The sequence below is a fragment of the Dermacentor albipictus genome, chromosome 2 (assembly GCF_038994185.2).
Source record: "Dermacentor albipictus isolate Rhodes 1998 colony chromosome 2, USDA_Dalb.pri_finalv2, whole genome shotgun sequence".
In the NCBI taxonomy this organism is placed as follows: Eukaryota; Metazoa; Arthropoda; class Arachnida; order Ixodida; family Ixodidae; genus Dermacentor; species Dermacentor albipictus.
In genome coordinates, this window is record NC_091822.1 from 31,583,720 (window position 1) to 31,727,898 (window position 144,179).

The following is a 144,179-nucleotide window of genomic DNA, read 5'->3' on the forward strand; positions in this document are numbered from 1 at the left end:
CGTGAAATGGAGCGCGCAGTGCTTGCACTGCGCGATGACTTTTGCGGGGCTAATTTCTGCTCCCGGGTTCTTGACTGGCGTCCGGTGGTTGGCTGGGTGCGTGCTGGCGGGCGTGCGTACCGGTACTTACATTGAATATTCCCAGTATGATGCTCGTCCCCACAGACAATGCACTTGGGTGTACAGGTTGGGGGTTCCGTTGGCATGTGCTTGTCACCGCAATTGTGGCAACATCTGCTAGTTGGGGCGGGACAGGCATCCTGGTGGTGTCCGATACGCCGGAAGTTGTAGCAAGCCTCCATTTTTGGACGATGAGGAAAACAAGTGTGAATACCCGCCCAAAAGCGGACAGCTTTTGGTAGGGGGCCGGTGGTGAAAGTGATAATAATGGATCGCTTTTTCCCGAAGGGCCGAGCGTCAGTAATGGTAGTTGAGGATTGAAGGGAACAAGTCCTTTCAGGATTTCGCCGTGCGACTTACCACTGTAGGCCATGTGAATGACGCCCCTCACGGCATCATCGGGTAGAGCGAGGTATGCGGTGACATCAGTTGCGCTCGTGCCGATGCGGTTTGACGTTATTTGGGCATAAGCCCGAGTTCGAGCCTCCTCTGGAGTGCTGATCGTCAAGGTATTGTTTGTTGGATGCAGCCACACCTGGTCCTGAGCGAGCGCTTCCTGCAGGTGGATTTTCGTCGCATCACGGATTGCTGCGAAGAGCGTTCGGGGGGTCTCCTTGGTTACGTCCAAACCGCCGCGTGGTCGGAATACGATCTTGAAGTCTCCCCGCGGGAGTTGCGGGAGAGGCGCGTGTCGCGTACGGAGCGGGCGCTGCGCAGCTGGCGGCGCCGCAGCTTGGGATATCTCGGCGTTTGAACGGCCGTCGCCGCTCTTGGGTTCCGTTTGGGGAGAGTGAGTGGCAATCGCCGGGCGGTACTGTTTGCGGAGACGCAGGACAGTCTCCCATTCCCCGTTTAGGGCTTCGGCGGGGTCGATGTCAGTGCCGTTTACTTGGTATTCCATGGCTGGGTGGGCTGTGGGGGCCACGGACGCTAGGCCTAATACAGGCGTAGCCTCGGCGTGCACCAGGGAGGCGGAGAAAAGGCCGAAAAATCTGACCCGGGCGGGATAGTGACACCCAGGTGGGCTCAAAATGGGCGGCTCACCTTCCCGGATACGATGCTGGCGATGTTGAGAGCCTCAAGTCGAAATGACCGGTCGCTGTGGACTTCGAAGGAGGAGCCCATACACAGCGCGTCCGCTCGCAGCGATACCGAAACCACCCTCTCGCAGTGCACAGACGCGCCATTTGGTGGCGATCGCTGTGTCTGAAGGGGCAAGGTTCTGACTGTTGTTGTATAAGTCGCGGGTCGCTTTCTTCGTCGTGACGATAGATTGGAGTTTTTGCAAGCACTGCTCCAGGAGGGCATATGTAACCGGCAAACGGAGGCCTCAAGAGAAACACCTGAGGTTATAATAAAATAATAAAGCAGGCGGCGCAGGATCTCCAGGGCATCCAAGGGGTGGCAGGGGGATCCAAGCCGGAAGCAGGGCGGCCCGTGGGTCGCGGCCGCGGAGGCCGAAGCGTGCCAGCGAGTGTTTGCTGAAAAAATTGGCTGTCAAGGACAGCCGATCTTGGGCACCTTTGGCTCGCGCAGGCCTCGGCGAGCCCGCGGACCAGTCCGGCCGGTTGCTAGCTTTGGTGTCCTGGAGGCGCCGCCAATAGGGAGCCTACATGACGCGCCTCCTCCCAGCCGGGCCAAATGTAGGCTCCCTAGCCGCCAATAATGCGAAATAATGACACGTTGTTACAATTAGTAAAAAACACGACTGAATAAATATAGTTACGTCCAGCCGCCAACTTGGGACGCTAAGTTCAGCACTACCGCGCCCCGCAATTTCTTCAACACCAGGCAGAACTTTGCGTCTGAAGATATGTTGGGAGAGGCGCTGCGATCGCCGAGGAGTGTAGACGTGCTCGCGTCGGCTCCGTGTTCTTGAAATGATTTTGCAGCATTTTCTCGCGAATTGTGGCCTAATTTTTACACCAGTCGATCCGTGAAGATACCAGGACTCCGTAGACGCCTCATTGTCAGGTGGGACACTCCATTTCCCTGTGCTACAGACATTTCCCTGTGCTGCGAACATTTTTGTGAATCGCCCACACCACCGCCGCCGCGCGTGCAAGGCAGGAGCGCCGGATGCGTGGCGCGCACTCGAGCGAGCTCGGTATCACCGATCAAGTTTCTCGGCCCCAGCAACGAGCATGGATCTCGAAGTGGCCGCCGAGTTGGTCTGGTGAACAACTCGCCTTCGCCAACCGGTGAAGTCGAGGGACGACTCTTCACCCGAAACTGACTCCACCCAAACCTCAAGCACTCGTTCTCGCTCCATTGCAAGACCAGGCCACCAGTCAAAGCACAAGTTCTCAAGGCTGGCTCATCGCCAAAATTGGTAGCCCTACCGTGACTACAGCCGCGCACTCCAAGCCGCACAGCTCAGCCCAGCAGATATTCGATCAACAAGACACCGTGTGCCCCAACACCCAACAAAACATTGCCGTTGTCAGTGCGCCAAGTCTGCAGAACGCCGACTGGTATATCTGCATAAAATCCATTCAAGTCAATGGGGTCACGCACGATGTTAACGCATATGAGACGGCCGCCGAGGACATGACGAAGGGAGTGGTCCGCGGAATCCCCCTCTCCGATACCCCACAGCAAATCAACGCCAATATCGTCAATACTCGCAACCCCTCGCACTAGCCGCAACACGCATTGGAACGACTACCACCGTTGTTATCGCCTTCAGTGGCCCCGACGTGCCATATCTGATCCGTTACGGAGCCACCTTAATCCCATGCTCATTATTCCGCAAGCAAGTTGAAATTTGCTACCAATGCGGCCGCCTCGGACACTGCATGGATGTCTGCCCTTTTCCCAATGACAAGATCTGCCGAGGTTGCGGAGTCCGCAGCCCACCTCCCTATCACACGTGTAACCCGAAATGCTCATTGTGCGGCGGCCCTTATCTTACGGCGGACAAATCGTATACGGCTCGCTACAAGACACCGTAAAGCGCATCAGGGAACGCCAAGCTGCAATGCAAACCGCCCATCAAGAAAGCGACTTCCCGACTTTGAACTCCAAGCCCCGCTCCAGATCCCGGTCTCCATCACACTCGAGGCAACATTGTTCCCGGACCCCTTCACGTTCGAGACAGCGCCGTTCCCGATGCAGATCTACCTCTACCACACCCGCCAAGTATATCCTACTAACAAGGTGAGCTTCGCAGAAGCCCTTACGGGCGCCTCGCGAGAGGGTCGCAACACACATTCTCCACAGGCCACGAACACCAATGATAACGCAGAAATAGCTCACCTCAAAAAAGAAAATGCCATTATGTGCGACCTAATTCACAAGCCCTCACAAGAGGTTAGCGATCTTAAACAATCCTGGACACCCGCTCCTACAACGTGCACCCGCCGAAGCGTCCCACTCCTCTAGCCACGACGCTCCACTGACACCAGCCCCCAAAAAGCGGGCCCTCCAAGAGGAAGCCGTGGGCCAAGTGTGCTCAGAGGTTAAGGACATGCTAGCCTCGCTTCGAAGCACGATGAACACACTCCAGAACGCAGTCGAATCCATGCAACACGCCGTTCTCGCCCTGGCACAACGCGTCACAAACATTGAAACCCACCTACAAACTTTCCCCATGTCCGCTCCTCCTGACCACGAAAACCCGGCACTGTCCATGATGGCATCCCCCAATCCCCATCATGGCCCACACTAACAGCGATACACTTATCTGGCAGCGGAACTGCCGAGGCTATCTCCGCAAACAGCCAATCATCCGTCAACACCTTCGTACCCTCACCCGGTAACCGGACGTCATCATGATTCAGGAAATGCATATAGATTCGGTCACCCTCCCAGGTTACCAACCTTTCATCCAGTCACATGCTTCTCGCCGCCTCTGCACTTTCGTCCGCAAGAGACTCACCGCCATCGAATACAATCTCCACGACCGAAACGTCGAACACCTTCTCGTTGAACTTATAACCACCAGGAAACATAAGGAAAGTATTTTTCTCCTTAACGTGTACAGCCATCCATCTGCCAAAGTTCGAAGCCATTTTCTCACCCTCTTCAAGAAGGCCCTTAACGTAGCTGGCACCAACCCCCTCGTTATCGGTGGAGACTTCAATTTCCCCCACACGGTATGGGGATATGGCTACTCGACGACGGCGGCTCAAAACCTCTGGAAAGACTCCCAAGACTTCGGACTCACTTTCATCACAGACCCCACGTTCCCCACACGCCTCGGTAGCTCCATTTCCCGCGACAGGACCTTCGACGTCACACTTACCAAGAACGTCACCAACGCCCAATGGAGCAACATACAACATGATCTCGGTAGTGATCATTCCATAATTGCCATACTTATCCCTCGGATAGCTGCAGTTACCGCCAAACCCAGTGAATTCATTTGGGTTGACTGGGGTGCATTTCGCAAGCATCGATCCGCTGACCAGCACGCTGAACGCATAGCGGACATTGATGCATGGACCCGAAATCTCCACTCCGATACCAAGGCAGCCACGCACACCGTTACCACCGATGCCCCCGTCGAGCGCATGGACAGTAGACTGGCCCATCTCCTCGCGGCTAAAACATCCATCTTGTCCCGCTGGAAAGGGCAACGTCTCAACAGGCGGCTCCACGCTAAAATAGTCCTCCTCAACAAGGAAATCGAAGCCCATTGCCTCACTATGAGCCGTCAGCAATGGACTGAACTGTGCAATACTGATGACGGACAGATCCACTGTCCCTCTTTTTGGGAGCTTCTCAAACACCTCCTCGATAGTCAAGCCACCCGCTCTTCCCAACAAGATCGCCTCACTAAACTTCTCTATACAGAATCGAAGAAACAGGGCCGCGCCCAAGTATAAGACACCTCACTAACAAGTATCTCCCAGTGGGCCCAGTGCAATGTCATGGCTCCCACACCGGAGCCCCCAACCCCCTACAGGACGAAGACTTTAGTGTCGCTCAGATCCAAGCCACCCTGCATAAATTAAACAGCCGCTATGCCCCTGGCCCCGATGGGGTCACTAAGAAAGCTTGGATGATGCCTCCATCACCCACCTCACAGATTATGTCAATGACTGCTGGCGTAATGGCACCATTCCGCTGGCCTGGAAAACAGCAAAGGTCATCCGTATTCCGAAACCTGGCATACCTTCTAGCCTCGATCATCTTGGCCCCATCTCACTAACCTCATATGTGGGAAATGTTATGGCGCATGCCTTCCTCACGCGAATTAACACCCGTCTGGAAGACACTGCAGCGTATCCTCACTCGGTCATTGGCTTCCAGACCCACCTGTCGACCCAAGACGTCATGCTACAACCTAAACACCATATGCTAGAAGGTAGAACACATACTACTAAAGCTATACTCGGCCTCGACCTCGAAAAACCTTTGACAGCATAAGCCATTCCACAATTCTTGACCGCATCTCACGCCTTACTATCGGTGCGCGCGCTTATAATTACGTCGGAGGCTTTCTCTCTAATCGCACGGCCTTCCTTTCGGTGGGGGATCTCTGCTCCGACGCCCAGACTCTGGGCAGCGCGGGAACCCCCCAGGGTTCCGTTTTATCCCCAATGATTTTTAATCTCGTCATGATCGATCTTGCCAAGGAGTGCAGCAAGTGGACGGTGTCACCCACACCATATACGCTGCCGATATAACCATCTGGGCCCACCAAGGCAGTGACGGCCAAACAGAAACGGCACTACAATCCGCAATTGAAAATGTCGAGACCTATCTCCAAGGCACGGGGCTTCGCTGCTCCCCTGCGAAGTCCGAACTCCTTCTCTACAGGCCTACTCTCCGTGGCCGCCGTCCGAAATACTTCACCGCTAAACGCCATTACGAAGACATTGCGCTTCATCTCACAGATGGCAGCCCCATACCCATCGTCACTAATATATGTGTGCTCGGCTTGCTCATAGAGGTGAAAGGATCGAATGGCATGGCCCTCGCTAAAATCAAGATGAATACAGCCAACACCATGATACTTTTGAAGCGGGTCTCCAACCGCCATGGGGGTATGAAAGAGGAGAATCTCCTCCGATTAATCCAGTCATTCGTAATTTGCCACATCACCTACGTTGCTGCGTATCTAAACTGGTACAAGGCTAAACAAACCAAGCTCAACATCCTCCTACGCGGTGTCTATAAACAAGCCCTCAGCCTCCCCGGTCGCACCAGCACTGACCTCCTCCTTCAACTAGGCGTCCATAACACACTGAACGAGCTCATCGAGGCCCAACGTCGCTCTCAGCTGGAGAGACTCACTCTCACAGCGACGGGCCGTCATATCCTCACCTCGCTCGGTATCACCTACCACCATCAACACGGCCGTAAACGCCAGATCCCCCCTCCACCATACGAGCTTGGATTCACACCGACCCTATCCCCAGAAACATGCGCCCCGAATACAACCGCGCATGCCGCACAGCACGTGCCACGACTCTCACCAAATCCCTTACTCGCCTCGACGGTGCGAGTTTCGTCGACGCCACCGAATATGCCCACGGTACCCGCTTTGCAGTCGTCACCACGCGTGAAGGCTCTCTCCACCATGCTATCAGCCTAGGCTCGGAACCGGACGCCCTATGGGTAGACGCAGCCGGCAAGGGTGTTGAAGCTGTCGCTGTCGTGGTGGATCACACCCTCTCTCTCATTGGAACGCACTCACTCCCCCCCAGACATCTCTCCCGAAGCTGCAGAGGAAGCCGCCATTGCCCTAGCTATCATCAACACAGAAGCACGGTATGTTTCATCAGACTCCAAAACTGCAATCCTAAATTTCACACGAGGCCGAGTCCACGTCCCTGCTTTTTGCATACTGGACTCGCCCGTTGCACCCCCGCCCCGTCATGTGGAGCTGATTTGGGTGCCCGCGCACTGCGGGAATCCTGGAAACGAGGCCGCCAACCTCTTCGCCCGAGGTTCTTTAAACCGGGCTCTGGCGGCCTCCAGTCCGGGATTAACGAAGGAGGGCGCGCACACTTTCAGCGAGCTGACGAATGCCTCTAAGGCGGCGCGTCAGCTGTACCCCGCACCGCGCAAATCTCTTAGCAATCGACAAGCAACCATCTGGCGCCGATTACAAACGCACACTCTCCCATCTCCTCTGACTCTTTCTCACTATCACCCACTTTTCCTTACATCAGCCTGCAGTGGCGTAGCCAGAAATTTTGTTCGGGGGGGGGGGGGCGGGGGGGGCTACGCCACTAGCCCAACATATATATATATATATATATATATATATATATATATATATATATATATATATATATATATATATATATATATATATATATAGCTGCACGTTTTTCCCTGCAATCACTTCAGCAAATTTGAGGAGGTTTGTGGCATTTAAAAGAAAAAGTTTAATTCTAGTGACTACTGGCTTCGAATTTTTCATTTAGGAGGTCAATTATTTATTAAAAATTGGCAAAAATTGAACATTTTCGGCAAACGAAACTATCAAGTTTAAAACTCCGTGACTCAACAATGAAAAATGATATCACAATTCTGTGAATTGCATCTAATAGTACATCTACAGCGGACAAAATAAATATGTTACACATGAATCGCAAAAAAATTTAGTATTGTGGAAATACGGCTTTTGCAGAACCCTTGTACACAACGTAACCAATTAACGTAAGATACAAATTGACACAGCAAACTTGTCCGCTTTGACTGTTATAATAAATGCCGTTTACAGAACCACAATATCTGTTCTTTTTTTTTTTAATGCGAGGATAAATGCCTCAGGGCATACAAGGGTATGGGATGGGGGTGAACAAGGATGATTAAATGAATGAAAATAGATTTGCTGACCTAATGAAGTCCAAGAGGGATCGATAATGCGGTCCCTGCGTCCAAGCAGTGTAATGGCTCAGATTATGCGGCGAGAGTCCCGCTGCTGCGAGGTGCCGGAGCCTCGTCGGTTTCAGAGCAGGGCAAACCCACAGCAGGTGGTGGATGTCGGCTTCAACGTTTGCCGTCTTGCAGAGTGGGCACTCAGGACGAGGATATAGCTGGCGAAAGTGCGGCCACTTCCTAGTCACGGCAGGAGTGAGGGCAACCCCGACCCGGATCCTCCGAAGCGCAACCTCCTCTGCACGGGTAAGACCGCGGGGAAGGTTTACCGCACACGGAGGTATGAGAGCACGTGTGCGGCGCCGGAGGTGCTCCTTTCTTGTTAAAAGGACGGTGGCATCATCTAGGTGAAAGAGTTGAGGCGGTGACGATGGAGAGGTCGTTAGACGGGTCGCAGAATCCGCACGGCTTTGGAAGCTTAGAAGGTCGCGTGGGATCCACTCGACAGATATTGACTGCGGGATGCGTGCTGCCAGAAGATGGATCTGTTGGCATATGTCAGGGCTGCGACTGACGCGTCGCAGAAGCCGCGTCGCCTGGAGAGCATCAGTGCGGATGACGATGCGGGCCGTGGGGACCAAGGGAAAGGCGGCCACAGAGCACAACGCTTCTCGGACAGCAAGGAGCTCAGCACAAAAGGAGGAAGGAGGTTCTTGGACTTGAAACCGGGTCGTCTTATTAAGGGCAGGTGCGCATGGGCAATAAATTGCAGTGGTTGTTTCACAGCCCTTAATGCTTGCATCAACGTAGAGGACGATGGAGCCAAGCGGCAGGTGGGCATCTTGATCTACAATTCGGTCACGAAGCGATGCCGCCGCGTGAGTTGATGTCGGGCGATGTATATCAGTTGGCTTGTTGTCACTCAGCTGTACAAAACTCCAGGGAGGAAGAACTGGCGATGGTGGTGGTAGAAGCGAGTTCGAGAAAGCGTAAGCCCTGAGAGCACTCGTTGCGTGTGAAAGGCTGGCCTTAAGCCTGCGAGCATCACGCCGCTGCTGCACCAGCTCATCTAGTGTGTTGAGCTGCGCATTTTCTTGGAGAGCCACGATCGGGGTGATTCGGGGAAGGCAAGTGATGACCCTCATTGCCTCGCGATTAACAGCCTCAAGGCGATCCCATTGTGCCCTCGTCAAATGCTGGAATTGGGCTTGATAAATAAGGCGTGGTTGCACTACCGCCTTTACCAATTGTCGCGCAACATATGAGCTGGCGCCTCCCATTTTAGGAGCAATGCGCCTAATCAGACCCAACGTTTGAATTGCCTGCTTTTTAGCGCTGGAGAGCCAAGCAGTTCCGGTTCCCGACTCGTGTACCGTCAGACCCAGAATTTTTATAGTTGAACATTGTTGAAGAGGGGTTCCGGATAGATGAAGACGAATGGGTGTTGCAGAGAGTTTACGCCGGCCCCAGCGATTGGCGACTGACATGTAAGCAGATTTGCTGACGGAAAGCCTAAGGCCGACCGAAGAAGCGTAAGTCGCCGTGATATCTAAAGCTGATTGAAGGGCAGCGGCTTGAGTCAGCAGGTCGTGATGAGTGCTCCATACCGTGATGTCATCAGCGTACAACAAGAACTTTATGTCGGGTACATCGTGTAAGCGCCATGCAAGCGGGATGAAAGCAATATTGAATAATGTGGGTGATAATACAGATCCCTGGGGTACGCCACGAAGAGGGACAAATGAGCCGACGGCGTCACCACTGAGGCGAATTGCAAAATGTCGGTCTTCAAGGAAAGATTTGACAAAATTCCGTACTCTGGGGGGAAAATGCAGCATGTCAATTGAAGCCAAGATGGCAGCATGACTGATGTTATCATACGCCTTTTCGACGTCCATAGCGAGGACAGTACGGACACTGTGGCTACGAGTTGACGATAAAACCGAGGATGCCAAGACAGCCAGCCCATCTTCAGTACCTATGGATGGACGGAAGCCAATTTGAGCAGGGTGGTAGAAACCGTGGTGCTCTAGCCACCACGACATTCGTGTGGCAAGCATTTTCTCAGCAAGCTTGCACAACGTTGACGTTAGGGAAATGGGTCGGAAGTTGCCAAGGTCAGTCGGCGGCTTGCTTGGTTTCGGAATCGGGATCACAATAGCTGACTTCCAGCCTGGAGGGACAACGCCATCTAGCCATACCTTGTTAATGGTGTCGAGGAGTTGAGGCAGCACAGCGGAGCTCAGGTTCTTGTAGGCCTCATAAGTAATAGAGTCTGGACCTGGTGCTGTCTTGCGACTGGTACCATCGATCGCTGCAAGCAACTCAGGCATGGTGAAAGAGCTTGCAATCCCCTCGGAGTCTGCCGTAGATGGTAACCTGTCGATATGTGTCGGAAGGCCTGCCAAGGAAGCACCATTGGCTGTTTGAGGCAACACGTCGTACTGCGGGAAGAACCTCCGGGCTGCTTCTCTGGCGAAATCATCCGGCGACAAGCCAGCAGCGAAGCAGGCTGTGGCTGCCGCGTCTGGACGGCTACCACCGTGTTCCATGGCGCGGAAGGTTCGCCAGAGAGAAGCATTCGATGTCTTGGATGAAAACCGCTCACACCACGTATGCCAGTGCCTCCGCGAGAGGTCGCGTTCATATCTGCGGGCTTTAGCAGTAAGGAAATTCAGTCTTGTACGTGCTTGTGCAGAAGTGGGGTCTCGGGATGCTGCCAGCTCAGCTTGTCTGCGAGCAGCCCACAAGTTGAGCAGGCCGATATCCGGTGCCGGTCGATTGACGTCTACCCAGCTGATGGTTGTGGCTTCATTGAGCGCGCTTTGTATGCGGTCAACAAGTAGTGATGACGAGTCCACAGAGGTGTCTTGGAGAACGGCGCGAAATTTGTCCCAATTGACCACAGAACACTTGCGGCGCAATCGGCGGGCCTGCGACGGATGAAGGCCGATGATGATAGGGTGGTGGTCACTACCCCAGCAGTCGGGCTCCAGGTGCCAAGTAGGAGTGCCGGGACCCGACCAACACGTAAGATTCGGTGCGTATGTTGTACGTCTACCTTGAGGCACAGCCCGCGTTGCTGAATCCGGATGGTTCAGTAGTACAAACAACGCATCCGCGAAGGCGTCCCGCACACGCCTACCTCGAGGGCTAGAAGTAGGGTATCCCCAATCTGGGTGAGGGGCGTTAAAATCACCACCAACTAAAATAGGACACGCTGGGTATTGGCGACGGACATTCACTAACCAGCCCAGATTAATTCTTGAAGCAGAGCCACCGGCTGGTCTTATGTAGTATGACACTACCACAACAGTTGTCTTGGGTAACTTCACAGCTACTGCCACTACCTCCTGATATGAGTTACACCAGTTTTCAAGAGAAAGGCAGACCTGAGGATAGCGCGTATCAACATACACTGCCGCCTTTCCTGGAGGGGCAGCTGTGTGCACGCGACGGTCACTCATCGAAGGAGACACGTATCCACTGAAGCCCGGAATGGCAGGCAAGGCGTTGGTCTCCTGTAGTAACAGGGCCCACACCTGCAGCTTGTTCATACGTAGACGGGATTTAAGCTCCCCCACTTTCGTGGAGAGCCCTCTACAGTTCCACTGAAGCACGCCACAAACACCTGTGCCCGCCATTTTGATTACGAGTCCAGGCGTTGCAAAATCACAGATGTCAGGTTGGATAACTGGCTGACCATGAACCGCAAAAGGGATGTTGTAGAGTTATCCGGCAGCGGAGCTGGAGATCTGGTAGACTCTGCGACCGATACAGCAGGGCGTGACAGAGACGATGATGCAGCGGAATCGATACTTGTATTGGTGTGAGAATCCACTGAACGTCGTATTAGTTTGTAAACGCCGTGCTTCTATTTTTTCAAACTTTCGAATTTTCCAAAATATTTTAAACAAAATGCAGGCCCTAAATCGAAGTTCTGTTTCCAACAGACACTAGGATTTAACTTTCTCTCTCAAATGCAACCGATTTCAATAAAAGCGATTAGCAGGATTATCTCAGAAAAGCGCTTCTGCGTTTTACAAGTATTTGAATAGGCCGCGTCGGATTGGGCCTGAGCTAAAGCTTCCTCTTAAACAATTTATCGAGGGATCAAATACATGAATAATAACTGCATTGTCATTGCCAAAGATGCTGCAAACGAATTCTTGAAAGCTACGCTCTGTAAATACAAGTAAAATATGTATTTTTTTCATAAAATATTATACTCGTATGTGCCAAAAATTGTGCCCAACATAACTGGCGTCAATGCTTCCATGTTTTTTGTCTATTTATTAAGTAAAGAAAATATAACACGAACTTTAGAACTATATCAGTTCGAAACCAGGAAAGCAGTGCATGGCGCTGATATGAAAAATTAAAAGGCAATGAACTGAACAAGTTGAGGACAAATATCTTAATGAAACTTTGTCATTCAAGAACCGTGCTTACATTCTTGTATATATGCAATGGCCAGTGAAAAATCTCAATGACGCTGTCGTTTGTTCCATTGTATTACGCAGGAGTAGCTGTCCCTTGTCGTGTATCGTGAGTAATTGCACCGAAGTTATAGTCGCGACAGAGAGCACGTATAAAAAGCAGGAGTTCTGCAAGATATATGAGGGCAAGTCAAATGAATGAGCCAACAACGGGGTACTTTATTTAAAAGTAGTCTTCATGAGAATTTAGACATTTGTCCTATTGACTAACGAGTTGCGTGATTCCCGTCTTATAAAACTCCTTGGGTTGCTGCTTCAAAAAGTCTGTATCTGGTTCCCTTGAGCTGTTTTTTCGGTTGCCCCAAAATGTAGAAGTCGCAAGGCGACAGGTCTGAGCTGTATGGCGGATGTTGCAGCGTTTCCCACTTGAACTTTGCCAGTTTTGTATTAACCACATAAGCGACGTGGGGACAGGTATTGTCGTGGAGCAAGATGACCCCATTCGTCAATTTTCCACGTTGTTCGTTCTTGATTGCGACACGCTGCCGTTCTGGCGTTTCACAATATCGGAAACAATTGATAGCCTCTCAAGATTTAGCAAATTCTATCAGTAATGGACCCTGTCGATCGAAAAAAAAAGTCAACAACACCTTTCCAGCGGAAATGATGGCCTTTACGTTCTTTGGGCGTGGTAAATTCGAATGTTTCCGCTGTAAGCTTTGCCGTCGTGTTTCAGGCTCGTAGTACTGGCACCAAGGTTCGTCCCCGATCACAGTTGCAAACAAGAAGTCGCCATAATCATTGTGATACCCGATCAGATGAGTCAAGGCAGCGCGAAACTTCATCTTCTCGCGATGGATAAAAATCTTGGGGATCCATTGCGCACCAAAGAGCCGATAGCCGAGAAGCTCATGAATTATGGCGTGAACCGAACCGTGACTGATGTTCAGACGGTCTGCCAGTTCATCGATGCTTATCCTCCGTTCTTGTTTCAGCAGCTCATGAACCTTTGAAATTGTGTGGGGGGTGATTGCACGATGGGTTTGGCCCGGTCTTGGAATGTCTTTGCAACGTCATTTGAACCGTTTGCTCCAACGATTCACAGTGGTCAATGAAATGCAATGTTCAACGTGCACGGCAGTCATATGGTGATTAATTTCTGTTTTGGAAACACCTTCAGCTGTCAAAAACTTCGCGACACCGAGTTGTTCAACTTTTGAAGTGTCCATTATGTGACGCAACCATATTCAACCCAGTGTATGAGAGCATTAAAGAACATTTATCTTCACACCTGCGTGTCACTTTTGTAAATGAGACATGCCGTTCTCCTACGCGCATGCCTCGCAGATAATGAACCGAACCATTATTGCGCGGTTAGGGTAGGCTCACTTTCATTTGACTCGCCCTCGTACATTAGAAATGCAAAGATACAATGGGATATGCAAATGCGAAAATACTGCTTGATAAAGGACAAAAAAGTGTCACTGGAAACAAAGTTCACTGCATGTATACACAAAACCTCGCAACAAGATATTTAAGTATACGTATCAGTCTCCAATGAATCTATGTATGGAACTGTATAAGTTAACTGTATATAATGCGCCTAATAACTGTATAACTGTAATAACTGTATAATGCGTACATAATACTGTAATAAAGAAGTAACTGTATATAATGCGTCAAACAAGGCAAATAAACATGTTGCACAATCATAGATTCACAGAATCCTAGATTCCGCCCCCATTCCATCCACTCCCCCCGATGTATTGCGCGCGACGGAAGGCGGCGCGCTTGCTACCCGCTTTTCTCCTTTGCGCACACAAGACTGAGCCACCATCGTCGGCTCACCCATTCCACCTCCCCTCCTACGCTTTCACTCGCACATACAGCATGCAGCGCGTGGTCACAATGTTATCACCCTTGGATTTTATACGAAACATGAGGGCGATGGCAGGAATGCGCCTGGAGTGTCCATATAATTGCTTTCGCAATAATATAATAAACGTATCCGGCAACTGAAGCGTCCCGTCGCCCATTACTTTCCGCAAAAGAAGTATCAAAATCAAACTTTCACCATGCGACAATTCGCTGCGCCACAACAATGTATTTTTTTTCTGTGAGGCGGAGGCACCGAAAGGAAAAAGAAACGCATAGGAAAGTATCTTGGCCAGAATCTAATGCCTACTTCGGGCACCTAATGGGGCTACGGAAGGAATACCGAAGAAAACATGAGACGCTTGGTCCACTGAGAACCATACGCATACTGCTCAGTATCCTACAGCGGCGAAAGAAGACTTTCCGGAAAGGTTCCGCTCAAGGAATGCGGTGCAATCCTTCGAGTCCCCACAGTGACGGCGGTGAGCGACCATTGTTTTTTTTTCTCGTCTGCTAGTCAGAAAACGTCCAAAACTCTGTCCGGTGAAAATCCACTCGGCCAGAGCAAACCGAACGCGCACCAAAGTGTACCACACGGTGGTCGGGGCCATACGAGAAAAACGTATGCGCTCTGGTTGGCTCTGGCAGCCCGCGGTTAGGGTAGGGAGAACAAAAAAAAATCGAAGAGGCTCAATGTGTCCTCGCGAATAAAAGTCAAAGTAGAAAAAATAAATAAGAACGTATTTACTTTGGCTGGCTTGAGTGTCTTGACAAGGATGTTCTGGCGTAGGTTAAAAAAATGTTTATATTTTTTTTATGTGACATGACGGCACGAATGAACCACCCCAACGCTTCGTCTCATTGGACCTCGCTGCCTGTTTGTCAACTCGTCTGCTAGTGTGTTGATTTGGCTTGTCTCGTTGTATGTTACGATGTAAGACTTTAGAAAAGTCAATAGACATTTGGCGTCAAATGTTTATAACAACATTAAACCCACAAAGTTCCGGAATTGAAAATCTAAAGCACAACTTTGGAAATGTCAATGCACCTTTCACATCAAGAGCTTATGAGATTTATACCCATAAAGTTTCGCAATTGATATCCATGCGCTCCACAGTTTCCGTGGCCTCAGTGAGATGCCGCGGCGAGCCCGCTCACCATCAAAGCGCCCTCGAAACTTTGTGCTCGGATGGGACTGCTTGGCGTTATGTGACTTCCGGTGTATGGGCGTTGCCACGAAATCCAGCCCGAGTTTGCAATCTTCGCGGTTAAATGTCTTTTCGAGCGTCAAAAAGACATTCTAGACAAAATCCAGAGTGATTTCCGGCGCCGGAGGTCACTTTGGTCGGCGGTGCATGGACAGCACGAAAAAATTTCGGGGGGGGGGGGGGCTGAAGCCCTATAAGCACCCCCCCCCCTGGCTACGCCCCTGTCAGCCTGTGATCTCTGTCCCGAACCTCGCGCTTCTGCTTTCCACTTCCTTTCTCATTGCCCGGCAGATCCTCCCCCGCGGGGTCTCGAGCACCTGAAGACCTGGGAGGACTGGGAGACCCTGCTGCGCTCTGGAGACCCGGTCGTGCAGACCATGGCTACTGATCGGGCTGCCAGCGTTATGGAGCGAAGCAACATAAACGCTTGAGTGCAGTGGGGTCGTGCGGGAGCCCGGGAGCCTGAGTACCCCAAACTACTCAGTCTTACAATAAAGTTTTTATGATGATGATGATGTGCACTGCCTCACCGCGCAGGCACCCAGCGGCAGGGCGAAACAAACTCGACCGCACTCCGCAATGCCGGCATGTCTAGGGGACAAGCACATACAACACGTGCTAAGAAACCTCCTGCGTAGTGCCTAAGCAGTCATATATTCGAGGAGCAAAAGCCCCCAAATTTTCTCTCTCGCGCCCGCTCTTATTCACGCCTGCGCGCAAACGACTGGCGATACCTCAAATGAACGTGTCGTCATAGAATAAAGAACAACTTTGTGTCATCTCTAACGCTGACGTTAAAATACCGAGCCCCGTCACTGTATGGATGGATGGATGGATGATTGAGGCTAATGCATTTGAATCGGGCGGCGGCGGCGCGCCACCTAGCCTCGAATGGTACTATATGCATACATACCTATGTATTTACTCCTTTACTTTTGCGTTGATATTATCCACCAATCAGATAGCCTCCGTTTAATTATTTCTACCTGTTCAAAGTCTATTTTACTTTCACTGTCTTTAAAACCCAAAGCTTTGAATAGTTCCCCGTTACATTCAACTACAGGGTGAAGTTGTTTACGAGCATCAGGTATTCAGCCATTTCCTCCTCCTCTCCACACGCCCCGCACAACAAATCTGTCTCCTGGTATCTGGCTCGGTACGTTTTAATCCGCAGTACACCTGCCCTGGCTTCAAACAACAATGAGCTTCCCTTAGAGTTATCGTAAATATTTTCTTTGGCTATTTCTTGTTTAAACGTCCTGCATGTCTCTAATGCCGATTTGGTTGGCATCTCTGTTTTCCACATACCCCTCTCTGTCTCCTTAACCTTTTTTCTTGGCGGATGATTCCTTACCTGTCCACCCACTGTTGCCCAAGTACCGTATTTTCGCGATTCTAAGCACCCCCCGATTCTAAGCACCCCCCCTCTATTCTCGCGAAAAAGTTAGGAAAAAAGTTTGCATGTGAATCTAAGCACCCCCCCTATTTGTTCGGAAGAGCGCGTAGCCAAGGCCGCCAAACGCGCTTGCTCACTCTGGAACCATTGCTCGGCGGACCTGCAAGCACGCGGTTGATGCTTCTGTTGGACGCGTTTCGCGGACATCAATAGCGACGTGGTTGTGATTCCGGTTGCCATGACGCCAGTGCTGCAACCCCTCGACGTTTCAAGCCCTTCAAAGCCAATCTCCGACAGGAGTACGAAGAGTGGGTGCGAAACCCTGACCCGAAGACGCCGACGGGAAATCTGCAGAAAGCGTCCCCATCAACCACCGCATAGTGGATTTCGGACGCGTGGAAGAGGGTCCAAGTGGACGTTGTGGTCAAATCATTTAAGGAGTGCTCGATCGCAAACAACTTCGACGGAACGGAAGACGACCTGCTGTGGGATACCGAGAGCACCGGTTCAAGAGGTGCGACGAACTCGAGCGGCAGTGATAGTGACTGAGCATCCTACACAAGCGGTGGGTTCACTGTCTGCACCGATCTTTATTTTGAATGTTTGCAAAATAAAATGTTAGTTCTCGCACCCATCTCGTCGTGATGTCACAGAGAAAAGAGGGAGGGGGGGGGATTATTCTAGATTTTTCGAATCTAAGCACCCCCCTCACTTTGGGCATCGCGATCGTGAAAAAAAGGGGGTGCTTAGAATCGAGTAAATACGGTATTTGCTTGTCAATTTTCTAGTTCGCTTCCTCCACCTTGTGTCAACATTCCTCGTGTATAAGTAACTGAAAACCTTCCTATAGCCCACCGCATTTCCCCCATTTTTCTCAGTCGCTCCTCAAATGCTACCTTGCTACTAGCCTCTCTGCCCTCGAAAGAAGACCATCCCAGATCCCCCTGCACCTCGAGATTTGGTGTTTTGCCATGTGCTCCCAGAGCGAGTCTACCCACACCACGTTGCCTAGTTTCCACCTGTTGCCGGGTCTCTGCTCTCATACATAGAACTACATTAGCAAAAGTCAGGCCTGGAACCATTACCCCCTTCCATATCCCTCGTACTACCTCGTACCTATTGTAGTTCCACAGTGCCCTACTCTTCATAATCGCTGCATTTCTGTTACCTTTAGTCGTTAGATATTTTTCGTACTCTGTCAGATAATGTCATTATTTGTCCACACCCCAAGGTACTTGTATTTATTGACTATCTCCAGCGTGGCCTCCTGTATCTTATGCTCGCCGCAAATGTTATAATTAAAAATCATGACTGCTGATTTTTCTTTGCTATATATATATATATATATATATATATATATATATAAACTTCAAGGCTAATATGTCTCCTTCTGTACCACATATGTCCATCAATCCCTGCGGATCTTCTGCATTGTCAGCCATTAATAAAATATCATCCGCGTACATCAGTCCTGGTAATGACTGTTCAATCAGTTTTTCTTGTTTGAAAAATGATAGGTTGAAGCCGAGTCCGCTTTGCTGTATTTTGGCCTCTAAACCTTGTAGGTACAGCATAAACATCAGAGGTGACACTGGGCACCGCTGCCTAAGCTCCCACCGAATCATTAGAGGCTCCGAAACCTGTTTTCCCCGTTGTATAATCACCCGGTTACACTTATAGATATCTTTTAAGAAATTTGTTACTCCATCTTGCACTCCTAAACTTTCCAGAATGCCCCACAAGCCCTCTTGAAGTACACTGTCATAGGCTCCCTTGATATCCAAGAAAGCCAGCCATAGGGGGTCTGTGTTCCTTTTCAGCTATTTCAATGCACTGTGTTAGTGACAACAGACTGTCTTCTAGCCTCCTATGCTTCCGGAACCCATATTGCAGCTCTCCAAGTACCCCCTCGTTCTCTACCGATGCCTGCAGTCTGTCCTTTATAATTTAGTCGCCCTGTAAACCACTGACGTCACTGTTGTTGTGACGCGAAGCGCCAACTGATAAGACAAGACGATGCATTGACGGGGAACCACGGGACTCCCTTTATTCTGATGGCAATCGCTTATATACACTTGATATAATTGACAGCGCCCCCTATACACAACACATTCCCCCTCATTAACAAAAAAAAGAAAGGAAATAAAATCAATCCACTTTCGCGCACTCATTTCACATCACATGAAAAGAACGACGTTCTTACTGTCAGGTAAGCTCGTAGTCTTGATATCGTGCTGGCACTCTTCTTGTTCGTTCCGGCCTGGTGCGAGATGGTGCTGTGGTTGTGGCCAATTGCGATCGAGAATTGTCTTGCTGATCGGGAACCTCTAGGATAGACTCCGTTACTGTGGGCTGTGCACCGTCAGAATGGCTGGCGCTTCCCTGGGTGTCTTCTGATGGCACCATTTCAGATTGATTCTCGACGGCGGTAGGGGTATTTTGCTCCGCCATCTTCCCTATGTGAAGATCCAGGTCGCAGGAAAACCCCGAGGCCGCACTGCGTTGCGCTGTAACCGCGTCAGCTAGTGCCTGTCCTGTCCCAACTTTACCAATTACTGTTAGTTTTGATGCGTTCCATTTCGTACCGTTTGCCAGCAAAAACGAATTCGTGCCCACTCGTCTCTTCACCTGGATCGGCAAAGAAAACCTGTGTTTCGTCTTTGGTCCGCCTTGCTTTATTTTTACGAAATCTCCTGGCTCAATGGTAGACGCTCTGGCACCTCGTTTTTCATCGGTGTACTTTTTTGTTCGTTGTTGCTGCTCCTTAACGCGCTGTTTCAACTTTTCCATGGCGGCACGCGGCTCCTCGAAAAATTCCCTTTCTGGGAGGCCAACAACATCCAATCTTGTTCTGGGTCTTCTTCCATGCAGTAGGTAAGCCGGTGACGCTCCTGTAGTTGCATGTGGGGTGGCCCTGTAAACACCCAGGTAGTCCCAGATTGCCTCCTTCAGTGGTCTTCGTTCCAATGCCGCAACCTGAATATATTCCTTGAGAACGCGGTTGAACCTCTCAATCTGACCATTGCATTGCGGGTAATACAATGTTGCAACACAATGCTGGATTCCCCGATCTCGTAAAAACTGCTCAAAACATGTCGACATAAACTGACGCCCATTGTCAGTCACAATGGTTTTCGGGTACCCTTCTCTCGCAATAAGTTCCAAAAGCACTTTCACTACTGCCTGTGCAGTGATTGTGGACACAAATGCCACCTCGGGCCACTTGCTGTGGTAATCAACAATAGTGATTGCAAACCTGCACTCCGGAGGGGCTCGCTCCATCGGCCCAACGATGTCGATTCCCAGCTTTTCCCACGGCTTCTCGGGCCACTTTACTGGCTCCAATGGGGCCATTACAGTTTTTGCCGATTTATCTGATGCTTTGCAGATAGCACAATTGCTAACCAGCGATTCCACATCCCTGTCCATTCCGGGCCACCAGTACTGTTCCCTTAACCGTTGTTTGGTCCTTACAATGCCTGGATGTGATTCATGTGCCATCATGACCAGCCTGGAAGTGAGTGTCGATGGGGGAACGACCCGTTCCGCGCGAAACAGTAGCCCGTCTATCACCGACAGCTCTTCTTTTATACGAAAAAAGGACCTTAAATTTCCAGCTAAACAGCCCTTTTCCGGCCATCTGGACGTAACATGCTGCGCCACCTCATTTAATAATGAATCATCAGCTGTTTCTGCTTGCAACTCACTCTTAGTGATCATGCTGGAAACCACAGCAACTACTTCCTCCACCGGTTCGTCCTCTGCAGAGGTCAAAGGTAACCTAGAAAGTGCATCCGCAACGACATTGGTGTTCCCCTTTGTGTACTGCACAGTGAAGTTGTATCTCAAAAGTCTAGCACACCAGCGTTCAATACGCAGTGGGCGTCTTCCAACCCCATTTGTGGACAGCAGTGTCACCAAAGCCTGATGATCAGTTCGCAAGACAAACCTGCGGCCCCACAGATAAACGTGCCAATGTTCGCAAGCCCATAAACATGCCAGCGCCTCTCGTTCCCCGGTAGGGTACTTGCGTTCTGTAGGAGTTAGTGTCCTCGAAGCGAATGCCACTGTACGTACTTCTCCGTCGACTACCTGCTGGAGCACAGCTCCCAGTCCATATGCCGAGGCGTCAGTGGTCACTTGTACAGGCAAAGACTCATTGAACATAGCCACCACCCCGCATGATGACAGCATCTCCTTGATCCTGCAAAAGCTCTCCTCGGTGCTCTGATCCCACACGAACTTCTGTCCTTTACGAAGAAGTCGTCGCAGCGGCTCCACCACCTCTGCATAATTGGGAAGAAAATGTGAGTAATAGCCTACGAGCCCAAGGAAAGACCGCAGCGAGACTACATCGGCAGGCGTTTGTGCTTTAATCACAGCATCCACCTTTGACTTGAGTGGGGCAAGACCACTTGCACTCACACGATGACCCAAAAAGGAGAGTTCCTTGACAGCGAACAAGCATTTCTGGTTTAGCTGCAGCCCCGCCTCAGCGATCCGATGCAATACCTCGCGAAGGTTACGGTTGTGCTCGTTCTTAGTCTTTCCAAAGACTATGATGTCGTCGATATAAAACAACACGCCCTTGCAGCCTTTCAAGATTTCTTGCATCATTCGCTGAAACGCGGCTGGTGCCGATGCGAGGCCAAAACACACTCTGCGGAACCTAAATAAGCCTTCGTGCGTAATAAACGTCGTTAATTCGCGACTATCTTCGGCTAATTCCACTTGATGGTAGGCTGCAGTAAGATCCAGTTTCGAGAACCATGCTGCTCCGCTCAGCGCATGCAACAGTTCCTCAGTGTGCGGCAAAGGGAATCCATCAATGACTACTGCTTTGTTCGGCTCGCGTAAATCGACGCATAGACGAATAGTTCCATCCTTCTTCTGCACAACCACTATAGGAGACACCCATTCCGCAGCACTGACCTTTTCTATAATGCCTGCATCCAATAATCTTGCCAGTTCAGCCGCTACCTTCTCTCGCAGCGTCAGGGGCAAACGTCGAACCTTCGCTGCTACTGGTTTTACATCTGTATGCCGCTTCACAGAATGTACGAAGTTTTTCGCTAATCCCAACTTATCAGCGAAAAGAAAGGAAAACTCACATAATTCAGGAGGAAGCGACTTGGGGCTGACCGTGATTTGCAAACACTCCAGTGTAGAACCGATGATGTGCAATTGTAGCTGGTGGACCCCATCCAGTCCTAGTAATGCCATGCCTTGGGGAACAACGTAAAATCGAAGGCAAGCCGAGTTGTTCCCGCGTACAACTCTGGCTGTGAACCATCCCAAGACCGGAATTTTCTTCTGTGAAAAATCCCGCAGCGTCGCTGAAGCCGCAGTCAAAGGAAAGCTGTTGGCGAACTTGGCTCGATAAACGTGGTCTGGCAAAATAGACACCGACGACCCAGTATCTACCAGCAACTGAAGTGGCTCGTTCTCAATAACGACATCAACGACCAAAGTCCTTCGTTCCCCTTGTCTGACCGCCAGTACAGTGAGCACGTCCTCCTCGCTAGCGCCGTCGTTTCGGACCGTCCGCACGTCCCGCTCTGCCGACCTGCCACAGACCGCTCGAAAATGTCCCATTCTGTGGCACTGGGAACAACGTTTCCCCCGTGCTTTGCATTCCTGTGAATTAGCTAGGTGCCTTGTAGAGCCGCACCGGTAACACTTGCGCACCGGCGTCATTGCCGCGTCGCTGTCTGGACTTTTGCCTTGAGATACATGCTGCACAATGTCCGTTTGTGACGACCCTTGGTCATAGATCGCAGCCCCCTCCGCTGCCTGCTCGTACGTCTGTAGCATTTCCACTGCCTCTGCGAGCGTAAGTTGTGACCCCTTCACGAGCAATTTCTGTCGCAACTCAGTGCTCCGTACTCCGTCAACAACCCTGTCTCGCAGAGCCGCTTCCAAGAATTGCCCGAAGTCGCACGTCTTTGCTAACTGTCGGAGAGCACTGACGTACTCTCGTATCGGCTCGTTCGGCAGTTGCCGACGTAACGTGAATCGACGTCGCTCGACCAGTACGTTGACGGTGCTTGAGAACTGCCGCTCCAATAGGCTCAACGCCTCCGTGTAACTATCCCCTTCACTTGCCTCCGTCCTGTCTTTTCCTGCTGGTTTGCTTGTCTCCGGCCCGGCTTTTGTCGTGTCTGGCGTTCGTGCCGGCTCTGGGCCCAATGTGCGAAAAACACGGCGTCCCTCGACCCCAAGACATTGCAGCAGAATGGCCTTTTTCCGTAGTGGCGGTTGCGCGTCCATCCCCGTCGCTTCAAGAAAATTTGTGAAATCCTCGCGCCACTGCTCCCATGGAATCGTCGCATCCCCAGGAGTCTCCAGGAAAGGCGGTAATGGCGGTAGTCCGTACGCTGCCATTTCGTAGGTGACGCCCCTTGGAACAGCACGGAGCCAGGTAAGGGAAAACAGTTCGTCGCTAGCTCGCTAGCTTCGCCGACTGCGCCAGATTGTTGTGACGCGAAGCGCCAACTGATAAGACAAGACGATGCATTGACGGGGAACCACGGGACTCCCTTTATTCTGATGGCAATCGCTTATATACACTTGATATAATTGACAGCGCCCCCTATACACAACAACTGTTATAGGCCGGTAGTTATTTATGTCTGCTTTGTCCCCCTTTCCCTTAACCCTTTCGCTGTCGGACCTTTCTGACCGTGACGCACCCCCAGTGTCGGCTTGGTTTCAGGGAACGTGCATAACAGGGAATGAACATAGCAATTTATTTTTGATTATGATTGGTATACAAATAACATAGTCAATGTAACATACACATTTCAGTGTTCTGCAGCTGTTGTTAGTAAACATCATCATCATCATCAGCCTGACTATAAAATCCCTTCAACATCCGAATCTGACGATGCGGAACCCTCTTCCTCGCATGCGACTCTGTCCGAGTCCGAATCCGAGCTCGGCTCGTATTCTGATTCGGAATTGAGCCACCGCTCCAATGAGCAGACGAAGGTCCCGCGCGCTGAGCCATCCGAAAGTAACCGCGCGCAGGGGGGATGCGCTTTCAGTCGCCCGCACAACGGAGATAAATGGGACGTTGCGTGATCAAGATGACAGAGAGAGATGGAAAAAGGCTAAACAAAGTTCGAAGGGCTTTACGTTTACAGCTGCAAGTCGAAAGCGAGGGTGCGGCGAGAGAGCGAAAGCAGCAACGAATCGCTCTTTTCGGAGAGGCAACGGCACGTGCGCCTGAACTTGACGCGCCGTAGCAGGCACACCAACAGAAGAAAAATAAAAACCTTCAAACCAGCGGAAATGGCAGAGCAACCCTTGAACCCATAACCACAAGCGCGCGACGCATGATACAGCGAACACGGAGCCACCGCGCCACTCAGCAAAGAGAAAGGGGGGAGCGGCCATCGCGCCGTACTCTTCAATACATGGAGTAACAAAGGTCGGGGCGAATATACGAACTTGTAGAAAGAGTCAACACATTGCGTGGCCAATCCAGGAGCGCCAGCTTTGCGCTCTGGCGCGAAATTTTGAACGCACGGTAGAGAACGTACCGGTACGTCAGTGACAGTTTTGGGGGGGAAGCGCGATGACGTACCGGTACGTCCGTGACAGCGAAAGGGTTAAATATCATTCTCATCCTACTTAGCCTCCATTCGTCAGGTACTTTACCATCCATTAGCATTTTGCTCACCACCTTCCTTAATGCTTTCTTAGATTTCGGGCCCACTTTCTTAACATAATTGGAATACCATCGTGGCCTGCCGATGTGCTACTTGGTACCCTCTTCTCGGCCCTTTCCCACTCTCTTTGTCCAAGTGAAAGCAGTGGGTTGACCGGGCTATCCCTCTCCGACATACTGCATGTACCATTTCTCTGTTCTGTAAATTTTTCCGTCATCATGGTTCCTATATGCTCTATTGCCTCCTCTCCGTCTAACCGAGTTCCTTGAGCTGTTACTATATGCCTCTGCTCTAGGCTTGTCAAGGAGTTCAGATGTTGCCAGAATTTTCTAGCTGCCTGCTTATCCTTTTTATTGCTTATTTCTGACAGCCACTGGGACACTTTTGTCTTGATTTTCTCGTTGATCAAATAGGATATGCTTCCCTTCTGCATTTTATGTAGTTTACCCATATCCTCTCTACTTCTGCTTCAGGCTATGGCTTCAGGCTCTCCCTTACTTTTGGAATACCTGTGTTCCCTGGAGGCTTCCTGACGTTTCTTTGTGGCCTTCTTAACTTCTTCATCCCACCAGCTCTTGAGTTTTCGTATACCTTGCCTCGTTTTCCTGACTCGCACCTTACCTAGCTCACGCTCAAATAGTCTCATTAACTTTGGGTAAGTCCAATCAGTTTCAGTACCCTCTACTATTTCCTCTTCAATTTCTTTGGCCGCTATTTCCACTTGGTCTTCTGAGTAAAAAATCACATCTGGCATTTCCTCATGCGTCGTTCGTGCTTTAGTTTCCCTTCGTAGTTCAACCTTCTTGGCGCTGCCTAGCGCCGCCCAAGCCGCTCGTCGCACTTTGTCGGTGGAGTATTGCTGGCCGTCTTTATCCAAGTCTGTTTGGGCGTCTGGCAACAGCTTCTTTGTTTTGTTTATTTTTCTAAGCACACCGCCGTAAAATGTGTGCCTGCCGCCGGCTGTGCGCGGAATGAGTTTCGCCCTGTGTAGCTAACGCGCGATGAATGACAGTAAACTAGTCTAATTGTCAATACTCCCAGGACACACATACGTAGGAAAAGATGGCGATGTTGAAACGCTCGCACAACACCTGCCTCGTCAAAGGTAAGCGGCTTGCTTGGGTCCGACAGAGGCTGTAATAGCCGTATGCGCGCGTCCAACCGTGTCGAAAAAAAAATAATAATAATAACGTTTCAGTATGATGTGGGTTCGTCTACAGCCGCTAAGCTTCCCTCGTAATTATAGAGAGTCAGCGATTGGTCTCTTCGAGAGTCGCACTCGTTGGCGTTTCCGTTAAGGTGCCCAGAAACTTTTCGAATATCAGCAGGGGCCTAATGAAGAGATCGGTCGCATAGTGCGATGTCAGTGGTCGTCCTTGAATTTATTCAGGGCGACGATCGGATGACGAGGTTGCTCCATATTCGCGCGTCTGAACAAACTTTCCGGATGTTTCTGTTATGGGATAGTGTTCCTACGCTGTGCGTCGTTTGATAATGCGGTGCACACGAGAGCACTAAGTTTTCTGATTGGCATCAAAGCCTGATATGGGGCTTGTTTATAAGAACAATGATTTCGTATTCATGCGCAGTGAAGTATTTAAGTGCTTCGGCTGTCGCGAACAACGAGTGATTAAAATGGAGATGTTCAACTGGGTGCTGTAGCTACAATTCGCCGATCGGCTTGTTTCTTCTAACAAACCGAAAGCGCTTCGTACGTACCAAGAGAAAACAGCTGCCGGGACGCGGGAACTTGTTCCAGGAACTGCTTGAGTGGAGTCGTATAAGTGTTTGCTTAAGAGTGACTTGCTTTGCCGTTGTTTGCACGCTGTACCAATTCTAGCTACCTTAGTTGTAGTGGCTGACGAGGAAGACTGCCTTCGGAGGAGAAACCTGTGCCTCAGGCTTGAAATTTAAGCACTTTTCGAAGCGAACCTTTCTGTGACATCTTTTCTGCTGTAAACATGAAGTGAAATACAATGGTGCCTCGATTCACGTACTTATTTCCGTGGCCCACGTCGCGAACCAAATTTGATGTGAACCGAAGGAGAGTTTCCCTTAGGAAACAACTTATAGATATAGTTAATCATTTCAGACTCTGATGATGTCGACATAACTTATTTAAACACATTAATAGTCGATACACAAACATGTTTGCTGTTCATTACTGTACAGTGCAGTATAGTAAAGTGATCGTGTGAATAGAGGGAACACTTCTGGTTAGAGGGACAGGCATGGGAGCAGCAGGCGGTTATTTGTTGAGGGAGGGTCACTTTCAATAAGAACATCGTGTGGATATCTTTCACGAGTTTTCGTCTCTCTTCTTTGTCTCTAAGCGACAGGCACGGTTCTGGCAAAGTCTGGCAATGCCGCTTGTTTTATTTTTTTGCACATTGCGCAACCTAACCGCCCAGTTATGAGTGACCACATTGTTGTTCATCAGGTTAAACACTAGGTTCGTTTCAGGTGTGTTCAGTGGCGTAGTCGGGAGGACACACTGAACACATGCCCCCATCCCAAAAAGAAACTAGCTTAGTGTGCAGCCTGCCCAGGCTTTTCCCCACCTAAAAAGAATTCTTGCTATACCACTGATTATATTTCAGCAGTGCTTCTCAATGAAGTCCTGGTATTAATTCGATTTGTCAAGAGTAAATTATAAAGCACTGCTGTTAGCCTCCCTGTCATGCTTTTCCTCGCTATAAAGTTCCTCTGCAAAAGCCCTCTGTTGCTCACAGTGAAGCTCAGCAAGTTCTTCTATTGTCAGCTTCTCTTTTGTGGTCTTTCACAAGTTCCTCCGTGCCTCCATGATCGATGTCCAGATCCATGATACTGCATACCACTTCTGCATGTTTCCAAAGTATCAGTAGGATACTCCTACCTATGTACACAATCACCTCAACCTCAATCTCTTCACATGATCCCCTCACCACCTCTGCACTACATCCTTCGATATTACATTCAGTGACACATTCTGGTTGCAGGCGTTCTTTCAAGCTTTGCAGTACTATTGAAAGAACATTTCATTGCATGGATAACTTGCACTTTAAGCTTAGAAATCAATTCAGACGTAATATTATTATAAGTAGATTTGTTTTATTTAACAATAAACAAGAGATCATGCCAACATCGCACAAGCTATCTCCATGAACCCGGTACGAGGTTTGTGAACTGAGATGGAGTTTGTGGATCGAGGTAAAATTTTGCTAATGCTGCTGTTTGTGAACTGAATTCTCCATGAACAGAAGCGTTCATAAACCGTGCTATCACTGTATGGTCAGTAGATCCCACAGATTTGACCGTTGAGTTTCTCTCTCGTGCAAGCATGTGGACTGTATATTTTTGTAGAAAAAGAAAGAATGACAGCACAACATAAAAAAGCCCTCAGCGTGGTATAATGTAGCTTCTAAATGTTTGAAAAGTAATATCCACCAAGAACATGTTAGTATTTGGCTTCACTTGGTACCTATGATTATGCCTGACTGTCACTTCGACCGAAGAATCTCAGATGAACATTGCAATGGCAATATTTAAGAGGGTACATTAGCACAATTGGACATGCCCTTATATATCTGTACGTAGATGGATCACACGGTTCTCTTCTCCCTTCAGGGAAGTTGCCACTGTTGTAACAGTATGAGAATGACGAGTCAAGACTTCGGCTGGGACACATTAGACAATCTTCGGTGAAAGATTGTGTAAAGGCTAGCGGGGTATTATACCTGCCATGGCAGCGTAGTGGCTATGGCATTGCGCTGCCAAGCCCAAGGGCGCAGGATCAAATCACAGTCGCTGCAACCACATTTCGGTGGGGGTGCAGTGCAAGAATACCCGTGTTCTGTGCATTGGGTGCACGTTAAAGAACCCCAGGTGGTCAAAACGAATTCCGAGTGCACCGCTACGATGTGCCTAATAGTCATATCATGGTATTGGCATGTAAAACCCCAGAATTTAATTTCTCAGTTGGGTTGTTGCAATGAAAGGCAAACAAGACACAGACCATCCATATTTCAGTTGCTTGGAACTTTCGTTATGTTTTTACCTGTCATGGACCTTTTGTCTAATATATTTGGCTTTTTCAATATAAATAAGATAGTCACTATTTTGCACATCGATCTGGGCATGTGATCATATTTCACAGCTCTGTTGTCTCATTAAAATGATACAATGAAGCTTTCCTTCCAAGACAATCTTCATAGTGCAGCATTAACTTGTTATGGACAGTATTGGAGTAATGCAGTCGTTGGTGGGACAATTTTAACTTTTTTTCTACTGATTATGACTGCAATCGTCATCGCAATTCGTATCACTGCAGCCAGTGATGGGTGTAGCCTTCAGGAGGGAGCAATCCTCCCATTGTGCACTCTTGAAGAGCACATCCATCACCTTGCTTCTGGTCACTGTTTTCAATTCTACATGACACCATGTATCAGATTTAATTGGGGAGCCTATGGGCGAGTTCTTTTTTTTTCAAAAAAGTTTGGCCGCTGTTCCCCACCAAATGCAGTGGGCTGTCAGTTTGTGTCCCAGGCTGTCCGGAAGTCGTGGTGCATTCCTGCCTGTTTTTGTTGCGCACTGACATGTGCAGATGTTGGCATCGGATTAATCAAATTTCTGTGAGTTAGTTTTGTTGCAACAAATGTGGGTAGCCTGCATGCGCCTTCGGTATATATGCTGCCTTATATACTGTTTAACTGCACACATCAAATTTATTCCTTTTGTACTGTAAAATAGGGAGCAGTGGGGCTGTGGCTAGGAGAGAGACAACGACGACGAGAAAAAACAACCTTGTTTCGGTGCTCGGTCGGCTAAACTACCTCTCGCTGCTCCAACGTTCTAGTCGGGAACGCTTGCTGCTCAAAGTGCTTCGCGACATTTGGTGGAAGGTGCTGGACTTATTGCAAACCTGGAACTCCGAAGCCGGATGATCCCTGTCACATCTCCCATGCCTGAGGAGACTAGTCCTACCACGCCACGCCAACGGGATCCTCCCATATTCAATGGCACTGACGATCATGATGTAGAGGACTGGCTGTCCTCATACGACCGAGTGAGTGCCCACAACAAATGTTCTGAAGCCGACAAGCTTGGCTACGTCCCATTCTACCTTTCCGGGGTCGCCCATCTCTGGTTCTGCAACCATGAGGCTGACTTTTCCACCTGGTCAGCATTCCGAACGGCACTTCAAGACGTATTCGGTCGCCCTGCTGTGCGCAAACTTTGGGCTGAACAACAGCTTCGCTGTCGTGCCCAACAAAAGGGCGAAACTTTTACGAGCTACATTGAAGATGTAGTTGACATCTGCCGGCGTATAGACCCAGATATGACCAAAGATGACAAGGTCAAGAACATCTTGAAAGGCATAGAAGACGACGCCTTCCAAATGCTCTTGGCAAGGAATCCTCAGCCGGTCAACGACATCATAACGCTTTGCCAGAGCTCTGAGGAGCTGCGCAAACAGCGGCTTTCTACGCGCCGAGCTCTCGCTCCGGACGTCGCACTTTCAGCTCTGAGTGATGGTGTCATTTCTATTCCTTGCAGTTCCGAAATTTTCGAAAGAATCAAGCAATTTGTACGAGAAGTGGCGCGCCAACTCTCTCTTCTGCCAGTCCCTCCAGCCTCAGAGCCGCACTTGTCTCCAGATCTCCGTCACCTGATACAAGAACAAGTCGCTAACGCAGTACCACTTGCTCATCAACCGCCTCCTATGCCGGTGCCACTTACGTACGCTGCCGTTGTCGCTAATCCAAGGCCTCCTTCTGCAGGTAATCGATCCCAACTAACCAGCGCCTTTCCCTCACCTCCGCAAGCAGCTGCAACATATTCTCCTGCCCCCCCCCCCCAGCAGCTACTGGCCGCCACAGCAGCCCGTGCGCCCACCTCGTCAATATTTCCACCAGTCTACACCCGCTGTTCTCAATCCATGGCGCACCCATGACAATCGGCCTATCTGTTATTCGTGTGGCCTACCTGGGCATGTAGCACGGCTTTGCCGCCGGCGTGCATGGTATCCTTTGGATTCTCCGAGGGCACAAAGTAACGGTTTCGACTCTCCGTCCCGTTCTGCTACTGCCGCTCAGCCCTTCAAAGCCTCGTCTCCTCTTTCCCGACCCTTCAATACCCGTCGGTCTCCGTCTCCATGTCGGCGTTCTCTGTCGCCGCTTCTCCGTCGTACAACCAAAACATAGTCATATGTTGGGTGCCTGGCCATAGGGGTATAAAAGGTAATGTAGCTGCTGACGAAAGTGCAACGTCAGTCGTCTTTAATGAAACGGATGTGAATAAACCCATAGCAGCTACAGAACTTAAGCCATTCTTATGCCACAAACTGAGGAAGCACTGGCAGGACCAATGGGATAATGCAGTAGAGAATAAGCTACACCTTATCAAGCCGAAATTAGGGAACTGGATATCTGAAAGAACAGCAAGACATAAGGAAGTGCTTCTTTGTAGGTTAAGAATAGGACATACTTACGCCACTCACTCCTACCTTTTGACGGGAAGCGAACCTCCGACATGTACCAAATGTGGCAAGAGGCTTACAGTTATCCATGTTCTTATACAATGCACAGAAATAGAGGCAGAAAGAAAAAAGCACTTTCCCTCTGCTTATCTCCAACAGACACCGTTACACCCAGCATTCTTTCTCAGCAATGAACCCCTTTTTACTTTTCAATCAGTATTAAACTTTCTAACTGAAACGGACGCCTTACAAGTGATTTGGCCAGGCCACTTGTAGCACGGCCTCCACCTGGAGATAGTAGCTGCAACGAAACCATTACTTAGAGCACGTGTCTCCCAGCCCTTGCTTTCAAGGCCTTGCTGAGGCAATAGTGCTACAGATTCTACATATTTTACTGATCATCCCTATCTCGTGGAACATCTATTGCCATCGGAGAAACGATCAATCACTGTCATTTTTAATATGTAGATATTATTTTACGCACTTTAGAGCGAATAAATTTTAGGTGTTTTTACATCTTCATTGCACCACATGCATGTTTTGCACATTTTAGTGAATATTTTAGGCCACTATACAGCCGTGTTTTATTACTCCTCGCAATTAATACTCACATATCATTGAGAAGCACTGATCATCAGCTTGGCGCTCTTTGGCCATATATGGCCCTTGCGCCAATAAACTCTTCTAATCAATCAATCAACCGGTTGACGCTCTGGCCCTTCAAGTTTCTCCTCCCACGCCGCCGTGTGACCCAACATTTTACCAGAGTATTGATCCCAACCTCACTCCAGTGCAGCACGCCCAGATCGTCCATCTTCTAGACCGCTTTCGCGTGTCATTCGACCTACAACAGTCTCGCTTAGGCGGTACTTCCACTGTTGTCCATCACATCGACACCGGCAACCATGCGCCTTTACGCCACAGGCCGTATCGTGTATCCGCCACGGAGCGTAGCGTGATCGCTGAGCAAGTTGCAGACATGCTCCAACGCGGTGTCATACAACCTTCACACAGTCCCTGGGCGTCTCTTGTAGTGCTGGTAAAAAAGAAAGATGGCACAATTCGCTTTTGCGTGGACTACCGGCGACTTAATAAGATCACACGCAAGGACGTTTATCCGCTACCCCGTATTGACGACGCACTAGGCTGCCTCCAAGGCGCTGAATTCTACTCATCCTTAGACTTACGATCCGGGTACTGGCAAGTGCCAGTGGCTGAGTCAGACCGTCCGAAAACGGCCTTCATCACACCTGACGGTTTATTTGAATTCACCGTGATGCCATTTGGCCTGTGTAATGCGCTTGCCACATTTGAAAGAATGATGGACAACATCTTGCACGGCCTCAAATGGCAGATATGCCTGTGTTATCTGGACGACATCGTTATCTTTTCACCAGACTTTCCTTCCCACTTACTTCGACTTGAACGCGTCCTACAGTGCATCGCCGATGCTGGCCTCCAGCTTGACTTGAAGAAGTGTCACTTCGCTGCCCGGCAGCTGGTCATCCTCGGCCATGTCGTGTCGAAAGAAGGTGTACTTCCTGATCCGGCAAAACTACAAGCTCTTGCCTAGTTTCCCCGACCAACGACTTTGGAAGAACTGCGCAGCTTCATTGGATTAGCGTCATACTTTCGCCATTTCATCCGCAATTTTGCCACTATAATAGCACCTTTAACGCAGCTTCTTCATGGTGGCCACAACCTTTCAACCTGGTTACCGGATTGCGATGCCGCCTTCACAAAGCTGCGTCATCTCTTGACGTCACCACCAATCCTGCGCCATTTCGACCCCAGTGCTCCAACTGAAATACACACGGATGCCAGTGGCGTTGGCCTTGGGGCCGTTCTCGCTCAGAGAAAGGCTGGCTTCGATGAGTACGTCGTTGCCTTCGCCAGTCGTGCACTCACTAAACCTGAATCTAACTATTCTGTCACAGAAAAGGAATGCCTGGCTATAATTTGGGCCATAGCCAAATTCCGTCCGTATCTTTATGGCCGCCCGTTTGACGTCATAACTGATCACCATTCGCTGTGCTGGCTGTCATCCTTAAAAGAACCGTCCGGTCGTCTTGCTCGATGGGCCCTTCGACTGCAGGAGTATGACATTCGCGTACTGTATCGTTCTGGCCGAAAACATTCGGATGCGGATGCCTTGTCTCGTTCGCCACTAACAGACGAGGCTAGCTTCCCGAACGCCTCATTGTCCGAGTCTTCCCTTGCTGCCACGGACATTCTTCTGGAGCAGAAGAAAGACCCATGGATTGTGTCCATGCTGCGTTTTTTGTCCAGCCCATCGACACCCATTAACAATCGCGCATTACGTCGCCAAGCACATCAGTTCTCCATTCGCGACGGGCTCCTGTACCTTCGCAACTACCTCCAGGACGGCCGCAAATGGTTGCTTGTGATCCAGCGACACCTGCATTCGGATATTTGCGCAGCGTTCCACGACGATCCCCAGTGCGCGCATGCAGGGGTACTGAAGACATACGCACGTCTACGCCTTCGTTACTACTGGCGGGGGATGTTTCGATTCATCCATCATTATGTCCGCTCCTGTTTGGTTTGCCAACGCCGTAAAGATCCCCCTCGTCGTTCAACCGCCCCATTGCAGCCTTTGCCTTGCCCAGCACGTGCTTTTAATCGAGTAGGCATCGACATTTATGGACCTCTGCCAACCACATCAGATGGCAATCGCTGGGTAATCATGGCCATCGACCATCTTACGCGCTATGCGGAAACTTCCCCTTTGTCCAGCGCTTCTGCACGTGACGTAGCCTGGTTTCTCCTGCGCCACATCATCCTTCGCCATGGAGCTCCCAGGGAATTACTCAGTGACAGAGGCCGCGTCTTCCTCTCCGACGTCATTGAGGCTCTCCTCAAAGAATGCCGCATCATTCATCGCACCACTACTGCGTATCATCCGCAGACTAATGGCATGACCGAGCGCTTTAATCGTACTCTTGGTGACATGCTGGCCATGTACGTTGCATCCGAACAAACCAAATGGGACCATGTTCTACCTTTTCTGACTTACGCTTACAACACCGCCACGCAGACTACCACGGGATTTTCGCCCTTCTTTCTCCTGTACGGACGCAAACCTTTTTCCACAATGGATACTATCCTTCCGTACCGCCCTGACTCCACGGAAACAACTACCCTATCCGAAGCTGCTGCACACGCAGAAGAGTGTCGCAAGCTTTCCCGTATATTTACATCAGAAGACCAGCAACGTCAGAAGCACCATCGAGAAAGTCCCAATGCTCCTGTATCCTATGCTCCTGGCTCGCTAGTGTGGCTTTGGGTTTCAGCCTCTACCACTGGACTGTCACCGAAACTCGCGTCGAAGTACCAAGGCCGATACCGCGTGATCAAACAAATGTCTCCAGTCAACTCTATTGTGGAACCCCTCGAGCTACCTTTGGATCATCGCCGTCGTGGACGCAAAATTGTGCATGCCCAGCGTCTCAAGCCCTACTATGATCCGCCTGTGCTGTCTTACCCGTAGGTCACCGGGACGGCTTCCTTTTCCGTGGGGGAGATAACTGTACTGTAAAATAGGGAGCAGTGGGGCTGTGGCTAGGAGGGAGACAACGACGACGAGAAATAACAACCTTGTTTCGGTGCTCGGTCGGCTAAACTACCTCTCGCTGCTATGTATGTATGTATGTATGTGCAACATATGCATGTTGCACAAAACACTGAAAGCGACAAATTCTGAAGCATGGTGGCTCCATAATTAGACAAGGTAAATGTGTCGTATATAGAGCTCACATAGGCTATAGTATTTCTTTTGTGGCTGAGGCCAAGGTCTATTGAAGAAATGGGACTAGTACTTGAGCATTACCACTCATCGTTGGGAACTTAGCCTGTCAGTATTGTCTCTCACAATTTTGTAACTCGCATCACTAAATTTAGTGGAAAGCTTCTTCCACAATTTAACTTATGGTGGCAGATACCCATACAAAGGCTCGTTGCCACCTAACACAACACTCACATGAAGGCTACATAAAATTCCTTAAAGCTGCTGTATATGCTCACAGAGTAATTATAATGTTAGTGGCTTTGTCTGTAGTTCTTATTAATTCTATGGGCCGCTTGGGATCTTAAATTGAAAAATATGGCTGCCTGTCACTTGCTACATTTCTGACAAGATTCTGGGAAATTTGGGAAACATTTTTTCATGCGCTGCGATACAGAAAAGGTTAAGAATAATGTTTAGGACAGTGAAGCAAGAAATGAATTTCTCATAGAGGTAATGATTTCAGGGAAGGATCCACAGCAGTGTTTTGTTTCCAGAGTGAGATTATGCTTCACAATAATGTTTGAATTTCTGCTCTATTGCCACAATTGTAATTTAATAATGACAAAGAAAAAGGATATCTGTGAGGCAGGCATTAACCCTCTATGAAATAGTGTTGCCGACAGTTAACAAAACAATTCTTTTTTTTTTTGCTGAGTTACGGTTTTGAGCGTAGAGTTCCTTGCTAAATCTCTTTGGCCAACACTGAATGGGTAGGCCGTGAGCTTGTTTTGTTGGATTAAAGCAGGAAAAGAGGACGAGGAAGATGAAGTTTGGTACACGGCTCGCTTTCTCTTTAAGGCACCGTCAGAGAACAAAGACCAGTGATGTGAAATCCCTGGCTGCAATGGTGTAACACAGTTAATGTAGAGGAAATGCAGTGGTACACCTTTGTGTTGCATTCACTGTGGACTGTCTGTACAAGTTCCACAGGGAAACTTTCCCTCGGTGTTCTGCCTGGTGTTGCCCACAGGCAGACAGCCTATTGCTGAAAACGTTTCTGCAAAATATTTTCATATTTGTTGAATATTCTTATTCTTGGTGTATTGTGCACATTCTAATGAAAAATAAAAATTTTCTTCAGATATTTTTGTCTTGTGCTTAACGTTTTTTTATATTTTACTGTTGAGGGCACAATTGCAAAACGAAGTTTGTAGAGAGCAGCCGAGAAAAAAAGATTTAAATTATCTTATGGTGCGACCACGCAGCATAACATTGGAGCAGCCATTGCATTGGTAGAACATGTACACTTGTAATGTAGCACCCTATTCTCGGCTGCAAGATGTTTATTCATGGCATCATTAGTGTCCAAACTTTCACTTGAAATTGCACTGTTTGTTTTGTTTTGTGGAAGCACTTGCAGTGATATTATCGTCTATCACCAGAGTATACCTCAGTGATCATTGATGAATAAACAAGAAAAAGCTAAGAGGTAGTGTCAAATGAACATTTCAAAGTATAATCATTAAATAAGTGTAAAGAAATGCTCATGGGAACTGTGGCCTCACCACATGATAGGCAAGTGATAATTTCTAGCCGCCGAGCTAGCCCAGAGAACATAGGGGAAGACAGCGGGTGGTTAAGGCCAGTTGTGAGAAGGGAGTCGCTAAGAACTACCTTGAACAAAACAGTGCCTTGGAAGGTCCGGCAACCACGGGGGGCCTGCTCCCCTAAAATCAATGCGGAAGTAGGAGGGGCACCACCAAAGGGGGCTCGGCAAGTCTGTCTGCCTGACATGGAACTCCTTTCTAATCTGTTTCCTTCATACAGGTTTGTGATGCTTTCACAGCAAGCAGAGGAGTGCTGTTTGAAAATAGCCTGCACCACATGACCATGTTATCAGGGGCATGTCTGCTTGAACTTGTTCCTCTTTTGCATTGTCACCAGAAGAACAATGTACTTTGCAGGTCTCTTCGCTTCCTTGGCGGTGACGTGCCTTGTTGGCCTCTACTATGGCTACCGGCTCATGGTTTCCAATGAGGCCAAGTTCTCGTTTGGCCGGTCTGCGGGTGGTAATGAGATTTGCCTTATTTTGGCATGCTCTTTCAGGAACAGGCACTGGAAATTTGCTGCCGTAGCCTGCAGTGTTGCATTTCATGCCTCGAGACGTTATGGCACATTTGACTGTTCATTTTATAGTGCTGTAAGAGCACTCTGATGGTCGTGCAAAATGAAAATGAAGCTGTGTTACAAAAATCAAGAGCCTTTTGTAGCATTATTTCTGCTTTGTTAACACTATATGAGTGTGCTTATTGTCACGCTGGAGGTTAGTTACTTCGTTAACCCTTCGAGGGTTGATTTTTTTCACCATATGCAACCGCCCAGGGTCAATTTTTTATATTGCAGATTCCAATTCTCCTGAGGGACTTATTTCGAAAAAAATTTACCAGAATTTTTCTAGGGTGACCGTAAAGTGAGAAAAAAAATATTTTCACTTGGTATATATGTACTCTTCATTCATCGATAACAACAATAAAAAATGAAATAAACTTATATTAATTAAAAATTTGATGCATTGTTATACACATAGTTCAGTGCTTTGAAAATATGCAAACGAGAATATTTTGCACAACTGAAATGTTCCTGCTTTTACACTAATATGTACATTCATAGCGTAATAGAACAGCGTAGGTGTGCACATTCAAGAAAACTGTGTAGTTGTGTGCCCGTCAAAAAAGCAAAACGTGTGACAAACTTCCGCTAATCTTCAGCTTATCGCCAACCAGAGGAAATTAGTTTTCGCGAGTATCCAAAGAAAAAAAAAAGCAACGGAAACGCATGCATGGTGGCATCCTTCCTATGCGCAGCCCTGTGAGCTCTAAACGAGCAAGAGACAGGCAGTCGCCGTTTGAGCGATTAGTAACGAGATAGCCATCAGTTTTACAAGCGCAAATAGCCGAAACCATGTGCAGAACAAAACCCAAGCCGCCGCCCATCCGCGCGCCAATGCGCGAGCGGTAGCATATAGACGCGTGGGAGCAAACTAGCTAAAAAAAATAGCCATGCAATGAAAACTGAGGGAGGGAGGCACACGAAAAAAATTCCCTGTATTCCTACATAGTGGCAACACATGACAGAAAAGAGAAGTTCGGAAATTGGTGCGCTTTTTTAACGTACAGACGGCGCCGTAAATATACGGCATCGACCATTTTTGGACTTGTTCATGGCGCCGTATATTTACGTCATTGTTAGAGGGTTAAACTACCTTTGAAGCTTCGTGTGAGCGCTCTGAAATGAACAGCCCAATTTGCCATTACAAATAAATGCCCACTGTGGCAGCCCAGTAGTTGCTGAACTTGAGGTTGGGGGTTCAAATCTCTGCTGCCATAGTTGCATTTCAATGTGAGGGTGGAATATAAAACACTCGCAATGCCTGGGATGTGAGAACCCTTTCATAATACCTTTGTTGCCTTGGGATGTTAAACCTAATCAATCAGTTAGTCATCCTTGCAACGTCCTTTGTGTGACATCTGATAGTGCTAGCACGTTTAGTTTCTTTGGAAGTGGTATGACATTAATGAAATTGAAGCCATTAAAAGGAATGATGAATCACTTATCTGTATCTGCTATGATAATAATTTTCTCCTTGTTCATCTCTGCCTTTTCTTAACTTAAGCTTTAAATTCTTGGGCTTTATATGCAGAAAGCACGATGTGATTATGAGGCTTTCTTGCTTAAGCTTAAAGGGACACTAAAGCAAAACACTAATCCAATTTGGGCTGATAAAGCATTGTTTCATAAGCCTGCTGTCGTTAATTTCAATATAATAGGTGGATTACCAGAAGAGAAAATGAAAGTCAATGTTTCACTTTTTGAATTTTGCGCCGAAACAGCAACCCCAGTACACGAGTGTGATGTCAGGGATTTCAAAGTATATTTTTCATATTTGGGCTGCACTAGCTCAGTAAAGGTTCCTGAAACTTGCCATGCTCAGTCATTGACTCTTTTAGAACACGATGTAGTCTGTCGCAAACGAATTAACTGGGCCATAGCAGATGCTGTCAAAATCCATGGCATGACGGTTTGCTGGTGTGGGAACTTGAAGGCGATTGCGCCACCCATCTTTCATCTTTGTGCTTTTCTCTGGCTTACCAGGTGTATTCTCATGGTAGGGGTGGTGTTTTTTTTGTGTGTGTGTGTGGAAGGGTAATCTACTAATACAGAAGAAATCATTTTTCCACTCTTTAGTGTCCCTTTAAGCTTAAACTTAAGTTTTATTGTGGTCGCAGGAAGTCATAAGGTTTTACTGCAGTAGCGGATAAAAGCTTGAAAGTGCAACTGATGAGCCTGCACACCCCGTAAGTAAGCAGGGTTAGTGGACAAGTGTGGCTGCATGTAACAGCATTTGCACTTGGGCTTGCTAAAGACAGAAGCCTCAAGAGGACATTCGGTACTACAGTGCAAGACCACTAATGGGCGTTGCTTCATTGTGATGCCTGCTAACACAATGCACAGTGTATGCAATAGCCTTTGGCACATGAATATTTGTGCCAAGCATGACATATGCTGGTGCTTTTTTCAGCTCACATAGTATTTGTGTCATCATTCACACTGTCAGGCTGAGCAGATGTCACTTGTGGCGCAGTACCAAGGCAGTAATTCTAAAAGCACCAGTCCACTGATGCCAAGTGGGTTGGCACATGCTGCACCTGATTGGTCAGTTCAAAAGTGCATGCACCAGGCTGCACCTGAACTTTTGTCTGATGGTTGCCATGAACCACACATGGATTTACCAGATCACAAATACGCGACACCGACTAACACCATTTGTAGCTTATCAGGACGAAAATTTGGCTTCTTAGTGGCATATGATTTGTCTTTAACTTGAGCACTGCATGGGAGACAAGGGAGTGCAGACGACATGCCGCTGCGCTGGCAACTAAAATTTATTTGAAAGTTAACCTTCATAGATAGACCTCACCACAAGCACTCATGTGGCAGAGGAGGTTCTAGTTGCCATGTGCAAATTACACAGTGGAACAGAAATTGATAGGAACAACATCAGGAGACGGAATGAAGATCGTTCTGATGAGAGGGCAAACAGGTGCAGCTGAATTGCTAGTGAAGATTAAAGAGACAGTGAAAAGAAATGTTAGATTGGGCTGTATCAAGGAAGTATGATTTAGCAATAGCGAGTACAGCCACTCCTAATTGTGAGAGATGACTTGTTACGCCAGAAAAGATTTACAAACAAAAGACAGATAACAATGTCACCTTGAAGTTCTTGCCCCAGCACACCATGACGTTTTGACAGTGCCTATTCATGTCTTGTTAGTTCTTAACCACTATAGAATGGGCTACACTCTTTCTAAATAATCTGTACACACACCTCAGCAAGATTAGAGAATGTTTCCTCCATCAATAAGGCCTTACTGCAGAAAATAATTCAAAATTTGTGATGCCACACCGATGTACCGACCTGACACAGATGTTTTAGTGGGAAATTCAAACAAAGATATTTGGTCTTTGTATTCTTCTCAGGTAATCAACCCTCTTTGACCAAATGAATGGAACTTGGATTTTAAAAGAATGTTTGGCCAGTGTAAACTGTTCTGGTGTTGCTCTATAGTGTCCCTTTAATGGGTAGACATGGAGCTTGGCAGGTCATGTAATGCATGGAGCTGATAGCTGGTGGTATATTAGGTTAACAGAATGGGTGCCGAGGGAAAGAAAGTCTACACGAGGACGATAGAGGTATAGTTTATGGCACAAGATTGCAAAGTATGCAGGCTTAGGAGTGTGAAAATGTGAGACAGTGGTGACTGGAGATTGCTGGTGTAGGCCCTTGCACTGCATTAAACAAAAGCAGTACCGACACATAGTTTTCAGATTGCTTATGCTTCTCATGTGCAAAAGGATCATGCAAGCACGAGGGTTGGGAAACATTTAAAAGATATTTTTACTTGATATGTATTGAAGTTGTCTTAGCGGTCTCGGTTGTCATTGACAATATTGTGATGTTACGACACAAAGTAAAATTTGCTGACATCGTGTAGCAATAAGGCTAGATATGATGGTATTGCTTGTTAAAGAAAACTACCGCAGAAGTAATCTTCAATGATTATCTAAGTCAGTGCGAAGCATTTCTCTTCTGAAAGTGGCATAAAGCCTAAACTAATTCGCTTCCTCCTGGGAAAACACTCGCTCGAGGACCGCCACATGTGCCATGAAATTTTTCTTCGGCAGAGTGCTTTTGAAAATATGTATCTGCACTCTGCAATTGCCGGTCCTCTAATCGGTGCCACTTAGTCTCGGCGAACTTCGGCTCGGCGCATCGCTGTTCTTTGGCCGCCCGTCACTTCTCTTCTTGCTCGCGCTTCCCAGCAGTACGCTGCTCCTTGACCGAGCATTGCCTCTCTGCCTGCTCGTGCTCCACAGCCGCGCATATGTCATCGTCCCATTGCTTTGCCTCCTGCCTTACAACTTGGGTACCCATCGCACACCTCAGTAGTCTCAGCAGGGAGTTTGCACTCTTACACTTCTCTTCTGCTTGATACTTTCGAGGACCCATTGTTGTATATGGAAGTAGAGGCCTATTGCCAACATGGCTCACCTAGTCCAATCGAGCCACATCTATTTGTGGTGCTTCCACCAATACCGGCTAGTACCGTCGAGTGGAGGCAGGCGGCGGCGTCAATGTAGTAGTGGTGAGCGAGCAAGTGTGTGTGTGAGCGCAGCACACATCGTCAACGAACGTTGCGACCTTGGCAGGCTTTGTGTTTCACCTTGGCTTTGACTAGGCTAAGAAATGCTTCACATTTAAAAAGTAAGCAAGTGTGCTGCCTGTGTTTTGTCAGGCTACGCTTGCCTGTGGCAGCTGCAAGTGGTAGCAGGAACAGAGCCAGCTTCTGTGCCGTAACGTCATGACACATTCGCTTTCTACTACCAAAGCCAAAACTGCTTCATAGAAACAAGTATTGCAGAAAATTATGTAGGGCACTTGGCTGTTTTTCCTAACATATAGACTAAGGCATTACAACCTTCATTTAACATGCACAAAAAAGAAAAATTTCCACAATGTCATGTCATTATGACACTACAGAGAAACACTAAATCCAGTTTAGACTAATCAAGTATTCTTTAAACACTGTGTAGTATCTATAATTTTTCAGTGAGAGGTTGATTCCTAAAAAAGAAAATGGGGGCGAAACTTCCTGTTTTTAATTTCGCACTGAAACCCAAGTGACAAGTAGGTCATCGTGATGTCACATATTTCATTTTGTTATCTTGTATATGGGCCATTGTGGTGCAGCAAAAGTCTTTAAAACTTGTGAAGTTCAGTATTTGGCTTGTTTAGTATGTGATGCAGCCCATCTTCACCGTCAAGAAATTAACTAGGCCCAGAAGGCACCGTAAACATCTGTGACGTCGTGGCAAGCTTGTGCGGGAATGTCACGTCTGTGTCGTGAGCCGTCCTTCTTTTCTGGAGTTCTAAGCAGCCTCTCATGGCAAGAATGGCTTTCGTGGTATTGGAGAAGGGTAATACACTATAATGCAGCTCATTTTGATTTGCTCTTTCGTGTCTCTTTAACCACTTACTCGAGTTCTTTTGTAGAGAAGGGCACGAAATGTGCTCGTCTTTTTTAAATTCTAATTCTCGCTCACTTAATTGGATTAAAAAAGAAAGTGATAAATGTGTGGCTTACCTTTTTTATTCGCCCAAAATATTAGTGGGACACAACCGCTCTCAGACAGGAATTGAAATTATCATAGAACGTGTTCAAGTGCAAGAACTCAAATTCACAACACAAAGTGAGTTGATGATTTCAATGTGCCAAACAACGCTAGAAAATTGCTCACAGATGAAGGCACATGGAAAACCACATTTCAGTGCAACATGTCGTTGTCCGTGTGCCTTCATCTGTGTCAGAATTTCTAGCACCGTTCCCACATTGAAGATGAACAATCAACTAGCTGATACATTTGCTTTGATGATTTGACGAGTGTGGTTTGTCTCCGGCAAGCAAATAAAAAAGAGCTGGGCGCTGCTTGAGGAAGGCTCGTGTTTGGCGATATTGGTGCAGACACCCTGGACGAGTACACTTCTGGCTCAGCTGTTGCAGGGTGAAGATAGGCTTGGGGTGGTGACATCGATTGCAGTGTTTTCTTTGACGACCAAACATTGCAATCAGGTGAACCTCTGGTCGAGTCCGACGAAGGTGGCCTGGGCGGATCCTCTGCTCCTGTGCACGTAGTGCTGGTAACATCCAATGCTGGTCTCGGAGGCGCTGTAGCAGCTATGGTGAGCACAGTGCGTCACACCCGCCGGCCAACTTCCTCGCTGCACTTCCACGTGGTGACGGACAACGCCACCCAGTTTCATCTACATGCCTGGATGCACCAGGCACAGCTCGCGCAGTTCCAGTACGAGGTGCTCACGTTCCCACAGACACCACTCATCGCTCCCGAGCTTGCCAGCATCCTGCAAGTAAGGGAGGCTTCTGGATTTTTATATTGTCATTTGTGAGAGGAGGTTGCACCGTTTCGAAGACCAAGTGCAAAGAAGTTTCATTTTTGCTAAATAGCTTATACATGGGCAGTACGCACTATTGAAGCAGCTTAGCCTAAGCTGCAAGACTTGTTTTTGTCCAGTTTCTTTTTTTGTTAACAGCTTTAAATAGCACTCTAGCAGTCAGTGCAGGCAGTGCAGAGTGATTAAAACACCCGCTGTGGCAGCCCATTGAACTGCAGAGCTCAACATTGCGCATTTGATCCCCCACTGCCATGGCAGCCGCATTTTGGTAGGGCCAAAAATGTGCAAGTGCACTTAGATTTCATCATCATCGTCATCAGCCTGGCTACTCCCACTGCAGGGCAAAGGCCTCTGCCATACTTCTCCAACTACCCCAGTCATGTGCTAATTGTGGCCATGTTGTCCCTGCAAACTTCTTAATCTCATCCGCCCACCTAACTTTCTGCCGCCCCCTGCTATCCTTCCCTTCTCTTGGAATCCAGTCCGTAACCCTTAATGACCATCGGTTATCTTCCCTCCTCATTTCATGTCCTGCCCATGCCCATTTCTTTTTCTTGATTTCAGCAAAGATGTCATTAACTCGTGTTTGTTCCCTCACCCAATCTGCTCTTTTCTTATCCCTTAACGTTACACCTATCATTCTTCTTTCCATAGCTCGTTGCGTTATCCTCAATTTAAGTAGAACCCTTCTCGTAAGCCTCCACGTTTCTGCCCCGTAGGTGAGTACTGGTAAGACACAGCTGTTATACATTTTTCTCTTGGGGAATAATAGTAACCTGCTGTTCATGCCTGCCAAATGCACCCCAGCCCATTCTTATTCTTCTGATTATTTCAGTCTCATGATCCGGATCCGCCGTCACTACCTGCCCTAAGTAGATGTATTCCCTTGCGACTTCCAGTGCCTGGCTGCCTATTGTAAATTGCTGTTCTCTTCCGAGACTGTTAAACATTACTTTAGTTTTCTGCAGATTAATTTTTAGACCCACTCTTCTGCTTTGCCTCTCCAGGTCAGTGAGCATGCATTGTAATTGGTCCCCTGAGCTGCTAAGCAAGGCAATATCATCAGCGAATCGCAAGTTACTAAGGTATTCTCCATTAACTCTTATCCCCAATTCTTCCCAATCCAGGTGTCTGAATACCTCCTGTAAACACGCTGTGAATAGCATTGCAGAGATCGTATCTCCTTGCCTAACTCCCTTCTTTTTTTGGATTTTGTTGTTTTCTTTTTGGAGGACTATGGTTGCTATGGAGCTGCTATAGATATCCTTCAATATTTTTACATACGGCTCGTCTACACCCTGATTGCGTAATGCCTGCATGAGTGCTGAGGTTTTGACTGAATCAAACAGCTTCTCCTAATCAATGAAAGCTATATATAAGGGTTGGCTTTATTCAGCACATTTCTCTATCACCTGATTAATAATGTGAATATGGTCTATTGTTGAGTAGCCTTTACGGAATCCTGCCTGGTCCTTTGGTTGACAGAAGTCTAAGGTGTTCCTGATTTTATTTGCGATTACCTTAGTAAATGCTTTGTAGGCAACGAACAATAAGCTGATCGGTCTATAATTTTTCAAGTCTCTGGCATCCCCTTTCTTATGGATTAGGATTATGTTAGCGTTCTTCCAAGATTCCAGTACGCTCAAGGTCATCAGGCATTCCGTATACAGTATGGCAGTTTTTCTAGAACAATCTGCCCACCATCCTTCAACAAATATGCTGTTACCTGATCCTCACCAGCTGCCTTCCCCCTTTGCATAGCTCCCAAGGCTTTCTTTACTTCTTCCGGCATTACTTGTGAGATGTCAAATTCTTCTAGACTATTCTGTCTTCCATTATCGTCGTGGGTGCCACTGGTACTGTATAAATCTCTATAGAACTCCTCAGCCACTTGAACTATCTTATCCATATGAGTAATGATATTGCCACCTTTGTCTCTTAGTGCATACATCTGATTCTTGCCTATTCCTAGTTTTTTCTTCACTGCTTTTAGGCTTCCTCTGTTCCTGAGAGCATGTTCAATTCTATCCATATTATACTTCCTTATGTCAGCTGTCTTACGCTTGTTGATTAACTTCGAAAGTTCTGCCAGTTCTCTTATAGCTGTAGGGTTAGAGGCTTTCACACATTGACGTTCCTAATCAGATCTTTCATCTCCTGTGATAGCTTACGGGTATCCTGTCTAACGAAGTTACCACCGACTTCTATTGTACACTCCTCAATGGTGCCCATAAAATTGTCGTTCATTGCTTCAACACTAAGGTCCTCTTTCTGAGTTAAACCCGAATGCCTGTTGGATCCGGAATTCCTCTATTTTCCCTCTTACCGCTAACCCATTGATTTGCTTCTTATGTACCAGTTTCTTTCGTTCCCTCCTCAAGTCTAGGCTAATCCGAGATCTTATCATCCTATGGTCACTGCAGCACACCTTGCCGAGCACGTCCACATCTTGTACGATGCCAGGGTTAGCGCAGAGTATGAAGTCTATTTCATTTCTAGTCTCGCTATTCGGGCTCCTTCATGTCCACTTTCGTCTATTCCGCTTGTGGAAGAAGCTATTCATTATCCGCAAATTATTCCGGTCTACAAACTCTACTAATAACTCTCCTCTGCTATTCCTATAACCTATGCTATATTCCCCCACTGACTTGTCTCCTGCCTGCTTCTTGCCTACCCTGGCATTGAAGTCGCCCATCAGTATAGTGTATCTTGTTTTGACTTTACCCGTTGTCGATTCCATGTCTTCTTAGAAGCTTTTGACTTGCTGGTCGTCATGACTGGATGTAGGGGCGTAGACCTGTATGACTTTCAATTTGTACCTCTTATTAAGTTTCACAACAAGACCTGCCACCCTCTCGTTAATGCTATAGAGTTCCTGTATGTTACTGGCTATGTCCTTATTAATCAGATATTGAACTCCTAGTTCTAGTCTCTCCGCTAAGCCCTGGTAGCACAGGACGTGCCTGCTTTTTAGCACTTTATATGCTTCATTTGTCCTCCTAACCTCACTCAGCCCTATTACATCCCATTTAATGCCCGCTAATTCCTCCAATAGCACTGCAATAGCAATAGCACTGCTAGACTCGCCTCACTAGATAACCTTCCACCATTTAATGTTGCCAGGATCACATCCCAATGGCGGCCTGTCCGGATCCAGAGATTCTTAGCACCCTCTGCTTTGTCAAAATGCTGACCGCCACAATGGTCAGTTGCTTCGCAGCTGCTGGGGACTGAGGGCTGGGGTTTGATTGGTGTAGTCATATAGCCGGTTGTGGCCATGTACTGCACCAGGGTGGCCAATCTTGCTCTGGTGAGGCAGTGCGTTACTGGTTCTGGTCACAGGGATCAGGCCGCACTCCAGGCCTGTTTATGCAATTTTGTCAACATGCAAATTTTTTTTTAATCCGGTGGGAAATTGCGCGGCACCGAGATTTGAACCACGGTCCTCTTGCAGGGGAGGCAGATGCTCTACTTCTATGTCATCGCGTATTCGCGTAATGTGCGCCTAGATTTAGGTGCAGAATAAAGAACGCCTGGTGGTCAAAATTAATCTGCGTCATATTCATGTTGTAGCATTGGCCTTTAAAAACAGAGAATGTATAACTTTTTTAACCTTGGGGTTAACTGATATGACGCAGTTACCAGCATTGCTTCCGAGATATTTATGAGGTCATGCCTAGGCATTGTGCTGGTTCTCAGTATTCAGGGTTCCGCATCATTTCCAGCGAGCAATAGTGGCATATTTTAATGCGTCAGCATTGGCACGCTCATGCAAATAGAAACCCGGCGGCGCCCGTCTGTTACCTGGGAGAGCGTGAAAAAGTGAGGATGATGATGAAAGTGCGTGTTGTCAAAAGTGGAGAGGAGGGATGAATGAGGGGGAGGGTGTGATAGACGGTGTGCAAAGGAGGGAGAGGGTGGTTAGATGTCGCACCTTAGGAACCTGTAGGAATACAGGTGGCATGCAACGTAACGCTTCGGTGTTCCTAGCTGGCAGACGACCAGGGTAGAGGAAGGAATCGCGCTGTGGTGGACTGCAGCAGACTTTGCAGGTTGCGTGTGGCATATGACAGGTTCAGAAATGCCTTGTGAAGGTGCGTATCTTTGAGCACAGCATGAAGTGGCAGGTCTAAGGCATTGTTAGGGAGCCTTGTGGTGTGCTTCAGCTGTTGGGTTACTTATGGCTGGTGAAAGGTTAATGCTAGCGCATTTCCATTGGATCTACCATTTGATCGACCAGTTGTTTGTTCTTTAAGTTTCAGTGTCAGAAATGTCTATTCTTGTGAACATTTTGTGTCACTTCAGCTCATATTTGAAGTGGAAAATTTTTCATGACACTCCTATGTGTTATCTACTACATCTGAAACTAGGCTCTTTACATGGTCCAAATTTTGTTGTGCCTTTAATTGTTATACGGTGACCTGCGAATTTTTAGGATTCTGCTCGCTTTGCACTCTGTTATCCTAAGAAGTTTGAGCTTTACTGTGCGCAGCAATCATGTCCTAGAAAATGCAGTTTCCGCATTTGCAATGTCATGCTAGGCTGTAATGCCCATTAAAATTGTTCTCATGCAGGCTGAGAGACATGGGGAAATAGTATTTGGCATAGGGACAGTCAAAAGAACTGAATATAAGTTCCAGAATCTAGAGACCAAAAATTGATAGCTTGCTCTGTCAAATTCTTTTCTTTCAGTTTTCTTTATGGTACCTAATATTTTCGTATATTATTTACATTGTAGACATTGCACTTACGCTTGACCTTTTCCATCCCCCCCTATGTAATGGCCTAATGGTCCCTTAGGTTGCTTAAATAAATAAATAAAAATGTAATTAAAACAATTCCCAAGCTATTCCGCCCTGCGAAGGTGGAAGACCAGCAAAGCTGTTTTGTGCACTACACAGAAGTGAGCCAGAATATTGAGCAAAGGTAAAAACATATTTATCAGCCTAATCTGGGGTCATTGTGGCGATATAGGTATGCACACACATTCACATATCACCTCTGTTATTAAATGTGTCTCTCATGCAAGCAAGACAATGAATGGCTCATACCCCCTTAAGCAATGGCTCATACCCCCATAAAGATAGCCTCCCCATTACGGTGGCAGAAGAGAAGTGAAATTCTACCCTGGATTGATGAGCACCAACAGAGCCAGCTGTGGAAGAATACGATAAACAGAACACGTGAGCAGTGGCAGTAGCCCTCTTGCACTGTTGGCACCGATAATTTGTTAAGTCCTTTTTGAAAAAGTTGTATGTACAAAACATTTTTTTTTCCAAAAAGATCTGTTCTTACCTTTGAGAGTGGGACCTCTTTAGGTCCCACGTGTGGCAAGGGTAGTTCAAGGGTGCTTCACAGGGGCCTGAGCTCACAGGGGTATGTGCCATTGAGCTTGGACCCTTCCTGCACTATCGCCAGGATTAGGCCCAGATGATGATTTGTTTTTGTTAACATCTAGGGCAAATTTTTTTTTCCAGATCCCAGCCATAAACAGCTTTGCTGGAATACTTTTGACTCTGTTTTCTAAATGTCTCTGTTGCAACCTGCTTTTCAGCTGCCGCACGCCAAGCTCTACCTTAGCCGGCTGCTGCCTTCACTGAGAGGTCCAGTCATAGTGCTGGATGATGATGTCATCGTGCAAGGTACAGTAGGCCCTTACCTTCTAAATTTACTACTACATTCACATTTTTACTAACATTGTTGTCTAACAGTATCTTCTATGCTGCTCTAAAGTATGGATTTTATGCAAATACCTAATGTGGCTATAGCAGGTTGTTTTCACGGTAGACTGGTTTGGGATCTTTTTAAAGGCCATAGTATGTTGTCTGCAGTAATATGCGTTTGGTACATCGAATAAGAGGAAATATCTAGAGTTGCCAGCCACTGCACGCCCACTCATGCCGCAGAAGTACACCAGAGGCAGGACGAGATCACCATGAAACTGTTGCCTCAGGATCACGTGTTCACTCTCCCAGAGTTTTGCTGAGTACTACACAAGCAACAGCAGCCCCGAATTTTCCAGTTGCATTCCTGAATCTACACGAATCGTTTGAACGCAATGTTTCCGTTCTCAAAGAATTGTCATCAAGCGGTAGAGGAAGGACAATTAATTATCCCGTGCATCCTTTGTCTCAGGGCTTGAAGGATGATGCTACAAGATGTGAGCTTAGTGTAGTGCTGTCAGCGCCCCATATGTTACTGTGGATTTACTGGGCCCTAGAAGGAAAAAGTGGAGGGAGCCTAATGGTGACATAGCCAGAAATTTTGGGAATGTGGTGTTCATAGTAACGAGATTTTACTGTACTACTGTAATTTTCATGAGATCTTGCATGACTGCACTTATCGGATATGTTGAAGTTGCATCGGACGGCATTTCAGCACTGTGCACAGATAGCGAGCTGGGCACAGCCTCAGAAATGCTGACGGCTATATACGCCGACACATCTGGTGCGGAATTGCACGAAAATATCGCAAGAATAATAGCACCTCTCAAAGTGATTGACTGACAATACCACTCCAGGTCCTAGTCAAGCACAGAAAGAACCCACGGCAACCTTCACGAAAACATGCTCTGTTGCCATATTGGGATAGTGGTGAAGCTGCTTGTGTGTATGAAGCTCCCACATTGTGGCACATTTCAAGTATCATATGACACAGCTGTGCTCCTGCTGTGATTGTGTCTTCAGTGAATCATGAGGGTAGGCTTGTGCCTACTTTCGAATATTTGATCACTTACTATGCTATCCAATACTCGCTTTGGCACTCATTTCAGTATTCGAAGCATTTGAAACGAACGGATACACATATCTTTTTTTTAGTATAAGCCTCACCCCCAATCAAAATGCCCCATAAAGAAGAGAAAAATTCATGGAAATACAGTCGCCGACCATTTATTCGGACCTCACGGGGACTGCGGAAATGTCCGAATAAACAGGTGTCCGAAAAAGCAGATTGAGAAAAAAGAAATGAAATCTTTTATTTCCACACACTTATTCGGGCTCGGCAGTAGGCTTGAAGAAATCGTGAGTGCGCTGTGGCACGCTGTTCCGTTTACACGCAATCAGGTAACCCTGAATCTCGGAGAGGGTCGTACAGTCACTATTGGCCTCGAGATCGAACAGAGTCGGCTCCTAGCGGCGAGGTGACGAAGCTCCTAAGTGTGGATGCCGGTGGCCCGTCGCCGCTGCAGCCGCAGTGCGCAGCGATCGTAGTTCGCGAAATCACGATGGATGTTGACGAGGACGGTTTGTTCGATGGTTAGTAACCTCTCAACCTGTTATTCTTTCATTTTTGTAACGGAAATTCGTAAAGTAAATCGCTGTACGTTTTTAGTGTACTGATGCGAAACACATTTGCTTAACGCGACCACACCATGTGCGCTCGTCTCCTTTCAACGTGTTGTGAGGTTAACATGCGTTCTTTTTCCGTTTTACAGCACCCTTGCCTCTAAGCACAATTCTCAACCATGTTAGGTACGGTGTCAGGTGTCTCGTCGAAGGCGACCAAGTCGTTGCGGTGGGCCACACCATTGAGTGTAGTGCCGTCGCTTCCACCTGTTGCTCTGACGGTCCTGTGCACGTTATCGCATTCGTGCTGCAGTCGTCCGCGCTTAGTAAAGACCCACACCGAGTCGACCTGAATTTGACCGACGAGACAAAAATAGCAGAATTGAACTGCACATGCCCTGCTGGGTAAAGTATTGCCTCAAGTTGTTCGGATGTAGTTGGTCGCGGCGCGTATCGCGATTTGTTTACATTACATCACACTAAGCTGACTCGCTGATTTGCGATTTGTTTACGTTATGCGATAAATTTAGAGCACTTATGTTGCTTTATCAATTTTTGTTTTTAGCCAGGCCTACGAAATCGCGAGTTAGTTTCAGAGTGTTACTACCATTGCAAAATGTTTTCGAGTCGCTTTATAACCAGTTGCAACCATTACACGAAGCTCAAATAAAGCATGCAACGTATAATATATGTTGTATCATAATCATTAGATCCCTTTAATTACTTTCGCATGCAGGCACTTGAATTTGCAGTGGTGCTTGAATGCAGTGCATCAGGCTTCAATTTTTTCCGCCCCCCTATAGAAGAGAGAAAAAATATATCAATATGAGCAGTAGCAATAAATTCGCTCGCGCATGTTCGTTCATCGCTTAATGGACCATCCGCTGTTGACTCGCGAAACTACACTGTTTAATCTGTACGAGATCACGCGTACACACTTGCCGTGTTTCGGTGCTCGTATTTACACTTCTGAACACAGAGAACAGTTCCCGTGGCTGAGGAAAGACAACAGAAAACGTGACAACTAGTCACGCTCGGTGACGGTCGTTTAAACGGACTCGCAGCTGAGCGCGAACCTTGAATTCACTGCGCAGGCGGCGCATGAAGTTTTTAAAATAAGTTGCATGCGTGGACACATGGTTAATTTACTTGCAAAAGTATATGAAAGCACAGGCAACTCATTACTGGCATCCCAGGCCACATCGACACGAACTTTCGCGGACTGCAACGATCATCACACGCACAGCAACTACACAGCAACTACGCATGCAGCAAACATTAATGCCCAGATTGCCGATTAGGATTCCCAAACGTGATATCATATTGGACTACTCGCCATCCTTTTTCGTCAGCGAACGCTTGAACGCACCATCGTCGAAGTGCTTACTGCACACCATCGCATGCTTGGAAGGCGCCTTGCCGTTCCGAAGCCTGATGAGCCATTCTCGGCGACGTGCCGCGTCAACGGGATAGTAGTGAAAGCTTATCCCTGGCTCTGTGCAATATGTGCTGCATTGCGGAACCGAACAAAATCTCACGATGGTAAATGAAGCGTTTTCTGCGGGCACGGAGCACAGAATCGCGAAATGAAAACAGTAGCTCCCTACACTTCCACACCGCACGGGCGACGCATCCACACTAACAGGGCGACGGTGCTGCCACCTATAGGTCGATCTCGTGGCCAATAGGCGACTGAAAGCACAGTCCCTGCTTGTGCACTCTCCGCATGTGACGGCAACCTAGCACATGGTGCGTCATCTTCCGACTCGGAGTCATCGTCCGGCGGTGCAGCAGAAACCTGACAAATGATCTTGCCGTCGTCGAGTTCTGCGCATGTCAGTACAGCAGTGTCAGCACCTGTGAAACTGTCAAGTGAGACGGTATCCGGAATCGCAATGCAACCACTGCGCAGGTCTCAGCAGAGCATTTTCCGCGTAAGTAGGGAGCACATCGGAAGGCGAGAAATCTTAGGCCTCCCGGCACTCGCTTGCTGGCATTCCCCAGCACAATCTGCGCGGGCACTGTCGGCACCATTAGACACTTGACGCGATGTTTCCGTACGCCGCGTTGGATCACCGAAACCTCGACACAGCACACAAAGCAAACACCACCATGCTGACACCAGTCGCACAAATGAAAAACGTGGCCTGCTCGCAGCGTCGTGTGCAGAAGAAACAAATCAGCTGCTGGATTTTCTTGACATGGCTTACTAAGCTGAAACCGGAACTGCTGTATGGCCACTTTATCGAACGGTTATGATGAGCGGGGATTTCCAGTAGCGCCACTTCGTGGGGCAGCAAGGAGGCTCCGTTCAAAACAAAAATGGCGTTCAGCAAGTTGAACTATGCGCCAGAGTCGGTGCATGATGCCCTCGATCGAGTTGGCTCAAGGAGTGTCCGAAAAATCCGACGAGGTTGCAAGGTGTCCGAACTTTTGGCAGTTGTTAGGCATTATGGTCTATGGGGAGAATGGCGGTGCCGCGAAGCTGACCGAATAATCGGGCATGTCCAAATTTTTGGAGTCCAGGAAATCGGTCGGCGACTGTAGCTGCATACAATGTCAAAAGCTATGCAACAACAGTATCCATTCGCGGATGCACAAATTATTCATGTCGTATCTTTGTGTAGCGATTCTGCTTCCCACCTCTTCTGTGATGCTGATGATGGCGGAGGATCTGCGCTGCCATGAAACCACACCTCAAGGCGAAAGAAATTGCACATAAGCCGTACCCTGATTTTACTGTTAAATGTTTAAAATTTTTGGGTTGTAGTAAAGGGCAAAAAATATGGTAGCATAGCTTATAGCCAAGAAAGGCAAAGACAAATTTGTTTGCAGTCATTTACTTATTTGCTGTGCCCGTTGGCCGCTGTGGATAGATCTGTGTTGATGCGTCACTAAACCGCAACTTTGGTGGCTAACATCCCGCTAAACAGCGCTGGTTAGGCCCAACAGCCAAGGCAAGCGTGGCGGTGTTTGCTGAAACATAGCTGAAAGTCGGCCCCTCATCGGTGATTTTACCCCATATCTTTCGTGCTGTTAAAGACGCGTCCCCATGGCTGTCAAGGTAGTGTGGGCCTGGCACTTTAGAGTTTGACCAGCATGGAAGGGCCCAGGCAGAGACATAAGATGATCCACGTAACGAGTACCCTATTTACACGATTGTAAGTCGACTTGAATGTAAGTCGACCCCCCCATATCGCGTGACACAAAAAAAAAGAGAGAGCATACCCGGGGGCGCATTCGATAATGAAAATTTATTAGTAGCTGACATGGTCACTGGACTACTCGTCTTCGCTAGTGCTACCATCGTCATCATTGCTGCGGTCCCACAGCGCGTCATGGTCCAGCGAAATTTCACATTTGGCAAACGATGGCACCAGGACATATTGTGGAACAGCAGCCCATGCCGGATGCACCCAACCACACGCAGCCGTCAGGGAGGCTCTTTTGACAGGTCCGGTTGGCGTAATTTCCCGGTCTTCTGCCGCCAGCCACTCGTACTCACGGCGGAGCAGGGCCTTAAAGTTAAGGTGAAGATCCGGGCTTGTTTTATGACCATGTCGCACTTCACTGGCAGGGACCGATCACACATTTCAGCGACGTACGCCGCAAGCTTAGCCTACAGCTCCGGAAAGTGACCAGACTTTGGCACGTGGGAAATTTATCACTTGCCCTCACAGGTGAAAATTTTGCTTCGCTGCAGTCGCCACTCTCGCACCACCCGTTCAGAAACATCGAAATTGCGACCCGCTGCGCAGTGGTTTGTTTCTTCGGCGTAAAGGATGGCAGCCCTCTTGAACGCTGCTGTGAACGACTGCCAAACGATTAGTGGGCCTGGAGCACTCATGACGACTGGGGTAGCATAGAAGTAGCACGTAGCCGGCAGTCAAGTGGAACACGTCAAACCAATGCTAATGCCTTTCAACAGAGAAAGAGAAACCTGTGAACGGTGTCTGCTCTTCCATGAACTACCGATACACCCCGCAAGCGCCGCCGTTCTGAGGGTGCCGCCGCAAATGGGAACAGCGGCGCTTTCATCAACTATCGACAACCCCCATGAGCGTTGCATGCACTGTAAAACTCTCAAAAATGTTGAAAAACCCTTCCGAAAGCGAACAAAACACACGGGATAGCGAAAAGATACGGGTAGGGCCATAGAGCAAACATAAAATTGTAACTACATTGCAGCTCCCATTGGTCTCGCTTTTTTTGGCGGGGCCATGTTTTGGTTTTGATTGTAAGTCAACCCCCCAACTTCATGCTTTCAAATTAAAAAAAAGTGGTCGACTTACAATCGTGTAAATACGGTAACAAATAACTTTTAATTGCATCGCTGTGGAGTGTTCAGTTCTACAAGCTTTCTGACAGAGTGTGACACACACTCTAGCTTGTGCTCAAGGCTGTCGAAGGCTGAAGTCCATTGGTGGGGGTGTCCTTTATCGAGTCTAGAATTCCCTCGCTCAGAAGAAGGAGGGAGAGTGAAAGCTCTCCATGCCTGCAGCCGGCACTCGGTACACGGAAGCCAGTACAACGTATTTTCCAACCACCAGGGGCCCTGCATAAGGAAAGGCACACACGCAGACCCCACCAGCGTCTTCCCTGCGGAGGAGAGGAAGGAGCGAACGCACGCGCGAAGCTTAATGGTCACGTGTGCCGTGGGGAAGGAGGCAACAGTGTGCATGCAAGGGCTAATGTCTTTTCATTGTTGCGGCCTCCTAGGCATTTTTGAATGGTTGTGGGCGGGGCGGCGTACTTGTAATATCCGGGCTTTCGCCACAATGTTGGCGGCGTGACACAAATTCGTCACCACACAAGCCGGTCGTAACAGACTGTCCCTCAGGGGAAAGGAGATCTCGGTGGACAGGGGAGTGCATCCACGGTCCAAAGGGATTGAACTGGTAGTTGTAGCCGTCCCACAGCTTGCATCCGGTAGACAGTTTTTTCCAATAGAGATTATGTTCTGTAGCGAGAACTCCGCCAAATGCATTTAGAGGTTGAGCTGCAGCCTCTGGTTCACGAAAGGCGTCCGTCGAAACCACACTGAAAACACGACTCGGCTGGCAAGCGGGAAACATATTCTGACTAAGCTTCGCCAGGCTTACTACATCCCCATTTTAATGCCATGCCAAGCTACCAAAATAATGCAGGAGCAACAACATCAAACATGAATTAGTGACGCTGCAAAGCACATTCTTAATGAATAGAGCAAAAAAAAACAAACAAAGTTGAAAACCTGAGCCAGGATGATACTCATCACATTGTACAGTAAAAGCTTGTTAATTCAGGTCTCACGGGACCGGGAAAAATGTTACGAATTATCGGAAGGTTGAATTAACGAATGAACAGGAAAAACAACATTAAAATCAAGTTGGAGAAGCATACCTTTATTTACTGAAGTACCGTATTTACATGACTGTAAGCCGACCCCTTAACCACGTGACAGGAAAAAAGAAAAGAGCATACTTGAGGGCGCATTCCATATCGAAAATTTATCAGTCACTGGCATGGTCACTGGACTACTCATCTTCACTTGTGCCATCGTCCTCACTTGTGCTGCCATCGTCATCGCTGCTATGGTCCCACAGCGCATCGTCATCCACCGAAATTCCACGTTTGGCAAACGACTACACTACGACATCTTGTGGAGCAGCAGCCCACGCCGAATGCACCCTAAGACATGCAGCCGTCAGGGAGGCTCTTTTGACAGGTCCAGTTGGCCTAAGTTCTCGGTCTTCTGCCGCCAACCACTCGTTGTACTCACGGCAGAGCAGGTCCTTAAAAGGCGAAGATCCGGGCTTGTTTCATGACCATGTCGCACTTCACTGGCAGGGACCAATCACGCATTTCAGCGACATACCCTGCAAGCTTGGCCTAGAGCTCCGTACTTCAGCCCGTGGGAAATTCTTCGCTTGGCATCACAGGCGAAAAATTTGCTTTGCTGCAGTCGCCACTCTCACACCATCCGTAAAAGATGGCAGCCCTCTTGAACGCTGCTGTGAACAAGGGTTTGAACAAGGGCCTGGAGCACTCATGACGACTTAGGAAGCATGGAAGTAGCACGTAGCCGGCAGTCGAGTTGAACACGTCAAACTAGGAGCTACAGGAAAATAGAAACACGTGAGCGGCGTCTGCTCTTCCATGAACTATTGATACTCCCTGAAAGCGCCGCCGTTTTGGGGGTGCCACCATGAACGGAACAGCGGCACTTCCATCGACTATCAACATCCGCCATGGGTGTTGTGTGCGCTGTAAAACTCTAAAAAATGTTTAAAAACCCTTCCGAAAAGCGAACAAACACGCAGGATAGCAAAAACTACGGTTAGAACCATAGAGCAAGCATAAAATTGCAACTATGTTGCAGGTCCCCTGATATCTCGTTGGGCTCGCTTTTTTGGCGGTGCCATGTTTTGGTTTTGATTGTAAGTCGAAACCCCCCACTTCAGATTTTCAAATAAAAAAAAAATAGGTCGACTTACAATCGTGTAAATACGGTATTTCGCAATATTCGTCTGCTTTTTCGCATAGATTCTGGCTGACATTACAATTTTTCTTAACTCTTCCAAGTGGCCAACAGCCTGCAAACTGCCGGAAGTGCTCAGGCAAACGTCCTCCAATATCAGAAGCGCATCCTGGACTTCTTGTGAGGTGCGATGAGGTCATGGCTGCACCTCCTCGCATGACTCTTCATCTGAATCATGGTCTTCCTGGGCGCCCGTGACATCATAAATAATTTCTTCATCGGTCAGGAGACCAGTTGTGGCGACACAATCATTAATCGCGATGTAGTCCTGAAGGGTCAAATCTGTGAGAAGAACAGCATCTTAGGTCGGACAGTCATCATCGGTGGACTCAGCTGACACCTCGTCGGCTACTGCCGCATGCTCGGGCCTCACAAAACCGCTGTGCCGAAAACAGTTGGCGATGACTTGCGGAGGTGTATTTTTCCACACGTGGGAGGTGTATTTTTCCACATGTGCATTGCACCGAGTAAGTCCACTTCATACAGCTTTCCTACTTCTGAGCATAAGATCATTCGTTGTAGCAAGTGCTTTCGGTACTTCGACTTCACGTAGTGAATGATACCCTGGTCCATCGGCTGAAGGGCACATGCAGTGTTGGGTGGCAAAAAAACTACCTTGACGCTCTTCAGTTTGACTGTGCAGTTATGTGCACTGCAGTTGTCAACAACCATAATTATCTTGCGGTCCTTGGATGTGAAATGCCAGTCTAACTGCTGCAGCCAGCCTCGAAAAATGTCCGAGGTCATCCAAGCCTTCCTGTTTGCTCTATACTCGACAGGAAGGCCTTTGATGTTTTTAAAACAACATGGCTTATGTGCCTTCCCGATGACAACAAGTGGCAAGCGCTCCGTGCCAGTCATATTGGCGGCAAGCAGCACAGTTATCCTTTGCTTACACTTCTTGCCACCTATGCACGGGTCTCCTTTGAAAGTTACCGTCTTGTCGGGCAGAGCTCTAAAAAGTAGAGCAGCTTTGTCTGCACTGAACACATCACTTGGTTCATATACGGCGATGTGCTCAAGCAGCTTCACATTTTTCCACTGGGTGGTCATGCTTTCATCAACGCTGACCTTTTTCACTGCACACACTTCTGAAGACGAGTTCATGTCTCTCCTGAAACCTCTCGAACCACCCTTCTGAAGCTCTGAACGATTCAATGTTCATCATAGCAGCATACTTCTCACCTTGTGCCATGATGAGAGGTCCGCTCAAAGGCAGATGCACATTGCGACAGTCAGTAATTCACTGGAGCAAAGCTTCTTCGAGCTGGAGATGAGCTTTGGTTCGCAACCGCTTTCTTGATGCATGAAACTTCTCGCTTTCGAAGGCTTGAAGAATCTGTTGTTCATTTTTCACATACGTTCCCAACATGCTCCGCTTCACGTTGTACTTGGTCATAACGTGCTGTCACGATTTGCCGTTCTTCAAAGCCTGCAAAATTTCCACCTTAGTCGCCAAGTTCTTGGCTTCGTACTTCTGCCGCTTTGCTGGCGTTGCCATCACTGTAGCGCACTATGGTGGTGGTATGCAAAACACAGTCACAACGAAAAAAGAAAACTCCACAAGAAGAGGTGATGCCGACTCGACAACATGAGAGAAAATGGCGTCAAAGGCACAGTGGAGCGAAGAAAAAAGACACTGACGTTGAGTGACATTGCGATCGCCTCCACTAATTGATGACAATGGCGATGCCTCTCAGGTTTTGATTTCCCTCCAGTGGTGCCAGCGCTGCTTTAGCACACTTTTGTGTAGCGGCAGCCGTCGGCATTTGTCCGAATTAAGCGGTGCGGGGCCGAATTCTGACAGATTAACAAAGGTTTGGTTCCACAGACTAACATGCACTTTGGTGGAGACCAATAGAGCCATCCGAATTATCCGAAATAACGGGTGTCAAATTAACGAGCTTTTACTGTATTCGTATTAAGCATTCTGATTTGAGCCATGGGCTCTTCCTTGAGACTCCCATTTTCTTAGTCACCCCAAAGTGTTCCTACAAGGCAAGGCTCCAGTGTAGGAGAAGGCCCTTTTGGGAGAAATTTGTTAGCATTTACCTGTCTCAATAACGGAACACGGAGCTGCACGGTCGCCTGACAATTTAGGAACAGCCTGCATGCTCTCTCTTTGTCGGTGGCACTGTGCAGCTGCTCGTAACTCCATTGTCTATTTACAACTCACATGGAGAATGGGGTGCTCCTCATCTCCATCTCCTACCTGGCATGCAACGTTGGCCCTGCCTTGCTCACGAGCGTCTCCCTGACCTGCGTACTCAATGTAATCCTGTGATTTCAGTACTGGCTCACCATCGTTTGCTCTCACTAGGGCACGAAAAGGCCGTTCAGATTTCTCTTCACGGAAAACAACATTTCCCTGTGCTATCCAGCACCTTGCAGCTTTGAATGCTAAGCATGCTTGGCGTAGGCAATTTAGCGCTGCATCGCCTAGCTCAAAGTGACGCATTCCTGCTGTACATTCGTAATACATCTTGGCTCTGGTCTCACCCTTAGACCTTGCCTCATCTGATGATTCCTGTGCGTCACGAAAACTTTCCTCTATGTGATGTGCACCCGTCACAATTGCATTGTCTTAAGCCATTGACATAGCTCTGTAGTAATGCATACTAACTTCACTGGCGCTTCCACTTCATCCGCTGACTTGTCTACACATTCACGTATGTCGCACGTCCCGACAGGTTGCTCAGAATATCGGAAACAGCTGGTCTTTCTAGCACCTGGCTGCTCGGAACACAGACTATGCAATAAACACAGCGTGCCCTGGCAATACGGCTGAGGCACGATGATCAAACTCAGTTTCCCTGACTTCCGTACACTTTTGCTGTAGTGCAGCACTTTCTTTTGAAAGCATACGTTATTCCACACTGCAACATCACATCGCGCTGAATGTTTTGCAGGCTGAATTCCTCATTTCACTCGGACATCAAGGCAGAACTACCATATTTACTCGCATAATGATCGCACTTGCGTAATGATCGCACCCCTGAATTTTGTCGTCAAAATTCTTTTTTTTTTAATTTCCCGTGTAATGATCGCACCCCGAACTTACCGCAGCGATATGTCGTGTGCCAAGTCTAGCTAATAATGATCGCGCTTACCATCTGTCATATGCTACGCGAACAACTCTTCCAAGACAAGCCAAGCGCTCTGCACGCACCAAACATTCTTAACTAGATGCCTCATTTCATTACTTTCCGCACTTCCATGACAAAAAGAGGTACAACCAAGCTTGCCTTTATTATGGGTAGGCTTTATAATGGTTGTGGTCAACAAAAACAAAAAAGGCGCCTTTCGATTCTTTTCAGCTGCACTCGTGAGCACGCAAAAAAATTGCGCGCGGCAATGATAGTAGCCACGTTTACACTGATACGTTAAAAGTGTACCCTATTCATACGCCGACGTTTGTAACACAGCTAAGATATTTGCCCACCCTTAGCGGAAACGTGCCGTGTTAGGATAGTAGTGAAGACAGATGCCGCAGTTTCCGCAGCACGCCAGCCATGCGTTTCTGTCACTGGCAGCTAAGCGCGCCCATCTGTTTCTGTCCCCTCAAAGTGGACATGGCTACGTTATTGCCGCAAACTTGCCGATATTAACGATATTATTCATCACTGATACGGAAGAAACTGTTTTGATGCACGTAATGTACTCAAGAGAAGAAAAAAATCGCGTTCGGCACGTTCGGCTTGCTCTGCCGGCCGCCATTTTTGTTTTGGTGTCCCGCACCGGCATCCCACAGCAAACGCGTGACGAAAAAAAAAATGTTTTTTTTTTTTTTTTTATGGGGGAAATTTAACCCGCATAATGATCGCACCCCTGAATTTGCGTCAATTTTTCTGACAAAAAAAGTGCGATCATTATGCAAGTAAATACCGTACTTCTCTGTAGCATCTTTAGACTCCGTGACACGGGCGCGACAACAACCGACTCTGTCGACTTGTCTACCTGTTTCGTTTTGGGCTGTAGTGTTTCCTGCAGTTGTGCTGCATAAAGGTCATGCCCATTACGCACCTTCACAACTCCAAGGCCGTGTGGCTCCATCTTGTGGTGTAAATTATCTACACCGTGCTCTATCACAAAAGTGCTACCATTCTGAATGCCGTGCCTATGACTCACGCTTGCCGCTTGAAAGCCACCATTTCCGCTAACACTGCCTTTGCAGCGTGCTCATTGAGCTCTAACAAGGCTGTGTCTGCGGTCTCCGTGTGCTGCACCACTGACTCATGTTCACTGCTTGAAACTGTCTGCTCTGGAACTACTGCTTTTGCAGTGAGCTGAATAATTTCTAATGCGAAGGCTCTCTCAATCTTCGCGCGCTGTGTGTCTGACTCGTGTTTGCCGCTTGGAACCGTCATTTCAAGTACTGCCTTCGCGACAAGGCCGATCAGCTTTAACACATGGGCGCTTTCGATCTTAGCGCGGTGCGCTTCCGACTCAGTTTCATCATTTGAAACAGTCATATCCTGACCTAATGTTGTTTCAGCGAGCTCACAAGCGTTTGGCGGAACCGCACTAACGACTTCACGCTGTTTCCATTTCGAGCATTCACGGTCTCCGTGCTCTTGTTAATTGCGGCTCCACGTCTGTCGGAGTTCTTCCAGCTCTTTGTCCAATGCCTCCATTTCCTTGGAACTTTCTGCCTTCATGATACCCAATCTTAGAATCATCTTCACAAAGTATTTGATCTTCGTCCAATCATTTTCACTTTTAAATTGATTGTATGAATAGCGGCGATTGTCATATCTTGCACTTTATCTAGATCAAGCTCCCTACACAACTTCAAAAGCTCAGCCTTTCGCAGCTTCCCAACTTGAAGGCGCACTTTTTTTTTTAACATTGATCAAAGCTTTTTCCTGCACTGGGTGCCTTGTGACCCAAAAATGCTGCTTGAATGTGTTCCATTTTGGCATCAAGCCACACCATTTCAAGTGCGAATTGATGCTCTCACTCTTCACCCTCTAGCGTTTTTCGTTTAATTTCTCACTTTTCTCTTTCAGGTGCACAGTGGCACTCTTGCATTGCACATTCGCGCCCTTGTACCTGTCTCTTTGCCGTCTCTCGAATAGAAATTCCAAAGGCTAAGAATCATTAGCCCCGAACTCAAGAATAGCCTTGATCAACTCTGGTCCTTTGAGTGTGTCCGACACATCCAGACACAACTCCTCTGCAAGCCCCAGCAACTCCGGTTTATGCAGCTGCTTCAAATTCATGACTGAGTTCAGTGCTGCTTTCTGTACAGGACACACACTACTGCTTTGATGCTAATGTGAAGTAGATGACGACGGCTTCTACCCGCTTTGTTACCCACACTTACAAAAGCCTGGTAAAAGTTCAGTAGAGAAAAGTCTCATACTCGCCAAACCTCTCAGCCAAGAATCCAGCCTAGAACATCCTGACGCACTGTTGCATCTCACGTAGACAACCAGTGGATGTTGTATCGCACCACTGGAACCATTTGTTAAAGATGGGTTCCCATGACTGTCAAGGTAGTGTGGGCTTGGCGGTCTGGAGCTTGATCAGCATGGAGGGACCCATTCAGAGATGCAAAATGATCCACGTAACGAGTAACAAATAACTTTTAATTGCACAAAACTTGTTGCTGAGCTAGTTGGTTCGTGACTTAAAAACAAAGGTTGCGGCACTAAGTAGACGAGGATGAAGTGAGACGCAAACATTGGTGCCTGTATATGTCGTTTGCGTCTCAATTCACTCTAACCTTTGTTTTTAATTACACTGTTACAGAGCAGTCAGCTCTACAAGCTTCCTGACAGAGATCGGCATGCTCTAGCTTGTGCTCAAGGCTGCTGAAGGCTGAAGTCTATTGGCAGAGGCATCCTCACTCGGGAGATGGAGAGAGTGAAAGTTCTCCTTGCCTGCAGTTACCACTCGGTGCACGGAAGCCAGTAAAATGGATTTTCTGACCACCACTGGCCCACCAGAGGGAAAGGCACTGATGCGCAAGCATGCACACACAGACACCACTGGCACCTTCCTTGTGGAGGAGGTGGAGGAGCAAGAGCAAATTCGCACATAAAGCTTAACCGTCCCGCTCACTCAAGAGGGAGAGAGAGAAAGAGAGTCAACATTTATAGATGCCAGCAATCGCGGAGGCGGACGCAGCCTTCCTCCGCCTAGCAGACGGCTCAGATCCCCTGGGTCTCATCGGCTGCCTCGGCTAGTTGGACGGCCCAAACCTGGTCTCTCTGGTCTGAGCTGTGCAGCAGGGTCCCCCACTGCTTCCGGTCTTGAATTTTGCGGCCTTTGGAAGGAGCTGCCTTCATGCATGCCCATGGAACATGTGGCAGATAAGCCCTACCCTTACATAATTTACATTTATCATTCTATTGCCCTGGATAGAATCTGCTGCAGTTCACTGGGTTAGGATATGTTTGTTTGCAGGAAGTGCCAGGCTACCGCCTGTTTCTTGGTTAGATGGGATGAGCTGGTGGGTACCGGGCCCTTCCCAGCCGATAGTAATTGGTGATTTTTTTGTAGCTGACCATGCAGTCTCTCGTTCTCGGCTGTGCTGGCACACTTGTTTGGCAAGTAATTACTCAAGCTGCGTTGTGAGCTGCCTAGTTGCCAGGAAGAGACGAGTTTGCTGGTGTCCGAATAATTTGGATCATCCCGCGATGATGGCCACTGTTATTATTTAGAATTTTGAATGCCTCTGACAAGATGCATCCTTTTGCTAAATTATAAACTACAATCTTTGAGTCGCTTATGGTAATTCTAGCTTTGGTGGAGGCCACCGCTAGTGCTATGGCTGATTCCTTCACAACTTCGGGGTTGTCCATTTTCACGCTTCTGCTCGTGATGGGTTCTCCCTGTGTGTCTACCGCTACGACCAACATCCCTTTGCGTCCTCAATATTCCGTAGCGTCTACGTAGGCCACGCCTTCTATGTCATGGTATGTGGCGCAATGCAGCACACCTTTGCCTTTTGTCGCCCATTGCGGTGCTCCGAGTCCATGTTCTTTGGCAGTGGGGGAATTTTAATGTTCCTCCTCATCTCTAGCGGAATGTTGAGTTTTGTGACCTGTTGCGCTTTGTACTGAATGTTGAGTTTCTGAAGAATGTGTCTCCCCATAGGGCTCTGTATGAGTCTTTCGTATTGGGCGGCAGTGTGCACCTCAGTTAATTCTTCAAGCGGGTTGTGTAGCCCCAACTCCTAAGATATTGTCGTTGAATGTTGTGACTGGGACGCCAATTGCCTGTTTGAATGCTCTTCTGATGATGCATTCCATCTTGTTTTCTTCTACCACGCCAAATGCTAGGTATGGCGCCACATAGATGACGTGGCTGGTGACGAAGGCCTGCACTAAACTAATTAGGCCGACCTCCCTCATGCCATAATGTCTGTAGCAATCTGTTTGATTAGTCTTAGTGTTTGCTGTTAGTGTTAGTGCGTTGTTCTCTGGCATATTAATGGTATCGAGGTTTCTGCCTTCCGCATGCAACCGGGCTCCAAAGACTTTGATCAGGTCTACGATAGGTATCGGGACGCCGTTCACTTTGATGTTAATGTTCGGTGTTCCTCCGTACTGTTTCCTGGTCATAGGGTTCACCAGCAGGAATTCAGACTTTACAAGGAGATACTGAGCCCGTTCCCCACCACATAGCATTTGACGGCCTCTGTGGCTGGGGGGTTTCCTTGATTTGGCCCTTGCTGAGGATTTTCAGTAGGCTGATCATTGCCATGTTGAAAAGAAAGGGGGACAACACCAAGCCCTGCAGCGTTCCCCTACTACCTAGTTCTGTGTCATCCAACTTGATTTCTCCTATCGTGATTTGAGCTGTGTGGTTCAAGAGAAAGTCCTGGACATAGGTGTAGGCTTTGCAACCTACCCCCAAGTCCTGGAGCAGGGAACAACAATTTTCGAAGAGGTGAAACAGCGCTCGCTCGGGTGTCGCAATATAGTCACGGTGTCTGGCACGGCTTCAATGCAGCGTCTGTCGGGAGTCAGCTCGCTGAGAAAGCAGAAAGCGCGTAGCGTGCACGCCGAAGAGGCTCGGCGCTTCAAGGTCGTTTGGTGGCGATTCGCGCATGTTTTTTTGCACGTCTTCGGCAGCTCTAAATGCCTTAGAAAATTAGCTCAGAAAATGCGTCACTTACAGTGCAATTACCTGCATGATGTACTTTTCTAGAACGCCAAATCTGTAATGTATATTTTTTTAATGTGGGATTGAAAGTGATGGCAAACGTTGTAGGTGACAGAACACACCGTCTCATTTCCTCACCCAAGCAGTGCGCATGTTCGTATCTTCAACAACCGTAGTCTCTGTCTCTACATGCTTGTCGTGAAGGAAAATTAACTGCTCAATATGGTCAGAAAGTAAACGCTCTCTATGCACTGTCACGTTTCTACCGGTAGAAAAGACTCTTTCACTAGGAACTGAGGTGGCAGGGATCGCCAAGTACTTCCCGGCGAGTGCACTTAAAAGCGGGTACCTGAAGCAGCCAATGGACTGCCGCCACTCACAAGGATTCATGCCCCTTTCCAGAAGAGGCTTTTCCGCGTAGTCTGTAACTTCCCTCTCAGGGGCAGAGGCCAAATGTGTCTTCTCTTTGTTCATCTCTAGATCGTCAAAAGCATTCCATACACTCGATGCCACCAGTGGACACGAAGTCGACGCTGGCACGGCAGTGTCCGCACGGTGTTCCACAACAGCTGCCTGGAGCTCCCTTGTCACAAGGTCTCTCAGCCAGATCATCTGACCAGATGCCTAATGAACTGTGGCCTTAAAGCGCGGATCAAGAAACATGCCTAGCCTGGCCACTTCATCAAATTCGCACTCCGCACAAAGAGTCTTGATACATTTTGCAACAATGTTAGCAAACCCTGAGTTGCCTTTGCAACCTTCAAGGCAATGGGGCATTCCAAAAATAATTAGAATTATAAAGCTTGGTGAAAAAGAAACCGAAACTGATCATGTCTTAAGGGCCTGAAGCAGATAGACTGAAACAGAGCATACAGATAATGAGCGGATCATGCGAAGTTCTCAGTTAATAGACATCTTCTTAGGAGAATGCAGAGCAAGCATACAATTGGTTAATTGCTCAATTATTCACACTCTATCCGAATATCCCCCGTTTCCACCGTTATTCGGCCGTCCTCGAATATTCGTGAATTTCCGAATATGCATTTCTCGAATCGAATACGCTTTGAATAAGGAAAATATTCTATTCGTATTCGAAATTTCGGATATTCGCACACCCCTAAAGACAAGTAGTTGGCCTCAGTGCAGAAATATTGAGGGCACGGCGTCGGATAGCAGGACAGGCCATTTAGGTTTGTCTTGGACTTCGCCACTAAGCTCGCCATAATACTGCCGCCTCTCTATGTCACTCTCCAAGAAGTGCTTCTTGCAAACATAGTCGCCCTACGTCAGCTCTCCATCCTTCCTTGGAATTGCACGAGCCCACAATTCCAACCATACTGGGTCACCCAGAACTTTGAATGTAATGACCACTTCCCTGCAGGATGCGCAGCCATTGCTGCACCTCTGCACAAGACATTTCCACCCCGTCTTAGAAAAAGCACGAATGGAAAGCACTCGCTTTTGTTGCAACGTGGAAAGCGTGAGCAAAGTCTTAGAAGCCAGCACTGCCGGCACAAAGCGGAAGCCCGCAAGAGCTCTAATAGAGACGGAAAGCCTGCAAAATACAAAACAAACCACGACAGCTTGCATGCACATATTGGGAGCTTTTCCTCTCAAGGTCACCTACACATGCACTCACACCACATGCGAGCGAGTGAACTGTGGCGGTATCGGCAGACATTGTCTGCTACGGCGCCGACACAGTTCAACTCGGCTAGCAGATGCCTGCTAGCCGAGTTGCTGTCCACAAAACTTCCCGATGGGCGCGCGACAAATCTAGGAAGTCCGAGTCACCACGACCAGATAGCAAGTGAATATGTTCGCCCCATGCTGGATCCCAACGCTTGGTCGTTCGCGCGTACGGTCATGCGAACGGTGGCGCGTTCGAAGGAGGCCACGCGAGGCGGTCCCGCAATAACATAGATTAGCGCACGCGCAGCACGTCCGCGCTGCTTGCCGGACTCCAGCCAAAGAGGAAGAGCTTTTCCCTTTTCGCGGCCAAGTAAACCCGCTGTTAGCAGCGCAACACTCGCACCATCTCTCGCACTGCGCTTCAACCACACCGACCGCCACGGGCCCCAAGCCACGCAGCAAAGCCGAATTACAGGAGGCAGGATATACGGAAAAACAATGTATCAGGGGACGCGTGAGAGTCACGCATCCCCGCAACTGGTAGCTCATTTCAAGCGCAGTGCAGTATGTAATTGGGACAGTATTCAATAATAGCTGCTGCTAAAATGTCCGCCACTTCTATTCATTCATATTACAGAATGAAATCTGGAAGAACTTACAATATATGAGATATCTTAATTTTTGTGAATCGTGTCCATAGAAGAACATTTAAATGATGGCAATGCGCCCGATGTGTCATCTGTCGTGCTGCGGTGAAAACTGCATTTCCTCCTTGCCCAACCAAGACTTTATCGGGCTACCCGCATGTGCTGCCACGGCCTAGCAGATTCCTCTCCACAAGTACTTCTTTCTCCGTGTCCCGGAAGTTGTCTAGGACCACCTTGCGCGTAATATTATCGAAGGCCTTGGTGAGGTCCAGCCCTAAGATGGTTTTTAGTCCTGCTCCTCAGCTCCACGTGTCAAAGATTTGATGTTTGATTTGGAGTAGGATGTCCTGCGTGGACAGTTTTGGCCTGAACCCGATCATCGTGAGTGGATACAGGTCTCTGTCCTCCATGTAGTTGCTTAATCTAATGAGAATGACGTGCTTCATCACCTTCCCCATGCAGAAGATCTGAGAGATGGACATGAGGTTCTCAATCAGTAATTTCTCGCTGAAGGGAGACAGCACTAGCGAGTGTACACATACATCAGGGCGTTGTGCACGCCATAGGAAACGAGGTGAGAATGCACGCACAAAGGCTAATTAACGATTTTTTGCCGTTGCGGCCCCCTAAGCGTTTTTCAGCGGTTGCGGGCAGCGTGTTTGTTACGTCCAAAGTTTCACCATGGCTTTGGCGGCGCGACACAAATTCTTCACAACACAGGCCATTCGTACCAGCGCGGGGCGGGCTAGACTGAGGACCGCAAAAGCATCAAGCATGCCTACTAAGTTCGTCTGTGTAATAGCATGCTCGCAAAGCACCAAGCTAAATTTGCGTAGCACAGCATAAACTGCTGGTGTCATGCAGTCAAGGTGGCACTTCACAGCATTGCGACGACATATGACAAGCAAATGCGGAACGCTTTCGTGGCCTCATTTACCACAATATTTTAAGTAGACTGAAGCACAACAGTGAGCAAGGGCTTTTAACTCTTTCCATACTGTACCAATTGGGCATTGTTAGCCTGCTAATGGTGGTTTGAAACGCCACTTTCGAGACCTCCTCTGCCGCTCAGACACAATGCATGGAGACAGGTGAAGGTGAGGAGAAAGAGCAAAGAGAGGACGCAGAGCGGTGTTGCAAGGACGAGCAGGAGGGCGATCTTGGAAGCCACACAGTGACGCTCATTGGCAGGGCATGTCGGCAGGGAGCGGGCGTGCCTGCAGGGCGAGGGTAGCTCACTTGAGAAGGGCACGGAACAAATAGTTTGCCTCTGAGGAGGCTCGCGAAAACAGCCTCTGTGCGCAAAGGGGTCGGAGGTCGTCGTTATCTCGCATCGTGGCACCGTGTTTGTGCCGTCTGTTCGCTGTAACTGGTTGGCAGGGCTCAAAGACATTCGTTGTAAGTGAGATTTTGTGCCGTCGAAATAATGTATGTTCGGACGGTCACATGGATTTCGCTCATTTTAAACGAAAGTTCGTCTTAAGTGGGGCCATCATATGTGGGCTGGACTGCACATAAATTCGAGGTAGTGACATGGCAGAACCTTTGTGGTGGCCACATTTTTTGCCCTGCTCTTCCTCTACAGTTACTATACCAACTCTACGATTCACGCGTTGCAAAGCATAAACCCTGATCATCATCATCATCATGGCTGTCGCCTGTTGCCAGGTGCAGCTGCTGTACTGCTGTTTCTTTCTTAACAAAGGTGGTGGTGACCACTGAAACATACTGTGCTGGTAGTTAACACATTTTAGGGGCACATTCAATGCATTTCAGCAGTTTTGGGATACTATAGCATTATGTGAGTGGATAATATGTGGACTGCCGTTTCAGGAAATTTTGTTACTGTGGGATTACTGTCAAAGAAAGTTTTGTTGTCGCAAGATATGAAATGCATTGATTCGTATGGGTGTTCGCCAGAGATCGAAAAATATTTCGTGGCCGTGAGAATATTGTTGCCTCGGGATTTCATTATTGCAGATTTTGACTGTATTTAGTGTTGGCTTTGAACCAAAAAACTTATATTCCGACAAATCTATGTGAAAACGAAAATATGTGACAATAGGAGTGCCAAGGTCGAAATGATGCGCCTTGCCAGATGGCCAAGCTTTTTTTCTGTGTACTATAGCCATGGACATACATTGCCATGTTACAAGGGCGACCTTTTTCAAAACTTTGCAACTTAGAAGTCTTCAATGCTTACAGCTTACTTTGGCATATTCTTGCGTAACATTTTCAGTGCTTCAAAATGCTGATGGTCTTTGATTTGACTGAAACAATCCTCTATTGCTCTGGCTTAGACTGAGCAGTGTGCTTAGCATGTCTCTTTACTCCCTTGTCTGCGTGCCCAGGTGACATATCCGAGCTGGCCACCCTGCCCATTCCTGATGGCAGCGTAGGACTCTTCTCAAAAGACTGTGATAGCGTGTCCAGGAGATACAACACGGCAGGGGTGAGCTTTTCGTCATTCGTCTCGCTTAAGAGGGTACACAGCTCTTAAAAAACGAAAATCGCGAAAAAAAATTTAGATTTTTGGGAACTACAGTAAAACCTCGTTAAACCTTACCCGCTTAAACAGTAGTTTCGTTTTAAAAGTAGTAAAGTCAAATCCCCGACTCAGCGGCCATTGAACATAATGTGTTTTATATCCACATAAACCTTACCAGCTTATTGCATACATATGGTTAACACGTAGGGTTTCCACTTTTCGTTGCACAAACACAGCAGTGCATTGTCTCCATCGGCGGCCCGGCAGAACAACCAGCCTCACAGATCAGAACAACGGCCTCCAAGCGCCCTGTACGTTTGCGCATGAAGCCACATCAACATCAACATCATTTCGGCACCATGCTACAGAGCGTTGTGGCGTTGTGCAAACAAAGACCCGTGTCATGCCGAAGCTCGTATAAAAAAGACGCCGGGTGCTCAGCATAGAAGAAAAATTTGACAACGTTCGTGCTATTAAATGTGACACGAAGAAGTCAGCGCTGGCACACGTCAAGGATCTACTGTTGCCTATGGTGTGTGGCATTTGGAATGCGAAGAAGATGCTCGGCAGCGCTGTTGCCACTGCGAAAAGATGACGACTACGAGGTTCTACTTTTCGCCATGTTGTTGCTGAAGTGTCGACTAGCGACAGTGATGAGGATGACACGGAAAGCGACAGCACGGGCGATTCAGGCCCGACAGTGGCAGAAGCTGCACGTTACGTCAGCCTCATGAATGCAATTGTCGCAGCGAGAATAGCCCCCCGCAATGAAAAAGGTGCCTCGCGACTTCTGCCACGCCCAAGCACGGAGAATATGCAACACCAACGAGGAATCTGCCATGCGAATGTTTGCCGAGAAGAGGAGGCTGGCTGAAAAGCTGGCTCGCAGTTCCAGTAAGTTTGAGGCCGCTGTTATCACTGCAAGGCCGCCACGGTATCAAACGAAAATAACACTTTTGTCGCGCGAAGTGAATAAATACTGCATGTCTTTTTCCTCTTTCATCGCACTCTCTCTGAGTTCCGATTTTGACAGGTAAGTGGGCGATCTCATGCTATTTCGGTTAAGCAGTACTACCGTTTAGTACGTACTTTTTCTGAGCTCCAGCCAACTACGATTTAATGAGGTTTCACTGGACTTGTTTGGGCATCTGTAAAGCCTATTCTACACTGTATCAAAATGATTTGCCTAAAAACACACCCTAGTTTCCGAAGAAAAATTATTTCGTTAGCGTGGACGGCAAGAAAGGACCCTAAAATCGTGCAGAAACACTGGAGTTCACAGAGTTATTTCTTGTCTTTCCCGTCGCTGAGTGCCGCCATCTTAGTATCGTTCGAAAGCTCAAAGTTCCGTCTTTCAGTTTCCCACATCTTCACCGACGATGACCGTATAAAAAAAGACCAAATGTAAACAATCAGGCCGGTCTGATGAAGCACACAGCCCTCCGATTGGCTCAGTTTACCAGTGTGTTGAGAGGTGCCTTCTGATTGGCTGTTGCTATGGCAACTAAGCCTAGCAGACGAACTCGTCTGCTAGGCCTGGCAGTGGGTCGCTTTGAAAACCACTGATACGCCGTTTATTCATTGTATTGCAAACGTAAGTGACAAATTGGCCCTCTTGAAAAAAGAAAAAGATGTTTGAAACCGAACACACATCCACGAAAAGCGAAGCACAAGCCATCTCAGCTTCCTACGGCAAGAAAGAGGAGGCGGTTATCCCAAGGTTCAGACGAGCCGACAAGATCGCGTCTGAGATAAGTCACTGCGTCACACAATCTCAAACTTCATGGGCAATAATGCAGAAGCAAAGCTGACCATTGCCCTTTGTCTCAGGGTGTAGGTTTACTTTGGAGACCGCAGACATTGTGCCGATGCCTATTCCCGTGCCTTTAATGCATATGCGTGTTCCGTGTTGGTGCATTTCAGATTCTGTTACGAGCCTGTACGTTCACCTAATGTCTACATTAGGGGAAGAATTTAGCATTTTTAATAATATTGTAATTATTATTTCCCGGTTTTGAAGCTCGAAATTTATATTTTCCCAGTTTTTTTTTTCCCCTTAAGTATAGCTTTCTTAAAAGTCACAATTTTTGAGGTCGGCACTGTTCAATTCAATGTCATTCAATTCTCGTCATTGTATATTTCCCTGAATACATGCGAGTCAGAGAGTGCACAAGAACTATGACATAGTGTCTTAGGACACTGAAATATTTTGAAATCCTGTAGAAATCACCAAAAAGAATTCACATTTGTAAAGCTGCAACTTTAGAATTTCATAACTTTGGCTAATGTACAGATACAGATATCCAAGTGCTAGCTTGCAATATTTGAACATCCAGGATCATACCTGCTTCATTTTAGCTATGTTGCGGCAGTACATTTTTCGCAAATCACATCCCAAATATTTAACATAAGAAGAATTGTAACAACTTTTTTTTTAATTGACCTCAGAAAAAGTCTAATTGTATATTTATAAGCAGCGAACAAGATTGGATGTGTCCTGAAAGTTTCATGTGTCTAGAGCGAGTATTAAAAATGGTTGTTCTGGATGCCATGTCCCCTCATATTTAATGCTGTTTGTTCTTTGTACTCTTCTCAAAAAAACAAATTTTGGGCTCATGTAATATTCAGGCCTCAATATCTCGTTCAAGAACAGATAGAACTAACTTTTTTTTTTTTTGCAGAATGGAGTCAATGTATACTCTAGAAGTGTAGCAAGCAATTTTTTTTGTTCATTTTGGAAATTAATTATTTTGCTGCAACTTCTGCCACATGGTTGCCATATTTTGTGGGCTTGTATTTAATGGGCTGTAAGATATCTATTAAAGGTCAGATAAAAAAATGTGCTAGCTATCCTTCATTGCTTACTCCTGATGCTATCTAAACACGCTTCACAAATAATTTTTATGGTGCCATTTATTTTCCATTGTGGCTTTAAACAATGGAAGGGAAATGGTAAGTAATGTAGAAACTAATTGACCCACAACAAAACTAATTACATATTTAAAATCAGCACAAAATTCTTCATAAGACTGGAAAGTTTGATTAATATTGATGAAAAGGATGATGAACATTATTTCAATAGCAGTGTCCCCCCTTGAAGGGATAGTGAATAAAAAATTTGTCGCCGAGATTTTTGTCTCCAGTGATAGCTGTCACACCAAGAGCTACCAAAACAACACTCTTTCTGAGGAGAAGCGAGCGAAAAGTAATTATTTTAATGAATATTTCTCAAATCACAGCACCCACCGGCCTCCTCCGAAAGCTCTGGCAAAACCGGATGCCACGTCACGCTTACCCACCTCGAGGCCCATTGCGAGCGATCGTCCACACTGAGCGCGCGAAGGGGCGAGTTGACGTTTGCAGCAACGCGCTTTCTTTGTTTGACCGCCCTGTTCGTACCGCTTCCTCGTGTGAGCTGTTCGAAAACCTCGTCTTTCACTACTGTTGCCAACAAGCCATGGACTTTTGTGCCAGGTGTCAAAACCGACTTCCTGTTTGAACCGGTCGTCCTGGCTTCTTGGCTGCTGTAAAAAGGCAGCACATCTCTTGCACATCTCTCAGTTCTCTGACGTCTCGCAGCCGGTTTGTCTGTTCAGCCTCAGCCCTTCCCCTCCAGTCCCTGCGTCGCCAACAGTACACACCTAGTTTCGAGAGTGGCTTTCAGCTTGCAGGACACCTCAGTCTCTTACCACTCACGTGTAACCGTGCGAGCCCGAATGAAATGTGTTCAGCGTCGACTCGTGAATTGTACAGCGGTGAGTCTCACCCGTCACTGCCACAATGGGAGGGTTTCCGCAAAGTGCAGATGTAGTGTGCAGCGGTTTTGTTAAATTCAAACTGCAACATCAAGATTCGTCGAAGTGGAGGTTGGAGTTAAGATTCACTTTGGCTGCTCGCAGAATCCTAAGATGTCCTTCAATTAGGTCAGTTGAAGGACATCTTAGGATTCTGTGAGCAGAAAGTTTACAGAACAAGAAAGTTTTACAGCAAGCAAAACTGAAAGCGTGCTGCTCGTTTTTCCTCCATGACCTGTACTGCCCTTCAGATTCAATCTCTTGTTTGACAGAATCTACCAAAACAGTGCCATTTCACATTTGTTAGCCTTAGTAATTTCCGACGACACATGAAGTGATCGTGTTCCTGTTAGATGAAGAGCACTTGCAGGGGTGCGGCGCAGTGTTCAATATACTTAATGTGGTGGTGAGCGGGAGTTCGATGTATGCATAGTATGTCGCTATACTTTTGCATGGTATTTTCAAGGGGATTTTACACCTATTCCATATAGACAATAATTCTATGTATCAGACTTTGGTATATCCGGGACCAATTGTATTTTAAGCATTGCGGTGTTAGGAGGTTGCTATTTTGGACTTTCAGACCTAATGGAAACAAGATGATGTTAAAAAAAATTGAACAGTAGAACAAACGATTGGCAAATGCATACATAGGCAGAAATGAGACAGGACGGACTTCTGACTAACAACTGATGTTAGTTGTAGGTCAGATTAAGTTAGTGTGATATGCGCTTGACGTTGCACTTGTGTTGTGAGATTTCCTTGACGAATGCAACGTAAGCCAAAGAAGTAACAAGCCACAGCGCAGAAAAATAGGCGGGGTCAATCAGGAAAGGTAGAAGAGAAGGAAGGGGAGAGCATGGGGGGCTGCGGGGGCTCCGAAGACTGGCGACAAGAAAGTGGTGCCGGTTCGTGGAGCGGAGAAAAGAAAAGCTTGCCCAGGTGGAGCCAGGAGGCTACCCTGCTATTCCAAGGGACCGGACTGTTCGGGGGATGTCCACAGACAACAGTCCACGTTCGACCTGAGCCAGGTGGATGGAGCCGACTGGCCGGTCAGGCGAGACGACCCTGGCCTGTCCCACAACCTGGGCCCCACTGACCATTGCGGAGTGGACCGACGCTTCCCAAAGAGCGCGGCTACGACCTGTGCGCCAAGCGTTCCTAAGCGTTGATCTAGCACTCGGCCGTACTGACGTCTCCCGAAGAAGGCAGCTGGGATCCATTCATTGACCATGCTGGTTGCGGCTACCAAGCGTCGTGTTGAGGCCAGCGTCAACAAGGGACCTTGCGTTTCATCCACTGCTGCATCGTCAGGAACTGCCCCACCATCTGGGCCGACAAAATTTTTTCCCAGTGAACCTGTGTTTATACCATCACTGTGACTCTATGACTTATCGTGTCGGTAACGGGCATAGTAGAGAAACATTTAGAGGAACTCTACAGCTTTGATCGCACCCTGTTTATTCCTGCCAGCTATAGTGATGTTTTCTTCTAAGTGCTCATGCATGTGTTGTAAATATAGCTTATTCGATCTTATGAGAGTAGGGTGAAAAGATTGCATTTTGTGTACAAATGGCTCTGTCTATTATTCGCACCAATGTTGCCATTGCATGCTCGATATTTTCCCAAGAAGCTGACATTACAGTTAGTCAGCACTCCAATCTGTCTCGTTCCTTTCTGTGTCTTCGTCTGCTCATTCCGTACGCCAGGCACGTACGCAGGATTTTTTTTCGGGGGGGGCCCGCCACCTCCATCATCATCATCATCATCGTCGTCGTCGTCGTCATCATCATCATCATCAGCCTGTTTTATGTCCACTGCAGGACGAAGGCCTCTCCCTGCGATTACCCCTGTCCTGCGCCAACCGATTCCAACTAGCGCCCGCGAATTTCCTAATTTCATCGCTCCACCTAGTGTTTTGTCATCCTCGATTGCGTTTCCCTTCTCTTGGTACCCATTCTGTAACCCTAATGGTCCAACGGTTATCTAACCGGCGCATTACATGACCTGCCCAGCTACATTCTTTCCTCTTGATGTCAATTAGAATATCGTCTATAGCCATTCGATCTCTGATCCAAATCACTCTCTATCACTCTTAACGTTATGCCTAGCAATCTTCGTTCGATCGCTCTTTGCGTGGTCCTTAACTTGCTCTCAAGTCTCTGCCCCATATGCACTGGCAAAATGCACTGGGAAATGCACTGGCGAATGCATTGGCACTGGACATATTGCACTGGCAAAATGCACTGATTGCACACCTTACTTTTCAATAATAATGGTAAGCTTCCAGTCAGGAGCTGGAAATGTCTGCCGTATGCGATCCAATCTATTTTTATTCTTCTGTGAATTTCCTTCTCATGATCAGGGTTCCTCTGATTAATTGACCTAGGTAAACGTACTCCTTCACAGTCTCTAGTGGCCGACTGGCCATCCTGATCTCTTGTTCCTTTGCCCGGCTATTTACCATTATCTTCAACTTCTGCATAATAATATTCAACCCCACTCTTACACTCTCTCTGTTAAGGTCTCCAATCATTTGTTGTAACTCGTCTGCATTGTTGTTGAATAGAACAATGTCATCGGCAAACCGAAGGTTGCTCAGATATTTGCCGTCGATCTTTACTCCTAAGCCTTCCCAGTTTAATAGCTTGAATTTTTCTAAGCACGCAGAAAATAGCTTTGGATAAATTGTGTCTCCCTGTCTGACCCCTTTCTCTATAGGTATCTCCTTGATTTTCTTGTGTAGAATTAAAGTAGCTCTAGAACCTCGTAGATATTCTAACGCGAAATACGAGTCAGTAAGACGAGAAACTATTTACAGATTATATTTACAACAACGGTTGCAGCACTGACCGGTTAGATTCACAGCGCGAGCCCAGTTCGTTCTTCCTCCTCTTTTCTGGAGTGATGGCGCCTACGCGCCTCATTCAAACAAACAGATACCTCACGCATGTAGCAATATTTTCCAAGCTTTTTACGTAAGCGTTCTGTACTCCTTGATTACGTAGGGCCTCTACGATTGCTGGTATCTCTACTGAATCAAATGCCTTTTCGTAACCTATATAAGCCACATAGAGAGGCTTATTGTACTCTGCACATTTCGCGATAACCTGGTTGATGACATGGATGTGATCCATTGTAAAGTATCTCTTCCTGAAGCCAGCCTGTTCCCTTGGTTGACAAAATCCAGTGTTAACTTAATTTTATTGGATATTATTTTGGTAAATATTTTATATAGTAATGGGAGCAAGGTAATGGTCCCATAATTGTTCAATTCTTTAACGTCTCCTTTTTTTGTGGATTAGTATAATGTCTGCATTCTTCCAGTTTTCTGGGACCCTTGCAGTCGATAGACACTCCGTATAAAGAGCCGCCAGTTTTCCAAGTATTATGTCTCCTCCATCTTTGATTAAATCGACTGTTATTCCACCTTATCCTACCAGTTTTCATCGTTTCATGTCTTGCAGGGCCCTTCTGATCTCATCGCTAGTTATAGGAGAGTTTCTGTATCCCGTTCATTACTGTTTCTAAGTGAACTATCGTGATTCCTCTGGGTACTGTATACAGGTCAGCTTAGAATTTTTCCGCTGCTTTTACTACATCTTCGAGATTGTTGATGATATTATCCTTCTTATCTTTTAGTGCATACATCATGGTTTGTCCTATTCCAGGTTTCTTTTTTTACTGATTTCTGGCTGCGTTCATATTTTACGGCTTCTTCAGTCTTTCTCATGTTATAGTTTCGAATATCAGTTATTTTCGCCTTGTTGATCAGTTTTCACAGTTCCGCGAATTGCGTAACGCTGTGCGGCCGCCAGTCCCATACAACCACGTAGAGCGCTGGACTCTGCGATTCTAGACGTACTGCGTTCACTGCGAAAGGTTAGAAAAACACCCACATAAGCACAGCAGAGAAGTGGCTATGTGAGGCGGTTGGACCGATAACTGTAGAAGCGTCATTCAAAACAAGTAACTGTTCTCCACTTCCGGCGGCCTTTTCTCTACTTCCTTTTTAAATAAAAAGATGTTGATCCCTAAATATTCTCATAAACAACAATTAACTTTTTTATAATTCGCTTTTGCTTGAAGTTTGGTTGTTGCCTTTGCTCTCTCCCTTAGTAGATCGCTTAATTTCTCAACTCCTTGCGATTTTTGTTTCCAGTTGCCAATTTTGCACGAAACGTGCTATATAGTTAGGCTAAAACAGACAAGGTAACGGGCGACGGTCATCTTGCTAGTGGGTTTAAGGGTTATTGCAGGGTTTCATGATGGACGCTCTTTCACATTATTCTATTTCCCACCTTATCTAACCCATATAACGTGTATATGGTTCCAGGCATCTGCCAGCGTCGGGGCGAGCCGTAACTCAAGGAAACAATGAAGCTAAGGGATAAGTTAAACGCAATTAGCGTTTTCTCCGGCCGCAACTAGTTCCATGAGAGTACAGACCAGCTGAGTAACAGCCGCATCCCTCTCCTGGTCGCAGGATCTGCCTAAACAAAGAACGTTGAACTAACAAAAGCAACAGCTATGTGCGTGATGGTTGAATAGATGGTGACAACTGAACGCATCTCGAGTTAATCGCGCGGGTGCGGAATCTACGAGAAAACTTTCCTTCACTTTACAAGAGATGCCGATAACTATCGCCATCTAAAAGGAGTGAAAAAGGCAGCATAAGGCTGACCGATGATCAACTGCGAAGTCTCAACATTCATCTGGCGGCGCTTTAGGACTGTGTGAGGAGTGGTGGCGTGGGTGGGGAGGGGGGGGGGTATGCCACTTGATTTCGGGGGGGGCCCGGGCCCCCCCGGGCCCCCCCCTGGGTACGTGCCTGCCGTACGCACTTGCAGTGTTGTACCAACTAGCCCAAAGGAATGTGTTTTAACCAATGAGAATTAATTGTAGCACTAACCCAATTGCATTTTCACTCTTTCAGTAGCTGAGAAACTGAGCAGTGTGCTCCTTTCCTTGGTGTTCCACTCAAATGCAGTAATTCTGTTCAAATATTTTATTAATGATGCTTTTGCATTCACCAGTGCACATTATGACACATGGTCACCAATTTGTATTTTTTATTTCAAATTATTTGTATATTAAACTATTTCACAAACGGCTTCAAGTTTGATACTGTAAAACCTCATTGTAACGACATTGAACGGGCAGCCATAAATATTTCCTTATACATATTACTTCGTTATATCCATTACAGCATGCGCTGCGCTCTGAATCTCTTTGGGTATTCCAAAGGGAAGTTCACCTACTTTGTTTAGTTATATTGCATTTCGTTGTAGTGAGGTTTTGCTGTACCTCCAAGATCAACTGTAACTAATCCAAAAAAATTCAGAACAACCAAAATGCAATACCTTAACCAAAAGATTTGCAATAAATATTGTAAGGCACAGACATGTCAGCATGCCATTCAAACTTCAAGATGCTTGAGCCAAACAAATTGGTTTTTCTTTAATTTGGCTGATACAAAGCCTTTACTTCTTTAGGTGCGGTCAGGCACAAAATAACAAAAGTCGTTTTCTTTTCCTACTGACAGCTGTAGTTTTGCACTACCGTGCAAGGCTGTAATGTCCTAGGGAACCGAGTTTGAGTGGAACACTTTAGGAAACAATTCTGCATACGTAAAGCTGTACTGTAACGCAATTTGAATCTGTCCCGATGGGCAGGTTAAGAGAGATATACAGAGATAAGATTCTGCAGATTTTTACAGTGAAATGTCAACACTATGTCGCAGTTGTTGTGAGGTCATCATTCCATCAATTGTTTTGTGCACTGAAATAAGGCTGCCAAAGGTGTCCAAGTCCATGTTTTTTTATATATATACCATTTTGCAGAGCCGTTACCACCAGCTTCTAGACCTGAGCCGGCCATCACTACGTAACTTGGGTCTGGGGCCCAACGAGTGTGCGTTGAACCTGGGTGTGTTTCTGGTGCGGATGGTCGACTGGGTGCGGCACAATGTCACCGAGACGGCCGAGAACTGGATCAGAGCAAATCTCAGGTGAGTACCACAGATGCAGTATGGCTGATTGCCACACACTGTTTTGACTACGACTTTGGCGGTGCGTTTGCCCAAAAACTTGAAGAAAAGCCACGTGCTTAACGTAAAAACAGACCAGAAGTGGTACCTTACATACGTAATGTGTCACATAATCTCAACTCTTTCCTTACCGGGCCTTTATACTGTATTTACTCAAATCTAGGCTAGCCCCGATTCTAAGCCGACCCCTGAAATTCTGAAGCAAAAAGAAGAAAAAAACTGACCTCGAATGTAGGCCGAATAAAAAACCGAGGATAGCATTTACAAAATGAAAATATAATTTATTGAATATTAACGTGCTGAGCTCATTCTACACCTTCGTCGCTGCTAGCCATCAAATGCCATCCTCGTTGCAGCGCAGGCACAAAGCATCTCCCGTTGCTCTCCCCAACGGCAGACGATCTTCTCGTCGATGCCGACGTTCCACCCGGCTTGAACGTTTGATTCAACGGCGTAGATTCGAATAAGTGCAGTAAATCGATCAGTTTCATTTGTTAAATTGTTAAACATTTCCCCTGCAATATTTCTAAAAATACAGTCGATCCCGGATATATCGAATTATTACCTATATCGAACAGTTGAAAAGTCCCCTTGGGAATCCCATGCAAAAGTATAGCGCTGTTGTTCGCTTATATAGAACTCTCATGCACCGCCATATCAATGTATCGAACTCCGTGCTGAGCTGAGCCCCGGCAAGTGCGCTTCTCCCACGATACCCCACCCCCGCAAATGCGCTTCTCATCACGAAGATCTGGCGATGTTCCCATGATATTACGCGCGCCGCCTCACACTCTGAGAAAGGAGCGTGTGGGTAAAAGGCACGGGACGAGGAGCACTTCGAGTGCGATTGGGGGTGTGGGGATGCGCGACCCTCGCGCCTCCCCTGATGTTTTTCCCGCATAGCGCGTCTCCTGTAGTGCGGCTTCGCCGCGCTCGCGGCGTCGGAGTGGTACAAGCGTGGTGCGAGAAATGGTGCTAGTGTTGCGCTGCTGCGGGGTTACTTGGGTGTGGGAGAGACAAGACGCTCTCTCTTTGGGTTGGAGACAGCAAGCGGGACGGACGTGCTGCACGTGCAGCAACCGTCTTCCCTGGCGGGTCACCGAACAGTGCGCACATTCCGCGCGCGCGGCGACCAATGCATCTGCGAGACCGCCGCGCGTGGCCGCCTTCAAACGCGCCACGATTCGCGTGACTATACACGCGAACGACCAGGCGTTGGGATCCAGCATGGAGCGAACATATTCGCTCGCGAGGACGCGGTGAGTCGGACTTCTAGGTTTGTCGCGCGCCCATCGGCATGTTTTGTGGATAGCAACTCGGCTAGCAGGCATTGTTGTATGAAAGGTGCAATAAATGCCCTTGTGATTGTTTGCACTACTGTGTTGTCGTTCCTTTGTCCCAAGAGTACGGTGTGAGAATCCCATATCAGACCCCACAGGTGTGAAAGGGAAGCAGAAGAGAGAAACCACGCTGACCGCAGGTGCCTGTTTCCTGTGTTTTGGTTGGCTGACACCGCTGGCGCAGTGAGACGAACAGGGTCAGTGCATCTTGGACTTGTGGCAGTGCGGAGACGCAGAGCGGTGCGTCTTTCGATTCGCTTTGTTCCTTTTATTCACGAGGCCAACGCGAAGGCTTGAGACACGTGTCAAGCCTGTGGCATGTGGCGGGTTTCATGTCCAAGCCTTGGGGTGGCGCCACCATCGAAACGACGACAGCGCACCACCGGCAGCAGTAATCGAAACGCCAGCTAAGCCTTTATTATGTAAACTTTATTTGCAACGTGTCAAACCAGCAGGTACAGAAAAATATTCCTATCTGAAATTATAAATTTTTCGAAGCAAATTCAGCTGAAACAGTGAAAATTTTGATAATGTGACTTCTCGAATGGTTAACTGCGAGAGAGCAGGCATTCTGGACCAGAAGTCGGAACAGTCACGACAGAATTCGCCCTTTTGAAAGCTACGTGTTTCTGCTCAAACAGGAAGCACAGGCTCAAATCAAGTTGCAGTTAATGAATATTATGCACAGCAGACGCCGGTGTCGGTCGTCTGCTGTGCGGTATTCCTGACAAGCGTCATTGCGCTTTCGATATGCATGTAACTTTCTAAGCAACTAGAAATTATTCAGATGTCGCCTGTCATTTTTAAATTTAGATTGTAAGGGAATAATATTCAAAACATTATCTATTATTAGTAAGTAAACATTTTTCTGGTATCAGTGCAACTACCATTAGAATCCAGGCGGCGCTAGCGTCGCCTGCAATAATCAGCCCCATTGGCCCTATGGGAATGTCACGGGCTTGCTCGTGTGGTGCAGTGCATTTTTCTTTCCGCTTTTGGCACATGTTCCGGAGCCATGGCCACGAAAAAGTGCAAGAATTTGGATTTTTCAACAAAGGCGGACCTAATTCAATGGGTGGAGGCTGGCAAGAAAAAATCGTCAGTAGCCGTGGCGTTCGGAATTCCTCGCAACACCCCGAGTACGATCCTCAAGAACACAGCCGATGCTAAGCTGAAGGCAGTGCAGTCCAGTCGCCCTGGAGCACGTCGTGTACGCGTCCCAACCTTTGACAAGGTCGAGAAGGCATTGTACGCCTGGTTTTTGGAGACACATGCCAAGAACATACTTGTTGACGGCCCAGTGCTCATGGAGAAGGCCATATGGTTTGCTGTGGCCTTTGAAGAAGAAACCTTCACTGATGGCGCTGGTTGGCAGCAGCAATTTAAGAGTCGCCACAGCATTGCCGGAAAGACCCTTTCGGGCGAAAGCGAGGTGACTAGCACAAGTCACATAGAGAAATGGTTGAGCGAAGAGTGGCCAAATATTTCCGATTGCTTTTCGCCATCGCAAATATTCAATGCAGATGAGACGGCACTGTTAAATGCTGCCAAGCAAGACTGCATCTGAAGGGCACTGCATGCCATGGTAGAAAGAACAGCAAAGTGCGCTTATCGATTTTGCTTGCTGCAAATATGGATGGGTCGTGCAAACTACGGCCGTTTGTTATCGGTAAGAGCAGGTCGCCACGCTGCTTTAAGGGGGGATGAGGGTCTTGAAAACTTTTTTTTTATTTCTTAACATATCTTCCTGAAAATTGGCATGCAGATATATCTTTGAATGCTGATCCCAAATATATATTCAGATTTTATATATCTCATCTAGAAATGAAGATATTGCAAAATAATTGATCCCACATAGGTCTTCTCTTACGGGCCATTATGATAATTTCTTAATTAAAAAAACTAGTTTCAAAGAATAGCTTTCATTTCCAAGGGCCCACTGCACATCCTAAAGCTAAAGAAATTTTTAAAAAGTGATCATAGAGGTCATGAATGAATAACAAAGTAGGAAGAAAAAACAATGCAGGAGTAATTAGCTTACATCTGACCTAATTGCTAGCCTATTGGGTTTAATGAAAAATGGAAAGCTTTAGGATGTAGCTGAGGTTTTACTGAAAAAAATGATACCTAATTCAATAAAATCAATTGATGCAAACACTATGAAAAGTCCTGTAAGGCAAAGGCATTTGATCGAAAAAGCAAAGCTGAGAAAATTGCATTCAAAGTTTTGCTTACTCTGCCACTTTTGTTTACCTATCACATGGAAAAATTTAATGCTTTAGCATGCAGCCCAGTCATTACTGAACACAATAACACCAAACTCACAGAAATCTGTTCTTGTAAAGATTGTGAAAACCTCTGTATTGCATTGGCACTTGACAAAAAAAAAAAAAAAAGCTCAGAAAGTCGTCTTCACTAGCTGCGCCGACGTTCATTAGCTCGAACTTGCGGGAAGTCGCGGACTTCTTCGCCAATGAAGTTTTAATGTTGTCTGCGTACTTTTCACGCCCCGCGCACTCCGCGCAAAACACCGCGTCGAAGCGTTGAGCACGCGAGCTCGGTTCAGCCGCGTCCGTCGGCACCGAAGCGGCGTGCGGAAACGCCGAAGTCGACGTTAGGCTTAGCTCAGCCGGTTCGGCCGCTTTCGACGACACGGAATCCCAAGCGACTTGCAGCGTCTCAAAAGTTAGCATTTTCGACGGGCTTAGTCCAGGCGCATCCACCGGCACTGCAGAGACTTGCGGTAACACCGAAGTTGACACCGATCGGCACTGTCCAGCCGCGTCCACCGGCGAAGCTGTTGTTGCCGAGCTCAGTCCAGCCGCATCCACTAAGGGCACAGCAGCTTGCGGCATCACCGAAGCTGTAGTTCTCGACGATGTAGCGCTCTTATTCCATGCGCGCCTCTTTTTGCTGACTGCTTTTCGCGTGCTTGCTTTCAAGCGCGCGTCTCGCGCCATCGTGACACGCGGAACAACGACACCAGGCACGCAAAAGCAAGAAATTCTTGGTTAAAAGAAGCGACTCAATAGCCAAAATATATACAAGAACGATAAAGAAAAAGGCAGAACGAAAAATACTAGGAAACAAAGATGAATGCGAAAAATGACGTGCGCGCCGGCGAAAGCAGACGACGCGAAGGAGGCGAACAACGCGGCCGCGGGGCCGCGGCAGGCGTCACGGCCAATCAGAGGGCTGCGCCTCGGGGAGGCGCCCGTTTCACCCAATCAGCGGCTGTCTCGCGACGATTTCGCGCTTGAGAACGGGTGCCTGGGGTACCGATCGCTCCGCTGCACGAGGGTCTACAGCGTGCCGAGGGGCGCCAGAATGGAGAGCGGGAAACCAGCTTTCAAACGAGACCAAGATGGCGCCGATCGGTTCGCGTCGCGCGGAGCTACGGCAGCTTGAAAATGAGGCAAACCTTCGCGCTTGGCGTTCAATTTCGGCTCACCGACGTTTCTAAATTACCGTTTTTTTAATACTTCGAGTAGGAATTGAGCCATAATAATTTGTAGAGGCATAGTTGGGACATTAAAGACTTCAAAAACGCAATTTTTGAAAATTGCCATTTTTGACCATTTTTCGAAATTTCAAGACCCGCGTCCCCCCTTAAGAATGCGAAAGGCCTCCCGGTTTGATACGCGTCCAATAAAAAAGCTTGGATGACACACAGTTTTTTCGTTGAGTGGCTACAGGCATGGGATGCCGAACTGGAGAAGTCTGGCCGCAAAGTTTGCCCTTTTCTTGACAATCGTTTGGCCCATCATGTCGTCTGCTCATTAAAGCAGATCACCCTCAAGTTTCTGCCGCCAAACACAATGGCAAAACTTCAGCCTCTCGACCAAGGCATTGTGAAAGCGTTTAAGGTTGGGTACAGACGACGACTGGTGCAGAGGCTCCTAATCAACCTTCGATTAGGAATCGAACTCAAGGTGGACCTCCTCGGAGCCATTCAAATGCTGGCTGGTGCTTGAAACGACTTGAAGAAAAGCACAATTGTGAACTGCTCCCGCAAAGGAGGCTTTGTGGCAGCTGCAGACGATGGATATCTTGACAGTGAAGATGATGACGCTGGATGCCTGGACAGTGAATTTCGCAAGCTCTCGGCATTCCCAGGTGCCATCCCAGGTGGCATTACAGCACGCAATTTCGTCAGCGCTGATGACGGCATGCAGGCTGTAGCAGATCGCTCTGATGCGGAGATTGTGGCTGACATCATGGGTGACGAGGACGCAGACTCAAGCAGCGGCACCAACGAAGAGGACTGACCACCATGCACTGCAGCTGAACTTGCATCAGCTTTCAGCGTCATTCGCCGCTGTTGTGGCACAATGGAAGGAGCTGGCCTTTCTCATTTGGGCACTGTCAGCAAGCTTGAGGACAGCTTAATGAACTTGATGGTGCAAAAGAAAAAGCAAGCAAAGGTCACAGATTTTTTTCCCGTCCGAAATAAAGTGCTCTGGTCATCGCGCTGTGTTTTTGTTTTTTTACATGCCTTGGGGGCACAGATCGGTAAGTTCCCGTTAGTCACGACATCAGGAAACTGCCTCGAGATATGTGGAGTCGTTAGAGAAGCTTTTGACATGCATATTTTATATTTCGAATTATTGATATATTGAACTATTTCGCAATCTCCTTCAAGTTCGATATATCCGGGATCGACGGTAGTGCCATGCACCGTCTAAAATGACGACTGAATTCTAACTATTGCTCAGGTGTGAAAATTATTGGCAGGCTGTGGCAAGTCTGGAAAAATGAAACTTCGACTGAAGGTACCATCGAAACTATAGCCTTCAGTGCTCCTTGCAATTCCTCAATAAAACGAAGCAAAGTTTGCACTTTCGTCGACTTGACAAAACAATATTTTAGTGACAGCAGCTTCTGTTCTCTAATTTTCCAATCGGACGTCTAGGCTGTTTTAACGATGTCTAAAGGAACGATTGATGCTCATGAATGCATGTTATTTTGATAATTGCGTTATGACTAATATCAAGTGCAACATTATTTTTCCCACTATAGGCTGCTTTTATTCACCAGCATTTCAACACCATATGTGCCAGCACTCTTTCCTGTCGTGCGGGACTCGCTCGCACAAGAGCACACAGTTGATTTCAGACCAACCTTCAACTGAAGCTTCACTAACTGTCTAATCAAGTGGCCTTATTCATTACTGTAAAATATTGTGCAACACTTCGCATGAATCTACAGTTGTGTACAAGAACTGAACAAAGCATATGAAGACTCCAGCACCAGTTGCATGCGCACTATATCAGTCTGCTTGCACAGAAAAACAGATCAAACGCAATAATCGAATATCGTGAAGCTTCTGCGTGCTCTTTGACCTGACAACCATTGCTTCGCAAGCCTAAAAAATGCAGTAAAAAATAAGCCAGGTACCTGCTGCCGTTAGCAAAAACAAGTTCACCCTGCACAATACGAATTTATCCGTTTTCTCATTTGCAAAGCTGTTGCTTTCTCACATAGCAGGGGCATCACTATGGCTAGTATTGATGCCAGCAATTCTGCATAATAATGTTTTTGTGTAGGCAAACTTACAAAAGTTAGCAACTGAAAGCCAGCCATATACTTTCCATATTCCAAATTTTTTCGCTCTCAGTAGTTATACGAAAATATAAAATTATTTTCACTCAGGTTCGTTGAGTTGCTTCTTTGAAGTTTCACATAAGAATTCTGAAAAACTATCCAAGGATTTATTGCTGCCCTAGGTCCATTGAATACCCCAGTGATCAGGTTGTGACTTTACGTACAGTTAAACCTTGATACTGCCAACTAAATTCTCGATATAACGAAGTATTCAACTTTTGATAACCGATTATTCATAGAACACCATGTATTTAGAACCTCAATATAACGAAGTGTGTTTGTATGCTATTTCAATATAATGAAATTTCACTTCCACCACAAAGGAATGCCAAGACAATAAATGGAAACTTCCGCCAACACATATCGTCAAATGATTGAATTACAAGCGGCTGCTTGCACCTCTGCAATCGCACGCGGCGCGACAAGAGCAACCATCAAAGTGGAGCAACATCATGTTCCGTATAAAGTCCATGTGCGATGAGATCCTATCATGGCCCGCACGCTTTCTTCTTTAGGTGCGAGTGAAAGTGTGCGAGGCTGAGACGAGAGATTCTGGCTTCACGAGTGCCGCCTTCCTGCACGAGCAAAGGAAAAGAGGGGAGGGGAGCTTACTCGCAGTAACGTAGTCAAGCGCGTGCGAAAGGCAGGGGAAAAGTTGGCATGTGTCGCAATTTCTGGCACACATCTCAGCCATGGTTGCACAAGGCTGTAAGTGTGGCTGAGCGCATGCGTAGCCGTGCACCTTGCTTTAGAGGTAATCTGTGGCGTGTGCAAAGAGTGGGCGTGCCAAGACGGCATTGCATTCTTTGCATTACGAAAAGAATGAGCCATTGCATATTTTGCTTGCATGGGGCGGGGGGTATGAGCCATTGCTGATGATGATAGCTTTTGCTTGCGTACATGAAAATTCCACAGGAACCCTAGCCAGAAACAGCTTCGCTGTAACAGAGATATTAGGTAGAAGCAGGGATACCGTGGCATGTGAGCTCTTGGAGGCGTTTTTTATCAACCAAAAGGGTGGCACTAGCGTTAGTAACACATCTGTCAACTTGAGAAAGGGTGAGAATAGGTTCCTGAAAAAGCTAAGTTCCTCAGCTGTGATGAAGAATTGGCTGGTTCTTTGCTTCTTTCATTTAAGCACCTCCGGTGGTGCCCCTTTTAATGCATACCATTAACTTTTTTCTCAAATACCTCAGTTGTTAGTGAGTGCTTCTGCTTGTTCTCTGTCCTGTCTTTTATTGCGCTCTTTTATTTTATTCTGTACCATGAGCCAACTTTGCCATAAACTTGTCTTGCGAACCCTTTGAGTGCCATTCACTTGGGCACCCACCCCATGCACTGCCCAGCCACCCCAGCTCCTGCAGCTCCAGAGTATATTTGTCTTGTGTTTTCAGCACATTCTCTGCCTCAACAAAGGCAACTCCTGCAGAAAATAACATTGCGTACCTGTTGTTCCAGCTATGGAGAGGTCATCTAAACACACACATCTTTTAAGTTAAATTTCTGACTGCAGGCGGAGTAAATGTCTCAGTGCTCTGTCGCTCTTTCACAACAGGGCAGCCAGGGCAAACCGGTGTGGCAGGTCTGTCTGCACTTTGACCGGCAAAGAGATTGATGAATATTTGATCAATTATGAATAGGCAGAAACTTACGGCTGAGAACCAGCTTTATGTACAGTCGAACCTTCTTACTGTACTTATTCGAATCTACGCCGATAGATTTTTTCAAATATATATGTATGAAACTCTGGGGTCGGCTTAGATTCGAGGATCTTAAAACATGTCAGTTTGTAGTTGAAAATGATATATATAGTGCATAGATAGCGCCATCTAGAAAAGTCAGTATCACAGCCGCTATTAGCCGTGCCAGTAGCCAACTGAAGTACACGAGCGATGTCGCATATTTTGTCCAGTGTCATATTGGCATGCGGCATGGCCCATAGTGTGGTGTTATCGTAATGGCACCAAACAGGCAATGCCACTATAGTGCCGCTTTCAAACTGTAAGTTCTGCTAGCCACAGAGACATCGTCAAACGTTCAAGCCGGGCGGGACCTAAGCATCGGTGAGAAAAACGTCCGTTGTTGGAGGGGGCACGCTTTTTGCGTGTGCCGTAATAAGGAGATGACAGCGATAAAGAAAATAAGCGTGCGATAACAGAGAGGAGCTGTTCACCGGGACCACGCCGCATTTTGATTCGTGCGAGCCATGCCGCACTGTCTACACATGCATGGGCACGCGGACGCGAGCTCACGGTCGTCCGCAAGCGTGTGTGTGGTCTAGACTATGGCTACGAGGCTAGTAGCAATGACGTAGAGTGAGCTCAGCACATTCATATGAAATAAATGCTGTTTTTATTTTGTGAACACTGTCCTTACTTTTTTGTTCAGCCTATATTCGAAGTAACTTTATTTTGGGGGGGGGCTTCGGACATTCGGGGGTTAGCTTAGAACAGGGGCCGATCTAGATTCTAGTAGATACGGTATATTGAACACTCCAGTAATGGGGAAATACAACGGTCAACTTTCGTTAATTGGACCGTGCCAGGACCGATAAAATTGACAGAGAATTATCCGGTGAGTCAAATTAAACATGATGCATGAAGATTCGCAAAACACACCACTGATTCATTTGGCAATTTAGTCGAGCCCGCTTATAACAAACCTGAGTGTCATGTGGCATTCGTTCATTCTATCACGATGTTTGTAGTAAGTGGACCACAGCTTAAGAGGAAGTTGCTAGTCAAAACACAAAATTTATTCCTTTGCAGAGAAGTCCGTATTGCTCATCTGTTTCTGCAGTGCAGATTCAATAAGGTAGTCTCCAGTTTATTTAAAGCACAAGCTTGCACTTTGCTGAGACCCCTGGCATAGATAAGTTGCCTGAGGCCCTAGCCCATTACTACGAGGGTGCTTATGAGTGCTGGCTACAAAGTTTCATAGTCATCTGATTCCTCCGTGTCGCTCTCAGCCCGCACTTCACAAACGATGCCCTCGCCCATGCACGGTTTGACAATGCGAGCGTCTTTGTCAGCAGAAATAAAATCATCCTAGCCATGGCCCCCCCATGTCGGAGTCGACGATGTGCTGCCACAAATCACTGCCGCCGGACATCCTCTTAAGAAGCATCATGCTCAACATCAGGTGCTACATCAACGAAGCTGGCCTTGCGAAAACAGCTACCTTAAAACATGTCCATCACCTCCGCCAAGGCCGCCTTCGCCATCTCAATGGCTGAATACAGTGAAATTCCTAGTGGTAAAGTTGGAGGCCAAGCAGTCTACAGTGATCAATCAATAAATAAAAAGTCTTTATTTTCTTTTCACCTTGAAAAAGAGGAGACAAGACAGAAACTTAGGTACAGCTTGACAAAGGTCCTGCCCCCTTATACATTTGACAGCAGAGCACTGCAGAGCATCACAAGAATGCGACACTTAAAAACAAAGTAATGATTGGAATGATATGCACTTTCAAGCAAGAAAGAAGAATCTGTATGCATAATACACATATACATACATATTTATATTTACAAACATAGATATATTTATACATATAAATACACATTATGCACATATACACATACATACCATATGTACAAGCATATGCACATAGATCTATATACATGTACAGTCGAACACACTTATAACAATATTCAGATACCACGAAAATTCTATTGTTATAACCGGGTTGCACGAAAAAATCAAAATAGGGATGGCAGAGCTGTTGTGAGAAAACTATAATCGTGGGGAGGCCAGTGCCCCTTTCCAACACCTTCCTCCATCCGGCTGCTGATTGTGTTCACTCGTTTAGCTTCCTGGGCGCTCCGATCGTGTGTAGCAAGCCGCGACTGTCGGCGTTAGGGAATGGCACTGCTATAACAACTGCAAAGAGGTGTCACGGGTGGCAAGCAATATGCGAGTACCGCCGAGGCATCACTTTGGTGGCCCCAAAAGGGGCCTTTTAAAAACTGCGAGAATGCTGCCGCGGCAGCCTGTCGGCTTGAGAAATCTGGAAGAAACACTGAAGTGAGATCGGCACACCGCTAGCCTGCAGCGTGCCGATTTCTGCCACTGTTACATTTGAAGACTTTGCAGACATCGACAGTGTGGTGTTGTCGTTTGCCGAACTGAACGATGCTGAAATAATTGAGCAAGTTCTCCCACTGTCAAACAGCGACTCTAACTCGGATGATGATGATGTGTCGTGTGCTGTGGAGCCTTCACATGTGGACTTGAGCCTTTGCAGTCCTTGCATCGGTGCACAGCAACAGCACAAAACTGGCAGAAATACAGGCATACTTGGTTGCACATAAACGAAAATGTGTGCAGCAACGAATCAACCGCTTATTCCTTGCACAGCAGCCTTAAAATGAAATAAAATGACCTTTTTTGGATACGTTCATTTTTTTCGAACAATAGAGAGTTCGGACCTATTTACATTCCCCGTGGAGTCCGAATTTTCTGTCATCGACTGTATGGCCATCAGAACAGCAGTGCCGAAAAATGGAGAAAGACCAGTAAAAAATTATGCAAATCCCACGCACTGTAAGAATCAACGTAAGCGAAACTTTCCATGCTGGATACATTGATTGACAATAATTAGTGGTGATGTTTATTTTTATTTATTTATTTTTTATTTGAAAATACTGCCAGCTGCTTTTTAGCAGCCAAAGCAGGAGTGGTACATAGAAAATACAAAGGGATACTGTACAAGCAAAAAAGTCAAAATAAAATTCGAACACAGCAAGCTCACACACACACACAGTGCTTCACAGATCATACTTGTACGCTACTGCGCAGAACAATATCTCTGAAACTAATGACATGAGTTGAATAAAAATTCGGTACGAAAGGAATTGCGTGCTTCGCTCACAACTGAGAAATAGCCGATAAGAAAGAGTCAACAGTACGTTTGTGCGTTACCTCTTGTGGAAGCCTGTTCCATTCTCTTATCGTTCTAGGAAAAAATGAAAATTGATAAGCGATAGTTCTAGCCTGGGGTACAATAAGGGTAAGTTCGTGCTTTCCGCGGGTACTTCTACACGTGTTAAATTGTAAGTATTCCTCAAAATTCATTTTAGTTTGGCCGTTCACTATCGTGTAAAGTTGATGGCTAAAGCTTAATTTCTTCAACATTTAGGCTAACTCGAGAGTGGTGAGCTGATGTTAAACGTTACATTGTGCGCACCGCTGCTGTTTGTCTGTGTAGTACACAGAACACAAGGAGAGGTGTTTGCTTAAGGCGTTGTTGTGCTCCATATTTTATAACCTCTGAGAGCGTTGAGCATTGTCGTTTCCTCACATGGCACCTCGCATTGTGGCAGAAGTACTAAACTTGAATTGGATTATGGGGCTGTACGTTCCAAAAGCACACTCAGAATATGAGGCAAGCTGTAGTGGCGGACTGTGGATTAATTTTGACACCGTGATGTTCTTTAATGTGTCGCAAAATCTAAGTGCACATGCTTTTTCTATTTCGCCCCCTTCGAAATGCGGCTGCCGCGATTAGGATCAAATCCAAGACCTCTAGCAATACCATAGCCGCAAAGCTAATGCAGCATGCACGGAAGTGTTTACTTGACGGTCGGCCGCTTCCGTAGTGTCTTCTGGACCCTGCGGTGCACTTTAATTAATACAGCTCTGCTTCTGCATGCCCTGTGTAAGTTGCCCACTTGACATATTTGCATAGCGTTTATTTTTCAGAAATCGCAGCAACATACTGTACCGTATCTTGAACTTAAGCTTATCCTGTTTCCCCGCCACCATTGTCGTATAGTAGTGGGGTTTCCTTGCCTTCTCACGTCACCTCCCCCTCTCTTATATGGGAACTGCCCTTTCTCTTCCTCTCTACAGTTCTATCTGCATCCCCTCTGGCCTCGCACATTAGTACAAGGGAAAGCGCTGCAGTTTCTGCAATGCTTTGAGCACTGCTTCGTTTGATATGCATGTTAGTACATTTGTAGAGTGTGTGGTTGGGTAAAAAGCGTAGTTATGTCACGTAAGTCACTAGTGATCACCTCATTCGACTTTGTGATAATGAGCAGGTTGTTACATTTTAAAAGCCATTTCGTTTGATATGCATGTTGGCAAGTTAGGAGAGTGCATGGCTGGGTGAGAACCATGGTGACATCACGTGAGTCACTAGTGATCACCTCATTCTACTTTGTGATAATGAGCCGGTTGTTCCTCTTTGAGAGCAATTTTGTTTGATATGCATGTCAGCCGATTAGTAAAAAATCAAAATTAAATTATGGGTTTTTACGTGCCAATACCACTTTCTGATTATGAGGCATGCCGTAGTGAAGGCCTCCGGAAATTTCAACCACCTGGGGTTCTTTAACATGCACCTAAATCGAAGTACACCAGTTTTTTTTACATTTCGCCCCCATCAAAATGTGCCCGTCGTGGCTGGGATTCAATCCCGCGACCTCGTGCTCAGCAGCCCAACACCATAGCCACTGAATAACCATGGTGGGTCAGCCGATTAGTAGAGTGCATGGATGGGTAAAATGCGTGGTGATGCCACGTGAGTCACTAGTGGTTACCTCATTCGACTTTGTGATAATGAGCAGGTTGTTACTCTTTAAAAGCCATTTTGTTTTATATGCATGTCGGCAGGTTAAGAGAGTGCATGGTTATGTGAGAACCGTGGTGATGTCACGTGAGTCACTAGTGATCACCTCATTCTACTTTGTGATAATGGGCAGGTTGTTCCTCTTTGAGAGCCATTTCATTTGATATGCATGTCGGCAGATTAGTAGAGTGTATGGTTGGGTAGAATGCATGGTGACGTCACATAAGTCACTAGTGATCATTTAATTTGACTTTGTGATAGTAAGTAGGTTGTTACTCTTTGAAAGCCATTTCATTTGATATGCATGTCAGCAGATTAGGAGAGTACATGTTTGGGTGAGAACCATGATAACGTCGCATGAGTCACTAGTGATCACCTCATTGATTGGGTGATAGTGAGCAGGTTGTTACTTTTTGAAAGCCATTTCATTTTATATGCATGTCAGCAGGTTAGTACGAGTACATGTTTGAGTGAGAACGTTGATGACGTCATGCGAGTCACTAGCAGTCACCTCATTGGCTGAGGCTGGCTGAGTGAGCCAGACATTACCCTTTATAAGCCACTTCGTTTGATATGCATGCTGGCAGGTTAGGATAGTGCCTGTGTGAAGCGTGGTGACGTAATGAGAGTCACTAGTGATCACCTCATTGACTGGGTGATAGTGAGCCGGTTGTTACCCTGTCGGCAGGTTGGGATAGTGCGTGCGTGAGAAGCATGGGGACGTCACGAGAGTCGCTAGTGATCATGTCACTTGAGTGAGTTATAGGGAGCAGGTTTTTAAGTGTTGAAAGCCATTTCCTTTGATATGTTAGTAGGCAGGTTACGAGAGGTGCGACGTCGGCGATGTCGAGTGAGTCGCTAGTGACCTGATCATGTCACCCAAGAATAAGCTGTTACACTCTCAGAACCATTTTGTTTGATATGCATGTTGAAAGCATAGGAGTGGATGCGAGATACAAGGTTAGTGAGCTATAATAAGTCGCTTAGTGATTATGTCAAGTGCCTGAGTAATGGTGAGCAAGTTTTTACCCTTGTGAACGGTGTCAATCGATATGCATGATGATAGGGAAGGAAATCGCATGTCATGATTGCAACCCAAGTCGCGTAATATCCGTCACGATTCTGACTCACTTATGTGAGTCACTCTTGTCACTCAGAAATGCGACTCGAAAAGGAGGAAATGAGCAAGCGGTATACCATGCGGAAGTGTTTCTGAAGCAGTCATGACGACACTGGTAGCGTGGAAACTGTGCTCCTATAGTGCTGAGACCAATACAGTGATCACATCAATGAATAGATGGCATTCATGAAGCCTATTGTGGCCTCTTCTGCAAAAATTATTTGTTTCTCAATCAATTTCCAACAGAAGTAAATTGACTGGCACTGGGATTAAAATGTGTGGCACTTGGATTAAAATGGCTGGCGCAAGGATTAAATGAGTTGGCATGCGGATTAATTAGGATGGCTCTGGGATTAAATGTGGTGGCGCCTGGATTAAATTTTATTGACACTTGGAGTAAGAATGCTGGTGCTCAGATTAAATTGGCTGGCACCTGGATTATTTTCGATGGTATTTGGATTAAGCTGAGTGGGAAAACCTGTAGTTTGGTATTTTGCTAATTGGTTCACACCACAGCCATTGTGGCTGTATTTCCAAGCCCTATAGGCTCTAGAAATGCCCGACAGAGAGCTTTAATGTAACGGGTGTCTTTGGCTAAAGTTGGACACTATACTAACCATCATGCCAAAAGGCGATTGACATTTTTACAAGGGCAAAGCCAACTTTGAAAAGCCACCTGAAATGCTTGAAGCCAACTCCAACTCAGCAGCTGCTTAGTTGCAAGAAATCACAGCTAAGAAGAAGATTTCACCAATTTTCAGTGTATGTGTAAGAATAGGTTTCCTTTCCCCTCCTTGAATTTTGGCCATTGGCATCCTTGAAATTCTTGCATTACCTTTGAACTTTGAGCCAAATGTTCTGCATGAACTCTGATGAGAAGTGAAATTAGTTGCTCTGCCACTGAAAAGAAATTTTCAGTCTACAATTACAATGGTAACAATACATAAAGGTTGTCATATGGGGGGATTGTGCATCAGTCTATCCTAAAGTGATTTTTTGCTTTCATTGTACAGCCTATTTGGAAGCTGTCAATCAACCATTATTTCTTTCTTTTTTTCCTGCTTTGGTTCTTTCTTTTTCATTCCTTCTTTTCTAACGTTCCTTCAGAGAGAAAATCTTCAAGCGGGAGGGACCTCTGGGGCCCCTGCTACTGGCACTTCACAACAAGACCAGTGCCCTGGACCCCCAGTGGCACATCCGCAATCTAGGTACGATGCGCACTTTCGTGTTGGAAGCCTGCCAGGACACAGCGCTAGTCCATGGAGGTCTAAGTGCTGCCTTGCTTGTGGTGTTGTACTTGCCTGTTTCATTCTTGGCATGCAAACATTTGATACAGTTCACAGTCACAAAGAATGGAACATGGAGAAAAGCAGCCGAGATAAAACAAGCAGCATCAGTGCCACTATGGCTAACTGCTTTCATTGTTCAGTGAAAGTACAACGTGTATACCATATTTGCCCGATTCGAATGAACCTCTGAATCTAAATTGTGCCTACCTCTTATGGGTTCAAAATAAAGAAATTGTGTGCTCCTATTACTAGCAACTGACTTATGTCACTGAAAAATTAGCATGCCCTCATTTGAAAACGTGCAGAATGTACATTCACAGAACAGAATTTTCTTTTTGACACTTAATGCCCATCATTGTAACTATCAGGCAGATTTTTCTGCCTGTCAATGAAGGACAGTATGTTCTCTGAGCTGCTAATGTGTTCAATGTTACACATTTCTTGAATGAATTCATCACAGTAATAAATTGGATGCTGGCTTATGCATCAAGCAACAACTTTACCAGTTTCTCCAACAATGCATGCATGTTACATTAAAGGCTTTTCAGTTGTGATCTTGTGGCTAGGCTGTTGGCTCTGCCAGTAGCCTGTTATTGATGCTGTGTTTGTAACTGTGGTTTCATGGCCTGTCATAACAGACAACCAGCTTTTGGCCTGGTTTTCTTGAAAAACAGCTGTTAGTGCTACAGCCACTGCTTGGGTAGGCATGGTAAACATGTACTTGGGTAAGCATGGGCCCAAATTCTGGAACATTCCTTTTGTAATATGACAATTTATTCTGACACTAGACACAATCGAGGTCACAGCGGCGGTACACGAATGCTGATCGCACGCACAGCCGACACAAAAGCATTTTCTTCATCCTCTTCTTCACTACAATGGCCCCCGGGAGAGAAGGTGAGCCATCCTGGTGAATCACGGCGTAGGTAGGATCAGGGGGTCATAGTACTTCTTAACTCTTTTGTTACCGCAAGATAATGGTCATTTTTTATAAGCCTCAGAAAAAAATTATTTACCACCACAAATAATATGCATGTGCATAATGAAATGTTGTTTCCAAAAGCATAGGTTGCCAAACAAAACAATTTATTAAGTAAAACAAAAATTCTATAAAGCAAAATTTTTGCTACCAGTTGATAAAACCAACAATAAAAGCATGATATCTGCTAGAACATTAATATCAAAGGACATTCAAAATATACATTTCAAATACAGTCGAACACGGATATATTGAACTCGAAGGGGATCACGAATTAATTCGATATATTAAAGTTCGATATAAAAAAATGCAGCCCCAGAGACTACCTGTGGCGGACGATGACCTTTCAATCGGCGCATTCAAGAATGACAACTATTTCCGCACACACGACGCAACGTAATGCTTTATTTGCGCGAAAAAAAAACGCTTATGTTGGTCTGCTTCTTCGCCTTGCAAATGAAATTAAAGACGCCAACCTTGATCTTATCGAGGCTGTTCAGGTGCGAAAGCCCGGTTCCTTCCATGTTGCCGCAACAACGGCGAATCAAGCTGAACGCGGCCGCCACTTCAGCGGCGGAGTACGAGCGTGTAGCCGCCCCCTCGTCCGGACGCTCTTCGTCGCCACTCGAGCTGTCGGCCTGGGTCCCTGCGACTGCAGCTACAATGTCTTCGTCGGCGAGGCTCGCAACAGCCTGAACATTGCTGTCAACGTTCACAAAATCGTCAGCAGACACTTCGGCTGGAACAGCAGCCGGGAAAAGGGACGACAACTCGCAAAACGCGTTGTCCATGCACTCGTCGCCGTCGCCGTCTTCGCAGGTTTCGGGAAGTTTGGCCGTCACGAGGCCTGCCTTCCGGAAGCAGTTGGCCACGGTTTCCTGCTTCACGTCTCTCCAGGCACTCGTCATCATTTGAATGGCCTCCAGCAGGTCAACCTTAAGCTCGGTGCCCATGCGGAGGTTCACCAAAAGCCTATCAATGAGTCGCCTCCTGTAGCCGACTTTAAATGACTTAATGATGCCTTGGTTGAGCGGCTGCAACTTCACTGTCGTGTTCGCCGGCAGAAACTTGAGCGCGATGTTTTCGAGCTCGCAGGTGGTTTGATGGGCCGAGCAGTTATCGACGAGAGGGCAAGCGTGACGCCCCGACTTGCCCAGTTCGGCGTCCCACGCTTGCACCCATTCTGTAAACAGCTGACGCGTCATCCACGCCTTCTTATTGAAGGCGTAGCGAACGGGGAGCTACTTACAGTTTTTAAAGCAGCGCGGTGCCCTTGCTTTGCCGATCACAAAGGGCTGGAGCTTTTGAGAGCCATCCATGTTTGCAGCGAGCAGAACGCTCACGCGGACTTTGCTCATCTTGCCCCCGTGACACGTGCTGCCCCGGACGTCGAGCGTCTTACTGGGCAGCATCTGCCAAAACAACCCGGTCTCGTCGGCGTTGAAGATTTCCGCGGGTGAAAACTTCGCGCAAATTTCCGGCCATTCCTTCGAAATCCACTGCTGAATATCCTGGCTGATGACGGCTCCGCTTTCCCCAGAAATAGTTTTGCCAACTATCTTATGGCGGTTCTTAAACCTCTGCAGCCACCCTGTGTTGTCGGCGAAGTTGTCATCACCGAGTGCAGCGGCAAACCATTCAGCTTTAGCCATTAGCAATGGGCCATCCACCGGAATGTTCTTAGCCCGCACCTCTAAAAACCACGCATAGAGGGCCTTTTCAACTTTCTCGTGGGCAGGAGTGCGCACACGACAAGCTCCCGATGTTCGTTGCTCCGTCACTTTCGACTTTATGTCCGCCTTGTTTTTTAACAAGGTGCTTAGAGTGCTCCGAGGAATCCCGAAGTCGTCTGCCACCGTCACACTTTTCTCGCCCGCCTCAACACGCCGAATGGCTTTCAGCTTTGTCGCAAAGTCCAGGTTCTTGCGCTTCTTGACGCTGCTTGTGCTTGCTGCAGCCATTACTTCCACGTCAGCTCACCACGATCCAGTCACACAGGTCGTGAGACGCACGCAAAACAATAATGAACACGAAACACAAGAACGCGCACTAAACACACAAGAATTCACGTGCACAGCCTCCGCCAACAAAGCGCTCGTGATGGCCACCTCCGAGGGCAACAGCGACGTACGAAAGGCACGAGCTGTGGTTGGCTGAGCAAAACTCGTGAAAAAGCAACAAGAAAAAAAGGCAAAAGGAGGAGGCCGCCGGCACCTTCGTTCCTGGCTACGCGGGGGAAGGAGAGATAGAGAGAGAAAAAAAAAGCAGTTTCGCAAGTCGGAGAGCGTGCGCAGCGGGAGTACAGTCCGAGCCTGCCTCCCTCTCGCTCTCACATTTTCCGAGCCTTTCGGGGGAGGCGCAGAGCTCGCGGGTGCAGCGAGTGCTGAGATCGCGCGGTGTTCTATATATCCAATGGCGGGTAAAAATATCGTTCGATATAAACGTACGAATTTCTGTACTTTAACACAGAATTTTCAAGAGGATAATTTACGAGTTCGATACAGACAATAATTCGATATATGTGGGTTCGATATATCCGTGTTCGGCTGTATAAATAACCCAGGAATAGCGTCTGAAAAAATGCTCAGTACACCGCTGTTGTTCAGATAAAAAAAGAAACAAAGACTAGTTCGTCGCTCTTGCCACATGGTGATGCAGTTCCTGGATTCTGTGAAGCATTGGTGCACTCCACACTTTTCCCACAAGACATCTTAACATTGCGGTGCTCGTAACACATTTTGCAGTTCCGCCTTTTCGGCATCTTCTGAAGGTGGTCCAATGAGAAATCCAAGGAACGCACTTCACCATTTCGTCTAGAGTCGTGCCCCTCTTCCAGGACCGGTCGCTCTCAGCGTAGCTGGGCAACTACAAGATTATGCATCCAAACATATCTGTTTGCATTTTTACAGATTGTCTTTATCACCTCTGCTGGGAAAAAGAGTAGAAATTCCTCACCGTTGTAAGCTGTCTTGCGCTCATCCGTAGTGCTGGGCCGAGATGTGCTACGGGCAGCGTTCTTGGCATGAAAGGAAGTTTGTTTGCTGCTGATGGCAGCACATCATAACCAAGTGAAGTATGCTCCCTCAAGATAATCACTAGAGCTCTCAGGTTGTGCAAAAAGACCGTTAGATAAGCGTGCACAAGGAAGGAGACCGCTCAAGGCCGTAAAGGAAATTCACCGGTGAACAGCTGCACATGTCCCATGCTGACTCATCGCCATCGGAATTTGATTACGGTTTGCTGTCATCTTCGGGATCGTAACTCGAGTCCTCATCACTAAATTGAAGTGTGGGTGCAGCATAGCTTCGATCACGACGCTTTTCTCGCGACTCAGCCACACAAGACGATGCCATGGGGGCGACTTTCGATAAGTGTGCAGTGACACTGGCAGTGCCCCTTGTTCTTGGAAACTGGTTGAAAATGCCAGGTCCACATGTTGGACATGCAGCAGACCTTCAGAAATACACTGTGGTTGAATAAAACGACTCGGGACTCCAAACCAAAGTTCACTAGTGTACAGCTGGCATCATCTTCGGTTAATTATCATCACTCAGCACTATCGGATGGCAGTGCTGGCGATATTCAATTCTTGATTCACTGGGAGTCATTTGATCACAAAATTTTGATGCTAGTGTAGCGTAATCGTGAGCGGCAAGCTTTTTTCTCGAGCACAGCAGAAGATAACAGCCACACCTCTTTTTGCTACAACATGCGCACATTAGTTTGCAAAAAGGTCCGTCAAAAGTCACAACATTGCTGAATTGCAAAAATTTAAACTGATTCTGAAAGTGTAATGCCTGTACTAACTACTGGATGGCCTTAATTAAGTGGATAAGAAATGGCTCCAACATGTTGAAATCGGCGATCTAAAGCATCGATCACCAGTGATTGATTTGAATAGGTGTGGTAACAAGAGAGTTAAGTCAGGTTGACATGAACCGTGTCACGCCCACAATGCCTAAGGTCAGGTGATTGCGTCACAGGTTCTACAACATGGGTGACAGCAGAGCTGCCGTCTATAACGCCATAGAGGCCATCATAGTGTGCAAGTTTGGTTGAAAGGCCAGGGCTATGAGGTGGGACCCACAATCAAACAAGGGAAGTAGTTATAAAACGTGATGTAAGCACGCCACTGTATATTCCGCAGCTTTTGACGACCTTGAGCGGCGGTTGTAAGGGTTCGAGCAAGCTGCCTGAAATCCTCTGCATATTTGGTGGCTTCAGACACAGATGTGCACTCAGAAGCGTCGGGTCGGTATGGAAGCAGTGTGTTCATAGTACACAAGAGCTCCCATCCATGCAGCAGAAAAGAGAGCAAAAACCCAGTGGTAGCCTGTGGCCATATTATAGGCATACGTTACGAATCGCAAAACAGTGTCCCAGTTACTGTGGTCCGAGGCAACGTACACAGTCAACATGTCACCGTGTGTGCGGTTGAACCTCTCTGTCAAGTCGTTCGTTTGCGGGTGGCAGGCTGTAGACTTGCGGTGAACGACGCTGCATGCAGCGAGAAGGGCTTGGATTACTTCGGACTGGAAGACGCCCCCTGTCGCTAAGCAGTTCACGTGGTGCACCATGTTGAAGAAGTTCCGCAAGATGAAAAACACAACCTCATGTGCAGAGGCTGCCGGGAGTGCGGCAGTCTCAGCGTAGCGCATCAAGTGATTGACACCTGCAATTATCCATCGTTTACGTGAGAAGCTGCAGTGAAGTGGTCCTATAGGTCTATGCCAACGCGATCGAAGGGTTGAGCCAGACCAGGCAGCGGCTGTAGCTCACCAGGAGGGCGCTGTGAAATTTTACGCCGTTGGCATGCCGTGCAAGCACGCACGTAATGGCGCACGAAGTGATGCATGCCATGCTAGTAGAAACGTTGCCTTAGCCGAGTATACATTTTCAGAACGCTGGCGTGACCATTATGAGGAGCAGCATGAAAATAAGCGCATATGTCAGAACGCATGTGTCGTGGTATCACAAGGAGCCATTTGCGACCACCAGGGAAATAATTTCTGCTGTAAAGGACGTTGTCGCGTACAGCAAAGTGAGCGACTTGGCGACGAAGTGCTCGAGAAGAGGGTGTGACAAATGGATCGCGGAGAAAATTCAGCGTGGTTTAAAGTAGGGAATCCTTATGCTGCTCGTCCATATCAGCGACGTTGATGGGTAACATGAATGCGAAGGGCGAAGGCACTGAAGCCACATCAGAAGGAATCGGTGGTCGGGAAAGCGCATTGGCATCAAAGTACTTCCTCCCAATCAGTAGACACCGTGCATGTCACATTGTTGTAAGTGAAGTACCCATCGGCCTAGGCGACTTGACGGATCTTTCGACAAGGACAGCCAGCAAGGGCTTAGTGGTCGGTGACAATGTCAAAAGGGCGACCATATAGGTACGCACGAAATTTGATGCAAGCCCAAATAATGGCCAAGCACTCCTTTCCTGTTACAGAGTAGTTGGCTTCTACTTTCTTTAAAGTGTGGCTTGCATATGCGACTACGTGCTCATCATAGCCGTCTTTCCGTTGTGCGAGGACAGCACCAAGTTCGGTGCCGCTGGCGTTCGTGTGTACCTTTGTAGGCGCTGTAGGAACGTAGTGTTGAAAAATCGGTGGCAAAGTAGGCCACGTAGCTGCTTGGAGGCTTCGTCATACGAAGTTGACCCCACGGAGATGCCGCTGGTAGCAGCAAGCAAATTCGTTGGTGGTGTGACGATAGTTGCAAAATTGCATACAATGCACCAAAAATAAGAGCAGAGCCCTATAAAGTTGCGGCGCACCCTAAGAGTAGGGGGCATCGGAAACTCTGCGACTTTGTGAAGCTTGGCTAGTTCAGGAAGCACACCGTCCTTCAATACTTGTCCCAATATTGTTAACTTGCGGGCAGCAAAACGGCACTTTTTGATGTTGAGTTGAAGGCCTGCAGAGGTGAGGCAGGTCAGTATCTCATGGAAGCAAATGAGGGGCATTGGGAAATCTGGTGAAAACATGACGATGTCATCAAGGTAGCACAGGCATGTTTTCCACTTGTAGTTGTGAAGGATCATGTCCATCATACGCTTGAAAGTAGTGGGCGTGTTGCAGAGCCCGAATTGCATTATGGTAAACTCATACAAGCCGTCGGGCATGGCAAAAGCTGTCTTCTCACAGTCATCTTCTGCCATCGGCCCTTGCCAACAGCCGCAGCGAAGATCCAAAGATGAGAAGTACTTTGCACCTTGTAAGGAGTCCAAGGCGTGACCTTATTGATTCGACAATAATCCACATAGAAGCATATCGACCCGTCCTTCTTACTAATACTGCAGGAGGCGCCCAAGGACCGTGGGAAAGGCGAATGATGCCACGGTGCAGCATATCGTCAACTTGCTTGTTAATTATCTGTCGCTTGGCTGCCAGCATTCGGTATGGTCGCTGATGCAATGGGGGATGGGAAGCAGTGTGGACCAGTATGGTCACCAGATGCCCCGGGGATGGTTGGTCGCAATGAAACGGCAAGCAAAAATTCTGAAGAAGCGCGAGGACTTGGTGGCGATACAGAGGTCACAGATCGCCGTCTATGACAGACTCGAGAGCATCTGATGATGACGACGATAATGATAATGATGATCATGATGTGCATAAGACGGGAGAAGTGAGGGCGTCGAGCTGATAACAGGCCGTGTCGTCGAAAGTATCGAGAATGTGAAGTGGGTCAAGCTGCTGAACATGACCTAGTGATTCTCCACGCAGCAAGGTCGCAGGGTATTGAGACAGCTTACACACAAGTATAGAGGATAATCCAAATACAGTGTTGAGGATAGCAAGCGAGAGAGACAGAGCCTTGCAACATGGAAAAATAGGCGATGGTGTAAAAAGTACCGTAAGAACCGGACTATAGGTCAGTCTGGAATATAGGTCGATCCCCCAACTAACGAATTCTAAAAATGAAAAAAATCTTTTTCAATGGCAAAAGTACCAAAAGGCACCCTTACCTTGAAACAAATGCGACTCAGCCAGTTGCACAATGGTGACAGTATTTATTTAAATGCTGCTCGCATGCGCACCCGACCAAGTTTTTAACAGTATCGCGTGACCATCGACCCACGTGCTTGTCAGCACCTTATTAACGGCACTGAGCGGCGAAACAAATGAGATACGCGCATGTGTACACATGCGCTTACTTTCGCTATTTCGCCGCTCCGTGCCATGATGATAAGGTGCCAACAAACACGCGGGTCGATGGTCGCGCGATACTGTTAAAAACTTGGCCGCGTGTGCAGTACACAGAAGGGCATGAAGAGCGCAAGCGCTACTTCGAATCAGAGCAACGCCTTTGATCAGGGTCGTCCGAACTAGAGTCGGATGACGAGTGCTTCTCGCTGCCCAGTCCAGAGGCGCGCACGATCTCTACCGCTTTCAAACGGATGCATTCGGCAGTCACAGGCAGTGATCTTACATGCAGCTCCTGGACAAACTCTGCAACCTTGTCTCCCATTTCTGCAGTCCACGCTGCGATCCACCCACAAAATGGCTTCTTCTGATTTTTCTTGTGGTTGCTGCAAGTGGTAATACGTTGCTTCTGCCTCCGCCACTACCGAATGCTCTTTTCGGATACTCCAAGTTCACGCTGTGCCGCCAGGTTGCCGTGGGCTTCGTCGTACTCAATCACCTTTTTCTTGACGGCGACGGTGAATTGACGTCGGCTTCTGCTTCGGTACAAAGCACGTCGTCCCGTGCGGCCGAGCAAGTGGCCATTGCCTTGGCCCTCCTGGACGACGGACATGCCAATATCTTTAGCGACTCCAGGGCAGCCATCCGCACCTTCAGTGTTGGCGCCGTGTGTAAGGAAGCCTGTCGCATCCTCGACGGCAAAAGCATCGCCACCCACACTCTCACGTGGTTCCCAGCTCACATGGGATCCATCATGGGAGGCCCCACAAACCTCAACGAGTTGGCCCACTCCAAGGCGCGAGGTCTCGCTTTCCGCGACCATGGAGAACTCCAACGCCGGCCCGCAGTGGTGGAGAACAGAGATCATCCGACCACATACAACAAAATTGCGTAGCACTTTTATCTCGGCAGGAGAGACTTTCCCCTTCCACACAAGAAGTTAAATAGAGCGCAGGCATTGACCCTCAGATTATTGCAAACAGGCTCATATCCCAACCCGGCTTTATTCCACAAAATTTATCCCGACACCTATGCCACTAGTTCTTGCAGGCACTGCAATGACATCGCTAGCCTAGACCATATGCTCTGGCGTTGCCCCTCGTTACGAGGCACAGAACAAATCAACGAGGACAAGTGGCTCTCCGCTATCAAGAGCCCCGATGCCGGGGCGCAACTATGGGCTGTCCAGAGGGCCCATGATGTGGCGGTCGGGCAAGGCCTGACTGTCCCAACGTGGTAGCGGCCCGCAGTGCGCTGAGTCGCATACCTCAGGACCTTATTAAAGTTTTGCATCCATCCATCCATTCCACTCATTTTGAAACAAAATGTAAAAACGCAGCCTTTAACTAATATAACTGTGACAACGGAAACGCAAAATGCCGGTGCCACAATGTCGCTGCTGCTGATGGCGATGGCGAAGGCAGCTGTTTACTTCATCAGCCCATTGTTGCAAGACTTCCGTTGTTTTTCCGCCAATGTCCAGTATATAAGACGAGGGTCTACTTTTCGCGATGGTTTATTGAAAAAAAGTTCGACCTATATTCCAGTTTTTATGGTACTGTAGCGTCTGGCCCGGTGGAGCAAGAGACTGGTACAAGAACCAACATTTTGGGTGGTACGTCCGTTTCGGGTTCAACGGTGAGCTTGGGGGCTTATATGCAGAAGGGTCAGGCAGTGGGGCATCGGCAAGTGGGAAAAGCGCTACTTCGGCCCGGGCACAGTCGATGATGGCACGATGATGAGACAAGAAGTCCCAGCCGAGGATAATGTCATGTGAACATGATGACAACACGAGAAATTCAACAACATAGACAATGCCGTCGATGACCACCCTGGCAGTACATTGAGCGAGCGGGGCTATATGCTGCGCAGTCGCGGTGCTTAGAAGCATACCAGACAACGGCGTTGTGACCTTATGGAGGCTGCGACAAAGCTTTTCGTCGATAACAGAAACTGCAGCCCCAGTATCAATAAGCGCAGTTGCGGTGGTTCCTTTGACCAAATTGTTCAATAAATTGCGTGGCGACTGTGCTGGCGTTGTAGAAGTCACAAAGCTCTCGGTTCATGCCTGCGGAACTGCAGCGAATAGTTTCCCTTGCTAGGTGACTCACGACGACGTGAGGGGGAAAGCGAGTGATGACGAGGTGACGGAGAACGACGGGTGCCAACAGGGCGTCAAGGAGACAGCGAAAACTATGGGTTGGGAAGCATGGCATGCCTAGTAGCATTGTGGGAATAGCCATATCCAACTGTTGCGACAGCATGGTTAGCAGATGGCATGCGACAATGGCAGAAGCGCGCAACATGGCTGGCAAAACCGTACACGAAACATATGGGCCGATTGTGGCGTGTGCGTCAAAGGTTTTGAACTGGGCTTCAAGGGGGAATTAGAGGAGATGCAGGAGGAGGCACAGCTTGAGGTTGCATTGGCACAGGAAACGCGAACGTCGGCGGCGTCGGTTGCACTGCCACTGCAGCATAGGTCAGAGGTGCAGCCACGGGAGGACAGGGCGGAGCTAGAGGTAGCGACTCGGCAAGTTCCGCGCGGATGGCCCGCCTAATGGGAGCAGCCAGCGATGTGTCAGGCTGGAGAGGTCGATTGCTGAGAGGCAGCATAGACAGTTGGTGTGCCACTTCCTCACAAATAAAATCCTTAATCTCAGCGGAGAGCAGTGATGCGGTCATAGAGCTAGAGTGAAGCGTGAGGCCTGAGGGAGAGCCGCCAAGTGCAACAGCACTGCGCGCAAGGACCCTTTGTTGACATAGCTCATCGAAGCTCTGGCAAAGAGTGACGACAGCAGCAAAAGAAGTAGGGTTTCGTCCTAGAAGCATTCGAAATGCGTCGTCTTCGATGCCCTTGAGGATATGCTTAACCTTGTCTTCTTCACTCATGGTGGAACCGACGCCGGTACAAATATCCACGACATCTTCTATGTAGCTGGTGTAAGTCTCGCCAGGCTGTTTAGCCAGCTGGCGTAGACGCTGTTCAACACGGAGTTTTTGCAAGGTCGGGTGGCTGAAGTCTTCCGCGAATGCTGTCTTGAAAGGACCAGCTTTGTAGTTCCTGCTCATGATGAACCAGAGGTTCGCAACGTCAGCAAGATAGGAAGTGATAGCTTCGTCAGGTCATCCCACTTGTTGTGATCACCGACGCACTCATAGGTAAAGAGCCAATCTTGCACATCAGTCTCACCTGATCCGCTAAAAACAGGAGGGTTCTGCTGCCGCTGGATGGCGCAGCAAATGATAGGAATGGCAGATGCTCCAGGCAGAGTTTTGGAAGCCTCAATCATGGTAGTGGCTGGAGTAGTTGGCAATGTTCGGCTGTGAAGTTCCAGGGTGAGGTCGGGGAGTGCAGCGCCTTCCACCAAGCGCAGTGTGACGATTTATTCTGGCGCCAGACACAATCGAGGTCACACCGGCTGTACACGAATGCTGGTCATGTGCTCAGCAGATACAAGAGCGTTTTCTTTGCCCTCTTCTTCACTACAATTTCATTAGACCGTTCCCTCTTCTTATGCAAGCAGCCCCTCATGCTTCCTCGCCTCAGAGGGTGCGCAAAAAGTGGCAGCATATTCTGAAAAACCCCTTGACCGGACCTAGGGATACAAGCACCTCAGTAAGGACAGAAAGGCATGTCGCCTGTCTGGGTCCACAGATTCTTGTGACCATTTGTAACTAAATGCCTGTAATCAATAAAATAAATGAATGCTGTTGCTATTACCTTTGCACGAACTATCTATGGAGATGTACAGATGTTTTTTACCACTTTGGTTATTTACGTGAAACTCTTTACTGGAAAAGCACAAAAGCGGATGACATCTACCAAGAGCGCTCGTGTTATCACCACGCACTGGCTCAAAAAGGGCACGCATCTTTCATTGTGTTTTCCTTCAAGCGGCGGTTGTGTTATCTCCAGTGGGGCAGTAATTCGCGCCCTCGCTTGCTCGCATCAATGATACGTGCTGCAATGATGTATAGTAAAAGCTCGTTAATTCGAACCGCAAGGGGAAGCCGCTTCAGTTCGAATTAACGAAAGTTCGAACTAATGAAAGTGAAGAAGAGCAACAGTACACTGTGATTTGGAAGCAGTAGGGCATGTCGGAAATTTGGCGTGTCAGAAAGTGATGGCGTGTGCCGCGGGCACACGTCATCTTCAAGTTGAAGCTCTGGGTCCGACTGTGCCACACCACCGATGTCCACCGAAACGAACGTTAGCCGAGGCTTAAAGGGACACTAAAGGTTACCAGAAAGTCAAGTTAAAGTGGTAGAGCAATGTTCTAGAACATCTAAGGCGTCAATATAATCGCGAACAGAGCTTTAGTAACCGAGAAATTGAGGTAAATGCATGACACGATTTGAGACCCCCCAGCGACATTCCGGTACTAAACCGATGACGAAAGGTCTCCCCGTAATTTATGTTACTAATACTCAACTACTCGTATTAAAAATATAATTTCATTCGAGACGGAAGAAAATGCTACTTGTCTACGTCTACTCGATTCTGACAAAAAATAAGATTTTGACGTTACCCTTCAATAGTATGGGTGGTCGAAAGGTTTCGTTTTTGCTCGACTCTGCGCGCACGACTCTGCGCCGCGCACGCTTTGGAGTTTCAGTACTTTCGTTATCGCGTCGTGCTGTGAGGGTTCTGCTGGCTCGCGAAACTTTCATTTGGAACAAGCAGCGAGAATGCCACGTTCATGTGATGTCGTGGGAAGCCCTCATTGCTTTCCCGCTCCGGATAGCCGGTGTCGAGGCCGCCGTCGTAGTACGCAACGACGCCGGCAGTGCGAGCCCTCAGCAGCAGGTCGCGCTCGTCGGTGCTCAAATCGCTGAAGTTGAGCCCACCATCGCGAGCCAATCTGTCGGTGTCAGGGTCCATTGCGACAAGCGTCGAAGTTTGCGTCATAGAATGAAGTACCAGCTTATGGGCGTCTTGCGCTGGAGCTTGAGGTATAGTAGCGGCGCCTGGTGGCGGTGCGGGAAACGACATCTGGGTCGGCTGTGGCGAAGCACATTTCTAGGCCGAGTTTTGCGTCGATTCACACTTTTTTATGCCCTGTTGCGAGTGCGGAAAGGCTCGTCACTTCTCACAGACCACGCCGACCACGCTGCGAGCTCGCCGCAGCCTATAGTTTAACGAAAACGGACTTTCCGAGTGCCGTGGGACGTAATGTGGGACGTAATTAGTTTCTCCTTCCGCTAGCCACCATACTCCCGCTTTCGCTCTGCTGTCGGCTCTGTCTTGGCTCTGTTTCTGGCCGCGCGTTTGCGTTTTGCGCAGAAAAGCCGTAGCGCCGTCTGCGGACGCCGTTCTACTCACCGATGAGACCATGATGTCAGTTCTCCTCGATCGGAGGGCGGGCGATTTGAACTGCGCTAGAGGTACGCGGACGCTTCAGAACGCATTTTCTCTTAAAATAAGTCTCTCCTTGCCACGAAACAAGCGTTTCGAGGTGTCTGTGATGGTATTTCAACAGTCCACGTTGACTTAATAGTAACCTTTAGTGTCCCTTTAACACCATCACAATGAATCACGACGGCCGATACCTCCTAAGCTGAAAACAGAGGTGCACAACCGATGAAGACTGCAGAGACAAAGATGCTGAACATGTGAAGGTGGTGAAGGCCCTGATTTGTTGGTTCTTGATTGCAAGCGCAGCTGCGACGTACTTGATTGGCTGTGTTTTGACGCTTGCCGTGCCATCTCCGCACAACATTAGCAGCTGTACAAGATTTACAAAGCCTCCGAGATTCGCAACGGGCAAGAAGTCTCGAAGGTTACGTAGAACAGAGAGGTGGCAGCCACCGCTGCCTTCTGGCTGACCCCACGCCGGTTAGATTTTTTTCCTATTTTGCCTTCTCTCGCCGTTCTCTCCGTTTCGGAGGCAATACAGCCTTGTGTGTAGGCAGTAGGTGCGTTTCTCTGGCTGTGTGCCAGGCGAGCGTAGTTTGAATTATCCGTGAGGGAACCTTCTAGCGTTCGAATTAACGGACTTTTTTATACATAGACTTCTGTGGAGCTTGGCCGGACCAAATCGTATGGTTCGAATTATCCATAAATTCGAATTATGTATTGAAGTTCGAATTAACAAGCTTTCACTGTAGTACTCGCAGCAAAATGATCTTTGAGAACATGCTGCATGTTGCATGCAACTATGGAGCAGCTCTTTGTAACATGCAAGAAGGGGCACAAGGAGAACTTATGGGAATATGCGGAGAGGTAATAGTCCTTTAGCCTGTTCCTCTGCTCAAAGGGAAGGGGTATGAGGAGTGGTGATGAGGATAGGATGCAATTACACGAGAGTTGGCATGTAAGCTAGTGGGACGGAAAGAAATTTGATATTTTGAATAGGTGGTAAAAACCCACTTTGAATGCTAGTTTAAGGGCCTTTTGTGCCTTTCCTGGGACATCTTAGAGGGCCACATATGAATACTGGCTCCTCTTGTGGACATAGGTACTGTTATTGACAATTAACAATACAATTTCTGTCAGTACAAATCACTCAGCAGCATGGTCATATTTCTTGGAGCGTCGTCTGCTGCTGTGGCTTCATAGAAATCATCTGCTGTTCTACTGCTGTGCACGACATTGTCACTGACAATCCCAGTGGTGCAGAAAGTTTAGGAACTGGGCCTGCGCTTTACCTGCATTTTTTTAAACAAACGGCTCCATGCCGAGGGTGCATCTTTGCACCACAGAAATTAATGGTAAAGTACAGCACTCCCTAAACTAGTTCACAAAATGTAGGCGAATTGAATGGACTTAATGCTTACTGCATTAGCTTGCCATTGTTTACTGAATAAATCTGCAACCCCCATCCATATTTTGCACAGAATTGGCAAGAAAGCGTAAGTTCTCATGATCTCGTGACTGAGAAGCTTTCGCTGCGGTGAGGGCCTCCCGACTGCCTTCGGAGAGAGGAAGCAGTGGGAGGCATGCCTCTTCATCCGAGTAGATGTGCTTGTCACTGCTGCGCCCGCGTTCCGATTATTTTTTCACTTGTGAGCTGGGTGGCAACTGATCCCCCATACAATGTAGCCAGTGGATTTGATGCACGCATGCTGGCCGCAGTAGTGGCATCATTTTTCATCCTTCATAGCTTCTGCCTTGTTTCTGACGTTCCACACATTTGCGCTGAATCAAAATGAAACTACTGCCTGCCACAAGTGCAGCTGATGAAGAATCTGTGGTCGCTGTAGACACTACCATTTATGGTGCCCACGCAGTTTTGAACATATGCGGCCAATGCGGTGTCACGTGTTGCAGTTAACGCAAGAATAAAAGGGTGCAATGCATATTTAGGTTTTTCCCATACTGTTCCCACTGATGATGATGCAGACTCCATCACTTGGTTTCGGCATGACACTAGCATTGCTTTTGCTCAGTTGCATTGTACATTTGCAACATTTCACGCTTGCCACGCTCCACGGATTGTCCGGAGTAACCAATGCCTAGCAAAATACATACACAATAATGGGAGTTTGGGGCACTTAAATAACGTAGAAACTTGCCAGGACCACAGCACAACTCCAGATTATCCGATTTTTTAAATTAATGACAGTCAAATAAACAAGATTTTACTGTATTTGTGCAATGCAGGGGTAACACCAGGGAGCCAGTACTCACGCCTCTTTGTGACCAGTGCCAAGCTGTTGCAGTGGTCAGGTCGCTTTAAGCCCTGGAACGCCAGGTCACCATACTCCGACATCTGGCACCGGTACTTTGTACCAGATCCCACAGGCCGCTTCCGGCCAGCCTCTCGAGTCGGGGCGGCCTCACCTGCATCCAGCCAGCGTTCCCCCAGGCCATCGGCTGCTCAGCCAGATCCTCGGCTCAACCTGATCTGAAAAACAGGATGGCAACCCGGGCCAGTTTGCTAACACTGGTTGTGTTGAGTGAAAAACTGCACAGCAGGTGACAGAGAGAAGATGTAAGGAAGGATCAGGACAAGCACTGCAGGATTACCATAAGTTAAGACACTGAGCTTACATGCATGGTCCTAGGTGTGGAAATGGCACAATGAAAAGGCAATGGACCAGAAACAAAAGAAATGAACAAGACAGGTGCTTGCTTCCAACTGAACGTGTATGTTAGGGAAAGTGAGAGCAAGTTTTGTATTCTCTGGTTCTCTTTTCCCTGGCCACAAATTTTGTCGTGAGGCAACACCTAGCCCTGTTCATTTCTTCGGTCTGCCATCATACCTTCCTCGGGGACATTTTTTACACTTGTTCTCCTAGTTCTGGCAGTCGTGAGCATGCCAGCCTTACTTCTAACTCGGGTGAATGAATCTCAGCTGTGATTGTCTTGAGCTTGAAGGTAAACTTTCACAACAGCTTGATCTAAGCCGAAGCTTATTAGTCTTTCCACTTGGAACTTTTGAACTTGTCATGGGCCAAACATCTTGCAAAGGCCTCCAAGAGACTGCTGCTTTACACAGTGCAACCAACGCCAATAAAAACAGTGACCGGTAAGAAGCACATAGACCTGAAGATTATGCTTTGCAGGGCCATGATTATTTATTTCAATCTTCACTTTTCAACATTTTATCTAGGTTGAACTACTACCATCATTTTCACAACTGGTAATAGTTGTGCACACCATTAGAGCAAACTGTTGTTATCTGTTGAAAGTCTGTGAGCATAAAACACCTGCAAGGCTCGTTAATGATACAAGACAGTAATCACAGGAGTCAACCATTAAAACGATGTTTTAAGCTCAGCCTAGAAGGCACTGAGTACATCACTGTGGATCCAGTGCCATTGTTTCGTGCATCATTCACAACGGTGGCTCGCTTTTGCATCCTGCGGTCCTTCTCTGTCTTAGCACTTGAGGTTCACTCAAAGCCGTACTTTCGTGACCATGGAGAGCAACATCGCTGGGCTTAGCCAAACATTGTACTGACCTTTCGGTATCTGCATAGCCTCGAAGGTTGGTCTGATCTAAGAGGGCCTGCAGCATTTTCACAGCAGTGTCATTCTGTACCACCAGGTGGTGCCACTGCCACACAAGCGATGAGATTTGTCAACTCTTGCTTCTCAATTAGTCATAAATGTGCAGAAGAAAAGCATTTGCAAAATGTATGTGTGAAATGAGCACACGCACGCAGAATGAAGAGTCACATTGCGATGAAACATAGCAAAAATTGCAATGGTTACGAGATGTACTGGTAAACTATTATAAAGTCCTGGATACATTGGGGAAGCCGCAAGCAATGATTACTTTTACTACAGTCAGCGACCAATAATTCAGACTCGGTAGAGGTCAGAATAATCAGGAGTTCGAAATAACAGATTCACCAAAAAACAACTGACAATCCAAAAGTTACCAAAAAGGGTATGCCATATTTTTGTACCATGACTTTCGGAAATGCTTGCACTTTTGCATGACTTGCATTGGATGCATTGGCATCATCAAGCAACGGCATTCTTGATACAGTGCCCAAGAACACCGTCGTTCGTCGACACGTCTGAAGCTGGTCACGCAAAATGTTGGAAAAGTGAAAGTATCTTCGAAATAATTGTCTCAGAACAAAGCCCAGGTTTGACAATGCATTGCTGCGTTAAAATGAGCTCACGTATGCTTGCCAGCAACCTGGTTCATTTGTATCTCGACCATTGTTATACTGTCAGTACAGATAGACAAAAGACAGTCAATGCATGCACTGAATCTCCATCCCCTGGCGGCAATACAGAAGTCAACCGTGCTGTCATAGGTAAATTATCGCAGGTTTTTTTCACAACAGTCATTCTCTAGCCCTTGTCAGTACAGACATTGAGAATAGAGTTGGCACTGCTTGAAACAGCTTGAAGAAGTCACCGGAACCGTGTAGCTATTTAAAATGCGAGTGAACAAACGCTGGGTGCACGCAGCTACCACCAGCAGAACTTGCACGACCATTAAGCTTGCCAAGCTTGGCTTGTCTTGTTCTGTGATTTGGCTTGTCCTGCGAAGCCTAGTTGGTGCTGGACCAACTATGCTTTGCTAGTTTCAGTATCAGGGAGACGCCAACAACATGGCCAACAACCATGCCACGGCAATGCCGGCGACACATCAAAGCCAGAATATCGCTATTTCAATTTAGCATGCAGCCATACAGGCGGTGTTCAGAATAATAAATGGCATGCCATTAAGGTGTCCAAAATTTCTGTTGTTCTTATACATTAAGTCTATGGGGCCAGTTGTGGTGCCTCAAGGCAGTTCGAATTGTCAAGCACGTCTTCAGTTTTTGGTGTCTGAATTTTTAGTTGATGACTGCAAATGATACCTACTGGAACCACCGGAAGTTGTTTTGTTTTGCGTGGTTGTCAATCTAACATGTGTTTTTGCATTTTTAAGTCATCGGTGTCAGTGAAACCACACTGTTGCTTAGTAAAAAACAGATTTAATGTCACCTCCAATAGGTCATGACCAGATTGCACTTCCCTCCCTTCCCCCCTCCTTCAGCAATAGTGCAGGGGGAAATGCAGTCAAACCTCATTATAAGAAAGTCACACCTAACACAGAAGTAGCTTCGTTATATCCAATATTTGTTATAAGCATATGTACATTACACAGTAATGGTGGTATGACAATTCTTGTTTACTGCATTATATTCCTGTTCATTCAAGGTTTGACTGTGGCATCCAAAGGATGAGAAAGTTTAGCATCAGCTCTGAGCTGCCTCATGGCTTTCTCATCGCGGAAAAAAAACAAGTAGGGAAGCCATGTGCAAGTGTTCTGTTTTTATTAGGCACTGTGCAATTTCTTAACAGCACAATAAATCTCTTCATGTGTAACGGTCTTGCACGACCTGTGAAGTGGCAGTGTTCTACTGTTGCTACAGCATGATGCATCGTAATCTTGGAGACCATGCTTTTGGCATACTGCAATGTTCTCACTTGCCTTTATAGAAGTGGAACATGCTGTTCACAAGCTGAAATGCATTAGGATAGCTGAGTTGGTTATGCTTTGAATTTAAAGCGTCACTGACGTCAGTAGTTGAGAACAGACTTCAAAACACCCAATGAAATTGGCTTATTAGGATGACGGTAGGAGACGACGGGCTCCAAGAACTGTTGGTGCCACAGCATCTGGCGAATTTTGTATGGTACTACCCCTCCAGGATAAGCAAATATGCATGGAGTGCGTCGAGTCAAATGCCAGCACAACCTATTTCGTTTGCCAGCTCTGCCTTCCTATTATAGTCTGACATTTATTCATGCTGACCTGCAATTTCATACAGAAGGATTTGTTACTGGTTCTGGCCACATGCTCTGTTGTCTGTGTGCCTCTGCTTTAAATATTAGTCCACTATGGGCTGCTTTAGACATGCTGCTTTAGTACAAGATTTTTCTTTTCTAAATAAGATCGTGCTTCTGATTTTGTTAAGCAGCATCCAAAAGGCACAGCAGTTCAGTTGTACCATAGTGAGCAAATGTTTGGAAACCACAGGAGCTGAAATATTTTTTTATTTTTCTGACGTGACCGTGCAGCCTGCAATTCTATTTTTTATCGCAGAGGTAAAAGAAAAATGGGAGGCCTGAAATTCCAACATCTGTGGAAGACAGGCACACACATGCAGTGTGCCACTCCATTTCAAGCTGTGAGTGTGGGATAGTAATTGAATTTCTTTCATGGCATCCATGGTGTCAGAAGGTATGCGTGTCAGTACTCACGCCTCTTTGTAACCAGTGCCAAGCTGTTGCAGTGGTCAGGTCGCAAAGGCTGGTAGGTGAATTTCCACCTACCAGCCTTTGTGTCATTGGCAGAGGGTTTAAAAAGAGAGAGAGAGAGAAAAATTTATTTACAGAAAGGCAGAGAGGTCAGGCAGAGTGCTTAGTCACGTACGTATTGTCACAGGACATGTATGGCTTAAGTATTAACAGCCATTGAAATCTTCTTTTTGAGAGAAGCTGAAATGGAGTGTAGGAAGTGCACGGGGTGCTTCGAGTCAAATGCTGGCACAACCTATTTCGTTTGCCTGATCAAGCATCCTAGAAAATTTCTTTGTTGCGTGCTTAAATATTTCATTATGGTTAGGGGTGAAGGTCAGCATACTCTATACTTCTCAATGCATTTAGTAGTATCAAGTGAGCATATTGGCCCTTGCATGTAGCATTGACTTATCAGTGTCCTACTGGATCATTTTGGCAAGTCCTTCAGTGTATTGTGCAGTCTGAAATGTATGGCACTTCTATTGAAGACCATGACAGAGGCATGTGCAGAACCTTGTCATGGCTTATTGCTGTCATTGTAGGAGTGTTTGCAGAGCGTAGGGAGTGGGATGGTCTACTTATGAGATTATTAGTTTATTTTTTTTCGAATGGGCATGAGCATATTTTTGTACTGTACACAGCGTGCCTCCTCACATCTCTGCCTGCTGTATGTGCACAATGAATCAAGGCAGAAAAATTGCAGTTTGTTGTTTATGAGCAGACGACACTTGACAACCGTCGTAACCTTGTTCGTCTTGTGAATTTTTATTTTGCCTTTCCCGATGCATTGTCCCAGTTTCTCAGGTTAGGCAGTGCCACTTATTCTGTTGGGGATCTTTGTTTTGCCTACCTTACGTGCCTAAGGTACCATGCTGTCACCTGTGTTAGATCTCCACTTTAATGCTTCAGTGTTGATGCAAGGCAGATAAGAATGGCCTATACTATGTGGTCAGAGCATAGGCCGCTGCGATCATAGTGGTCTATACTTCTATACCCTGGAAGCATTTCCCTTACCTTTAGTCTGAGGTATCTGAAGATATGTCGTCTGCCTCTTTTGTACCTCATCTCACTGTATAGTCAGTTCTGTTATCAATAGGTGTGCACTTCTCAATTTTTTGAAAACTCTATCACAACTGAAGCATTTAGTGAAAAGATGGTTGCAAGGCATGCTAATGATGCATACTGTTTATCCCACATGAATGACAAATAGCATAAGTGAGAAAGATTTTAGCTTTTTTTTTATGGCTGAATGCCATTATCTGTGTGTCTGAATGTGCGCAACGTACGTGTTAGGCCTAGTTAAGACATCGAAACAACAGCTTACGAAAGCAAGAGAAGGCAAACGACAAGTGTGGCACTTGCCTTTGTTTTTTCCATCTGTCCTGTCTTGTAGTGCTAATACTTCCCTCTAGGATGATTGCAAGGCATGCAGTAAATGTTGTTCTAGCACCTGCCATTGTGAGCCAGTTGGCCATGGCATTCTGCAGCTAAGCACATGAGAAGGTGGACTTCATTCCAATCAAAGGCGACTGCACTAACATAAAAAATGCTTGTGTAGCACATTTTGGGCACTTATTAAGGAACCCCTTGCTATGAAAACTAATTCAAAGCCCTCCGGTGCGGCATCTTTCGTGGCCTCGTGCTGCTTTGCTGTGCTAATCCCCATCTATCGATCAACGTTGTTTCAGCACAGGCTAAATCTGAACATTTATGAACTGCGCCCATTTGGAGCAGGATATTGTTCCTTCTCTGTGTTCAATCTCTGGCTGTTTCTCCGTTTACTTGTTTGCAAGGGTGCGTGCAACAAATGATGTTTGGTTGTATTGTTTCCTAGATATAGAGCAGCGTTTAATGCAGCATAATATACCTTGCGATGACTTTTGTGATCAGTGTGCACTGTTTTTGCTTGTTAATGCCACTGGTTATTGTTTCCTATTCTACCTCTGTTGCTGGATCTCAGTCTCAAGCCACTTGGTCCCTTTGCCTTGTATATTAAGTATTACCTCTGCACCGCGTCTTTTTTTATCAGCTGTGATATAAATGCAGCCTTATGCTCTTACTGTTTTGGAAAGTGGCTCTACAAGGTTGAGTATTATGCAGTTTCTCAAGCATTGTCTGGATCCCGTTCTTTGTTTACACAATATATGGTGCTACAAATGTCTTAAAAATATTGTGTTTACACAAGTATAATGTTACCTTCTTGTACAAAATTTCAAATTTGAGTAAGTACCTTGCATTATTATATTCAGACCCATGCTCCACACACTTAGCTTGAGGTTTCTCCACAATTTTGTATCAAGCTTAGCCATTAGGCACCAGCCCATTGTGTGAAAGCAAACTTCTCTAGGCCTTAGAATACACAGGTGCTTTACCGGAGGAAGCACATATCAGCAAGGGAATATGTGTGTGACAGAAGTGTCTTGTCACCCTCTTTAAGCTTCAGCCACACAAACCCACACACACAAAAGAAACATATTTTCAACACATTTTCGATGTGGCATAGCAGCATCTATTATCTTATCCTGTGTCATGACAGCAGTACAATGATGAGTGATTCCCACATGCATTCAACATGGCAGTGGAAACGTCATAGTACATGATAGCATGAATATTGTGCAATGCAGAGCAGACACCTCAACACCAGGCCAGGCAATGCCATGTCAAAAATATGTTGCAAATATGCACCCTGTGGTTGCTACTTTGTTTCGCAGTGCACGCCCTTGCACTCTCACCTGCACAGTGCATCTGGGCTGTCAAAGCAGTGCATCATTGCGTTGCCCGTGCAAGCCATGGCGCAAGCAGTCCCTCTGTGCCAAAGCATGGGCATGCGTTGTGAGCCCTTGACTACGGTTGCACTACACATCTTTAGTTCACATTGTACTTGCATTATTTCATTTCTTGTTCCTCAAAACCCCTGTTATATTTATGCAGATGTGGTAATATGCTCTTGCTTTTGCAACACTGACATTGCCTGTGTATGTGAATGAAGGCTGGAATAATTTGAATGAGATGGCTGTCATTGCCTTTCTGAGCAAGAACTTTTGAACAAGGCTTCAAATGTCGCAAACTTCTAGAGTGTCTTGCGTGTTAGCACTTGTCTACTCCCAATGCCTAAAAGAAAAAAAAAGAAAGGAACAACATCCCATTTCAGTGCAAGCTTTGTGCACCTAGTGTGCAGCTTAACCTTGCCCGTGGCTTCAAATATTCTGTTCCTGTTATCGATCTGCTTGCTCATAGCATTGCATGGCTCAACATTTTTGTACTTCCTTCCCCTACATCAGCACCGCGTCAGCTTGCTCATGGTTACCACTTAGGGCACAAATTCCTGCAACTGCTTTTAGGTGTCAAAGGCTGCATCTCCTATGGCAAAATATTGCTAACTGCTCCTTCAATGACTGGCGTTGGCATAAGGCCTTGTTGTGACGATGGTGCCTGTCCTGCATGGACTCTGTAGATTTCCTAAAGTACCAGAACTGACCAGTCTCTACTAGGCTTTGTAGGCTGTATTCTAGTCCGAGCAGACTCCCTACAGTGCTCTTGAAATACCAGAGCAGGCCAGCCTCCACAACTGCAGCTGAGCCAGAGAACATCGAGCTAGGCTTAGTTGCACCTACAGTACACTGTACTTGTTGGCACGGGCGGTACATCTTGTCGTGAGCCCCATTTCCTTGAGACTCAGTTATAAGGAGAAGTGCTGCTTGCATCACTGGTGCTTCATGTCACTGTTTTGAAACATGCTGTCTTTCAGTTTCACAAATGTTTATGCAGACATTACATATGTCAAATAGTTGTGCAATCCCCTGATTCTGGCAAGTGAAGCACCCAAAGTTTCAAGTACACTAATTTTTCAGTTGCTTCAACAAAGCACAACTTGTGATCAAGGGGTGCTTATCTGATGAAACCTTTCATTAAGTAGCACCTATGATGGGGACATGAACCCTTGTGCCATGTCCCGATTCTTGGAACCTTTGAGGTATTGCGAGTGAATATGCATATCCATTGTTTTGTTGTTGCACGGAACACAGGCCAGCTCTAACTACTCAGCAAAGGGATCTAGCCCAGGGGCTATGTGAACATGCAGCTGTTTTCCTTTCTTTTTCTTCTTTAGTTTGAATCTTTTGTGTGTGTGCGTGTGTGTGTCTCATCATCACACATTACTGGAAGAATGGTTCTGTAAACTTGTATCCCTCTCTAAATGTCAACAAATTTATGGTTACTGCTAAAGTTCAGTATGCAGATTATGAGATATTTTCTTGGCTGATACATGATAAAAGAGCCTAACTTTCTGGAACAATTGACGAAATTACACACTACTATCTTAGAACATGGTTGTCCAACAACTCTCGGTGAGGTTCGGAGGTTGCAAGAAGTCCGCACCCTCCTTTCTTATATGGTTGTGCAGTGAACTATGCACGGTCTAGAATTGTGTCCAAGACTACCAAGGCATACTCCTTGGGGGTTTGGGGTTTTAGTTTATTCTTGTTTCGTTGCCACGTCTACTGGCGTTACACAGTGTTATTTCATTACCACATTGTGTTATGCTTTTTCTTCGCTGGCCTATCTGCCACAGCAAATTTATTGCAGCAATGTGAGCACCCCTGCGTGCGTAGCTGTGCATGTTGCAGAAGTATTGCAATGGCAGAGTGTCGAATCTCACGGTTCTAAGCTGAGTGTAATGATCTGTTGACGTGTTGTGACTCGACCTGTCTGTGGGTGTGCATGTTTGTTTGGTTGTATTTAGTGGTGTCATTTCTGGCCCTAGTGAGGTGGTCATTTCTGATGTTCTGTTTGTGATGCGGTGCCTCCATAGGCTGTTGCATCGTCCAATGCTTCCTGATTTTGCTGTATTTATTGTAACTTATTTGAACAGAAGTCTAGAAATAAACTGTGTGTAAACTTTTCACTCCACTAGTGTGCTTTTCTCATCTTTTTCCCCTATTTCCTTCCTCTCCCTCTCTTACATAAGTGCTTCTGAAGCACAAAATTCTTGGAAAACAGCACTATAGCTTCCCTACGCCTCTTGTCATTATGTTGGTAGTGGCCTCTCCTGGACAGATAACCGTCATGATGAGTAAAAGTGTTAAACAATTAAGCTTTATATGCAGGACCACAATGTAAGAACTCTCAAGGTGGTGGCAGTGTGCCCACAAGAGTGTCAAGACATGTTTGTGGTTTTTGCAGTTTCCTTCTCTCGGAAAAGTGCCGCACATGTTGCCGCACATGGCCGACATAGACTGGCCGCGAAGACATTCACACCAACTTAATCATCCATCAACCCACACCTTGTGCTTTGCAGTGTGTTGCTTCATTAAACAATAGAGATCTCACTGCCTTAATCATCTTGTGTTCTATTGCAATTATAATCCTTAGGATCCCTTAGGTGGTTCGTGAGATATAGCAAAATTAAAAGAGCGCAACACAGGACATGGACAAAACTGAATAACAGAAGTGAATGTCTGAGTTGTCGGTCATGCCGTTTTCTGTTGTCTGTTCCAGCGCACTGCACAGGCCATATTTTCAGACCCTGGCTCGACTCGAGACCGAAAGGGCCGTTCCTTGGTCCGCCCAAGCCTGGCCTGGTGATTTCAAGCCTGGCCCATACCTGGCCCAGGCTCCAAATATTCAGGGCTGGCCCGGGCCGGCCCGGTATGGTTCGATCCATTAGCTATTGAGCCTGCACAAGCTAGGTCGACTTCTGTAATATTTTGAAGATACTGTCATGTGATCAAAGGTTGTGGGGCTGTCTTGAAGGTGCATGAAGCAGGTTTTTGCCTTGTGTCCCCTCTTCACAGCTACTCTGTAACCTCGAGAGCAATAAACATTTCACTACTACCCGAATTAATGCAAATTATTATTCGATGTGCAAACACACATATACGATGGAGAGGGAAAGAAAATAGGGAGCTAACAGGCTGGAAACTGCCATTGAAGGTGGCATAGCACCTGCTTACTGTTGAGGAGGGGTGGTAGATTAGAAGATTATTTGTAAGAGGCAGACTTCAGTGCGTCAAGTTTACTGCTAAAGTTGCTGCTAAAAAAAAAAAGTAAAACCTTTGATCACAATGCTCGGTCTTTAAAGTGGGATATGAACGACTGTACTAGGCTTTCCAACTGGTTGCGTGGCAATCTACAGCTAATACTCTGTCTAAGGAAACCCAATGTTACGAAGTTCCTGATCTAACAAAAATTTCCATTCCCCGGTAGGTAGCCAATAAAGTTTTTCCATCTCCATCCATACGTGGTATGTACCCATAAGGACCGAACAAACTGTTTCTTGATTTTACGAGCTTCCCGATTTAACTAAATAATTCGAGCATGGTCGTCACGTCATTAAATAGAGCTTTAACTGTATAGCAAAGGCATAGTGAACACTCCTGTACCTACCGCTAGTGATTTCTTCTTTTGAATTTCGTAAAATCGTTTCAATGTGCATTGATGGAAGTAAAAAGAACAAACTTGGCTCGAATGTAAATTCAAGTATACTGGTTAAGGTTTCATAAATGCTATAATGCACGGCCATTAGAAGCTTTTTTTCATTAAACAGGAATTGGTCACACTTATGTGCTATCATATTGTCAGATGGAACATGCCATTTTTATTGCTTTATTCAGCTTTATTATAATGGTATAAATTTAGGCATCCTCGTTTTGGAATGTGAGCTGACTTGTACTTTGTGTACTGTTGTCTAATTATGTAGGGTGTTAAGCACTGCGCATGTACAGCATAGGCCACATAGTTATTTTTCTCTTGTTAGGTTCGGATATGATATGATTGCTGTTTAATGTAAATTCGCAGAGAACCCAACTAGTTCAAGAAGATCACATACAAGGCTATGAACACGTGGGTATAGCCATTTAATATGTGAAAATAACATTCAAAAAATGCAATGCGAGAGTAAAACTTGTTTTGTTCTGTTTTTCACATCCCTCTCACTAATGTTGCAAAATTCTGCAGTATCCGTGTAGGCTTAAAATATTTACCTAAGAATAATGGACAATTCAAAGTCTAAATTTAAATAGTTTCACTAATCGTGCGATATGCTACCACAAAATATTCATTGCACTAAAGCAAATAGTAAAGAAATACCAGTAGACGATTTGCACTATCCTTTAACACGAATTATCTGTTGATGAATATTCCAGAACTAACTAAAGTCGGATACAACTTAAGTCTGCAGTGAAGCCCCGCCCATGTCCTCATAACCGCCAGCCACTGTTCTTCCACGAGGCTGCAAATAGTTCGCACTTCCAACTTTCCCTGTTACCTAACTAAGGCAGTAACCACAAAAATAAGGTTATTGGTTCGTAATTTGGTACGGTTTCACTCGCGTATTATAGTGGCACGGTGAAACCCTAATTCTTTATTTAACTGAAATAAAATGCTTGCTTCGCTGCAGCTATTTATTATCAAGTTCCACTTCAGTTGGCAGTGAAGTTTCCTGAGTAAAATGGGCTCAGCAATGAAATCAACTGTACCACGGACTTTTGAAGAGTGAAATGCTCAGACTCCATACACTTTGGCCATGTCTCGCACACCTCATTGCATCTGCCGATGAAAATTAAGACTGCAAGAACAGCAGACATTCCGGAGGTATCAAGTACGACGTCATTTTGAAAAGGTCACGTGACGACTATTTTGTTTGCTTCTGTGATTGGCTGGCGGAATAACAACCGGCACAGTCCGTGTGCCTTCGTTGTTAACTGCTGTTTCTTTAAGTTGTATCCTACTGTAGATACCACTTTATTTCAATACTTTAAGAACTTGTTTAAAACTTATTTATGTTTTTGTATTAAAATAATCTCGCACAAGGCAGTGCCGAGCGGCATATCAGTGACTCCAGCCGGAAATCTACATACTTGTGCAGCAACAAGATATTGTAAACGACTCTGCCTTCAGGCACGTCTTCTGCTCTGAAAAAATGTAAGTAGCTGTACTTAGACTACTGTATATAGTACTTGTATAATGGCCGCAGGTTTCTTTTTTTTTTCCTGAGATTTGGGGTGGAAATCAGGGGTGCGGCCGTTCCACGAAGAAAAGTACATTTTTTTTTTCATAAATATTTTTGGTGGTACTCGATCCCCTTTATTGAACTGCAGTATGGTGAATAACTGCAGTATTTGTTTGTGCTGGCTCTGGCTATTCTTGGCTATTCCCGTAGCGCGTCACCTGCCAGCTGGAATAAATGGCGACGCCCCACAGACCAGCGACGGCAGCGTGGAGACAGCCGCTAAATCTCGAGAGCTGTTATTTTGCTAGCTGGAGGCGCCAAAAACTTGGCCTTCCTGTCTTTTTTCGCCACCTATTAAAAAAAAAAAAGAAGCTTCGAAATTTTTGCGCCGCCAACAGATAACCCTGCCAACATTCTCAAAAAATCAATTCTCAGCCAATGCTCAACAATTATTTAGGTGATTCTCTTTTTTTTTTAGAAAGTTCTGAGTGCGGCTTTTACACGTGTGCGGCCATTACACGACCACGTACGGCACTTCCATTACTTCCTCTTGTGACTGCAACACGAAGTATGCTTTGAACAACTGAAGACAGGCTAGGAATATATTAATTTTTCATGATGCGAAAGCGTCAAGGCCCACTGAGCGAAAAAGCCGGCATCTAGTCTGTAGCAGCTAAACGGCACGCGAAGGCTGCGACGCCATGTCCCGAGCGCACTTCCACGGAGCGGACGAAAGGGCACAGCTGCAGTCGCTAGCGCGCCAGGTGTTGCGTGAGGGGAGAGGGCGCTGCCGCGACGACCAGGTCTCCCTCGCTATCGCCAGTATCTCGGAGGCCGGTGCACCGATTCGTAATGTCTCTCTCACGGCTGGCTGCTGCGCGCGCCTGCCGGCCTTGGTGGCCGCTGCTGCTTGCTGGCTGTTGACCAGAGGTTTTCTTATTGGCAAATCAGTTCTGCAGAATCCCGTTCGGTGGAGGAAGGTTATCGGCAGGTGTAATTGTAATCCACCCCAATGTAGCACGCAGCTATAAAGGAAATCCGTATGGGTTTCTCTAAAAGCAAGCTTCGCCGTTGAGGAAAAGTTTTTCCTCGTACGGGATTCTAAGCCGGGGCCAACGCTTTTTCAGGTCGCTCACTTTACCATCTGCGCTAACCAGGACGCTAGCAGACTGCAGCACGAGGGCAAATTAATCGATAAGTCGAAGCACAGGTACACTGAATATGGCAAACCATTTCTGCGGAACCCTGCAAGCTGGAGAAAAGTTATTGGCAGGGATAATTGCCATCCGACCGAATGCATCACGATCGTTGCAAAATAAACTCCATACGGCTTTCTCTGAAAGAAAGCTGCGCTGTTGAGGAAAATTGACTCGATCTGCTCCGAGATGAGATTCGATACAAATAGCATTCCTGGGCCTAATCCGCACCTGACTGAGGCCCCGGGCCCGAAGCTCTAAGGCCCGAGCCTGAATAAACAATTGCCTACCCGATATCCGAACTCGGCTTGCGGGCCGGGCTCGCACCGACCCGCAAAAGTGCGCTTCAGGCTGCCGCTGGTTTTATGTTGCACGTCGACAAGCAAAATTAAACATCAATATTAATACTGACACGTGTACTTATTTACCCTTTTATTTTTTCGTGGACTGCATTTCACCCGATTACAACTTGGTTATAACCCGCCGTGGTTGCCTATAGTGGCTATGGTCTGGGGCTGCTCAGCATGAGGTCGTGCGATCGAATACCGGCCACGGCGGCCGCATTTTGATGGGGCGAAAACTCCCGTGTACTTAGATTTAGGTGCACGTTTTAAAGAACCCAAGGTAGTCCAAATTTGCGGAGTCCCTCACTACGGCGTGCCTCATAATCATATCATGGTTCTGGCGCGTAAAATCTCATAATTTAATTTTTTTTTTACTTAAACACCGCTCAGCGCAAGAAGCGAGTCTGCATGATTTAGAGCTTACTGGAAGGTTATCGCTGATTCTATCTGTTGTGGATGTGCGGCGAACGCTCTGTAATCTGATTGCATGCGCATGTTGTACTTTCTGGGAAGTATGCGACCACCAGCGATTAGGCTGGTGGTCGCTTAGTGGCTGGTGGTCGATTAGGCTGTAACCTTCCACGAGTAATGTATAAAATCCGTTGGCGCTTGGCCCGCAGATAAGATTACGACGATCGCCGACTGTGCTCGCTGTTATCGTTGTTCTTCGAGTGTCACCTGCTCTTGTGGGCACAGGTTCGCCCAATAAAAAACTAGTTTCCCGATTCACAGTTTTGCTACTGCGTTCACCGTCACTACAACGTGGCATGTGGTATGGAGGTGCTTCTGCGTTCATGTACCGGACGCTCCCGCAAAACCGTGATCCAATAAGCGCGAAGGCACCACCAACGTCGCCCCAGACCATAAAGCTAGCCTCAGGCTACAAAGCCTGCCCGCTGATCTATCCGCGACGACGAGGACGACCAAGTCGGGAGCCACGATGACGGACCCAGCATCTCCAGCAGGGATCCTACTTCGATAGCCCAGGGAGCCACCGACTTTTCGTGGGTCATCGTTTGAAGATCCTGAAACCTGGCTGGAGACATACGAGAAGACAGCGACTTTCAACAGCTGGAGCGGCGAGCACAATTTGCGCCACGTCTACTTTTCTTTGGATGACGCTGCTCGGACCTGGTTCAAGAACAGAGAGACCAGTCTAGCGACATGGGAACGATTTCGTGAGAACTTCTTAAATACCTTCACGGTTGTCGACCGCCAAGAAAGGGCCGAAGTTCTTTGGAAAACCCGACTATAACTACCGAACGAGAACATCGCGATCTTCACGAAGGAGATGAATCGCCTTTCCGCCGCGCCGACCCCGGCATGTATGAATAAAAGAAAGTTCGGTTATTCCTCATGCGGTGTGTGAAGGAACAGCTGTTCGCCGGAATAATACGCAATCCACCCAAGACTGTCGCAAAATTTGTTTCCGAGGCTACAACAATTGAGAAGACGCTGGAAATGCGCACCAGGCAATACAACGCCATGGGCCGACAATAATTATTCTACGCCGAAGCTCAAGCGTCATGACGACTTGTGCGAGACAATCAGAGCAATCGTACGGCAAGAACTGGAAAAGTTGTGCCCAAGGTAGCAGCATAGAGAAAGGAATGGTAGCAGCCCCAGGTGGCCTCGATCGCTGACATAGCCAAGGAAGAACTTAAGCGTCCACTGGAAGTACCAGAAGTTTCCGCATTGCCGCAACCAGCTATCGAAGCTATCGAAACGGCGTGCGTTGCGACCATTCTTTCGCAGCTCCGAACGTGTCTGGTATTTCGGTAACCACAGGCGAGCTGGGCATTTCGACAGAACGGTGAAGGCATAAACTCAAGCTGATGAAGGAACTTTAGCGTAGACGTACGTGAGCTGCCCGATCGGTCTCCACGGTCCACTTACTCTCTTAGAAAAATTCACACCCTTTGGGGCGTATCTTGTCCCACAACAATAATCATCATCTGTCTTGCCCGCGTTTCCTTTATTTAACGCGGCGAGCCCGGTACTTCCCAGTCACGAACGGCATGCGCGTTATCAGTGTGACACAGCATTCTCAACAGGAAAGTAGCGAGCACCGAGTTTTCAGGAAAGCGAACGCAAGCAAGGCAGATGACGATTATTGTTGTGGGACAAATATAGACCCCAAAGGGTGCAACCGTGCAGCCAATCTCATGCATAAGGTTCAGGCGACTTCAAGTGTCCAGTCGCAGGCATGTTTTTGCTGCGGGTCGCCGAAACATTCCGGCAAAGCGTGTCCCCACGTAAATGACAAATGCTATAAGTGCAACAAAAGGGGGTACCTGCAACGAGTTTGCCGTAGCGCCTCTGGCACGTCGCGTGGGAAACGCCCCATAAAGGACACTGCAAAAAACGTTATCGGTGGCATCCCACTCGGAAGTGGCAGCCGTAAAGGGCGCATCTGCTCCCAGTATTAAGCCTTTCATGGCACCGATGAAAGTAAATGATGTGATACTCTCTATGGAGCTAGATACAGGTGCCGCCGTCACAGTCATGCCTTTCAAACAATACCGCCAATTTTTTTCACCAGCCAGCCTCAAGCCGACAGAAGTGAAGCTCCGCACCTATACAGGATCCCTGGTGATCCCAAAAGGCGTCCTACAAGTCAAGGTGCAGCACGGTGGCAACACGGCGAGCCTTCCTCTATACGTCGTCGACCAGGAGGGGCCGCCATTGGTGGGCCGGGAATGGCTTCAGGCAATTATAGGCTGCAGTGGAGCAAAATATGGAACGTCCACCATCTGCCAAGATTGGAGCTGCCCTTTTCTTGTTTAGAGGAAAGACTGCAGGCTTTGATCTCAAAGTACGACTCTCTGTTTAAAGGCGATCGAGTTAGGCATGATTACAGAAAAGCCTAATCAGGAACCGAAGTTTCTCAAAGCAAGAAACGTGCCGTTCACACTGCAAAAGGCGGTTGAGCTCGAACTTTCGAAGATGGAAAAGATGGGCATCATAGCGGCCGTTGCCACATCAGATTACGCAACGCCAGTGGTACCCGTTATCAAGAAAGACTGTGGCATACGCCTCTGTGGCGGTTATAAGGTGACGGTGAATCCGTTGACGTCACACGTTACCCGTTGCCGAAGGTCGATGACTTGTTCATGGCTCTGTCTGGAGGCACACATTTTTCAAAGATCGACCTGAACCGCGCTTATCAGCAAGTGGTCATGTCTGATGCCTCAAAGCAATACCTAACCTTAAATACGCACAAGTGATTGTTTGTTGTCAACAGATTACCTTTTGGAATCGCTTCCGTGCCGGGGATTTTCCAAAAGATAATGGACACGACATTGAAGGACCTCAAGAGTGTTTGCTGCTACCTAGATGATATTTTGGTAACTGGGAAAACAATAGAACACTTAGCTAATCTCGAAGCGCTGCTGAAGCGTCTTCAAAGCCGAGGTGTCAGGGTAAAGAAAGAGAACTAGGCCCCTATCTTGTACACGTTCGAAAAGCCGACGTTCGATTTCGCTTCACGCGATTGGACTAGATTGGCCTATAGGCCACGATATCGGCGCAGCCTGGACAATCGCGCGAGGCGAAATAGAACGTCGGCTTTTCAAACGTGTAAAAGATAGTGGCCCTGCTCGTTTTTTCAAAGCGAACTTCACTACCTTGGCCACAAAATCGGCGCTGGGGCCGAATCTTATAACGGTTCGGTTGGGGAACCGTTCCTTTGGCCTCACCTGATTGGCCAAAATTTTTATTACGTCACAGGTCGTCAGAGGCAGCGGGGCGGTATCGCAATTTTCGAATACGCCACGCATCTGTCAATCATCTTCAAAGCGAACCGGTCGTAGGAACCGGCGAAGGGGTAGTCCGCTTTGGGTTCCGTTGCTGTGGCTTGGCTTTGGCTTGTGACCCTGGCCGCACGCGCCGGTCGCGCGACCCCGGAGACACGCGGGCGTCGCGCGCGCGTGCGTTGGTTGCTTCGGAGGCTATTACTTGCCTTCGTCGTCTGCTTGGCGTTCCTCTTTCGGTGTGGACCACGGCTGGAAGCGCGATACGCGTTCGAAGAAGTGACGGATAATGAGTTGCACCGCCCTTGCTGGCTTTCTAAGTAAACCTTTTGCAGGCTACGCTATCAAATGTAGGGGACTCAGGTGCAAGCGTACGAGTGGCCATTCCACGCAGAAGAAGGAATATTGCGCGCTGCGGTTCATCGCCACTGGCCTGCAGCTCCCAGAGGTCGGTCGGACGTGAAGCATTCATCGGAATGACCTAGATCTCTGCTGCCGACACCGTCCACAAAGTTGCTCTCGCAATTACTGTGTTGGCCGGTTGAAGGGCTGGCTCAGCTTTCCCGTGACCTCAGCTTCAAAGCAGATGCCAAGGAGATATTTGCATGGTGAGATCGAATTCTCAGTGCTATCGCCAGCGTGAATAGCTTGTAGATCGCCGTTCAGCAGTCAGAAGGGTTCAACCTAGGCTGGTTCAGCACTTCCATCGTTCGGCTGATAAAACTATACAGTCAGGACGGGAAGATATTGTGGAGATCTCTTATTTGGCTGCCTTTTTTTCTCTGGTTCGGGAGTGCCGCACTTTAATACTCAATTTTACGGCACAGCGAGCACCGTCAGCACCACACTATTCGATTTGACTTCGCGCAGGCAATGCAGGGCCCGTGTATCGTAATGTTCGATTTCAAGTTCCATTGCTTTTATCACGCGACGCGCCGTGGGGCTTATCGCAGGGACAGCGGCAGCGCGGCGGCGAGCGAGTCATGTCCGAGCCGATGACGAAGGGCGAAAAAAGATGGAAAATTGATATAGTCGGCTAGTAAAGGTGTCCCTAAGAACTAGTTCACCGTTTTGTCGCGCTCGCTACTTGAGAAGTGCCGGCAGTGCGTTCCTGTTGCGTGCATCCTGCGAGCTCCTGGTAGCAGACGACATAGCGCTGCGCTCTGCCAACTCATTTACGCTTGCCATACCGCCTGTCGGCTGAGAATAAAAAAGAATGACATTAATAAATTACTTCTGCATTGCGTAAACGCCCGGCACCACACGTTTATACTTCAGAACTTGGCGTATAATATTAAATTTATATTTTACGTTTATTTAGCAAGCCGAAACATTCTGCAATTCCTCGATTAGCTCGTCATATAATGACGTACACTTCAGAGGTGGCACCCTCTCATCTATTGGTCGCGTCCTCCCCTTCTTCCACCGCCGGCTTGGGAGTGGCACATCTAGTGACGTAAGCGGCGAAGCGAACGGTTCGTATTCCGAACCGTTATAAGATTCGGCCCCTGAAGGCATTTTCCCATTGTCAGACAATGTTGACGCACTTCCCCAGGCACCAGAGCCGAAATCAAAGAAGCAGCCTCAATTTTTGTGGGGCGTTGTCAACTATTACAGACAGTTCGTGCCCCACTTAGCAACAATAGCTCAACCATTTTTCAAAACTTATGAAAAAAAAAAACAAAGGTAGCGTGGCACTGGGACGAGCATGCTAGAAAAGCGTTCAACCAAGTGAAAGCGCTATTGGCACAACCACCTACGCTCGCACACTATTACCCTTAAAGACAACTTCAGGCGTCATGTGACGCGTCGCAGTATGGTCTAGGAGCAGTCCTATTTCATGTCTACGATGACGGAAGGGCACGGCCCATTGCTTACGCTTCAAGAACGCTATCTGAAGCGGAAAAGAAATAGTCAACTGGAGAAAGAAGCGTTAGCAATCATTTTTGGTGTAAAGTTCCCCTTCTATCTTTATGGGCGCTCATTCACCTTGGTCACAAAGCCTCTTCAAACAATATTGGGCCCGACAACCGGGATTCCCACCATCGCGGCTGCTCGTTTGCAACGCTGGGCCGTTACGTTGGCAGCCTACTCGTACAATCTTATCTTCAAGAAATCGAGCGAGAACGCGGAAGCAGATTTCTGCTCGCGTCTGCCGCTGCCAGATCTTGAAACGGAAACCAAAGAAACAGAAGAAGCATTTTATTCGTTGCGATTGGACTCGTTGCCTGTTTCTAGTCGAGGTAACGCGGCTGCCACAAGTAAAGACCGAATTCTTTGTCAAGTGACGGAATTCACAAATGTGGGATGGCCCACGTCGATCACAGATGAGCAGTTGAAGCCTTTTTTTTCGCAGGTGCAACGAACTGACGGTGCATCAGGGATGCGTCATGCTGGGCGCAAGTGTAGTCATCCCTGCAAAGCTGCAAGGGTTCGTTCTGGACGAACTCCATGACGGCCATCCCGGCATCGTGCGCAGCAAGGCACTATAGCACGCAGCTACGTGTGGTGGCCAACTCTTGAGGCGGACCTCGAACTTCGCATCAGAAGCTGCGCTAGTTGTAAAGTGCAACGTAACGCTCCTGTTGATAAGAGCACTCTGCGAAGTGTGCGCGCCACTAAGTGTTAAAAGCAGAGTCAGAGTGCCGCTTGCTAGCGGTCCCCTTTTCTTGCCCAAGCCTCAACTCGCAAGCATGGGTTAATAAACGTCGTTCACCCGACACTTGTCTGATCCTTTCGGCACGCCTGGCGCAAAAAGCGTAACACATACGTGGGCCGATTCCGAAGATAGCGCAATGCCGGGTCTACCTGCGGCGGAGGTGCAGTTCGTCATTAAGGGGCCTATACAAACACAGCTTCACCGGCCATCCTTTTTCATATTTCTTTTATTTCTTTCGGCACTGCCATACTGGGCCGCCCGCAGTACCAAAGTACTGCAATCCGTTTGCGTCTGTTGACGGCCGCACTTGTGAACTTTGCACCGTCGCTCTTGAGACGCGCTTCACCGTGAACGAAAACGCCGGGCGCGTTCGTTCAGCGCCCATAGGGAGGATGTTATCTTTTTGTTCGTCTTCACAGTGCGGACTGAACCGAAGAGGGACTTGTGAGCCCCCACACTGTATGTTTAGCCACGCCTGCTCCGAGCATAAGCGCACCACACAAGCGCATTCCACATGAAACATTCCGCTAAGACAAGTATAGCGACCACATTGCAAATAAAATTTTTAGCCCGCCCATTCGTGCAATTATTACGTATAGGATGTTAAGCTGTAGCCGACAATTCTGCGGCACTACACATCCGGTACATGAGCTCGGGCTGCTGGTTACCGGAGCACTCTTTAGCATTTACGCCCAGTCAAGCAGCGGAGATAGGGTGACCTTCAGGCATATAAGACAGCCCACCCCCAACTGGCACCCGGGCCCACGGCCTGTCCGGCCATCCCTCACCCTGTTACTACGCCACTGGCTTTAACGTTACTTGGTCAGTGCGTCTTGGGGTAAAAACAAATGAGAGTTCCGCTTGGGAGTCGGGGCCGCAACCTTTATAGTTAAATGATACGTGTGATAAGGTCGTCCGCGGCCAAAGACTGGCACCTGTTCGTGCTTGCAGTACGCAGTGTTCGAGGTAGTGTTCGGGCTTGCGAACACAGCAGATACCCGCCGCCCGTCGAAATTCTGAGACCCTAGTGAAACATGAGAAGTTAATAACAACCAATTGGACCAAGTTGAGTTTCTTTCAACAGGTTTCCAAAATTTAGCGAAGGTTTTCTTTTGGACAAAGTCGCTTGTATTAGTGTAAATGCATGACTTGGAAACGAACTGAACCAGTTGTAATTGAATATAGGTGGGTGCACAGTGTCTGAATGCAAACTAGCGGCGTTGTGCGCAGGTCGAACGCTCCAAGGCTCAAACGACTGCTGTTTGCTGTTGCTTCTACATTTGTTGTGATCAAGTAAACTGGCAACTCCACCTGTTGAATGGTAAAAATCATCATCTGCTTGCACTGCTAAACTAAAGCATGCTATGAAAACAATCTGTTTCTTCACGGCATAACATGTCATGATCAGCTTCAGACCTTCCGAGGCAGTTATCATTCCTGCTACTGTACCTGGAGTCAAAAGTAGCGAGAATATTCCTGCTGCTTCAGGCATTAGTAACGCTAATGCTGGGGCAGAAAGCTGTAAGCAAAGAAAACCAAATGAAGGACTAAACGTACATCACTATAGTTTATTAAAGCGCCTGCCTAAACAAGCAGCCTCGGCAATTTGAAACGCCAGCAAGATATTGAAAGCAATGTTTTGCTCGCTGGGAAGGATGAAGTCCCGAGTGAAGTGTTTGAGAAAGAGGAATACGAGGCATTCAGCGCATCCCGTGATAGGAGACCCTCTTTTGCTTCAAGTTTGAACCTGGACTTGTTACGGCCTGCGCAATGGGGGTAGTTGCCGCCTGCGGCCGCAGCTTTGACGGGGCGCTGCAGCCCTACCCCTCCGCCGGCGCGGAATGCATGCGCGCGTTCGCTGCAGCATGAATTTTGAAAGGTTTTCGGGCTTTTGGGGCTTGTTACTATTGCGCAGCATCAGGCAGCAGTGTGCAGAAGTGCTTCATGCTTGACTTTTTCTTTCTAGTATCAGGAAATCAGCCCATATCCAGCTGCTGTGCTGATAAACTGCGAAATAGCAGCGCTATCACCTCGCGACGCAGTTCTGGCTGGTACAACTTAACTATTCTGTTTCAGTGACTGGGGGACTTAAATGTAATGTCTATCGCCACTTAGAAAATGCTTTTTTGCGCATTCCGCCATACGTTGGATGTAATGCAGAGCGGGACCGGATTCTGCAGCGGTTACCGTTACGTCAGGCTCTAGCTGCCCTCAGGTACTGCGGATGTGAGCGGCACGTGCACCGCCATACGGCAACGATACCGGTAAACGGTAATCTCTGCTCAAACTTTGTAATAAAGAAAGGGAAGCGTTAACGCTCCCCTTACTAAAGAACACAGAATAAAATGTTTAACAGATATTTTATTTACAGTAAACTAATTTATCAGAGCAGTGCACATCAATGATATCTGACACTATGAGCAAGCTTCCTTAAAATAATATAAATGGCAAAACATCACTGATACATAACTGCTTTTACGATGTAAACACTAAGATATGGATTCACGCCTTTGCCATAAAAATAAGTTCGAATGATGAAACGCGTCTTTCTGTTACAAAGGACTACTTGAATATGAAATCTCAAGCACACACGCAGCGGTAACTCTAACTTACGGAACATTAGAGCCTGAAATGTTTCCTTGAAGGCTTGTGCACATAAGTACATGACTTATCATTTTTATCAGTGACCGTTTTCGTGTAATTAATGAGGAGTATTCTTACGAATTTCTCAGCAATTAAGCAGGCCGACCGTCTAGCATGGCTATTATCCACCCCTTCTGGACATCTGAGTAGGCACGACCTTTCAAGCTGCGGTTCCAGTATTGTTTGAAACACCTCAAGAACATTTGTCCGCGGCAACTGCTCCACAGCCTTTTCAAAGAAAATCACTATTTTATCCAAAAGGGCTAACAGTTCTGGCTTTGGATAATAGAGCCCACTTCTGTCTTGGCCCTGCAGAAGCTTGAAAACTGGATCACTCCGATTAGTAGTCGTGACAAGCAGAGTGCAGGCATCGCATCCAAATTCAGCGATTAGCTTTGCAATATAACCGCCTACATATGCGAGGCCCGAGCATGTTACGGAGGGCGTCGGAGCAGCAGAATCCTCTGTCACGTTTTTGAGGTCTTCTAACAGAGCTGGCGACAGTGTTGCAGCCAGTTCCTGAACGTCAACTTCAAGTACCTTGACGTCTTTTGGACGTAAGACTTTTTCTTTCACGATATGATCCAGTGCAGCCGTAACAGCTCTTGCGTCCAGCATATCGTTGCCACCACACATCGATCTTAGCCTGCCGAAAAGTGCTTCAATGGGGTCACTGTTCAATTTTTTTGTAAGCACGTAGTTCACACCTCTCCTTAGCAGGTAGCGCACTGTCTCCACAGTTGACTTTGACGTGAATAGTAGGGCTTGGAATGTTTCACTCGTGAAGGCATCCTTTCCCGTGGCAAGTGAAACGTTCTGGATGTTCTTTATGTAGCTGGGAAATTCGCCTTCAAGCCACAGCAAACGAACGTCATCTTCTTCAGAAATCGGCACCTTTTGTCCACTTCCTTTGTAAGTTGTATCGTGAATGTCAAACCATTTCTTCATCGCTGTCATGAAGTGAATTGAAGAGCTTGCCTCCTTGAAAACGAAGAGAGCACGGTCACTGTGCGAGTTTTCTTGAAGGTGCTCCAGCGCTGCGATCACTGGGGGCGAGAATACCTGCACAGCTCGCAGCACGTTCATCTTCTCTAGATTTGACGGATACACATGCTTCCTCGTTAAATTCCTTGCTAATTTCACCGTCATGTCTTTTTGGTACTCATATAGTTTTTGCACCAACATACCACTGATGACACCTGCGCCGTCCGTCAGTTCACGCTCTAGAAATTGGCTTCGGATATTCTTGAGCACGTGGCATGGGTCGAAACTTAAGATTATTCGGTCCTTATCATGGGGGTGTTCCACTACCGTCGAGAGGCACCCGTTACCCAAGTGCTTGAACATTGTCGTGTTAGCAGAGTAATTATCCGTAACAATGCGGACAATGATGAAGCCACATGACTCCACAGCTGCTATGACCTCTTTCGTCCATGCTAGCAAGTCCTTTCCACTCAGCTGCCTGGTAAAATAGTAAGCGCACGGTATTTTGTACTGGCTAGTGATACCGTGGAGCACAAAGCACAAGACTCTGTTTGCTAGAGTGGCCTTTGAGCAGGATGGCACGCTGTCGTTCGGTCTGTCTTTGAAGCCAAATACTGTGTCAGCTTTTCTGTCATAAAGACATTTAGACTTTATAGCAGCCTCGTCTATTATTAGCGAAGCCATGTGCTGCTTGCTGCTAAGCATCGAAGCTTCGTGAATCAGCCTCTCTTGCATCGCGGAGCTCATCCCCGATGACGTTGGAGTTGGGCCCATGTATCTCTGGATCGTGCACTTGGCTGGCAGTGTTAGAAGACCGGATGTTCGGGCGTGGTCATAGCCTTTTGGCGATAGAAATCTCCATATCACGCACTCTCGAATGATTTCCTCTGGGTAGCATGGTCGTTGCAGTCCATAGCTTTCAATCTGATGAAGGAGGAATACTGCCTTCTTGTTTCCTTCCTGCGAATCCGCAACAATCTTCTTGACCGAAGCATGGCTTTTGCTGTTGCGGTAGTACTCGACCACTTTCTTTTCGGCTGTGAGATCCTGCAGGACCTTCGTATACCTAGAACGGTGATACGTAACCTGCGAGCGAAGTCTTCCGATCACTGCAAGGTATCGACTGGCGCGCTGAGTGGCGTTGTTTGTCGTTTGTGTGCTGATATCAAGCATCGTGCGCTTTTCAGGGACATCGTTGGCTGTGCTGGGAACATCATGCTCACATTCTGCTGCGTCTGCTTTCCGCTTGACTGGTATCCGAGGGGGAACACGGTCTCGATCTGTGGGATCTTTCCGAGCTTTCTTAGAGCAAGGTGTCAGATAGGAGGGGTACGCTTCAAAAACGGTCGGAACAGCCCCTGGGAGGAGTTTTTTGATGCGACATCCGGGAGCATAATCACTGTCACGAAAGTGCTTGCTGCATACTACAGTCGATGCAGACTTGTCATTGATGACGAGATTTTTTCTCGAAATGTTCTTCAGCCACTTAGCGCACAGTTCTGCATCACTAGGAAACTGATGGAAAGAAACACCGGGACTCTTCCCGGACCGAGACTTGCAAAACGGAACACAACAGTACACCATGGTGCGATGTACGATTCACGGTATACGGGACAAAGAGCACTCACATACAGGCAAGGGCACCATGACGTCCGCGGAGCCGCAGGTTTCTTTTCTCCGACAATTCGCTGGCTGGTAAGAGAAAGGTCAAAGTGCACGAAGCCGTGACGAATAAATTATCGACGCCGGAGTGCCCCAAAAGTAGCAAATTCAAGAAAAAAGCGCACGCTGCTGCCTGTAGTCCAGCCGTAATTCAACGTGCTACCGGCGCTACGGGGCAGCGCGCAGGGAAGAGAGGGGTCAGTGGCTTTAGGAGGGGTAGGGTCGCCGCGCCCTCACGCGGCGAGCGGTGGCGCGAGGCGCTGAGAAATTTTTCCCTTGCTCGCCGGGCGAATGCTCAGGCCGTAACCTGGATGAGCCGTTTCTCGACGCAGCCGCTAGGGGACGAGCATTTAGGGCTGTGACGTACGTCGCTCATGGTGACACGTTATTTCGAGAATTTTCAAGGCAACATGAGTGATTAGCTTAACCTGTTGCTTCAATATATGAATTAAATCTTAGAGAAATGATAAAACCTACAAACCGAATGTCTGCGTGTGTTTAACTTCGTGCCATAGCAGGAGATGTAGTTCCGTTTCGTCTGCTTGTTTGCTTGTTTGCTGCTTGTCTGCTTGTCGCGCACTATGGTGTTGGGCTGCTGAGCACGAAGTCGCGGGATCGAATCCTGGCCACGGCGGCCGCATTTCTGTGGGGGCGAAAAGCGGACGCACCCGTGTACTTAGATTTAGGTGCACGTTAAAGAACCCAAGGTGGTCGAAATTTCCGCAGTCCCCCATTAGGGCGTGCTTCATAATCAGAAAGTGGTTTTGGCACGTAAAACCCCACAATATTTTTGTGCTTGTCCTGCAGTTGCGCGCGCAGAGAACGAAACTCTGTCATTTTGTACCGTGTTCCTGCGCCGCGATCATGCTCTTTCATCCTCTCACGACTGCCTCATTGCTTGTGATAGTGTCACTGATCAGGTGTTCTCGTGCAGAGCGCGCAAAACCGTCCGATGCTCGAGACTAGACAAACGCAACAACTCGCTCGCAGGATCGTCACCGTAAGTGCGCCACTAGGCAAAAACACAAGAAGAAGAAAAAATCAAGGCGGGGAACAAGTGGTATCATCAGGAAGCTGGACTCACTGGCCCTGGAGCCAGGGCCGGATTAAGAAAAATGGGGGCCCTGGGCTAATGCGCATGCAGGTACCCTTTCCTTATATTGATTCCCCCCCCTCCCCCGTCCCCTGCTATGCTACTGGAAATATGCCGTTTCATTTTAATTCCACCAAATTAAAGAGAACGACGTACGATCAACGGGATTATTATTATTGTTATTATTACAAGTAAAACAACAAAACTTGCTTCAAACGCACGCTCTTGTAAACACCAACACATATGTTCACTTTGTGATTGATCTGCATTCTGTTTTCCGCAAAAGCTAAGCTTTACCGAAAAGTTTAGTGCACTCAAGACGAACACGAACGTAGAAAAGACAACACAGCTCAGATGTCGATGCTTCTGAAGCTAGGCTTTGTTGCATTACTAAGTTTAATCCCGTGAGGAGACGCGTGGTTGTATCCAAAACGTTCTTTATTAAAATTCAAGCATCAGACTGCAGTAATCGTTATACACGTTACTATATAGATATGCAATAGATATATACAATACTAAAGGGAATACACACTCCATAAGAATGAACTAAAATACAGATGAAAATTACCAACTGTAATTACAAAACATTATTTGAAAATATTTTCGTTAAACGTAAGACAAGCAAGGACGACGCCAAATAAACGTGGCACTATCAAAAACAACAAAAATACAGTTCTTTATAAGCACGCTAAATATCACAAGAAGAACAAACGAGAGACGAACGACAAAGATTTCCATATCTTGAATTACACTGCTCAGCGTTTCATTGGGAACGTGGAGGCTGGGAGGCGACACAACGAAGTTATTGGAGCTATTCATATATAGCGCAAACAGTCCTCTTTTAAAATGGCATCTTTCGCGCCTTCGCTTTGGCGAAATCAGATATAGTCTGTTCGAAGGATAGATCGCGGAGGAGGTCACTTTCAATGGACATGATAGCAAGCGAGTTCACCCTGTCGTCAAGGAGGCTCGAACAAAAGTGATTTTTTATCAGCGACAACTTGGAAGACGATCGTTCGGTCTCACACTTTGCCACGGGTATGCTTAAGTACATTCGCAAAGCAATAGAAAGGTTCGGAAACACGTCAATAAGCGTTCTTTCGTGCAGCAACTTCATTATTCCCAGGGGACTCGTGTCCTAGCACACAGAGTTGCGCAGAAAGTTCGCAAACTGAACGATTTCAGCGAAAAATGCTGGCTCCAAATCATTTTTGTAGGTTTTCACCAACTTCTCATCCTGCTGTGCCAGAGAGGCCTCGCTCCCAACTTCTGTCGGCAATTTTGAGAATCCGAACCTTTTGCAGAGTTCAGTGTAGGCAGCGTTTCACACTCGCAAAGCAGAGCCTAGACTGTTAAGTAAAACATTGTATAGTCTCAACGATAAACTTTTTTCTACCTTGTAGCGCACTATCGCTTTTTCCGTCCGGGTGCTTACTCAAAACGATGCGTTTGCCCTCATCCTGATAACATTGATTGGTACTTTGCGTGCGTGCTCTCTTCGAAGGTATCGAAGAGAGGTCGCAAAGAATTAACAAAGCCTTCTAGAGAGCTCAGCAAGTCTACAGAAGTTGAAATGTGTAGGCCTGGTTTCTGAAGTGCTACGCTCGTTTTGTCAAAGCGGTCCAAGATTTCACTCCAGAAAATAGCCATGAATGCAGTCTCTAGTTTTGTCATTTTCTCGAAGAGAGAGTGCGCTTCGTTCCTAGTGTCACCGTTTTCTTCCTCGTTCTTTGATATAGCTTCAAGGCAACACAAGAATGCATTGAAAATTTTCAGAATGGCCTTACATGATTCAGCGTGTCTTGGCCACCTGGTCTCAGAGAGACTTTTCAAAACAAGCTGCTGGCCAGTTCCGCCCATGCTGTCCAAAACATACCTCCATCGCTTAGGTGAGGCAGCAAAGAACACATACAGTCTCTGAATTACAGTGAAAAATTTGACTGCCTCAAGGCAACTGTCAACGCTACACGCGCCAACTAAGTTCAGTGAATGACCAACACACGAGACGTAGACTGCCAATTCGTTCAGGTGTTTGGTTTGGGCTTGCAGTCCTTTGTATTTTCCTGACATATTACTCGCATTATCATAAGCTTGGCCCCTACAATCATCAATTGAGATGTCATTGGTCGTCAAGAGGGACATCACGGTATCGAAAAGATACAAGCTGGTATGCGATTCAATTGGAACAAATCCAAGAAAGCGTTCGTACACTTTCCCATTTAAATAATATCGTAAAACAACTGAGAGCTGATCACCGTGAGTAAGATGTGGGGCCAAATAAAATATTAAAGAGAAATATTTTGCGCGTTTCACTTCGTCAACGAGACGTTCCTTGAAAGCCTTTGCCATATGCTCGATAAATTCATCACAAATGGTTTTTGACAGATACGATGGGTGACCTTTTCCTTCGTTCCCCTAGTGTTTCATGTGCTCCTCTAGAAAGGGATCAAACTTGGCAATGGCCTCAAGCACTCCTATATAATTGCCATTTCTCGGTGAACCAAAAATATCCTTACTGCCCCTAAACGCTAGGTTGCGCTCAGCTAGAACCCTAACTACAACGACTACGTGCTTCAACGACTTTGTCCAGTAAGCGGTCTCAGTGACAAGGTGCTTAACCAGCTCCTTGTCAATTGTGCTGCTCGAGTTTGAGCGGGCGAGCCATGCTGCCACGTAGTCCCGGTGCCTGACGCTATTTTCATGTGCGCAAACCTTTTCTTCTGCTCTTTTCCAATTAGAAAAGTCATGCGTGGTGAAGGCTGTGGGGTTGTTTGAAATCGAAAATAGTTTGCACATGAAGCAGTAAACGGAACCTTTGGACTCCGAGTACATTAACCAGTGTCGCTCGTACGCCTCCCCATTTACAGCCTTTCGCACGAAAAGATGAGGTTTCTGGGCTTTGTAATGCCTTTCGGAACACGGAAAATTTTCTGCCCGATTTTGAAAATAGAATGACCCTTTCTCATGGCATACAGTCCGAAAGCTGTCAGTATTAACGTCCGGCCACTTAGCAGGGTCACTTCGGTGAATCTCGCAACGTACCTCTTGCTGCGGAGGTGTCTACTTCTGTTGCCGCAACGAGAATCCGTCTCATTCGTCCTCTCGAGGCACACTTTGTGGGTGGGAGCATGATTATTTGAAGTCAAACTAACAGGAAACAAGTGAGTCAGTTATTGGAGTGTTGTTTCCTGGCGCTCGTCAGTAGAAGGAGGCTCATCGGGGAGGTTTGGCACCTGTTGATCAGCAGTAGTAGAAATCGGGCGTGGCGGACCGGACACCTGGAGCTCTGTGGAAGGGGCCTGGGCGAGTAGCATAGACGTTGCTGACTCAGGAACAGGACAAGGCTCGGTTAGCGTAGGTTGCTCAGAAATATGAATGACCGAGGTTGGCACCGTTTTCGTAGGATCCAGACAACCAAGATGAGTCTAAACCTTGCTTCTTGCCAGGAAACCGTGGTGATGGAGTTGGCAAGTCCTCCACAGAAGCACAGTAGGTACTATTGGGAGTTTGAGACGGACTCTGGGTAGAGCGATCATACTGCTCCGCGGAAGCTGCATTCAATAGGTACTTTGTCATCTTTGGTAGCTGCTTCTCACGCTCTTCTCTTTGTAACTTCACCTTTCGTGTAGACGCACCACTTTGATGCTTCCGAGCGAGCATTTTCACATGAATGGATGCTAATTGTTCACCGGGCACTTCGTCAGTCCCACGCGATCGCAGGTGTCCAACGGAGGCCGTCCCGATGACTGGCGCACGCTGCCTGGATGGTCCGTGGCTGGCCGAGAGTGGTGCGTCCTCCGGGAGCTCCTCAGCGGGCGGGCTTATGCAAGCTTAACCGGCGGCTCGGGGCTGAATCGCAGCCCGCGATCAACTTCATTTTATAGACGCGCGCCGCGTCTGTCTATTACTAGCGTCAAAGCAGGCGTTCACATACGCATAGAGTTACTTGTACAAATTCCCTCTCTCCGTACAAACTCACTCCTTCTGTCGTTCCAGTCTCGTCTTCCTATTGGCTAGGAGCAATCGTCTGTTCTGGGAGGTTCTCGATTTTTCTTTCGCCCCGTCGACGCCGAGTGCGAGAACGAAGGGGAGAGGACGACTCTAGCGCGGGCGAAGTTACGCGCCCTCCGTCGCCTCTGAGTCATCATTTTCTACTTCTTTCTGGAAAGTTCAGCGGCCAGTCTGGCCTACTTTTTCCGTCGAGCGCGCGCGAGTGTGCACAGCCACTAGACAGGAAGGGGCCCTGGAGACTGGCCTTGTGTCCAGCTCTCCAACTTCCACCTTCACGCTTCCACAACCCTAGCCCGAACAGTGAACATTGCATGTCCCACGGCACGCGAACAAAAGCACGTGTGACGTCTTCTTTCCTTTCCTGCCTAGACTCTGTCATCAGACTCATCATAATCTGCTATCGGACTCGTCCTCCCCCGCCCACATTACCACCACGGTAAAGAAAAGTCGAGTGGGAGGCACTGTTGGTTACTGCGGCACATCCTTTCTATGAGAAGGACAGTGGGGGAACTTTTTGAGATGTGCATGGAGGGTGGCGTGTTGGTGACGAGGGGCAAGCGAGATTTAGGTCCTCATCCCACATTACATGTTTTTGGTGTTTTCCCCTTGCCCCTCCTCTCCAGACAGCACTGGACAGACGGACTGAGAGGAAACCACAACAACTCTTCCATTCAAACGCAACTCGCTTCGTAAGAAAGGGCCCCGCCGGGGTGGCGGGGGATTCCTGTTTTTGTAGTTCGACAAGTTCTCCCCAAATGATCAGGTTAAACACATGCTGTTACATTAGGCGGGAGGCCCCGTCTGCTCGTTCTGGTTTTCTCGCTTCATTCATGTCGCTCGAAGTTCCGTTGCCCATGGTTCCATATACTAAGCAGGTTAGAATAAATGGGCTCCCTTCTCCTGCTGTCCAAGGTGAGGCCCTGGGCTGCGGCCCCCTTAGCCCATTCCCCTTAATCCAGCGCTGCTGGGAGCTCGTGGGAACAGGAGACATAGCCTCAGGTCCACGCCGGATAGCCTTCGTCATGTATACCGCGCTTAGCGGCAGCTGTGATACAAGTCGGCATTCGCACACGAAGATGCTGCTGCCGTGTTGGGAAGTCTAGTGAACTGATGGGCGACACGTCGACTTTTGTCGTCCTCAAAACGCTTGCACTATCTGATGATAGCATCGACTGTGACACAGACATTGCAGATAAGCAGATTGAATGCACCGTATGCTAGTACTCTTAAGACACGGCCCACTTTGTCAGACTCGGCCGTGGTATCGTCCGCTCTGCGGCAAAGGGCCACCACGTCCTAAATGTAAGGCACATAGAATTTTGTGGATTTTTTGGCACGTGATGCTAGCTTCTTCTCCGCCGCTGTTTCTGCCATCAGGTTTCCCAAACACAGAACGCACCTTTTCCTTGAAAGTATTCCAGCTTCTGATTTCCGCTTCATGCTTCCGGAACCACACCCTTGCTGTGCCTTGTAGATGAAATAGAATGTTCGCCAACACGACCGTATCCCCTCATCGGTTATTCTTACTTGCATGCTTACAAATCGCCAACCAATCTTCAACGTCGACATCACGGGTATGGCAGAACGTGCCTGGATCTGAGCAAGGACAATCATTGACGTTGCCACGGCTGAAGTGGGAGCTGTCTTTTCGTCTATTGTGGAAAGAACCATGCTACGGCCGCTGCGGAAATCCGTTGTATCGAGTTTTTATACAGTGAAATCTCCATGTAACGAAATTCAGTGGACCACGATAAATTGTTCATTATTCTGAAAGGTCGTTTTAGTGAAAGCCCCAACATTAACAATTTCGCCCATCAACCTATAAGTTTATAAGTTGCCACTATATGAGCTATTCACGAAAAAGTCGCTGTTGGCTCTAGGCACATGCTGCTGCTATTTGCTATAGATTGCGCTGCCACGCACCACTGAAGCACCTTATAATAAGAGTGACACGCGCAAAACAAGACGCTGACGCCGAGAAAACTACCGACAAAAATGTAGCTCCATGTCTCCAGAGCGCAATGCCCCCTTGTTGCTTTTTGTTTGTTTTTCACATTTCCTGCCGTGGACACCACAATTGTCTCGCTCGAGGCGGACACCTGGGCTATGTCAAAGCGCAAGCAATCGTCAACGACACAGTCTGAAAAGTGCCAAGTGTGACCGTGCCAATCCCCGCAAGCACGGAGGTTACATTTCACCGTGCGCGTAACTAATATTTGAATACATAATGTAACCGCACCAACGACAACGGACGAAGAAGGAAACACACTGGACAAGCGCGGAACTTCAACTAGTTCCGCGCTTGCCCAGTTTGTTTCTGAAAAACACGTTGTCGGTTTAGTCGGGGCACAGCTTTCAAATGATGAAGCGCCAACAGTGACAGT

At 47.4% G+C, this 144,179-nt stretch overlaps 1 protein-coding gene across 2 annotated transcripts; it reads left to right on the forward strand.

Annotated features, from left to right (window-relative positions):
* Window positions 1-25,386: 25,386 nt before the first annotated feature.
* On the forward strand, window positions 25,387-120,411 carry LOC135916607 (glycosyltransferase 8 domain-containing protein 1-like). 2 transcript variants are annotated; one of them, XR_010568984.2, is made up of 9 exons: window positions 25,387-25,595; window positions 36,660-36,764; window positions 42,885-43,180; window positions 48,780-48,867; window positions 69,777-69,877; window positions 79,551-79,717; window positions 95,498-95,598; window positions 111,410-111,740; window positions 115,307-120,411. XR_010568984.2 is itself a non-coding variant. In XM_065450038.2 (8 exons), exons 1-8 carry the CDS (start codon window positions 25,553-25,555, stop codon window positions 111,655-111,657), a joined length of 1,149 nt encoding a protein of 382 aa, XP_065306110.1. In that variant the 5' UTR covers window positions 25,387-25,552; the 3' UTR covers window positions 111,658-120,411. The 2 variants fall into 2 exon arrangements, 1 of the variants encoding a protein (XP_065306110.1); XM_065450038.2 differs by having other exon boundaries at window positions 111,410-120,411.
* The last annotated feature ends 23,768 nt before the right edge of the window (window positions 120,412-144,179 follow it).

Excerpts from the sequence above, each read along its gene's own strand:
- LOC135916607 (XM_065450038.2), top strand. The coding sequence starts at position 25,553 with ATGGCGATGTTGAAACGCTCGCACAACACCTGCCTCGTCAAAG. Across the intron at positions 36,765-42,884 it reads GTTTGGCCGGTCTGCGGGTG|GTGAACCTCTGGTCGAGTCC; the intron begins GTAATGAGATTT and ends CATTGCAATCAG. Across the intron at positions 43,181-48,779 it reads AGCTTGCCAGCATCCTGCAA|CTGCCGCACGCCAAGCTCTA; the intron begins GTAAGGGAGGCT and ends CCTGCTTTTCAG.